At 34.3% G+C, this 143,693-nt stretch overlaps 4 protein-coding genes across 4 annotated transcripts in view; 3 read left to right on the top strand and 1 right to left on the bottom strand.

The window, feature by feature from the left end:
* The first annotated feature begins 4,414 nt into the window (after nt 1–4,414).
* On the top strand, nt 4,415–20,838 carry LOC142350265 (phosphatidylinositol transfer protein beta isoform-like). Its single transcript, XM_075402042.1, has 2 exons — nt 4,415–4,577; nt 18,218–20,838. Exons 1-2 carry the CDS (start codon nt 4,449–4,451, stop codon nt 18,275–18,277), a joined length of 189 nt encoding a protein of 62 aa, XP_075258157.1. The 5' UTR covers nt 4,415–4,448; the 3' UTR covers nt 18,278–20,838.
* A 22,646-nt stretch (nt 20,839–43,484) lies between these two features.
* LOC142350688 (uncharacterized) lies at nt 43,485–79,702 on the bottom strand. The gene is made up of 7 exons (XM_075402616.1): nt 79,457–79,702; nt 63,219–63,332; nt 56,988–57,201; nt 53,937–54,198; nt 50,715–50,937; nt 43,856–43,921; nt 43,485–43,734 (listed from the first exon to the last, which is right to left on the bottom strand). Coding segments are annotated over exons 1-7 (957 nt in total). The 5' UTR covers nt 79,459–79,702; the 3' UTR covers nt 43,485–43,658.
* Nucleotides 79,703–114,878: 35,176 nt separating this feature from the next.
* Nucleotides 114,879–116,397, top strand: LOC142350308 (dual specificity protein kinase CLK2-like). Its single transcript, XM_075402121.1, has one exon. The coding sequence runs from the start codon at nt 115,014–115,016 to the stop codon at nt 116,310–116,312; it is 1,299 nt and encodes a 432-aa protein (XP_075258236.1). The 5' UTR covers nt 114,879–115,013; the 3' UTR covers nt 116,313–116,397.
* A 12,417-nt stretch (nt 116,398–128,814) lies between these two features.
* LOC142350377 (chloride channel protein ClC-Kb-like) overlaps nt 128,815–143,693 on the top strand; it is a 121,660-nt gene continuing 106,781 nt past the window's right edge. Inside the window, exons 1-2 of the mRNA XM_075402224.1 lie at nt 128,815–129,065; nt 131,764–131,870. The gene's annotated coding sequence lies outside the window, so the exon portion shown is untranslated. The remainder of the gene's footprint in view (nt 129,066–131,763; nt 131,871–143,693) is intronic.

The raw sequence follows: 143,693 nt of genomic DNA, 5'->3' as shown, positions 1-143,693 counted from the left end.
CTAAGCGAATTTTTTTACTTCGAGTCTTAAACAATTTTGTTGGAGTGAATTTTGAAGCAGAAATTAAAACTTGTGAGGGATTTGAGTGATTAAAAATTGAGGATTCGAGTGGTTTTTTGTTCATACTACTGTTTCGAGAGGGCGAGAAATTTAGGTGTAAAAAGTATTCTAGTCGAGTATATTTTCTTCACGTGCGGAGTTTCCAAGCATTTTTTTTACTTTAAATTATTTTTTGCGGTTATCGGGTTTGAATTTTCTGTAGTAATAGTTGTAGTTTTTGTTGGATAGTGTTTCGAAGTCTATGGGCAATTAATATGAGTGTTATACTTATTTGGAGTCTTTGCTGCTTGAGCGTTATTTGGTTTTTATGCAATTTTGTGCCTAGTTTTGTTTTATTCCTTATAGTGTGAATTGAACAACACCTTTTGTTGAAAAGAATTTTAAGGTATATATTAGTTAGTTTTGTTGGTATAGAACATTTCTTTAAAATATAGAGGTTTTTCAGCCTATCATGGCTTGACTTTTGTCGTGTGACCATCTCAATGATTCAATTGCATAGAAAAGTTTTTGTTGTGAAGTGCACTTCTGTTATATAAAGAATAAATTGGATTTTTCTGGGTTTTTAGTTTTAGCGCTAATTTTTTTAATGATTTGATTTTAATGGATGTTTTTTGCATGCTTTTCGTAGATATTCATCCATTCATTGAAACGTTTTTCTAGGCGGAAATAACTCTTCAGGTCGTTCTGGGCTGTCTTCACAATCCGAAGTTTTTTGATTGTATTGTTGAGATGTCTTCTTTTTATGACCTTATCGCACCTTCTCGATGTCAATAAAATTAGAGTTGTGATTTTGGTCACGCTTAAGATGATTTGTTCCAACTACTTTTAAAAGGGAGCGAGAAATTGGTTTTTGAGCCAATTTTCGGTTTTTGATAGGTAATTTTTTTTACTGATGAAACTCGGTGATAATGCAACAAAATCAAAATACAATTAGGGCAAAACTGAATTTTCAACTATTTTTCTTAAAACTAACACTCTCAAAATATGACTGAAATCTGTAATTCTCGAAACGTTCATGCCAACCATTAGCTCAAATGATTCACTTGATCTACTTGTTCCGCCTTACAAACAGATGAGACCTTGACCTAGCGCTAAGACAACAAAATAACACCAAATACGGAGCGACACTCTTATATAAATTACGACGCGAAACTCGCATACGAAGAGTTGTATATCGTTTTTTTTTTCATTTTTTAACTTGGTTTTTCATTTCCTCAAAGTTGGTCAACGCATTATGAACACTCATAGTATCGAGAATTATCTGTTAATTGCGCTCAACAAATTTTTCAGCAATTTGCAGTTTTATCAGTTTTACCCCGCGCTCCCACCGAACCGCACGCTCCAGTTGTTTGAGAGCAATTCACCCGACGTTAGTCGGGTATGTTTGCTTATTGGTTCTGATGATTTGGCGGCACTAGCTTTCGAACGAAGATTTGAATTTGTTTCAGATTGTTTTCATTTATTTTTGCAAATCTTGGGTCCTATGTTTTGTTTACTGTCAAAGTCTGATGGTGCTGGAAAATGCTGATATTCAGTTCATTAATAGCCGCCGTCAGCCTCTCAACGGCCGGCCATTATTCAGTTGCTCTTTTTTACAATTCAAAGAATTTGAATTGTACTGATGTGCGGTCTTTTTTAAGATCTGGTCAAACTTTTTTAACTGTTCTTTTCAATGAGAAGTCAAATATGAGTAGTGATTTTAATCACGCTGAAGTAGCAAGAGGAGCGAAAAGCGAGTAGTTATAAGGCGTGACATTGTTTGAAACTGATTTGAAGCAAATTTTTATTCACGTGCGGCATTCTGACTTCTGTTTTCGCTGTTTTCTCTTTTATTTTTTCTACGAGTACTTTTGAAAGGTGATGCGTGTGCTCTCATCAAGCATAGTCGCAGCTTTTTAAACTCCAGAAAAGGTTATTACTGGTTTTCAAGACTGAAACGCTGTTTGTCTCACGCGATTTTTTAGATCTTGCCTTTTTTGTTAGCTTTTTCGTTCTTTTGTTATTTAGTTTCATTAACGAGGGGTCTCAATAAATCCGCGCTGAGGTTAATTCGCAAGAAATTCCCTGGTTTGATTAGAAGTAGAACCGTCTTAACTAATTTGGCACTACTTGTATTCAAATATATTTCACGATTATTTTGTTTTCCGCTTTTATTTTTTTATCGTTCTACTCGGTTCACTCATCAGTTCGTACTTGCAAAAATTTTTTTGTTTGATAAAGCTAAACATATTGAAATCCCGAAAGTTTTTTGCTAATGAGTAATTAGCCCAATTTATTATTGGGGCTGTTTTAAGTACCGAAAAAGAATACCTTGCTTCCGTTTATTAGGTGTTCGTCTATCTCGTGTATTTTTCATGGTTGTTGGTATTGTTTCATAAAGTGAATTAAATCACAGTATATATTTTTTTCAACACGCTGTTAACCAAAAATGAACCATTTAAGTTCGAAAGTTTTCTTTAATATATTAAAAGCAATTTTGGCTTGCAATGTTTGGATGCTATAAAATATAATCCAGAGGAAATGTTTTGGTGGGCGGTCTTTTTTAAAGATCACTTCACACTTTTTTGATTTCTTGATGTCAATGTAAAGTCAAATTGGAGTGCTAGTTTTTGTCACGCTGGAATAGTAAAGGCAGTGGGTTTGAAGTGTGACTATTTGAGCTGCTTTTAAAGTGAAGTCAGAAAATGGCGTCTGAACAAGCTTTTGGTTTTTGAAAGAAATTTTTTTCAACGTTATGCAAGTGTTTTTATAATGCAAAGGTGTTCTTTTGAACTCACCAAAGGGGAGTTAATGGTGTATTTGACTCGTACATTTTTTTAAAAATAGATTAGCAGTGATTTAAAAAAACGCTTTTGTAGTTTTTAGTCTCATGAATGGCTGGTCTTGGCAGGTTAATGAGTTGAAATAGAAGTAGTGTAATAGTTTTATTGATCTAAAGGTTTTAACTGCTCTGTCATAACTTGTTTTCAAAAAATATGTTAGTTTTTTGGTTTTTAGTTTCTTTGTGCGCATAACATGGTGCCATGTGGACTGCTATAGTATAATATTGCTGGTCATGTCCTTGTCAATAGTTTTGTCAGCTTTGTTTTGATTGTAATTCAAGACTTGTCCTGCTGTTTTTAATTCTTTTTCTGCAAGTTCCCATTTTCACGTCTTATATCTGATTTACCTCACTCGCTGTTTCAACTGAATTGAATTTACAATTCATTGAGCAAATTTACGCGAATACGTTTATGGTGTAAAAATGAAATCATTTGACCTCAATTTCGCTGTTAAAGAAAATCAACAATAAAGCGTCCCAATTTTTTCAAGATTTCACGTTTCAGATCACACTAGACTTTGAACTTAATCAGTTTTTCGCTCACTTTTCACTTTTGTCTTGAAGAGTTCAACCTAACAAAATGGTACAAAATGAGCAATCAACTGAGCAAACTTCTTGGAAAAATTCTTGGAAGCCTTAAGGCATGTTTCTTGGAAAATTTTATTGGAAGACCAATTTTTCTCATGAGACAAAGCATACACTTCAAAGATAATTAAAGTTGATAATTGAAAACAGGAAACAGTCACAAAATTAACAACTTCGGCAAAGAGGACTTTTTTAAGGTCTATAATTGAGTCAATATAATTTTAAATTTTGAGTCAGATATTTTTTATAAATTGCTCATTTTTCTGAAAACCATAAAGAGTGACAATGAGAGTGACACAACACAGCCGGCTGACGACCTCTGCGATCCATTCGCTCCTACAATAATATAAAGGAATTCAGAAAAAAATATTATTTGGGTTGAACTATTATTCAATTATTGGATTGATTCGCTGCACGAGAATTGCAATATTACTATAATTTTTAATTGAATTCTCTCTTTGAGTTTTTAACAGCGAAATTGGGGTCTAAATAAGTTTGAGTATAGTTCTGGCAAGCCTTCGGCAATTCGAGCTCAGCCTAGGGCGCAAGCGCCTTTGAGCTCTAATTGCCTTAGGCTTCCCAGAACTATTTTCGAGCATATACTTGGAAATGGGATAAACAAATAAAGCCCGGGCACTAAGACCTAATGTTTGAAGACAGTGCATTAAATTATCAAAGTTCCTTAGATTGTTATGCTAATTGATTTTAGTAGTACGCTCATTGTCCTCCAATTTAGAGGAGGATCTAACCATTTGCAGCGAACCTAATGAAACTATGGACCAAATTAGAACACTTTGACACTTAGAAAAAATAGGCTGTCTTTAATTTTCTTCATTTTTTCTAATGGTTTTAATCCGGACTTCGGGCAGTGAGGTCAACGGTGGCTATTATCCGGCAGTTTGACGGCTATGTTTCCATTCTTGCTATTATAGGTGTCGTGTGTTTGTAACTGTGTATGTGTGTGTAGGTTGAGAAGTACTTTATGAATGAGGAGCACAGGTTGTTCAACAGACTTCACAAACAGCTGTTCTGTTGGATGGATCAGTGGTATGGCCTCACCATGGAAGACATCAGACGACTGGAGCAACAGGTCGCCATTGAACTAGCTGACGTAAGCCCATCTCTTATACTAATAATACAATAATTAACACAATCGAATAGTGGTATCGAAGCAATAACTAACAGACGTCCATGCTGTGTAGTGTTTTACAGTTTTGTTTATACTTAGAGCAGAATTAATTTAACACTAATTTAACAGTGCGATTTGATTAGCCATCTTCGTACTAGTTGACTTAATTGTAATACTACCGAAAAATAATGTAAATTTTAATGCATCAAAACAGCGGGGAGCATTAAAATCGAAATCACTCGTAGACTGGCTGATTGATGTTAATGGTAAGTACTCTGTTACTTGTACCACTTTTTAAGAATAAATGACTGGTTAATTCAGAAGTCCACGTTCAAAAATAAAATGAAGAGCTTAATTTCGAGAAGCTACCATTATATGCATTGGAATTTTGTGAATAGGCTATAGCAAAAATTCTAAGCAGTCTTATTAATAGACGCACAGCGATAGGTGGGGCTATTATTGGCATTCTCTTGGTTTTTACGACTCGAAGAGGAGTATTGGTTTTCTCTCGGTCTTTTTTTTACAGGAAGTAGATTTGTTCACGCGGCATTTTTACCTAAAAGCGAAAGTGAGCAAAGCTGTCTCGGTGAACAGATTTTCGCTAAGCGAGAGAAGTATTTTGATCATGCGCTTCGTTTAGTGAATGACTTTTTGACTTTGAAAAGAGTGGCACATATAGATAACCGTTTTTAGCCGTTTTTTGGACTAAGTGGACCAATTTTTTTGCTTTTAGTTTGGTTTCTTATAGAAATAAAGTTTATTCGATACTATATTGAAATGTCAACCTCGGAAATTGATTCCACAGCGTTTTGCAGAGCCTGAAAATGCGTTTCAAGTTGAAAATTGGCACAAATTTCTTGATTTTTTAGTTATTTCTTGGCTTTTTTAATAGCCGCCTCATCTTCTCAGCCGGCTATTATAGCGCTCCTATTTTTTTTTTACTTCGTCGAATAAAAAAATTTTTCGCTTTACCTCATTTTGCCGCTTTTTCAACATTTTGCGTGATATCTTTTTGACTTCTCTAGACTAGTTTCTCTCTTCTCTCATTCTGCTAAAAGTGATTTTGAACATCAGTTGCTAAGCAAAGCAATTCAAATTGAACAGAGTCAGTATAAAAAATTGAAGTCAGAAGTAGAAACGGGATAAACCCATAAAGCCCAATTTTAGATGCCCGCTATTTGAACGTCGTTACTATAAGTCTTAGTTACCATCTCTAATGCTTATTGGTATTGATAGTAGCCCCTGTAGCCTCTCTCTAAGAAACAGAAGTACGTTATCTTCAACTACGAAATGCCATCAAAATAAATCGGGACTTAAAAAATGTTTTTGTACAAAAATCTTTTTTTTCAATATCTTCTATTCTTTCAATCCCAATCGTGCTTATTGGAATCAACGGCGGCTATTTTCCGGCAATCTGCCGGGTATGTTTTCTATTAATTTCTTCATTTTTGGATATTTTAACCGTCTTTTTGTCAAAAATCAGTTAATATGGCAACTTCTCTTTGATAATTCATATACTCAACGCCTCTTTCTACCTCGATGTAATTTTGTTTTATAAATTTTACATGTGCTAATCCGATTTTGGTAGTTTTTTTTTCCGATTTTCGTCAGTTTTTTGTTTGTATTTTGGTTGTAATTGCTAGAAATAGTCTTTTTGTGCAACACGAGGGACTTTAGTTTCGTTTCAATAAAAATTCAATCATTTTTGACGTTAGGTTTGTGAAAAAAAGTTAAAACTTTTTCATAAATGCAGTCTTAAAAGTTTTTTGACCATTTTTTGCAAAATGTTTCAATTTTTTGTATTTGTGAATTCTCCTTTTTCCTATTTTTCTGTTCTCTTCAGGAGAATAGATCTTTGTATCGAATGATTAGTTATCTTTTATATATCTTGAATGCTGAACAATGAAATGTATTCGTTTTTATTGATTTTTAACTTTCAAAAATCAAGAATGTGTTTTTGTTTGGGTGTACCTTACATTGTGCCCATATTCTTCACATTCTAGTTAGTAACATTCTATCTTTGTCCTGGCACCTACGTTTATTTTCGGTATATTGATTTTTCAATTGTTAAAAATGAATGATTTGAGCTTTTTCTTAGATTTTTGTCATTTCTTTGGTTTGCATTTGATTTCATTCAACATAAGGCAGTACTGAGAGTTTGATAGCAAGCCTTTTCCACAATTTCCACTTATGACTATTTACTGCAATTTTCTTCCGGCCTTGGTATTAATTCAAATGATTTTTTGCCTTTGAATATTCTTCTGCTGCTTATGTCTTTTCTATGATCAATTTAATTTTTGAGTTAGTATGCAATCATGTTGTCTAGCATATGTACAACAAGGAACAAGTGTGTGTTGTTTTTATTCCTAAGTGGAGTGGTTAGAAGTGTAATTATAGGTGTTTTCTGATTCCTAAATTTGAGCTTTCTGTTTTGAAAAGATTTAACTTAGTTTCTAAGATTATTATCTGCCACTTGCTTTCGCGATCTTTTTCAGATTAGAATCATGAATTATTTGAGGGCAATTGATAACCTAGTCAGCTTTTTCAGTCTATCACTTTTTTGACCTCTTTAATTATTTCGGCTTTTTTAACGTTACCAAACGTTTTCAATGATGTAAAATTTTGCTGCGTTTTGTTTCTCTTGGTGACAGTGGTTTAAGTTTCACCAATTTTTAGAGCAGACCTGGAGAGAGTGAGTTAATGGTTTAATACAAAAGGTAGTGGCTTCCGCTGAAATTACGGTTTTGTTAGTGAAGTTTTGACGCTTCGAGTCGCTTCCGGAAATCTTCCGGCTATGTTTCTTTATTTCGTCATAATTTTTGTTACGAACATATGTCGTCACAACCACTTCAAATCTGCCTTTTGTTCATTCGTTCATACAAATTCAACTGAATTACGTCATTTTTCACTCCTAGTGGAGCGAGTTTTTTGTTCATTCACGTGATGAAGCTAATGGTCACACGTGACTTACCTCACTCTCAAAAATGGCTTCCTCTCTCTGAAGTAACTTTAATTCAAAGAGGTGAGTTCAAATGAATGTCACTCTAATTTAAGTTTATTTGAGGGAACCTAAAGCAAAGAAGCAGGAATAAGTTATACAGATTCGTAGATAATAGCCGCGTCCTCAGTTCCAGGTTGCTATAATAGCGCTCCTAATATTTTTTAGATTTCAAAGAATTTGAATTGTATTGGTGCGCTGTTTTTTTAAGATATGTTCACACATTTTTCAATGACTTTGATCTTTCAAAACGGGATAAACAGGTAAAGCCCAGCGGGCATTAAGTTTCATTAGAGGCCCAATGTAAGGTTGAGTAGTCCTTCAAGTGCTTATAGTGCTGAGATGGCCTCAATATAAGGTTAAATGGTCATTTTTAGGAGTTTTTGGGCTCAAAATGTAAGATTTTTTGATGTTTTTTGTGATTTTTTTTAAATTTTTCATTTCATTAGTCTGAGGTTGAAGTTTTAAGAGTTGATGAAGGTCTTTTGTGAGTCAAAATTACTCGTTATAACCATTTTATGAGCTATATGTTTTGGTACTACAAACATAAAAACGCAAAATGATACTAATTTTTGCAATTTTTTGCAGGCTTTTTTGAAATTTAGTTTTCAAAAATTTAGTTGTCATTTAGTTTTTTTTTTGCCCTAGGTGTCAAGAAACCTCCTCAAGGTTTGATGATAGATTACTGCGCAATTTCTAGTGGAAATGGAATGGTTTTTTGCCATCATGACTGTTAGCATTTTTTGACAATACAATTTTTTCATGTTTTTGACATTGTCATTATTCAAGTTGTTCGAGTCCCAGGGGCCATAAAACCTCATAAGGGGTTGGATAATAAGTTATTGAAAAATTTAGAGTTGCCATGGAATACGTTTCAACTTTTAATTATCACAAATTTTTTGCAATTTTTTTTGACAAAATTCGCATTTTTTTCAGGTTTTTGAAAATTGTTTATTTTTTCAGTTTTTCCAGCTTCAGGGACCAGGCAATCTCCTTCGAAGTTTGTTAATAGGGCACTGCATAATTTCTATTAACAATGGAATGTTTTTCTGAAAATTTTAATGTCGAATTTTAGCATTTTTTGATAAAATCTGCAATTTTTTAAGGCTTCCTAAAGTTTTTGTCAGTTTTTGATATTCGTCCATTCTCAAGTGCGGGAAAACATATTCCACTTTCTGATAAAAGTGACTGCATGGTTTTTAGTTTCAATGGATTTGTTTTCAACAATTTAATCTTTCGACTTAGAAGTTTTTTGATTAAATTTGCAATTTCACATTTTTTCAAAACATGTTTATTTATTTTTTTCTTGCCTCAGTAGCCAGGTAACCTCATCCATAGTTTGATAGTATGTTATTAAATAGCTGCTAGGGGGCAATTGAATTGCATTCGACATTTTAATGAAAAACAAATTTCTCTTTGAATTTTGAAATTTAAAAAAAAATTATTGCCTATCGATCGATGAGCCAATGAGTTTTTTAAAGCTTGGAATTGGGTTACTCGATAGCCTCTAGAGACACAGAAACGATTCTTAAGATACTAATATTACGATTTTTAACGACATTTCTTTATAATATGCAATTGATTTTTTTCTAAATTTTTTGTTCTCTTTCGAGTTCTCTTTTTTATCTTCAAGGGCCAGTAAATTTTTTCAGGTCTTGCAGATATAATACTGGGCCGGTTTCAGGAACAAAAATTGGTTTTTAACATATTTTTGAGATAGGTTTTTTTTAAAGGGAAGACTATTGCCTTAGGTTTAAAAGCTTCAAGAGTTTTAGCAATGCGTATATTTTTGTTTAGTTGTGATTCTTTAGATGATTTTGTTTGTGTTCTGGATTGCATTGTTCAATTGATCTGCTGTTCAGATAGAGTACGTCTGAATTTTTCTTTCAATTCTTTGATTTGTAATTTTGGACTTGTTCTGCTATGTTCTTTTACTTCGTCTAACGGATTTTTGTTTCGTCTTACCCTGACTTCTTGGAATTCACCTTTTCAATGACTTAACTCACTCAAAAAAATGACTTCTGAACTCACTTATGGAACTTTAAATTTTATGAACATTTACTTGTTAAAGGTCAATAGTGTGCATCTAAGTAGTGCCAAACATATATGCCCTAATTCTTGATTATTAGAGTTTTTGATTTTGAATATTAATTTAGGGATCTTCTTCGTTTGTGCCCCCAGTACGTTATGCGCCCCCAGTTACAGAGCACGTGCCATTACATAGTTTGTCATTATGTAAAAAATATTGCACATGCATCTGAGGGGTGAAAATAATGTTATTTTTTTTTCTTGCCTTAGTAGCCAGGTAACCTCATCCAGGGTTTGATAGTATGTTATTAAATAGCTGCTAGGGGGGCAATTGAATTGCATTCGACATTTTAATAAAAAACAAATTTCTATTTTTTGAAGTTTGAAAATTTTTTTAAAAATTATTGCCTATCGATCGATGAGCCAATGAGTTTTTTAAAGCTTGGAATTGGGTTACTCGATAGCCTCTAGAGACACAGAAACGATTCTGAAGATATTAATATTACGATTTTTAGCGACATTTCTTTATAATCTGCAATTGATTTTTTCTAAATTTTTTGATCTTTTTCGAGTTCTCTTTTTTTGTTATCTTCAAGGGGCAATAAATTTTTTCATGTCATGCAGATATAATACTGGGCCGGTTTCAGGAACAAAAATTGGTGTTTAACATATTTTTGAGATAGGTTTTTTTAAAGGGAAAACTATTGCCTTAGGTTTAAAAGCTTCAAGAGTTTTAGCAATGAGTATATTTTTGTTTAGTTTTGATTCTTTAGATGATTTTGTTTGTGTTCTGGCTCGCATTGTTCAATTGATCTGCTGTTCAGATAGAGTACGTCTGATTTTTTTTTTCAATTCTTTGATTTGTAATTTTGGACTTGTCCTATGTTCTTTTACTTCGTCTAACAGATTTTTGTTTCGTCTTACCCTGACTTCTTGGAATTGACTTTTTCAATGACTTAACTCACTCAAAAAAATGACTTCTGAACTCACTTATGGAACTTTAAATTTTATGAACATTTACTTGTTAAAGGTCAATAGTGTGCATCTAAGTAGTGCCAAACATATATGCCCTAATTCTTGATTATTAGAGTTTTTGATTTTGAATATTAATTTTGGGATCTTCTTCGTTTGTGCCCCCAGTACGTTATGCGCCCCCAGTTACAGAGCACGTGCCATTACATAGTGTCATTATGTAAAAAATATTGCACATGCATCTGAGGGTTGAAAATAATATGCGCCCACTAAGCTGAGGGGGCTCAAACGGAAGAGATCCTAATTTTGAAAGCCCTATTAGGGCTTTCTCCTTATAGAGCTTATGTGTCTCATAAAAATGACAGTCCAAAGCTAACCCAAAAAGTCTAGTGGTCTATTAAAGGACTGGTGGTCGACCTGTCTATCTAATCTCTTTAGTTGTTTCAATTCATGGAAGGCCCCAAGCGTCTATCGGGGCTATTTTCCGGCAATCTGCCGGCTATGTTCAAAATATAACATATCATCATTTAGCAAAAGAATTTTTTCGTCTGTTTTACTATATTTTTGAGACTGCAGATCTAAGAAGCCATTGCAGCTATTTTCTGAAAATCTGCCAGCTATGTTGTTTTGAGGTTCTTAAGCTATTTTGTAAACTTTTAAGCTACTTACTAATTTCCTGGCCATTGTTTTGTAGAGACATTTACTGAGATTTGAAAGGACGCTTATTGCTCAAAGTATTTTTTGAAAATAACGACATTCAGACATTTCGTAGCTATTTTTTGCCTCGTTATTGCAGTTTTCAATTGCTCTTCAGAAATCTAAAAGTTTGTGAGCCTAACATTGTTTTTTGATGTGTCAGCAGGTTGATCGTATCAATTGCCTTGAAAAAGGTTTTTGTTGTTAGGGGTACATACTTATTTTCTGAAGAAGTAATTGAGTTTTCTAGTTTTTATTGTTGGTTTATGGGCTAATTTTTCATTTTTCAACTGAATACCTGTTTTTTGATCGGTTTAATATCTGCCAGTTAGAGGAAAAGGTAATTTCTTGACTGATTTTAATCTTCGAGTCATTCCCGGAATTCTGTTCACAAGTTGGCCGATTTTTGAAGTCAAGTTGGAGTAGTGATTTGGTGACCCCAAGACAGGAAGGACGTGCAGCGAAAAAGCAGCAAGTGGCTTTGCTCCGTGCAATTTTTTTCCCTCTAATTTTAAAGTTGAGTGAGAAAATGGTTTTTGATCTAAACTTACTTTTTTGCTAGTGGTTGTTTGTTCACATGAGGCCATTTAAATTTGACGTCAATATTTTTTAGTTGTTGGATTGTTTTTAATTGGCTTTCCAAACCCATTCTGATTTGTAGTTCAAGGCTTGTCCTGCTATATATTTTTCATTCATTTTTCACTTCGATCACGTTTTTCTTTTAACGTAAGCCACAATTTTCACGTTTGACTCTTGACTTACAGCACTCGCTTTTTCAACTGAATGGAGATAAATTTCCGTCACTCATTGAATTACGCAGTTAATCAATACGTCCACGGTCAGAAGAGCAAAATTAAAAGAAACGAGATAAACCGATAAAGCCCGGTCATTAAGTTACAGTGCGCTAGGTTATCAAAGTTCATTAGAGTGGTTGCTAGTTGGCATTATTATTAAGCTTAATATAATAGCCTTCAGTATAGGAGCTGAATTGAGTAGAATTTTGGAATCTAACTGAAAGTGCACCAATTTTTAACAATGACAATTTCTGTCTCTCCTCGTTTTAATAGCTGCCCTTATCTCAGTCGGCTATTATAGTGGCCCTATTTTGCTTACTTCATCGAATAAAAGTTTGTTTCGCTTTGCGGTGAGTCGCTGCTTGTTCAACATTTCGCGTGAAATCTTTTTCATATGTGTAGGCTCATGTTTTATTATTCTCGGCATGTTTTATTCTTTGCTCATTCTGCTCAAAGTTGTTTTAGACAGCAGTTGCGCATCAAAGCAATATAAATTGAACAAAGTTAAACTAAATCAAGAATAGAAACGGGATAAAACCGTAATTGCAATTTTGCCCGCTACTTGAATTTTGTTCATAAGTCTTAGTGTCTTAGTTACTATCTCTAATACTTATTGGCGTTGATACAAACCCGTGTATCCCCTCTTTAAGAAACGGGATTGTGTCTAACTACGAAATGACATTAAACAAAATAGTTTGCATTTTAATATTATTTCATACAAAAATCAATTTTCATTTTTTCCTTCAATCCCGATCCGTGTTATGGGAGTCAACTGCGGCCATTTTCCGGGAAGCTTTTTTCTGTTTCCGATGTTTGTCGACGGCGGCTTTTTGCTGGCTATTTTGTTTTTTAAAATATTGTTTCGATCAATCCTTGCTTTTGAATTTCCAATTGAGTTGAATTGAATTTATTAAACAGTTAATAATAATAATAACAGTTAATAAGTGTTTAATCCGATAAGATTATTCAGCTTGTTTTGGTGGCTCCTCTTTTCAAAAACTTATCAATTAAATTTTTTTTCAAATTTGAAAAATGGGCAGGAAGTTAGGAGAATTTGCAAATGTTGGGCGATAATGTACAATAGTAACTCATATTTAACGGGTAAACCTCATTATTTAGGTCATCATTTAATTCCTGATCACATTGAACGATATAGACCTTCTTACTCATTGCTGACGTCACATTTGAAACGTCTCCAGTTTGACTTGTCCTATAGATTCGAACTGTCAAGAACAAATTGAGTAAACAAATCTATCGTAGCTTGTATTCTGAGCGTCTACCTTCAAGTTACGTTGACTTGTATTAATAAATGACGAGGTGACTTTGGTAATAGTTATTATTTATCTCTATTATTAACTAGGTGGACTTTACTCAAGGAGACGTGACTGCTCGTAGTTCCAGGTTTAATCTATATCTCTATTAGTTTCAATTGTTCATAAGATGATGATTACACTGATCAAATTATAAGTGATTATTACTCCCATACTGAATTAGTCACAAATCAAATTATTGTAGTATTAAGTACGCGGCTTATCCGATTTGAAGTTAGGGTGAGAAACATGCAAGCATTTTAGTGCTAAATAGAAAGGCTTGTGTTGTTAGTTGCCTCATTTTAAAATGTTGTAGATAAGTGTTCAGCGCTAACGTTTTCTGGCATCAGTGTTTTTTGGGCATTGATAATATATCGGCTATCTGGCTAGCCCCTCTATCTTATTTTTTATTTTTAAATAAGAACTTGCTTTTTGGAGGCGATCTGCTAAGAAGGTAACTGCAAAAAAAAGGAAAAATTAATGAAGTATCGATTATAGAAAATCTCTGACCTCTAATTTTTTCTGAGCTTCATTCAGCTCTGCCATTTATCAAGCCATTTTAACCTGTTTCTGAAAATTCCTCATAATTTCAGGAGGAAACGTGTAAAATCAAATACATAACCGTGCAATGGGTTTATTATTGTCACATTGGCAGTTAAACTTTTCCTTAATTGAAATTATTCATCTGCTTGCCTTCAGAATTTGTGAAAAAAGAGACGGAGCAGTTTTGATTGCCAAGGGTTACATTGCCTAGGAAATTTGAACTTTGAAAGTATAACTGCAAGTTATTGCAGCGGTCTCAAATGTGTGGTCAATAGAAGAGCTTTTCTAGTCAAAATTGTGATTTTCGTCAATTTCATGGTGATTAGTGTCAGTTGAAAAAAGTGAAATTAAATCGTTTAAGTCATGAAAACGGATTTTTTTCTTTTGCAAGTTGAATGCCCTTTTTATTCCTTTCAAATTACTCTCGAATGAAGTTAGGAGCACTTATTCTAGTCTTGGTTGTTTTTTATAAACTTTTCTTTTTCATATGACCATTTTTTTCTTAACAGTTCGGCTTTTCGTTTACGAAAAAGGTGTGTCCGCTGCTGTCAATTAAATTAAATATAATCCTCAAAACAAGAAATGCGATAGATTGATTGTTTTTGATAATTAATTGCTCTCAAACGAAGGTTGCAACAAATATATTAGTCATGCGATCTTTTAGGCGATTTTCGCTCTACAGATTTTTTATCTGATGCTTTTTACTGTTCGTCCTCAAAAACGGAATAAACAAAAATGAAATTTAATCGTTTAAGTCAAGAAAAAGGATATTTTCTTTTGCAAGTTGAATGCCTTTCTTATTCCTTTCAAATTGCTCTCGAATGAAGTTAGGAGCACTTTTTCTAGTCCTGGTTGTTTTTATAAATTTTTCTTTTTCATTTGACCGTTTTTTTCTCAACAGTTCGGCTTTTTGTTTACGAAACAAGTGTGTCCGCTGCTGTCAATAAAAATAAATTTAATCCTCAAAACAAGAAATGCGATAGATTGATTGTATTTGATAATTAATTGCTCTCAAACGAAGGTTGCAACAAATATATTAGTCATGCGATCTTTTAGGCGATTTTCGCTCTACAGGTTTTTTTATCTGATGCTTTACACTGTTCGTCCTCAAAAACGGGATAAAAAAAAATGAAATTTAATCGTTTAAGTCAAGAAAAAGGATATTTTCTTTTGCAAGTTGAATGCCTTTCTTATTCCTTTCAAATTGCTCTCGAATAAAGTTAGGATCACTTATTCTAGTCCTGGTTGTTTTTATTAATTTTTCTTTTTCATTTGACCGTTTTTTTCTCAACAGTTCGGCTTTTTGTTTGCAAAACAGGTGTGTACGCTGCTGTCAATAAAAATAAATTTAATCCTTAAATCAAGAAATGCGGTAGATTGATTGTTTTTGATAATTAATTGCTCTTAAATGAAGGTTGCAACGAATATATTATTCATGCAATCTTTTTGGCGATTTTCGCTCTACAGGTTTTTTATCTGATGCTTTTTACTGTTCGTCCTCAAAAACGGGATAAACAAAAATGAAATTAAATCGTTTAAGTCAAGAAAAAGGATATTTTCTTTTGCAAGTTGAATGCCTTTCTTATTCCTTTCAAATTGCTGTCGAATGAAGTTAGGAGCACTTATTCTAGTCCTGGTTGTTTTTATTAATTTTTCTTTTTCATTTGACCGTTTTTTTCTCAACAGTTCGGCTTTTTGTTTGCAAAACAGGTGTGTACGCTGCTGTCAATAAAAATAAATTTAATCCTTAAATCAAGAAATGCGGTAGATTGATTGTTTTTGATAATTAATTGCTCTTAAATGAAGGTTGCAACGAATATATTATTCATGCAATCTTTTTGGCGATTTTCGCTCTACAGGTTTTTTATCTGATGCTTTTTACTGTTCGTCCTCAAAAACGGGATAAACAAAAATGAAATTAAATCGTTTATTAAATAAGTCAAGAAAAAGGATATTTTCTTTTGCAAGTTGAATGCCTTTTTTATTCCTTTCAAATTGCTCTCGAATGAAGTTAGGAGCTTTTATTCTAGTCCTGGTTGTTCTTTTAAACTTTTTTTTTCATAAGACCATTTTTTTTAACAGTTCGGCTTTTTGTTCAAAGAGAAAAACGGTCAAATGAAAAAGAAAATTTTATAACAATCAGGACTAGAATAAGTGCTCCTCACTTCATTCGAGAGCAATTTGAAAGGAATAAAAAAGGCATTCAACTTGCAAAAGAAATTATCCTTTTTCTTGACTTAAACGATTTAATTTCATTTTTGTTTATCCCGTTTTTGAGGACGAACAGTGTAAAGCATCAGATAAAAAAACCTGTAGAGCGAAAATCGCCTAAAAGATCGCATGACTAATATATTTGTTGCAACCTTCATTTGAGAGCAATGAATTATCAAAAACAATCAATCTATCGCATTTCGTGTTTTGACGATTTAATTTAATTTAATTGACAGCAGCGGACACACCTGTTTCGTAAATGAAAAGCCGAACTGTTAAGAAAAAAATGGTCATGTGAAAAAGAAAAGTTTATAAAAACAACCAAGACTAGAATAAGTGCTCCTAACTTCATTCGAGGGCAATTTGAAAGGAATAAAAAGGCACTGTTCAGGTGTGTCCGCTGCTGTCAATAAAAAAAAACTTAATCCTTAAGTCAAGAAATGCGATAGATTGTTTTTTTTATAATTAATGCTCTCAAACGAAGGTTTCACCAAAGATATTAGTCTTGTAGGCGATCTTTTAGGCGATTTTCGTTCTACAGATTTTTTATCTGATGCTTTTCACTGTTCATCCTCAAAAACGGGATAAATAAGTAAATCCCGGAAGGCATTAGGTGGCTGAGCAGATATGTTAGAGAGAGCCTTACGCCTTAGTAGTCTTGCGATTCATCAGAAATTTTGGAGGCACAAAATCACTGTGTAGAGGGCGGTTCTAAGAAGGGCTTAGTGAGGTGCTGTGGGACCCTCTCCCTCAGTTACCCCAACTAACCCCCCCCCCCCCCCCCAACGTCTACACTCCAGCTGGCGATTTGGGCCCGTCCAGCTCTCCCTCTCTCTCGCGCGTTCATTTCTCCTCCACCTCATTGGTTGTTCCTGAAAGCAACCGCTCTTCGGTTGTTCGAGAGCAATTCGCCCGACTTTAGTCGGCTATGTTTTGTCTTTTCATGCTATGTAGATGTCTACCATTCACTGTAACGCACATTTGCAGTTTTTGCCTGACGCAGTGAGGTCAGCCCCCCCGAAGCTAAAGCTATCGGCTACCAAAGCAATCCTCTAAAAGTTGTTTGAGTATAGTTTATTGGTCATTTTTTAATTGCTCTCAAATGAATATTGTAGCAATTATAGTCCGGTGGTTTTTCTATACGATTTTCGCTGGACTGATTTTTTGTTTACTTTTAGCTTTTTGTTCTCAAAGCAGGATAAAAAGGTAAAGCCCAGAGTGCATCAATTTGCTGGGCACCCCTCTTAGGCTCTGCTAGTCTCTAAGTGTACAATTCATTGAAGCTGATGAAAGGACATTTTTTAGTTCAGAGAGGATGGTGTCTAAACCGCCAAAAAGTCTTGTATGCTATAATTTTGTGTGCATCAGCTTCAATGAACTGTACACTTTGAGACTAGCAAAGCCTAAGTTTTGAGCCAGTTGTTTGAGAGCTATTCATCCGACGGTAGTTGGTTATGTTCGCCTTGGTGAAAAAAATTGTGTTGTATAGTCACCTTTATTTAGATAAACTGATTGATCAGGCAAACAAGATACGAAGAATTAAATTTCTTTATTTTGTAAGTTCACATTCCGAATTATGCGTTGAAGTCTTAGCATTAAGTTTCTTTGACCCTAAACTAGTGTTTTCTCTTAAGATGAGCACAAAAGCTTCAAGAACAAGTTTATCAGAAAATTTTACGCTCTTAATAGCGATCGGTTAACTTTTTTAATTGATCTCGAACAAAGTTGGAAGCAATTTCTAATTGCTCTCGAACGAAGTTTTGAGCCATCATTGTCTTGTGTGGGTTTCTGTTTTTATCCAAATTTTTGCTCGGTGGTTTTGAACTTTAGATTAACTATTGCGTCCTGAACTTTTTGCGTATTCGAAATGTCATTCATAATTTAAGCACCTTGTGATTTGGACCCTCTCGTCTATCCTCCAACCTTACCCCCTCCCCCCCGCGCCCTTAGACCCAGCTAGCTACTACCGAAGCCAACCGCTCGCCGGTCGTTTGCGTGAAATTTTCTCGACGTTTGTCGAGTATGTTATATTAATGTAAATACTGAGCAACTATTATTTGATGGTTTCAGGAGCTTAACAAAGGAGAACCAAAAGGATACAAACCACAAGAAGGCAAACCGAAAAAGTAGAATTCATAAATAAAGAAGACAACGAACACATTAGCACCATCATCACTACTACAGCCTCAGAAACCACCATTAACATCATCAGCATCCGAATCAGAAGTTATCAACATCAATTTGAACTTACAAGTGACAACAATATCATGTGCGGTTTCTCTGTGACAGAACAACATCAGCAGAAACGTCATTGTGTGTGTGAACTCTGAACAGTGTAAATTGTATTCTGAATTGCACTGAACTGAATTAAGGCAGTCATGGTCCTTTTGAATTCATGGTAGTTGACGTAATCTGTATATCCTTCATAACTGTTCAACTCATGTTATTTTGCAGATCAACAAAAGGATGCGTTTGATAAGCAGATAATGGTGCAAAAGGTAAACTCGCAAAGTTATTTTGAAGTACAAGGTACTTTAAAATTTTCCTTCACTTCAGGTCAAGGTGACAAGTCAAAATTTTTAGAGAGAATTAAAATTCCGTAAGTTGAGAAAGAATTGCTTTGCTTTATTTTCGACTGAACAATTTAATGAGGCTGACTTGGCCTGAGTGTCAATTTGTTACGCCGAATTTTTTCTAAGCTGAAAATTTCAAAGTGGAAGTTTCAACTCAAGTTGAAAAAAGTGTAGTTAATGGGAGAATTACACCGTTCTAGAAAAGGGAAAATCAAGAGTAACGTTCGATTAGCTGTTTTTTTTTTCAAGAAACTGTTCTTCATAAACAAAACGGACAAGTCCAATTTTTCCTCTCCGAATTTCCTTGAAAGTTGTGTGTGTGTCTGCAACAGGCAGCATTCTTTTGTTGTGATGCGTGCATATAGAATATTACCTCCTATTTTGTGAATGAATTTGAGTTATTATCTGAAACCCTCTGCTGCGGAATTGGTGTCTCATACGATCAATTATTTCCCCATTCGAGGCCTTGAAACAACATGCTTCTAATTAGCCCGATTTGAGCTCGCAATGTGGCAATTGGGGTTTCTGCAAACCAATCTTTAGATCTGTTCCCCTGTGAATTGAGTGTTTAATATACTGAAGGAAAAAGTAGGTTAGCACAATTCTACGAAAGAAAACAAACTTTTTGATGTGAATTTATGCTAGATTCGCGCCATTTTTCAAAAAAAAATTGTTATAAACTCCAGTTCAGTTTATCTACCTGAAATAAATCTTTAACAATTCCAATTTTTGAAGTCAGAAAATTATAGTTGTGAAATTTCTTTTGTGCCGACTTCCTTTGAAAAATTGAGTTTTGACTCTGTTAATTATTAATTCAAAATATTGGCTTTTTAAAAAAAACACGATGAAAAGATAACAGGTAAGCAATATTACTTTTCATTTTCGCTTTTGCCGTTCAGTATTTTGTTTGTGTGACTCTTAAGGGTGGATAAATTGTCATTTGAGAAGCTTGAATTGAACTTGACTTGAAATAACGGCCCAAATCGAATTAGCTTTCAGTTTTCTTTAATCCTTAGAGCTATTTGTCTTCTTTGTCTTTAAACTTTGTTTGCATATTTCATAACGTGAACCAAATTTAATGAACCAAAAATAAATATATGAATTATAAAAAAAACCTGACTCATTTTAAAAAGAGCTAAGGGTAGGCATGCAACCAACTCAAAATTTTCCTTCGATGTGAAAAAAAAACGCGGAAATATTTTCTACATCGTGCATAAAATTGCCAACGGGCCCTAAATTTGTTGGATGAAATAATTTTTTTGGGTTGTGAGAAGCAAACAGGGTTGTTTTGCGGTGTGCCATTCTTGTACTCAGATTATAAATTATCATCTCAATTCACGCCCACCCCCCCCCCCCCCCCCCCCATCATGCCCTCCATCACCCTCCCCGCTATCCTTAACAGCAGTTCTCAGTGAATTTGGAACAAGGGTTTCTTGCTCTCTCTTTCTCTCCTTATAAAATATTGTATTTTCATAGAAATTTAGAATTTGAAGTCAATTTATCTTTAATGTTTCTTACTTACTTCGGAGTGCAGGTCAATAAATATCTGAACAGTTTTGTTTTTTTTTGTGGAAATGGAATTCATAACTCGCTAAAATGTGATGTGCAACGGCGACAATGATAGTTAATAATAATAATAATGTAAACTAACAAGTTGGTTAATAACAAATCAATTGTTTTCATCTCCTGGTTAAATTAATTCATTCCCCCAAATACCCTTAAACTTTATGGAATCCCTCTTTCCGACGTGAACAATGTGTGAATGAAAATGAAAAATAGCTCTCTTGAGCTTTTGTTTTGGTCGAATTTATCAATCAAATTGCTCTCTGAATTATTAATTTGTATGAAGGAATTTTTGGGTGCATTGTTGTTTAATTGAACTACCCCCGAACACGACTACTGCTATGTTTCTATAAAGGTATCCTTCGTAATATATAAATCATAATATTAATAATTGAAATGATGGTTAACTTTTGCTCTTACGTTTGGCTGCTGCTGCTTCAATGGAATATACAGTGGACTGATTAATCGAGTACTGAATTTTTATTGTATTGATAAGAAGAGAAGATATCATGTATCATGTTCAATGCTATTTATAATCAACTTATTTTTATGCTCTTTTCTTTTTTGGTTCTAATCAGAAAAAAATCCCGTAGGGATTACACGTTGGTCCTCAACTTTTTGGCGACATAATGGCGTTTTTTTCTCAAAATTTTTCCAATTTTATTTTTTTTTTCAAAGCGAGGGCAATTTTTTTTGTTTAATGCCAAAGAGTTGTAGATAAGAAACAAAAGAAACAGTTTGAAGTATCACTAAAAAATAACGGTGAGGGTCCCAAAACTTTTGTCTCTTGCGAATGCGTGCGAAATAGCTTAGTTCGGTTTTTCAAGTATCTAGGAACCCAGTGATCGGGAGCCCATTTTTATTCTGAGAGTATTTCGAAGTCTTTTTGTGGAGGAAAAGATTTGCGGTCACGGAACTTGTCTAGAAAAATGGACTATTTTTGCAAGTTTAGCCCCAACGATTAACTTGATTTCTTGTTAATTGCTCTCAAACAAAATTTGTCGCAATTATATTAGTCCTGTGGTCTTTTTTACGACGCGAAGAGGAGTATTGGTATTTTATAGGCTTTTTTAAGCTAGAGCAAGTTTGTTCATGACTTGAATTTTGACTTCTTTTGTTTCGAACATTTACCTGTTTTTGATTGTTGACTTCTGTTTTCGAACATTGGACTTAACAGTAGCTTAGTTTGTGACGTATAGTTATCAGGAACTGCTGGTTATATTAGAGGTGGAGAAGTCATTTTGAGATTTTAAAAGTGTATAAGTCCCCCCTACTTCACTAAACTACAGACCCCCCCCCCCCCCTGTCAACCCCCTTCCACTAAACCGGCGATTTGGACCCCCTCTCGTCCAGACCACAACTCTACTCCATCACTTGACACCCGCACGTCAGTCGGTTATGTTTAGCTGCGACGTCAGTCGGTTATCTTTACAGCTGCATAGCTATAACAAGTGCTCGTGGTTTTTTACAATCGAAAGAATTCGGATTGCATTGGTGCTGTCTTTTTTCTAAGATGTTTTCACACCTTTTTCCATGACATTCAGCTATTGAAACGAGATAAACAGGATTGCAACTTAATGCCAGCCAATGAAGGATTGGCTGGCATTAAGTTGCAATAGCGGACCGCAGCTGACTTTTTTTTTAGCATTTTAGGCGCTTAATGTGATGAAATTGTTGTTAGGCTTAAATCGATTTGAAAAGTCAGTTTTCTCTGTTTTTGAGCAGTGCATGCACCAATTGTTCCTTGTTTTTGACAATTTTGTTTTTTACAAATTTTGTTATTTTAAAGGTCGCTCATAGTTTATATGGCTATTATGATATTCGAAATTTCATTTTATGGTGACGTATGTGGTTTATTTTTGTTGTTTGTGCCAACTTTAGCACCAGAAACAGCCTTCTTTGCTAACTTAAATTTTTGTAAAATTTCATTTTTTTATTGAGCAAAAACAATTAGGGCTTCAAAATGGGTTAAGTGAATTTTGAATCTACTATAGAATCTACAATACAAATTTGTTTCTCAAATTATGTAAAACAATTGTTTGGCTTGTGTTATCCAATTCTTCTGTTTGTCAATTGAGAATTTTTCAAGTTTTTATTTCTTGGGATTGTAACTCACTACCTGTCCTGCTGTTTTTCTTCGCCCCTTGACGCTCTTTTTTCGTTTAAATTTGTTCACTTTATGAAATTTAAATGTCCTTAATGGCGTTTGCGCGCGAGAAATCAGTTTTTACACTCTCTAGTCAACGCTTTTAGTTCATTTGCGTGCTTATATTTTGGTCATGCGTGACTTTTGATCATACATTTAATAAAAATGACTTATTGGGCTTTAAAACTTGAATGTTTAATTTGAATTAGTTTAAGGTCAAAAGAACTGATCATATGTGTAATAAAAATCCCTAATAAAAAAGCTTCTATGGATTGAATTTCAACAAGGTTCGTTAATTTTTATCGGTGAATGTTTTTACATAGCTTTTGGCGCAGTCGATATTATTTTCAACTTATATCTGTAAGTGTTTGTATCTCTTATACGGCACGCAATCTAGTTGGCAGCTATTCCTGCAATCTGCCGGCTGTGTTCGAATGGGTAGCCAAGTGATTCGAATTAATATAATGCGCAGTTTACTTAGAGTGCAGTTTTGGACGCTTTTTCTTCGACTTACAGTTTATGGGAATTATTCGAGTTTCTATTACTTTTTTGTTTTGAAAACTGGTTGATTATCATTGTACTTAATTTCTGATCTTTCGGGGAAACTATGTTGAATGAAGTTGAATTGGAAATTGGTATTTTTTTGAAACTGTGCACATAACTTCTCTGTATTTTTAGAAACCGCTTCGTTTGTTTAAATTTAAACTTGAAAATTATTTGAGATTTTTCCCTCAGCAGTTTTTTTGAACGGTTTTATGTGCCCTCTTTTTTATGTTTCTAGTGTTTTTCGTTTTTCCTTTAACCAATTTGTAACAGCTTTCGCTTATTTGAGTGTCCATGTTGTTCTGATTTGTTTTTACTGTTTTAACATTCAATTGGTGGATGGGAATTATAAAACAAGGAATTTCGATATTTGTGGGATGCGGTAACTCAAATAGGTTTTTACTCTTTGTAAAAATTATTTCTTTGATTTTGATTTCAACTTTTCTCTTTTTTTGTGTAGGTTTTGTTTATATTAAATTGCCCTGTAATTAAACTGTAATGTGTTTTTGAACCTTTCTTTCTTTCTATTCTTTTTCTTCCGTTTTTTCTCATATTAAATGCGTTGATAAATTGATTTTTAAAGTATGGAATAATGAAGAGTGTAGTTGATTGTGTAGAGTATACCAACTATGTCTTCTGTATAGTTGTCCGACGTTCATTTTTTTGTTGTGTTTGAACTTCGGCAACACCGGAGAAAAAAATGTAGATTTTGTTGCTTCAATTCTTTCCTCACGTGTTGGATGGGCTTTCTTGTTTGAGGCAGTGAGCTGTAAGCTGAAAACTTTTTGACCATAAATGACTTACCTTACTCCCCAGAATGAAATCAAACATTGATATGAAGTTGATCTAAAGTAACTCTTTTTCATCGCAAGTATATTGCTGGCTAAATTGACGAAAGAAACACTTATTAGCCCAAAAAACAAGGCAGACAAAAACAAATGCTTTTCAAAACATGAAGAAAAATGCTGAAAAAATTAAAATGAATATTTAGGCTTCACCATTCAGATCCACTTTCACTTTTTGATATAAAGTGAAAGAAACCAGACCCCAATTTCAGCAGTTTAAAAATTTATTAGAAATGAATTCGGATTTGTCTAACATTTTTTGGTATTGCCAACATAAAAATCATCATTGCACGTTTTGTGAGAAAGCAGAAAAGTGCAATGGACCTTGAAACCAAAGCACAGGTGAGCTAATCAAAACATGCCAAACTTTTCAAATTTTTCATTGTTAATACCCTTTCATTGTCCCCCACTCCCATTGCTTCGACTTCAACGCTAATAATTGGACAAAAACAATTAAAAATTTATTTACAAAGACAATCATTGCTGAGAGAAATGCTATCTTGCATATCCAGAAGCCAAGGATATATTTCCGAACATTAAGAATTATAACAGAACTTATAAGCAAAACATCCACTTAAAAGTTAAAAAAATGAATTTTAGCTACCAATCTTGTGAACGTTTGTGGTCTTACGTTTCGTAAAAAAAGTCCTCAATTATGCATGTGCTGTAAAAAAGCAAATTTTCAATATACCTGATTGTAATTTCGATGATGCTGTGAGCCAAAAAGAGGAATAAATAACTTATCCAACAAATTTTGAAATAAAAACAACATTTAAAAATATTGATTGTAACAGTAGACACAAAGCAGTACACTTACATCAAAGACTTCCTTAAATTACTCCGTTTTTAGCAACTAAGTTTTTGCTAACACTTAGTGTCAATTAATATCATTTTTGAAAGAAAAACGATTTCGAAGACTAGTCTTCTTAAAATGGTCCTATACATCGATCAGAAAATCTCCGATCTGAAAATATTCAATCTTAAACCCACCTGCCTTTATACTCCAGGTAAATTGAAATATCACTATTTTATAGCACCTGGTTAAAAGATGTTTTCTTTTAAAGCGTAAAGCCACTAACTTTCCAAAAATTACTGCAAAATTTCAGTTTTTTTTAAAGTGTTCTGTGTAGTTAAAATTTTCTTGCTGGACCATTAAACTATTACCCTTTCGGAGGGTTTTAGTGTTTTTTTTTTGCAAAAATAAAAGAGCCTCAATGATTAACTTTCTACTGTTGAAATTTGTTCCTATCTTTTTTCTCAGACCTTTGACAGTTTAAATATGCGTTTTGGGTTGCCAAGTTAGTAGCTTTGAAGTAGAAGCATTCAGGGTAAAAAAATTTAGGTTATTGACATAAATTGTAAAACTAGTTTTGTCTTTCAAGTTTTCTTGAACTTCCGTTGATTTGTCCATCTTTTTATTTCAAGGGTCATTGAATCTTTCTGCTTTCTTGCAAATTTGCCATTTGGTGTGTTTGCAGCGAAGGTTATCCTTCTGAAGGCAGTATAAATATGCCTTAAGGAATACAGAAATTACAAATGCCACTTCCTTCAAAACTGTTGAAATATTGGTCTTTTTTGAAAAAGAGTTATTTTAGATGAACTTCATAACCGCTTTTGCGTTAAATTCGATAGTAAGGTGAGTCATTTGATTTAAAAAAAGGAATAGAAACCAATTCGGCATAGAGCTCACTGCTTTGAGTAAGAAAGGACGCCAGCTGAAAGAAAGAAAAAAAATGGCGTGATCGATCTACAAATTTGCTTCTCTAGAGTTGGGGAGGCTAAAAATAACTAACGATGAATGTCAAACAACTAAAGAAAAAGCACAGCTGAAAAGCTCAAGCGGAAATAACTCTTCGCCGAAAACTTTTCTGCGCACACTATTCACTTTATTATGCTGCAGATTATTAATCCATTTATAACCCACAGTCTATTTGTCCATTTAAATTGAGAAAGAATGGAAAAACAAAACAAACAAATTTAAAGTCTCGTTTTCTATTACGTTTTTCGAAAATCTCTACGAGTTTCAACTCCATGACCATATTTTTGCATATTATTATAGTGTCCTGCTCTGTTTGTTTAGTCTATGCCATAATATGGGAAAATTTGTGTAACCTAAAACTAAATAAAAAGAAGAGAGAGAAAGAAGAAATCTAAACAAAATCTGACAACTTTGCACAACCGAAACAAATTTCAGAGGAGCAGGAAAAATAGTCAAACAACTTTTCAAAAACAAGAAAAACGGTCCCAATTACAACTTGATTTGATGCATTTTCTTGAAAGTTTTAAAGTTAACTACCACAAAATCAAAAACGAAAAAACTGATCAAAACTCTCAAAGACATGGAGTTTAGAAAATAAAAGAAGAAGAATCGTCTACGTCTAAAACCTCTTCTGAAAATGTCTAAGGCATTCATTCTAATTTCTTAGTTCCTTAAAATTGAAAGTTTCCTAAACAATAGTGTTAAATAGTGTATAACAAGAGTTTATAATGGCTATTGAGGCTCCGCGCATCAGAAGCACTCTTCTGAGAGCATTCAGAGGCAAAGGAAAGAATCAAAATGAAAGCAACACAAAATTGAGATATGATATCCCAAAGCAAATTATCAAATGATCAAATTATTAAATCTTGCAAGTTATGCAGATGATCTGTCTTTTCTAAATATTCGAACATAGATCGGACTTTGTGTGTCCACTTCCCCAAAAGTTCAGCAAATTTTTCCAACACCGAAGGCCTATCATCTTGCAAACCACCAATCCACTTTCATTTACATTAGTAAATGTAAAATGTGGAACCCAGCGCAATTCGCATTCGCTCAATCCTTCGCTGTGTTACCACATTTTACAATTACTCTATACCTTTAAAAATCGATCGAATAGTTCAATTTTGTGTAATTTATATTTTTTTGCTTTTTTTTCGCTTGTATGCCCCCATTAATTTATATGGTTTTTAATTTGATAAAAATAGCTCATTTTTTTATTTCGAGTATTTTATGCTTTTCATTTCACTCTTTTCACTCTTTTTCACTCTTTTTATTTTGCAATTATCTCTATTTTTTTATTTACTATATTTTAAAAATAGATTGAATAGTTTATTTTTGAGAAATTTATATTTTTACTTTTTTCACTGGTGTATCCACATTTTAAAAAATGATTTATGTGGTTTTTTATTTTTTAATTGGTAATTTTTTTATTTTCGAATTTTCTTGCTCGTTATTTTCACTTTTTCACTTTTATTTTTATATTCGCAATTATCTCTATTTTTTTATTCATTCACTATATTTTTAAAATTGATCAAATAGTTCAATTTTGAGAAATTTATATTTTTTGGTTTTTTGCATATACAACCTCATTTTTAAATTGAATTATATGGTTTTCCATTTTTTTATAATTGCTCATTTTTATTTCGAGTATTTCATGCTCACATTTTTTTTTACTTTTCACTATTTTATTTTTATTTTACATTTATCTTTATTTTTTATTTATTCATTATTTTAAAATTCGAAAAATTTAAAAATTTTTTATTGAGGAGTTTTAAAATATCGCAAAAATATTGAATTGTAACTAATTTTAAAATATCGGCCAAAAATATAGGATTTTTAATTAATTTAAAAATATTTCTCAAATTGGGGAACCAACATTTATTTTATTTTTTAAAATGAAAAAAATTATTTTTTAAAAATTTTCTCAATAAAAATGACGGATATATTTTGTGAAACTTGTAACAGAGAGTTTAAAACTAATAAATCACTTCAAAAACATTACTCAACTAAAATGCATAAAGATAAAGTGGAAAAACATCAAAATCAAGATATGGTGAATAAATTAGATGAATATATCAAGACACTACCCAATGATATTACTACTTGTTTTAATAATTCTGTTATACAATTAAAATCAATTCTTTATTAAGATGATGGATATAAAGATAACTTTGAAGATATTCTTAATAACATAACTTCTATTATTCACAATCCAATAAAAATATATTTATCCGAGGAAATAGAATATGAAAAAGAAACAAAATTTATTATAGGACTTACTACTATTCCACAAGTTTATACAGCAGGTATTTATATAACACATTTGAATGAAATAGAAAAATTATTAAAAAAAAGGCAGAATTAAGAGAATCTGGTTGAATGATTCAAAGAAGAATATCTCGATCATTACATATTTCGTATTATAATTCAACTGGTGGATCATATATTGAATTACCTTTTAAATCACCATATATTATTAATGTTAAGAACACAGATGATGATATGTGTATAATTTGGTGTATATTAGCATATAAGTTTCCAGTAGCAAAAGATAAACAGATAATATCTAAATATGTAGATCATCTCAATTCAATTATTATTCCTTCCTTTGATTTTCCATATAACTATAATAATATAAAAAAGTTACATAAAATGAATAATGTAGATTTTAATATATTTGAAATAGATGAAGATAAAAGAATTAAAGGAATAATATTTAAATCTCATAATGATTATAAGGGTTGTAACCTTTTATTATAGAAAAATCATTATGTATTATGTACTAATATATCCACTATTCTTAGAAATTCAAATAGAATGTCATATCCATGTTTAAACTGTCTAACAAGCTACTCATCTGAACAAATATTAGAAAATCATAAATTAATGTGTGAAGAACATAAAGCAACAAAAATTATCTATTCGCATAATGATTACCATAAATTTGATAAATGGTGTTTCAAAAACAGAGTTCCCTTTACAATGTATTGTGATATTGAGAGTTCTAACACTGAATCAAACACTCAAAAACCATTTTGTTATAATCTTGTAATTAAATCAAGTTATCCCGATCTAATGGAAGAACATGAAGTTACTTATATGGGTAAAGATTGTGGTGAACATTTAGCTAACACAATAATAAAATATGAAGATAAATTTAAAAAACTACTGAAAGAAAACCTTATAATGGATGAAGAATCAGTTACTGGAGAACCTACTAATTGTTTCTATTGTAATAAAAAATTAGGTGAAGATCAAGGAACTGGCTTCACAGATCGAGGAACTGGCTTTACTAATATAGTAAGAGGTCATGACCACTTTAATGGCAAATTTAGAGGATATGCTCATAATATATGTAATTTAAATTCTAAGAAACCTAATTTTGTTCCACTATACTTTTATAGTGGATCTAAATTTGACATACATCTTTTCATTAAAGAATTAGCTATAACAAAGTTGAAGATGAAAGCGTTAGCTAAAACAGAAGAAGAGTTCTTTTCTTTAGATATAGGATGTATTAGAATATTAGATGCATTTAGATTTTTTACACCACTAAGTTTAGATGTAGTAGCAAAAATATTAAATGGAAACCAAAGAAAAGGAGTTTACCCTTATGATTGGGTTGATGAAAAATGGGAAGATAAATTGAAAAAAGCTGAGTTTCCTCCACAAGAAACATTCTATTCCAAACTAAAACAAGAGGGAATATCAGATGAAGATTATATTAAAGCTAAAGAAGTATTTGACAATAATTGTAAAACTTTTGCAGATTATACAATTATGTATCTAGACAAGATGTAAAATTACTGTCAGATGTATTTGAAAAATTTAGAGATAAATGTATAATTGAATATAAATAGATCCATGCTATAGATATTCATCACCAGGTTTATCTTGGATATGTGGTTCAAAGTTTACAGAACAAAGATTAAAACATTACCAAAAAGATACATATGATACATACTCATGATTGAAAAAGGAATAAGAGGAGGTATTGCTACAATACTTGGTGATAGATATGTTAAACCATGGAAAAGATATACACAACCAGAACATCACGAAATAAATAAATTATGCACATTATTACACAACTCAGTCTATAGCTCATTAACTAAAGAAAATGAAGCACATCAAGCACATCAAGCACAAGAAGATTATCTATCATATTATGATTTTAACTCATTATATCCATCGTGTATGGTAGAAGATCTACCAATAGGTGAATTTATTATATGTAATGACCTACTTTACGAAACTACTAAAGATGGGGACTTCGGTATAATATATGAAATAAATATTAAATATAACAATGACCTAAAACAGAAAACAGAAGTCTTCCCTTATTTTCCGGAAAATTCAATACCATATACTGAAGAATTTACTGATTATCAAGAAGTAAACAAACCCAATAAATACAAACCATTTGAGAAATTAATGCTTACATTACACAATAAAAATAACTATGTTATAGAAGGAAGAATGCTTGATTGGTATTTAAACAATGGTGTTAAGTTAGAAGATATAACAATTCTCAATAAAATCAAATACGAGAAAAATAAATGGTTAAAACCAAATATAGAGTATAATGTAAAGAAAAGAGAAGAAGCTAAAGCAAATAATGAAAAATTTGGTGAATTTTTTTTTTACAAATTAATGAGTAACTCATTCTATGGTAAAACTTTAGAAAATGTAAGAAATAGACAAGATGTAGAAATTGTAAATAAATTAGATAGATACAAACAACTAGCAGGTAAACCAACATATAAATCAACATCAAAATTTAGTAATAATCTCACTGCAGTACACAATTATAGAAGTTGTTAAACAAGATAAATTTAATTATATAGGATTTGTAATATTAGAGCTTAGTAAACTTAAGATTTATGATTTTGTGTATAATGTATTGAAACCAATATATAATAATAATTTCAGCTTATGTTACATGGACACAGATAGCTTACATATACATCTAAAAGATGACCCAAACAAAATGAAAGAATACATTGGAAGTAAATTAGGACAAATGAAAGATGAGTTAAAAAAACGAATACATAACAGAAGCTATTTTTTTAGCACCAAAAGTATACTATTTTGAAACAACAAAAGAACAAACTCTTAAAGCAAAAGGTGTAAATCTTCTCAAAAACATCAACTAAACAGAGATGATTATTATAATGCATTGTTTAACAATTAAAGCAAATATGTTGAACAATTTAGACTAAGATCTATTAAACATGATATAAATATTGTAAATGAGAAAAAGCTTGCATTATCACCATTTGATGATAAAAGAATTGTTGATGGAGTAAAAACTTAACCATATGGTTTAAATACCCAATACTATAATAATTTATAAAACAATATGTAAAACTATATGTAAAACTATATGCAAAACTATATGCAAATATAATATAAATAAATACAAACATAAACATAAATATAAACACAATTTAAAACTAATAAGAGTGAAACTATTACTACTTTTTATAGGTAAATATTTGAAATATAAAATGTTTGGTACAATGTGACTAGTAAATAAACTTCTACTACTACTACAACCACTCTAGATCTAGAACATAAAAAGAACAAAATCTAATCATTAACAAATTCTTGATCCATCCCTTAATGATGATAAAAAGTTAATTCCTTCTGCAATTACACTATACAATGATCTGTGAATGGACTTAGTCCTTTTCACTCTTTTATTATAGTTCATGTAATGCATGTAATTTCATGTAATACATCCGCTGGTTTAGTAGTTAATATATTATATATCATCATCTCAGCCATTATTTTTACCATGGGGTCAGGGCTATTGTTTAAACCCAAAGCAGCTTCTTCTAACGTTTCTGCTTTTGCTAATACATTTTTATTGTACTCTATAAAGTCTATTACTTTCTTAGGTTTATCCACATACTTAGAATAGGATGAAATAATTAATTTATTATGATTTGGGTTTTTTACATGATTAATGAATTCACCCATACTAAAACATTGTTTTCTACAAGCTAAACATCTTTTTAATCCATTTGGAAATTCCATTTAATTTATTTTATAATATACCTTTTCAATACTATAAAAATGATTAGTACCAAATGTGATAAATGTAAAAAAAGGGCTTAATGTTGGAGTTGTGGTGAATGCCAAATTAAACCTTTATCATGTTTTGTATGTGGTGAAATTATAACATATAGAGAAAGACACGATCATATGAGTAAGCATTATAATGATCCAGATCAATATCTAACATGTTATAAGTGTAAAGTAAATAAACCTATCTCTCACTATAGATTCAAACATTACACTTGTAGGATATGCTTATATCTCAATAGATATAGATTTAGTCACACTAAAGAAAGATTTAAAGAACATGCAAAGAAATATAATATCAGTGAAGCTGGTTTCCAGATCCACAAAGTGGTTTCACCAATCCATGAAGCTGGTTCCCAGATCAAAGTTTAATCCAATTAAAATGTTACTTGCGTTCCCGTTATTTATTATATTGGTATTTATTATTGTAATTGCTTATTGGAATTATGATAAATATTCTGATTTAAGGAAGACATTCAAAGGATATAGAAATATTGTACCAGAACCATTTGAAATTAAAAAACATAACTTTATTTATGATCCATCCAATTCTGGTAAAACAACTTTTATAAAAGAATATTGTGGTTTGTATGAGACTGTTAATGTATTCTGTATTGATGGTAGTGAGTGGAAAGGATATAATGTATATGGCATTGATGATTTAAAATTATTAGATAATTTAGATAGTTTTGCTAATAGTCTTATTATATTTGATGATATGGGAGAAAACATTAGATTACCGGCTATAGACTCATTGTATTCTAAAGGTAGACATCAAAATATTAATATAATATGTGTAGGTCATACTGTAACAGATTTAAATACAAAAGCCAGAGATAACACCCCAGCTATATATATTACTTTAAATAGTTCACAACAATTCTTTGAAAGAGTACAAGAGAAGTTTAAAATTGATTCTAATCTATATAGATTTAAACATTATAACTATGGTGTAATAAATTATAACACTATTAGCGACTATTATATTGTATTAGATAAAGATGAAAATGTTGTATATGATTCTAGGATAGGTGATCTTGATATTGAGAAGTATGTTGATTATACAGAGTTTAAGGAAAAGGAATATAATATACTAAGTAGTTATTTAACAGATGATAGAATGATAGAACCAACACATATTAAACCAAAAGAGTTAATGTTCTACTTTGAAGAATATTTGGAATTTAGGGGAATACATAAATCAATTAATTTATATAAAAAATATACAAATATAAAAAATGTGTTTAGTGAGATACATAGTGGCTATTATGCTATTGCTGGCATGGTTACTATGGTAGCATTTGGTTATTCTTACTTTCAGAAACATGGTGATAATAATGATAATAATTTTAATGGTATAGATAAAATGAATATAGATAAAGCAAAAATTAAATTAAAAAATGGTAAGAATATGACAATAGGTTATGGTTTGATTGATAAAAGCAATTATGATCTCAATCATCCATTCAATATGGTATGTGTGTTAGCTAGTTGCCTTGTAAGTATTTATGCAACTCATAATCATATTAATTCTATATCTAAAAATGGAGATAGTATGTAGAGAATGTAATAATGAAATTGATACTAGTAGTGGTTATCCAGAAGACGAACTAATGAGTCATTATAGTTTTTTTCATAAAAAGTTAGTGGAAAGATGTATGAAATCCATGCAAAGAATATATAGCAGTTATCACTTTTTGGATAAATGTATAGATAAACGCACAGGCCTTATATCATCACTACATAGTTATATTGACTATACCGATATTAATGATAATGATAGTAATGATAATATTGATATCAATAAAGATGATGATTTAAATAATGTTTTAAATGAACTGAAAGATAAAATTAAACAAGATTTAAAAGAATATATTAGGACCAATTTAAAACAAGAGATCATTAATGAATTAAAACTAGAGATTAAAAATGAAATAAAAAAAGAAGTTAAAAATGAAATAGAAGGAGGAGCTATAAATAATTTAAAGACTGATGTTAATATTAAGAATCCATCTAAGCAAATTAAATCAACTAGGACTTGTTGTTTTTGCAAAATTGAAAAGAATAAAGATTGTTTTTATAAGACTGGAGGTTTATGTAAAGAGTGTTCATCTGAAAAGGTTCAATGTCAATTGTGTAACATTTTTCTAAATAGGTCTTCCCTTAGAAAACATATGAAGAGACCACATATAAATTAGAAAGATAATTTTTAATGAAAAACTAATTATAAGCCATATATTTATGGGATAATTCTCTCCCATCTCATCAAATATAATAAGACTATTAGCAAAACTATCTAAATTATCAAATAATTTTAAATCATCAATGCCATATACATTATATCCTTTCCACTCACTACCATCAATTCAGAATACATTAACAGTCTCATACAAACCACAATATTCTTTTATAAAAGTTGTTTTACCAGAATTAGATGGATCATAAATAAAGTTATGTTTTTTAATTTCAAATGGTTCTGGTACAATATTTTTATATCCTTCTAATCTCTTCCTTAAATCAGAATATTTATCAAAATTCCAATAAGCAATTACAATAATAAATACCAATATAATAAATAACGGGAACGCAAGTAACATTTTAATTGGATTAAACTTTGATCTGGGAACCAGCTTCATGGATTGGTGAAACCACTTTGTGGATCTGGAAACTAGCTTCGCTGATATTATATTTCTTTGCATGTTCTTTAAATTCTTCTTTAGTGTGACTAAATCTATATCTTTTGAGATATAAGCATATCCTATAAGTGTAATGTTTGAATCTATAGTGAGAGATATGTTTATTTACTTTACACTTATGACATGTTAGATATTGATCTGGATCATTATAATGCTTACTCATATGATTGTGTCTTTCTCTATATGTTATAATTTCACCACATACAAAAAATGATAAAGGTTTACTTTGGCATTCATCACAACTCCAACAACAAGCCTTATTTTTACATTTATCACTAATCATTTTTATAGTATTGAAAAAGTATATTATAAAATAATTAAAATGGAATTTCCAAATGGATTAAAAAGATGTTTAGCTTGTAGAAAACAATGTTATAGTATGGGTGAATTCATTAATCATGTAAAAAACCCAAATCATAAAAAATTAATTATTTCATCCTATTCTAAGTATGTGGATAAACCTAAGAAAGTAATAGACTTTATAGAGTACAATAAAAATGTATTAGCAAAAGCAGGAACGTTAGAAGAAGCTGCTTTGGGTTTAAACAATAGCACTGACCCCATGGTAAAGAATAATGGCTGAGATGATGATATATATTATATTAACTACTAAACCAGCGGATGTGTTACATGAAATTACATGTATTACATGAACTATAATAAAAGAGTGAAAAGGACTAAGTCCATTCACAGATCATTATATAGTGTAATTGTAGAAGGAATTAACTTTCTATCATCATTAAGGGATGGATCAAGAAATTGTTAATGATTAGATTTTGTTCTTTTCATGCTCTAGAGCTAGAGTGGTTGTAGTAGTAGTAGAAGTTTATTTACTAGTCACATTGTACCAAGCATTTTATATTTCAAATATTTACCTATAAAAAGTAGTAATAGTTTCACTCTTATTAGTTTTAAATCGTGTTTATATTTATGTTTATGTTTGTATTTATTTATATTACATTTGCATATAGTTTTACATATAGTTTTACATATAGTTTTACATATTGTTTTATAAATTATTATAGTATTGGGTATTTCAACCATATGGTTTAGTTTTTACTCCAGCAACAATTCTTTTATCAGCAAAAGGTGATACTGCAAGCTTTTTCTCATTTACAATATTTATATCATGTTTAATAGATCTTAGTCTAAATTGTTCAACATATTTGCTTTCATTGTTAAACAATGCATTATAATAATCATCTCTGTTTAGTTGATGTTTTAGAGAAGATTTAATTACACCTTTTGCTTTCAGAGTTTGTTCTTTTGTTGTTTCAAAATAGTATACTTTTGGTGCTAAAAATATAGCTTCTGTTATGTATTCGTGTTTTAACTCATCTTTCATTTGTCCTAATTTATTTCCAATGTATTCTTTCATTTTGTTTGGGTCATCTTTTAGATGTATATGTAAGCTATCTGTGTCCATGTAACATAAGCTGAAATTATTATTATATATTGGCTTCAATACATTATTCACAAATTCATAAATCTTAAGTTTACTAAGCTCTAATATTACAAAATCTATATAATTAAATTTATCTTGTTTAACAAGACTTCTATAATTGTGTACTGCAGCGAGATTATTACTAAATATTGATGTTGATTTATATGTTGGTTTACCTGCTAGTTGTTTGTATCTATCTAATTTATTTACAATTTCTACATCTTGTCTATTTCTTACATTTTCTAAAGTTTTACCATAGAATGAGTTACTCATTAATTTATAAAAAATTTCACCAAATTTATCATTCTTTGCTTTAGCTTCTTCTCTTTTCTTTACATTATACTCTATATATGGTTTTAACCATTTACTTTTCTCGTATTTGATTTTATTGAGAATTGTTATATCTTCTAACTTAACACCATTGTTTAAATACCAATCAAGCATTCTTCCTTCTATAACGTAGTTATTTTTATTGTGTAATGTAAGCATTAATTTCTCAAATGGTTTGTATTTATTGGGTTTGTTTACTTCTTGATAATCAGTAAATTCTTCAGTATATGGTATTGAATTTTCTGGAAAATAAGGGAAGACTTCTGTTTTCTGTTTTAGGTCATTGTTATATTTAATATTTATTTCATATATTATAGCGAAGTCCCCATCTTTAGTAGTTTCGTAAAGTAGGTCATTACATTTAATAAATTCACCTATTGGTAGATCTTCTACCATACATGATGGATATAATGAGTTAAAATCATAATATAATAGATAATCTTCTTGTGCTTGTTGTGCTTGATGTGCTTCATTTTCTTTAGTTAATGAGCTATAGACTGAGTTGTGTATTAATGTGCATAATTTATTTATTTCGTGATGTTCTGGTTGTGTATATCTATTCCATGGTTTAACACATCTATCACCAAGTATTGTAGCAATACCTCCTCTTGTTCCTTTTTCAAACATGAGTAATATATCATATGTATCTTTTTGGTAATGTTTTAATCTTTGTTCTGTAGACTTTGAACCACATATCCATGATAAACCTGGTGATGAATATCTATAGCATGGATCTATTTTATATTCATTTAGACATTTATCTCTAAATTTTTCAAATACATCTGACAGTAATTTTACATCTTGTTTTAGATACATAATTTTATAATCTGCAAAAGTTTTACAATTATTGTCAAATACTTCTTTAGCTTTAATATAGTCTTCATCTGATATTCCCTCTTGTTTTAGTTTGGAATAGAATGTTTCTTGTGGAGAAAACTCAGTTTTTTTCATTTTATCTTGCTATTTTTCATCAACCCAATCATAAGGGTAAACTGCTTTTCTTTGGTTTCCACCTAATGTTTTTGCTACTACATCTAAACTTAGTGGTGTAAAAAATCTAAATGCATCTAATATTCTAATACATCCTATATCTAAAGAAAAGAACTCTTATTCTGTTTTAGCTAACGCTTTCATCTTCAACTTTGTAATAGCTAATTCTTTAATGAAAAGATGTATGTCATATTTAGATCCATTATAAAAGTATAGTGGAACAAAATTAGGTTTCTTAGAATTTAAATTACATATATTATGAGCATATCCTCTAAATTTGCCATTAAAGTGGTCATGATCTCTTACTATATTAGTAAAGCCAGTTCCTCGATCTGTGAAGCCAGTTCCTTGATCTTCACCTAATTTTTTATTACATTAGAAACAATTAGTAGGTTCTCCAGTAACTGATTCTTCATCCATTATAATGTTTTCTTTCAATATTTTTTTAAATTTATCTTCATATTTTATTATTGTGTTAGCTAAATGTTCACCACAATCTTTACCCATATAAGTAACTTCATGTTCTTCCATTAGATCGGGATAACTTGATTTAATTACAAGATTATAACAAAATGGTTTTTGAGTGTTTGATTCAGTGGTAAAACTTTCAATATCACAATACATTGTAAAGGGAACTCTGTTTTTGAAACACCATTTATCAAAATTAAAGTAATCATTATGCGAATAGATAATTTTTGTTGCTTTATATTCTTCACACATTAATTTATGATTTTCTAATATTTGTTCAGATGAGTAGCTTGTTAGACAGTTTAAACATGGATATGACATTCTATTTGAATTTCTAAGAATAGTGGATATATTAGTACATAATACATAGTGATTTTTATATAATAAAAGTTTACACCCCTTATAATCATTATGAGATTTAAATATTATTTCTTTAATTCTTTTATCTTCATCTATTTCAAATATATTAAAATCTACGTTATTCATTTATGTAACTTGTTTATATTATTATAGTTATATGGAAAATCAAAGGATGGAATAATAATTGAGTTGGGAGGATCTACATATTTAGATATTCTTTGTTTATCTTTTGCTACTGGAAATTTATATGCTAATATACACCAAATTATACACATATCATCATCTGTGTTCTTAACATTAATAATATATGGTGATTTAAAAGGTAATTCAATATATGATCCACCAGTTGAATTATAATACGAAATATGTAATGATCGAGATATTCTTCTTTGAATCATTCAACCAGATTCTCCTAATTCTGCCTTTTTTTAATAATTTTTCTATTTCATTCAAATGTGTTATATAAATACCTGCGGTATAAACTTGTGGAATAGTAGTAAGTCCTATAATAAATTTTGTTTCTCCTTTTTCATATTCTATTTCTTCGGATAAATATATTTTTATTGGATTGTGAATAATAGAAGTTATGTTATTAAGAATATCTTCAAAGTTATCTTTATATCCATCATCTTTATAAAGAATTGATTTTAATTGTATAACAGAATTATTAAAACAAGTAGTAATATCATTGGAGAGTGTCTTGATATATTCATCTAATTTATTCACCATATCTTGATTTTGATGTTTTTCCACTTTATCTTTATGCATTTTAGTTGAGTAATGTTTTTGAAGTGATTTATTAGTTTTAAACTCTCTGTTAAAAGTTTCACAAAATATATCCGTCATTTTTATTGGGAAAATTTTTAAAAAATAATTTTTTTCATTTTAAAAAATAAAATAAATGTTGGTTCCCCAATTTGAGAAATATTTTTAAATTAATTAAAAATCCTATATTTTTGGCCGATATTTTAAAATTGGTTACAATTCAATATTTTTGGCCGATATTTTAAAATTCCTCAATCAAAAATTTTTGAATTTTTTGAATTTTAAAATATAATGAATAAATAAAAAATAAAGATAAATGTAAAATAAAAATAAATTAGTGAAAAGTAAAAAAAATGTGAGCATGAAATACTCGAAATAAAAATGAGCAATTATAAAAAAATGGAAAACCATATATTTCAATTTAAAATTGAGGTTGTATATGCAAAAAACCAAAAATTATAAATTTCTCAAAATTCAACTATTTGATCAATTTTAAAAATATAGTGAATGAATAAAAAAATAGAGATAATTGCGAAAATAAAAAAAGTGAAAAAGTGAAAATAACGAGCAAGAATATTGGAAAATAAACAAGCAGAGCAGGACAGTATAATAATATGCAAAAATATTGTCATGGAGTTGAAACTCGTAGAGATTTTCGAAAAACGTAGTAGAAAACGAGACTTTAAACTTGTTTGTTTTGTTTTTCCATTCTTTCTCAATTCACGTAAATATATTAAATAGAGATAATTGCAAATTAAAAAGAGTGAAAAAGAGTGAAAATAGTGAAAAGAAGAGCATAAAATACTCGAAACAAAAAAATGAGATATTTTTATCAAATTAAAAACCATATAAATTAATATGAAAATGGGGAAATACAAGCGAAAAAAACAAAAAAATATAAAATACACAAACTTGAACTATTCGATCGATTTTTAAAGGTATAGAGTAATTGTAAAATGTGGTAACACAGCGAAGGATTGAGCGAATGCGAATTGCGCTGGGTTCCACATTTTACACTTACTAATGTAAATGAAAGTGGATTGGTGATTTGCAAGATGATAGGCCTTCGGTGTTGGAAAAATTTGCTGAACTTTTGGGGAAGTGGACACACAAAGTCCGATCTATGTTCGAATATTTAGAAAAGACAGATCATCTGCATAACTTGCAAGATTTAATAATTTGATCATTTGATAATTTGCTTTGGGATATCATATCTCAATTTTGTGTTGCTTTCATTTTGATTCTTTCCTTTGCCTCTGAATGCTCTCAGAAGAGTGCTTCTGATGCGCGGAGCCTCAATAGCCATTATAAACTCTTGTTATACACTATTTAACACTATTGTTTAGGAAACTTTCAATTTTTAGGAACTAAGAAATTAGAATGAATGCCTTAGACATTTTTCAGAACAGGTTTTAGACGTAGACGATTCTTCTTCTTTTACTATCTAAACTCCATCTCTTTGAGAGTTTTGATCAGTTTTTTTCATTTTTGATTTTGTGGTAGTTAAATTTAAAATTTTCAAGAAAATGCATCAAATCAAGTTGAAATTGGGACCGTTTTTCTTGTTTTTGAAAAGTTGTTTGACTATTTTTCCTGCTCCTCTAAAATTTGTTTCGGTTGTGCGAAGTTGTCAGATTTTGTTTAGATTTCTTCTTTCTCTCTCTTCTTTTTATTTAGTTTTAGGTTACACAAATTTTCCCATATTATGGCATAGACTAAACAAGCAGAGCAGGACAGTATAATAATATGCAAAAATATTGTCATGGAGTTGAAACTCGTAGAGATTTTCGAAAAACGTAGTAGAAAACGAGACTTTAAACTTGTTTGTTTTGTTTTTCCATTCTTTCTCAATTCACGTAAATATATTAAATAGAGATAATTGCAAATTAAAAAGATTGAAAAAGAGTGAAAATAGTGAAAAGAAGAGCATAAAATACTCGAAACAAAAAAATGAATAATTTTTATCAAATTAAAAACCATATAAATTAATTTGAAAATGGGGGCATACAAGCGAAAAAAGCAAAAAAATATAAATTACACAAAATTGAACTTTTCGATCGATTTTTAAAGGTATAGAGTAATTGTAAAATGTGGTAACACAGCGAAGGATTGAGCGAATGCGAATTGCGCTGGGTTCCACATTTTACAATTACTTACATTCATCCGGTGTTGTTATCTTGCCGCATTCAAGCCGCTTTTTTTCATTTTTTTTTCGATCAATCTGCTCTGCTCTTAAAAATTCATCCTCTTCAGTTTTGAAACTCGATTTACTACTTTACTTGTCTTCCATTCAATCTAGACAGTTGACTGTATTTCAAAAAAACTCTCTAAAATCCTAGCCTGTGATATACCTGGTGAATCGACCATAAGTACTCAATCTAATAAGTTGACTCAGCAAAATCGGTGGTCATTTTCGGAGTGTAAGATAACTGTTAAAAATAGAGGAAACGTCAGAAATATATCTGTATAACGTCCTTATTATCAAATTGACATATAGTCCTGAATTGAACATTATTAGTACGTAAAAAAAAGTTGCCCCAAATTAAAAAGAAATTGTGTAATAATGGTAAAAAAAGGGGGTAAAACATCAATTACTATATAATAGAGCGCAATTTGGTCATAAGAAAAACAAAGAAACTCTTATACCGGAAAAAAGAGTATCACATTCGAATTGATTTAATAGTGGGGCAGAAGTTTAAGAGTTTCTGGAATCCAAATATAAATCTGCCAAAGCAGAGGAAAAACTGATAGCAACCCACAATTGTAAAAGTTAGAAGAGACATTTAAAACCTTTTCTGTACAACGTAAAAAAATAATATAATGACTCTAATTAAACTTGAAAAACAAAAAATTTCCTAACACTTAAATAGAGTAAGGAAAGGTTGTAAACTGGTTAGTGAAGCTCCTAAGCATCGAAAGCACAAACTGAGAAAATCCGGAGACAAAGGAAAGAATCAAAATAGCCCGAATATTGAGTTACGATATCCGAAGTAAAAATATCGTATGATCCGGTGCTGCCATTCTTGTCCTTCTATTGATCATACAACACATGGCATGCAAAACAACGATGAATAAACAAAATTGTAAGGCAATTGAACAATTAAAAATTGGTTAAAGGGCAAACAAAGTAAACATTAATCCCTGAAATATAGGCCACGTGAAAATCTTCATATACTTTACATCTTCATATCTCAGCTTTCCTTTATATGTAAAATACAAATGATGCGCCAGGTTCAAAAATGAACAAACAAAAAAATCCGAAAACTTATAAAGAAAAATTCAGGTTTCAGAAAAAAACCCTCGCGGAAGAAAACCGCCACCCAAAATTGACAGAAACAGCACCATGAATGTGGTTAGGTACCATAGCACGGAGGATGGGTTGTCAACACTTTAAGCACTGTCCCTTATTGACTGCCCATGGGAAGCACAAATTTGAGGATAAAAATGTGGTTTAGACCGTACTAGTCTGTAGTCAGGGGTAGGTGTAGTCAGGGTAGGAGTTGATTTTTGTAGTCAGGGGTAGGTTTCTTGGGGGGCCCACCTCTTCTACCCCCTTTTTCTGAGTGTGAACTTCACTTTTTGTAGAAGCCTAAAAATGGAATCTTTCGAAAAAAAACTCTCTGAATCGTATCACATTGGTGACACTGAAATGCATAATTTATAAAGTTAAAGCGTGAATACGTAATGCAGAAAGTGAAAAATCACGTTAATTTTTTTAGGCGTGCGTGTTCAAGTTTTTGTTTTGACGATTTTCATTTCAATCTCATTGTCTCTCTTTCAATAATAAAATGGAGGTTTTGTCCTTGGGGGTTTATTTCATATTAAAATCAGTCTGGGGGGGTTTCCGTGGGGGTTTATTTCCTAGACCCAGAAATTCAGAAAAAGAGAAAGCGAATCACACATTTATCTTTGTTTTATCCTTCTTGAACAATCTTTTCCAATCAAAAAATTTTATAGCCAGTGACTAACTAATTGGAACTGAATGCTTAACTTTCACTGCTAAAAATGGAAGACACGGCTGAAAAGACATCTGTTAGAAGTCTAAAATATCAATTGACAAAAAGTAATCTTATTAAAACCTTTATTAGTAACTTACTGTTTTTCATCTGAGCACATAAAACCATTTAAAAACCAGAGCTAAAATGAAAAACAGAGTTTAAGTGACCAAAAAAGCTGTTGAAAAGCTGTACGACTTTTTTGCAACTGCAATTTTTACCTCCTTGTTGGTGCGCTCTGACCCTATCTCCTTGGTTTTGATTTTTTCCTGCTTTAGTTTCTACTTTTGTACTTCTTTAAAAACTGCTATTTTGCAATATAGCAACCACCATCTTCACAGTCTCTATTCTTGTAGTTTATCTTTGAAGAATATGTCGTTTGGTAAAAGAGAATTTCTGTACCGGTAAAAAAAAGACGGTTGTGACTCTCAATTTGGGTATCAGCCTCGTATCTATTTTCTCGATGGATTTGTGCTTTTAAATTAGTTGAGAATTTTTACTGTGAGTTGTCTTCAGCGCATGAACTCGTTATATACTGATTGTTTTCGAGCAAATGTTATCGTTAACAATTTGATGGCACTAGCCAATTATTTTTTATTTGTTCGAAAACCAGACATGTAAACAGGTTTTGATTGATGTCCAGAAAAATTTTAAGCCTGGCAGTTTTAACTGAATTAATTCCACTGGGTTTTTGTTCTTGCTCTTGTATTGTACTCAAACCAAACTAAGTTAAATTAAATTCTTTTATTTTAACTAATTAAAAATTCGAATAATTATTAAATAAATTTTAACAGTTTTAACTCGTTTTTACTCTTAGTTATAATGAATTTTTTGACGTTGTTACTGTTTGCAGCTGCAGAACTCAAAAGTCCGCAGATAAGGATTGGAATAAACTTTCGACAATTTTTGACTGGTCTTTTTTGGGTCAACGCAGCTAATTGCAGCTATCTGGCTTTGGGTCTGGCAAAAGAATTGGCTCGTTTGAAGTCCTGATTCTCATTTCTGAATTGAGGCCTGATGCTAAGAAAAAAGAACAAGGATTAGTCTTAATTAGTCTGAGTTTGATAACATTGAAAAAATAAATATAAAAAACTTAAATATCAAAATCTATTTGCAACTGAAAGAAGTTGTCATGATTTACTTGTAGACGTCCGATGATCTCCTCCGATCTCGACCCCTGTTGAAAGTATTGTAGCCTTCTTTGTCTGTAAGAAATTAATCTGTTTTCTTGTTAACTTTAGTCATTCTTTGTTAAAAATAACAATTAAAACATTAAGCAATTGACTGAAACGAAACAGAAATTCCCAAAATTTTCCTCAGTATTCAAACCAAGACTGGTTCTTATCATTCACAGTTTCTACATTTGTTACATACTGAAGTCTACAGGTACTTAAGCTAAACGCTCTGGGTTTTTCATTGTTTTAGCAAAAAAATTTAAGAAGGTTTTTAGCGCAACTTTCACAGAAAAAGAATGACTATGATCAAGTGAGTTTACAGTTTTAGCTCCATCAACTTTCCAGCTTATGATGTGTGGAAAAATACAGAGTCACAAAAATGAATGTTTTGTGCATTAAAACTTTGAAATTCAGTTATTTCTACCACTACTCTCCAATTCAGCAGAAATCAGGACGTTTTTGCCTTGCGCCTCAGACTCGGAAAAATTTGAAAGCCCATATCAATAATAGGCAACTTTAACTTCAAGTCTTATTTCATTTTTCAGTACAGGGCAAGTCTAAATGCAAGTCTTTCTGGTTCCGGCTAAGACTTGGTTAACCTTTGCTAGTCGAATCCTAGGTCCAAGCCACCTCTTCCGAAATTTCAAACCTTTTGTATCGTGCAACCATTTCGAAACTAATTTGCAGTCATACTTTCCTGGGTCCTTCAAAACTAATACGAACTGATGTCAAATAATATCAAACGATACTAGACAATCCAGGGAGTGAGAATGGGCCATTTCATGTGTTTACGAGCCGTTTTAAAGCCAATTTTGTCCGTTTTTTGCCCGAATTTCAAAAAAAATTTTTAATTTCACGCAATTTTAAGATCGTTGAAATGTCAAATGAGGCAAAATTTTAAAATGAGGTGGCGCTGTTGCAGTCCCTCAGCTGAACCCTCGTACAGATTGTTCGTAGTACAATGGCTTATCCGATCGGAAACATCTATCGGCCCCAATGTCGACATCATAATCGGCTTCAAGACAGTCAGACTGGAAATAAGGATATGGCAGTCGATTCAAAAGCGCAATATCATAATTAGAGAGCCCCCCTTCTGCCCTCATTTAGTATAATATAATTTGGTCTTATAATAAGATGTTATATCAGTGATTACAATTATATGCAGCTACAATGTGGGCATGAATTTGGTCAAATTTCGCTATGCTGACGGGCCGCTATTTTGCAACCAAAGTGTTGAAATGAAGAATTTTCTAATGTGCTTGCGTTTTAAAAATTTTTGTTGCGTCCTGGTATTGGGTTAAGAATTTAACATGAGTAAGTTCAAATTGTCTCGACACTAGACTAACAGGTGTGCACTAGTTGCGTACCAATTTTAGTGAAAAGCTTGCGAACGGACACAAGGTAGCCTGTATATACATGGGTCAAGCAGCCTTATTCTCACTTGCCGCGATTTCGCAACCCAGTGCGACGTTTGTTGTTGGCAATTTTACACGTGTTTTAGACTTGCTCAAGACATGCAGGGTCTTGGCCAAGACGTGTGATTTCAAATCTTAACCAAAGCTTTCATTATTTTGTCTCTTACGTCTTAAGCAATACTTGCATTTCAACTTGCACGTTGTGACTTAGTCCTACATTCAGACTTTACATCTAGGCCAAGACTTGAATGTAGATGTACACGTGGTGAGTAAGACCTCCATCTAGCCTGCTAAGTATCTGATTTGTGACTTCCATATAGCCTTGCATGATCATAGTTCTGAGTCAGTACTGAAATAAGACTTTCAATTAGACGTGCCCATGACTGATAATGTCTGGTCCAGGTTAGGTCCAGGAATTCATCCCGAACTGAACTAAGGAACCGCGAGATTGTTTTTGACGATTGAACCAACAACTGGTGGTGATATAATCGTATAACTTATCTCAAAATGTTGACCCAGATTTTTGTATCCACACTTGCAAAATTGTACACCTACCCTCAAATATGATTGTTCAGTTGCTTTAGATTAAAAAAAACAACAAAACTTGGCAAAGTGCGATTGTATATAAAGTTCAGGCAGCTTAAAATTGCTAAAACTTCGAACTTGATTTCCAATTGTGCTGTTTTGAAGCAGGATAAGGATTCCCTTACAATTCGATTTAGTCGTCTGATAACAATTTCAAATTCTTCTCGGAAGTGATAACCAAAAATTTGAACATGGTAAATGCGTCTTTGTAAGCAGGATTGTTTTACTGAACCGAAAGAACACGAAAATTCAGTGTTGCCTCGTCATGTGGTTGTGTCTCATGAGGGATTGTCTCATGAGGGATTGTCTCACGAGGGAGATAATTCAGCGTCTTTTTACACTAAGCTTATTAGGGTCGGATAAAAAAAAACTGATGAGCAAAATATTCTCAACCTATTGTAAACAGTTTTGTCACAGTAAAAACGGTTGAAATTTAGATGTTTTTACCAACAATTTGCCTGCTTTTGATGTGGTCTTACTCTTAATTGATCCTTCATATGAAAAACTTACATATTTCACAGAACTTCTCATATAAATGTAATTATCAACCGTTATAAATGTTTGCTGCAACTCTGAAGTCCTCATCTGAATCAAGTTTACGCTTTCCACAAATAACTCGCACTAAACGTCTAAATTTGTTTTGGAATCTGGTGCTGTTACTCTCCGCAGCTGTATCATAGAATAACAATCCATGCTGTAAGATACGCTGCACAAAATTTTGTACTAAAAAATTTTATGTGAAACAGTTCTCAGCTTTTAGACTGTAGCACTATAAAAGTTCAATTTATGAATCAGATAAGTCAGTATTACACGATAGCATATTGATTTTTGTTTTCCACGCCTTTTTTACAATAGGTATTTAACTGCTTATGTTTGTATCTTTCTTGAAACTGAAACAAAAATGGTTTAGCAGAGTTGAAAGTTATTCTTTTTGACGAAACAATTGTTTCATGCCTGTTTGTTTCATGCCTGATACGAGTTGACTTACATGAAACTGACTAAGTTGTCTCAAATCGATGTCATAGGCATAAGGAGTCATTGATAGGTTCGTTATGGTTTCTGCAACATCAGTTACGTACAAGATGAATAATAACGGTTCCAAGATTTAGCCTCGAGGCGCATTTAGTCTTGAAAGTAAAAAAACTGAATTAAGTTTTTACGAAACGTTTTTTTTTGTTGTCTGTTTGTTAGATAACCCTTCAAAAAATTATTCAAAGGTCCACGTAACCCATTTTTTAAAGTATTCCTACGACAAGGAAGCGCCGAAATTCTTAAAAGTTTTAAATATTAAATGTGTTGAAGTTGCTGGTTTGCGCAATTTAAGACTGATTGAATCTGCAACTCATTTTAAAACATCTTTTGTCCCTAGTTTTTATTGAAAACAAAAATAATTGTTGTGCAGCTGATTTGAATTGTTGCGAAATGTGGTCATTTTGGTGTGGATAATCTTTTAGGAAATTTTTTGCAATTGCAAATAGGTCTTTAATTATCAGCTTCAAAAATTTTTCTAGATTTAAAAAGCGGGATTAAAAAGTCGTTTGTTAACCAGTCCGGGAATGTTTGAGCATTCAGTTATTTTTGTTTATGAGAAATATCAGTAGATCTTTATTTCCATTATCTAAAGACTCTATCGCGAAAACAATCAGTTGTGTATGCTGTATACTTGCGGAAATTGGTCAGTATTCAAATAGCTATCACAATTTTTGTTCTAATTTTTTGAAAAACAACAGAAGTGAAAAACTGGTCTAATTCATGGCACTGCTAGGCTATCAGTTTCGGTTTTGACCCAGAAATTTTTCAAGCTAGGAGATTAAACTTTTCAAAAAGAACAATGTTCGACTTGCTTTCTGCTGCTACTAGTCTTTGATGTAACTGTTTCATAAATTTTGTCAACATTTTTTAGCCACTTTTTTAGAACGTATTAACGCTCCCCGGTTTTCCAATGACCTCCAACTTTGTATCTTTTTTGCGGAAAAATGTTTTTGGCTAGACGCGTTTTTGATTTGGTTTTGTACCCAAATTCTTTGGCCTGTTGTTCTCAGGAACAAATTTTGCACAATTTCCTGGATTTTCATGTTAAATATTTCAGAAGATGAAAATTTATCCCTTTCTTCAAATTTTTTTTTGGAATTTTGCAGCTGAGTAAGCGTCAAAACTGAGATTTTGCTTTTGTGTCTAAGTTTTTCTGTAATTCCCATGTTCTATATTTTATCACTTTTACATCCTCCTCTGTTTCAAATACAATTTTCGGTATCGTTCGAGTATAGTTGTCAAAAATTCTTGTCTCCAAATGCTCTGTATGAAGGTTATTTTCACAGTACACACCGTCAAAAATTCACTTAGAATGCTGGGTTTCTCTTTTTGGTTGTTTTGAGTTCAAACGTGACAAATATGAGGAGTTTAGACTATTCTGGAGACTAATTGTTTTTGCTAATTTCCCTACTGTGATCAAAATTATTGTAGCCATATATAAAATTAATGTTATCCGGGTGCAAGTACAAATCAAAAAATCGGTTTATCAACGTATCATTAGATTTTACGTAAACAATCCCTTACAAAAATTAATAAACAGCTCCCGAAATTTGGCTGCAATTTGTTGTATGTTTTTAACTTTTGTTTTTGTGCATTTCCTTAGCTAGTCCTGTCTTTGAGATGACAGTCACGCTACCAACTTTTATATGACGGTTAAATGTTAAGAGTTCATTATATTAATTGAATAGCTGATTGGAATGATCGTATAAAACTTTTTCAACGATATAAAAGTGTACGCTTAAAAAACAACAAATGTAACAGAACTTTTAGCTAATCGATCTTTTTTTCTTAGGAGATTTTTTGAAGGAATAGTCCACGCGTTGGTGGCATTGCTTTTGTTGAGAAGAATGTAGCGGTGTATTTTCCCCAATATTTTTGTAATTCGTTTTTTTTCTGCTATTTCTATCGGTTTACATTTAATTGCCCATTATAATATGGAAGTCTTATGTGTAGAAGAGCGGATATCGCTCAACTTGGGTCAAGGAAAACGGTACTGAGTTTTCGGTCAATTCAGATCGGATTTTGCTTTTGTCCGAAACTCATGACAAGAATTTTGAACAAAAAATGGACAATGCAGATGACACAAAACCAAGGAGTTGTTTTTCCTTAAGAGAAGCGGATGTTGTTAGTCTTTTTGCCTTTGGACAATGAACCAAGAGAAACGACAGAAAAGAAGATGATACGTTGAAAATTGTATTAGACGAAAAACTTTTTTATTTAACTAGCGCAATCACGAAATGTTTTGAAATACAAACCGCTTTAATTCGAGGAAGACCAGTGTTTTTTTTTGCTGCGCATCTTTCATTTAGGTAAGTTTATCACATACACAAAACTCAAGTCTGCTGTGTTCCTAATAATATGAACACAGTTGTGGTATTGTTTTTGGTCCACTGGTTTAGTTTATTGTTGTGGTTCTTAAAAAGACACAAGAAATTAAAGAACTCAACTTGGCACCAATAATTTGCAACCTTCTCAACACGAGTTTTTGAAAAATACTTGTTTTGTTTTTGCCATGATAATTAAGAGTGTTTTACCACTATTAATTGATGATTTTAACAGCGCTTGATTAAGGAGTCTATCGTTTTGAGTGGCAGATAGTAATACTAAAATGATATTTGTTCTGTTTATTTCAACGAGGAAGTCATTCATGCCACTACCAATGAAAGATTAATTAAGAACTTATGCGGTTATGAAGACAAAATACTTTGGAAGGGCATCGGGTCCGAATGTATTGCAAATGTCGAATCTTCACAAAGTCTCAGGGTGCAGATTAAACAATGATCGAATCTCAAAGATTGAGTAATTATTTTTATTGAACCTGTTGCTTTTGGCAATGCTGGGGTTGAAGAGGTCAGACACCTGCAGTGGATAAATTTGCTGTCAAATTTTAGGAACTGAGCGCATTTTTAATAGGCTCAATGCCATTTTTTTTTGGGGGGGGGAGTTCATGGTCATCATGGTCACGCAAAACATACATTTTTGTTGTTTTTTTTGGGGGGGGGGGGGGCTTATTTGGACATCACTGGCAGTATCTCGCCATGTTCTAATTTATTTTACGTCAGTTTTTCTCACCGCAAAAAAATGGTAAGTTAACCGTGGAAAACAGTGACAGAATTTGGCCACTCATTTTGATGGGCAGTGTAACCAATTTCTACCTATAAACTGCTTTGAAAATGTTTCAATAGACCTAAAATTTTATTGTTAAAAAATTTTGCATTACTACTTATGAACCAAATTTTATTTCCAAAAATCATTTTGTTTCCTTCTTTTTTAAGAACCAAGATGTTGGTATCTGCGAATCTGCAAAACCTTTTGTTAATAAAGATCTCATTTAATAAAGGCCTCATTTAATAAAGCAAGGGGGACTTTTTTTGCTATTAATAGTCAATTGGGCTTTTTTTCAAACCTGTAGCCAAGAGTGGTGGCGTGGACAAATGTGGCTATGAGCGTGGATAACAGTGATGAAATGTTGTCACTTATTTGCATGCTTGTTAAACAATAATTATCGTAAACAATCTTGACGGATATTTCCAATTATGAACTAGTTTTCTTTCCTGATACTTATGTCCACATCACTTACATCCGCAATATTGAAACACGGGTCATTATTATCGCTGACTCGTTTTAGTTTCATAATTTCTCGACTTAATTTCATAATTAACTTATCGAGTTAATTTCATAATTAACTCGATAAAAGTGTACGTTTTGAGAATCCTTAAGGAATGTGTTCTCAAATTAAGGTCTAAACCCTGGAAGATAGAGTTAGTCCGGAAAAACAGATTAATTGATTCCTAGTGCAAACTCTCCCTTGCCAGACAACTGAAATCCACACCCCTTACAGAAGTGGGAAGCCTCCTGGCACCTTTTGAGACATAGTGGAATGAGACAGAATGGCCAGATTAAGAGAACCAACAGCACCACAAACACTAAAAATGCTTTCTGCTTCCTCTCTTTCACAACTTCTGTGTAGTTTGCTTCTCTGCAAACTGGACACTTGATCCAGACTGGGTCCAGACCTTTTTGACAAGAAATGAGCTGTTTCCTGAATTTCAAATCTTCGAATACGTTGAGCATCAGAAATCAAAAAATTTTAAATTCAATTTTTTCTGATGCTTAAATTATCTATTGAGCGTATTTTTGATGCTAGCATCAAAAATACGTTCAATAGATAATTTAAACATCAGAAAAAATTAAATATAAAATTTTTTGCCGATTTACAAAAGTAAATTTTCATAGGAGTTAAACAAAAATCTAGTCTTGTATGATCAGGTTCTTAAAGAATTTTTACAGACCTCACGCGGCAGTAAATTTGCAGAAAAAGCCCATATTTAACCCTATTTGGACATTTGTCCCTGGACAATCTTTTGGTTAATTCAGGGAAATTCTGAACACTTCTGAACCGAAACTTACACCTTGATAAGAAACATACTAAAACATGGTGTCTTGCCAAGATCTTGACATGACACTAATCATAAAATTATCAAGATTTGATATTGAACTTGCACGATCTTTCCATGGGTATCAAGAAACAAGATCTTGGCTAGATAACCAAGAAGTGTTTACCGTAACAAGGCAAGATATGCTAAGTTGTAAAATTTGAAATGCACCTTTAAACAAAATTTAGCACGAACTCATATGACTGAGCACGAATTATCAATGTTCATTAAAAATTAGCAAAATTATCAAGCATTGTCGGAAAATTCAGCTCCCGTTTAGATCAACATTTTTTTTAAAAAAAAGTAAAAATTTAAAGCAGAAACATAATTAGAATGCAGACGGAACTTATAAACATTTCGATATATCGCGTTGTAACCCTCTGATACGCCGTTGCTCCAATAAATTGTGCCGAATGCCTGTTACCGTAAACGAATATTAAGCAATCGAAATAGAGTATTTTTAAACAACAAATACTTATAGCCAATGTTTCAAATAAGAAAAAAAATGCGTTCAAATATACATAGAAAGTTTAGAAAATTTCGTTCAGCCTAATTTTATGTAAATATAATAACGCTATGTATCAAATGCGCTATGTTTGATGCAATTCCGATACTACAGTTCCAATTGTTACTGAGCTTATAATATCTGACCAAGCAGTTGAGGCCTTATTATTTGAGATTTTAGCACTTCACTATTAAAACATTTTTTTTTCATTTTTCCTACTAAGAAAAAAAAAATTGAGACTGACTTGAAACAAAAAGAATCGAAGCCGAAGCAAACAAAATTTTATTTTGCTTTACACTACCAAAAGAGGTAACATATATCGTCTATTTTTGGTTTATCTATTCTATTTTCTAAACTTTTAGGGTTTTAAACTTTAAAACTGCGACAGATCAGCTTTACCTTCAATTTTTTTGTTCAAAGGAGATTTTTGTTTTCAATTCTGTGGACAAGATACACCAAGAAGCAGCGATCAGATACGATAAAAAGTGTTATTGAGTCTTGTCAAGATTTTGTCAAGACCTCTCAAGAAACCTTCGTGGTTTATCTTGATAACAATTTACCAAATTTTTATCAAGATTAACAATGAAGTGTTTATATTTACATGTTGATATTTCAAGTTGATATTTGAAGTTTTACCCATTAAATGTCGATAATTCACGAAATGTTTATATTTCATGCTGATATTTCGAGATATTTCAAGTCGATATTTCAAATGTTGATATTTCATGTTGATATTTCAAGTTGATTTTTCATGAAATGTTGATATCTGATGTTGATATGTTGATAACTCAAACATAATTTATCCTGGCAAGATGTTTCAAGTTTTGCAAGAGATGTCGAGATCGCGCATGTCTTACCAAGGTGTATCAAGTTTCGATTCACTAGGGATCTATGGTATTCTGTTAACTAGCTCTGTCACGTGTGCAATGCTGCAGGTATAGCTATTGAGATAATTATGCATCTATGTTGTTTCTGCAGAATTTTTCATTTTCGCGGCAAACTAAAAACTGAGAAATTAAATATTTTTACGCAGAGTTAGAGTTCTGTACTTGCGGAAAAAATCTCTCCAGCCCATCAAAAGAGAATTACTTTTCCAAATTGCACAATAAATTTCTTTTTTAAATTTAAAGACAGTTGCCCGACTTTGTAGTGACGAAATATTTTTGATGGTCGAAAACTTTTAATAGAAAAGCAATCGAAAATTGAATCAAAGCCTGCAACTTTCCCTAACGATGAGCGAATTTAAATCTCGTAAAATATGACACCTGACAAAAATTTAGATCAAAGATCAAGTGCTATAAAATGTAGGGAACAAACTAGTGGTTTTTGGACACATTTCAAAATTTTAAATACAAAGACCAATGAAAAAAAAATTATTCTCGCTTGAATCGTAAAATCTTTGCTTCTGGAAAAATTGTGGAAAAATTGTGGAAAAACTGTTTTATTATGGTGAAAACAGTTGGACATCAATTGAAGCAAGGTTTTAAAGGAGTTTCAATCGATAGAGATGATTCCCATTGATTTTTTTAGTGGACAATGAGCCTTTTCTGTTTCGGCCCCTGGTTGGTAGCCATATAAATTTTACGCCGTCCCCCAGCTTAGTGGGCTTATATCTTTCACGGCCCCAGAAGCACTTGCTAATTTTTTACATAGTAACATGCTATATAATAATGCATAATTTGTAAGTGGAGGCATACAAAAACACTGGTGGTTGTGGTGGGGGGGGGGGGGCAGATTAGATCCTAGACAACTTTTGAAGGTAGCGACCTACAAGTTTTTCAAGTAATCGGTCACGGGTTCTCACATGTATTTGACACAAAAATTTTTGTAGAATTGAAACGGTTCTGGAACGTTGAATCGCTCAAAGCTTATAATTTAAAGCTTCACACTGTCTCCGTTTAAAAAGAGTGGATTTTTTTTTACTTACCTACTTGCCGTGACTTCTTTAGTTGAGAAGCGGAATTATGAAAAGACCGGAGTAGACCTATATCGGGTTCGGATGCTGTTGACATTTTTTTAAGGAAATTACATCTTATCTAAGGATAGAAATCTGGAATCAGCTCTGGCTTATGACCTTCTGGTTCCTCATAACCACTCAAGTTCATATTAGCGTAGGCGGCTGATGGAAGAGTTGATCCAGATTGGTTATCGGAGGAGAACAAATTTGGATAGTAACTTCCACCGGAAACGGCGGAATTCCGCCTCACCCCACCACTCAAATCCACCTCATGAGTTGTCTCTGTGAGCTCTCTGTCCGCTTCTGCTTGTGGTTCCGTTTCCTCTTCTTTCGAGAGACTAATTCGAGACGGGTTTTGTTTGGAAAATGACAGACTTTCCTGGATAAAGTGCAAATAAAGGCCACTAAAAGTATTGTTAATAACATAACACAATGTTCATTTGCACCCTAATCAAAATTTGCATTCTCGGAGGTGGTATCTTTGGTTTTTAGGTCGGTAAATTCTGAGCTCTGTCCCTGTATTGGAGGATTTTTAAACATTTTTCAAAAAAAAATTTTAATTAACTTCAATAAGCTTTCGATTGATTATGTTTTTACTCTACTTTGTAGCTTGTTTTAAACCAAAAGATCCAAAATGTTCTTAGGAGTGGGTTCAATATTGACTTGATTTCTGTTCCATTCCCCAATGAATTGGGGGGTTAGGACCTGCCAGTTATATTTATTTTGGCCGACTGATATCATTTGTGGGTCGATACCGATGTCATATAATTGAACAGCTCTCGAAAAGCTTAACCGATTGTAGAGCTGACTTTTTCGATTTTTTTTTTGTTTCACGAAGTAAAAATGAGGCTCAATTTTTTAAAAAAATTTTCATTCCTGTCTTTTCGATTCTCTTCGAGAAGTGCAATTTCCCTCTCAGTTTATACCTTTACATGTTTCGAATGGACCGCCGATGATCATTTTACGCCTATTCTATTAATAGCCTTCGACATCTCAACAGTCTATTATTGCTCTCCTAAATTATTTCAATCTAAAGACTTCGGATTGCACGGGTGCTGTCTTTTTTTGCAAGATGTGATCACACATTTTTCCACGACTATAATCTTTGAAAAAAAAAGGAAAACAGAGAGAACCCAGAGGAAATTAAGTTGAGTTAAAGTCTCTAATCAGGCATTAGTAGTCTTTCCACCGTTTAGAATGCTGAACTTTTGGATAGGCCACAATTCGTTGAAAAATATTTTGTTAATATTTTGAACCCCAAAATCTGGTGTCTATCGAGCCACTTTTTGACTTTTCTGTGTACTCAAAAGTGAAGTTTGTTTTGCCAGCTATCTATTCTTTTTATATCTGTTTTCGGGTGCATATATTAGTAATGGAAAATTAACAATTGATAGTGATGTATTTTTTATCTATCATACAATCTTAGCTAAACAAAATCTTTTCAATGTTCGCTATTGTTGTCAAGAACAACAGAATATTGCATATCTTGACACGATTTATCATGTTTTGTCATATTGGAAATTGAATGACCCAGTTTTTTAATTAAGTTGTTTTACACTGATTTTAGCGCTGAAAAACTCACAAGGTTATAGCAAACGTGCTGAATTTTTTAATTAAACTGTTTTTTTGCTCTTTTGATGAATTTTCAGCACTATTCAGTTCTCGCACCGCAAAAACAAGGAGTGAATTAGCACTGACACGTCAACTCGGGCATTATTGACTAAAATTAGACAGCCCAACACCCCAGTTATGGCCGATTAAAAGCCTTTCCCAGGTTTTAGGCCTCGACTTATGAAAAGACTTTACGTTTTAATGTAGTAGTGGAGTCCAAAATTGACTATAAATACACGGTCCAGCTCCTAACTAAAGTCGAGGTAAATTCTTTTCATTGTCCGGATAAGGTCTCTTCATAACAAATTAAGGTCGAGCATGGTCTTTTAATTGGTCGAGCATGGTCTTTTCATGACACGAGGATCGCATTTTGTGGGATTAATAAAGTTACCTTTTCTATAATTCTTTTTGCAGATGTTTAACACCTACTGGCAACACCAAACTAGCGTTGCAACAGGCAGTCCACCTGCGAAAAACAGGCGGAATTTCGCCAAAGAATCTTAAGAAATATTGACTCCTTATGATAAATTAGTTTTCCCAGTTAACCAATATAGCGAATTTGTTCGGTTGAATTCAATCGACATTTCATTAGCAACGAGTTTAGTGTGTTATGATTGAGTTCATTTGCTTCTTAAAATCATTTTTTAAACCAATTTATAAAAGCACAGTTCGTTTTCAGAGAAAAGATGAGGAATATTGAAAAATATGAACGGTAAAACCCGTTGACTACGTTATAAGCAAGAACCTATTTTCAGTGCAAATATAATTTTTTTGAGTCCAGCATGTACATTTTAGGTCGAGGTAAAGTTGAGCATCGTATTTGGGTCGAGCTAAAGTCAAATCCCAGGTTGGGGGCGTTCACAGTGAATTATGAAGCTAACCATCCAGGCCCTTTTTGCTTGTAAACATACCCAGGCAGACCAAAACCAACTATGTCCAGACTTTGGTTTCTTCGTGTGTGCGTTCATGTGTTTGTTCAAAAGTCTGTATGAAAAAAATCATCTAGACCGAAAAGAGATGTGATCAAGTCTTTAGCTCGACCGAAATTAGAACCATCTTGATCTTACGTGTCTTCTAGTTCTTGCATGGCAAGTGGATCAGAAGGATGGTTCGAACGGTGGACTGACTGACTCAAAAATCATGTTAGGAGCTCAAGCAAAAACGAGACTGACTAGCAGGAGATGAAGTTCTAATTAGTAGCGCTAGTTGAAACCTAATATTTGCAATTTTCGCCCTGGTTTACAAAAATTTGCAAAATTGGCCTTCAGCAGTGAAAAATGGCAAATATTTGCAAACTTGACGTTAATCCGGAAAAATTTGCAAATATTTGCAAATTTGACATTATGTTTGGACTAGGGAGTCATTTGGGGTCTTTCCCATTATAGCCCCCCCCCCCCCCCCCCTCAATGAAATTATAGCCCCCTCCCCCATTATGGTATAATTACCATGATTGGGGGAGGGGGGGCTATAGGTTATCTGACCACTAAGCTTTGGGGGGGGGGGGGGCTATAATGGGAAAGACTCGTCATTTGGCCAGACTCCAAACATTGTTCTTACATGCGTAGTGGGCAGTGCCCTCTTGTTAATGAGAGATCCCATTGACTTCTGATTATGAGAAGAGGGGCCTGCAGCCACCATTCCCTCATAGCTGTCTCGTCTCGGCAGAGAAGTCTCTCTCGTGGACGCCTCTGTCACGTTTGTTATGACGTAATCGGTCACGTGATCTCTCCCCCTCGACCCATCCGATTTGCTCCTCGTCAAGAAATCACTGCTGCAAATTCAGCTGAATGTTTTTATTTAACTTCGCTGGGCGAGAATTGCACAGTTTATGGAGCCCGATTACGGCAGAAAATGTTCACCCTGCACGGTTTTCAAATTAGCATCAAATTTGTAATTTAAAATAGAATTAGTTCAGTCGGTTAAACTACCAATATGAGTTAAAATGAGCTGTAAAAGTGTTTGAAGATTATAGAAAACGTGCTGAGTTTTTTAATTACTTTTTTTGTTATTTTGAAGACTTTTCAGCACTATTCAGTTCTCGCCCCCCCCCACCCCCAAAAAAAGTAAGCACTGAAATAACACTGAGACTTCGACTCGGGCAATATTGACTATCATTAGAGGGCCCAAACTCCCCACTTATGGCCGAGCAACTGTCGTTTCATAAGAATTTTGAATCAATATTATTTTATTTTTCAAATCCCAAGCTGGGGGCGTTCAAAATGAACTATGAAAATAACCATCCAGACCGTTTTTGCTTGTAAACATACCCAGGCAGACCAAAAATGTTTGAATCATAATCAGTGTTTTGCCTCATAGTGTCAGATAATCATCTATTATTGAAACTCATAGGAAAATTATTTTCCAAGCCGATTTCAAAAATAACAATGAAGCACTCAAAAAGAACAGCAAATCATTTTTGAATTTAGACAGAAATTATCCCTTAAAGCTCTTAACCGTTTTTTAAATTGATTTTCCAGCCAGAACCAAAAATTTTTTATGATTCGTACGATTTGACGTCTTCGATGAAAATTTTATGTGGCATTATGAAAGTAGTATCCTTTATGGATATCAACTCTCACCTTTATGACCTTTGTGATCAATGGAAATTTTATGAAGTTTTGGTACTCTTTTTTCCAAAACCTCTGTTTCTTAGAACACCTTTCTTAACTAAAAATTTTCAGTCAGCTTTTCAATCTTCAAATAAGAGGGAATTCAGAAATCATATCAAGCAGGAGCCGCAGATTTACGAGGAGTCGAGGCAGAACAAAGAATGGAGCGCATAAAGGAAACGAGCTCTTTGGTTCTTGCAGTCAAATTCCACTGATAGTCCACTGTGGAAATGTCTTCAAATAGTGAAAGATGGAGTAACTGACTCAAAAATCATGTTAATGGCACAAAGGAAAATAGGAGATTGAGGTGTGTTAAAAAAAGATTTGGCAATGCTCCAAAAGTTTCCTGTGATCGCATCAGACTGAAACTCTATGTTAGTAAATTTCGATCGAAAGTGTGATTGGGGAATTAGAGGTGATTGCTACAACGTCTGACTAAAAGATGGCTGGCAATTTTTTGTGATTTGCACAAATAGTCGCTGAAGGGAAAATCATCTAGTAACTAATACAGTGTGAAATCAAACTAAATACATGCAGTGATACTTACATAAATTTGAGCAATTTTGATCAACTTTGAGCAGAACCAAAAAACAGTGTGCCTGCAAAAAAAAGCAAAAAAAGCGAAAAAAGTTTCACCCACACCAAACATGCTCTGCATTTTATGAAAGATTATAGAGAAAGACTTGAGGGTCTCGGGAATCAACTCCTTGCTTAGCGATGCTATCGCGATGAATAATGCATCTAAAGCCTGTTCTCATGCGTAGGACATATTACTTCTAAAGATGTCATGAATTGATACCGCCGAAGTCTCCGTTCACAAAGATAGAGCACCATTTCATAGAACAAAGAAGGAGAGTTGTTTGGAGATTTTTTTTCTTTGAAAAACTGCACATGATGGTTTTCAAATGTTTTTGAGAAAAGTCTAGTGAAAATGATGTCAGCGAAGTGAAATAGCCAAAATTGATGTCAAAAATATGGTATTGGAATCGGATCTTGGATAACAGTTGTTGTCAATAGGATGAATTTGATCATAGAAATTTCTATAATTTGCGGTAGATATTAATTAAATAAGAGATACGCATCAATGGTGTGACAGTGATGTAAAAAAATTATTTGAAATTGAAATACTGTAGGTTTCAACAAAACTCACACAGCTTACTTGAAGCGCACACTATTGCAACCAATTCATTTGGTTGAAAAATTCCTAGAAAAAATGGAGATTATGGGGTGAAATCGATGATTGATGATTGCTCTGTATATAATAATATTAAAAAACTGGGCGTAATTGGGAAATTTTGAAAATTTTTGAAATTGAATGTTCACGCAATTACGTCCTACTTCGACAATGATTTAAAACCCTTTTGTTCCTGACTTCTTGGATTATTCCGCTGATATTGCCACACTACATAGCCTTCTTCGATCTTTTTCAGTTTTACCTTGCGGGATAATTTTCAAAAGTCTCTTTATCTCCCGTATTGCCTTTTCACCGCATAGAAATTACGGCAGGCAAAAATGCTTGTATTTTCAACAAATCTTTTATTTCAATTTTTTATTATAAAAAAAATACTGAAGAGACAAAAGCACTCCTTCAATTAACAATACAAATAATCAAGGTTGAATGTTGAAATCCAAACATATACAGATTCCTTATCATATGGAGCAATTACTTTTAAAGCTTTCCATCTTATCCTGTACAACTTGGGTGAATTGTGAGATATATTTAAGAAAAACGTTAATATTGAGTGGTTTTTCACATTTTGGGCAGAAACTATGTGACGTGATACGTTCAGTGATATGTTGTTGGTCATTTGGTATCATTTTAATCATAATCAATATCTTTCAGGCCAATTGCCATTTGCCTTATGTTGAGTCCTATAAAAAATTATCTGCGCATTCTTTGACTTGATTTCACAATTTAGTCTTTCCGACACCTAGGTTTCCAAAAAAAACAAACCCAATTTTTGCACTTAATCTTGCATGTCTTTGTGTTAATTTTAGTCGGGATAGAGAGCGTAATTGGTACATTTTTTCTTCAATTTCCCCACTAAACATAAGCTTCAAAATTGACTATATTAAAATTTCTTTCAACTCGTATCTTTTTTGGAATCAACTTCATGCGCAAAACTTCTAAAAAACTCAATGTCACTGTTAACTTTTAAAAAATGTTGTTGTTTTTTTGCATACTGCTAAGTGAAATTGAATTTTTATGTGGCATTAAGAGAGTAGTACGCATTCTTTATGGATATAAACACTCATATTTATGTATTTTGTGTTCAGTTGCAGTACATTCAATTTTGCGGCGCTTTCCTCAAACTTCAAAAATCCAATCCGCGCAGGCAGGAGTCTCAGATTTACTAAAGAACCGACGCACAAAAAAATGGCAAACTTTAAACGAGCGAGCTCTTTGCGTTTGTTGGATGCGTTCTATTGAAAAAATATTGTTGCAGCCATGTTCCACTGACTTTCCAATGTGGTAATATCTTCAATGAGTAGAAGATGGACTAAATGACTGAAAAATAACGCTAGTAAACGAAGTGAATGCGTTTTTAGTAAAGTTTTAGGATCTACAAATGAGAATAGAATGTTTTCAAATTGTTTGGAAAAAAATCTGTTTGAAATTATGTGAGCTAAGTGAAATTGGCCAACACGATGTCAATAATAGGGTATTGAAATCAGTTGTGGGAAATAAGTTATTCTTAATAGGATTAATTTGATCTTGTCGATTTCTGTCGTTTGGTAGATTTTATAAAAGCGATGGGTACAATATCGAGAGAATGATTGAAGTAATGCATGTTTCAAGTAACACTCAATTAACCATCTTTTCTGAAGCGCGCACTGTTGCAAAATTTTTAATTAATTAAAAAAATGTTGCAGAGGGGGTATCTGATAAGCTTGTTGTTAGAGAACGTTGCTGTTTATATAAAAGCATCAAAAAAGGTAAGAAAAGATTGGCAAACTTGAAACTTTTTATTTCAATTTGTCATGCAGTTACGTCCCATTTATATTATGATCGTCAATCCCTTTGTCCCTGTCTTCGAACATTTATTCTGTTGACATTGGCTCTTGGAAACGTAACCATAGAGACCCTAATTTAGCTTTATATTAGTGTAATCTTTTACTTGCCCTCACCACCTTCTTTTCTCCCAAAATAGCATTTTCTATTTTTCTTTGGGGGATATTTTCGAAAAAAAAAAATTCTTTGGGGAATAACTTTGAAAAGTCTTTTCTTTGGGCAATATTTTTGAAAAGTCGTTTCTTCGGGGAACTCTATGGAAAAGACTTTTTACTGGGAGATATTTTTTTTTAATTTCGATATGGGGGATGTTTTCGAAAAGTGCCTTAATCAGCGATATTGCTCTTTCATCGCAAAAATGTTTTGGCAGGCATAGAAAACTTACGTTTTTTCAACAAATCTAGTTAGTTCAAGTTTATTATATAGAGACTACTACAGATATAACGAAATTTATTTTCTATTATTATTTGAAATACAAACTTTAAGGTTCCTCGAGATATCACATGAAGTAATAACTTTTAATACTTCCAGGCTTTAAAGTAACTTTTAAACCTTTTGGGTGATTTTTGAGGATTAATGAAAAAGACCTCAATTTTGAGGGGTTTTTCAAATGTGGTATGAGTTATGTGCAGTGATGTGACCAGCGACATTGATCATTTGATATCATTCTATTCATAAACTCAACCTTTTAGGCCATTGGCCATTTGCAGTATGTTAGGTCCTATAAATATTAATCTCTTTGTATTCTATAACTTGATTTTACAAATTAGTCTCTTCGACGCCTATCCTCCCAATACAACAAACCAAACATGTACCTCCCCGGGTCGAGGTGTTACCGCCATTCAGCGCAAAATTATGTAAGATAAGCGGTGAATGCTGACATTTTTGTAAGATAAGCGGTGAATGCTGACATTTTTTTAAGATAAGCGGTGATTGCAGTGAAATTGCATAAATCAGGCGGTGAATGCGGTGAAAAAATCTTTATCGCTTCGTAGCAATGAAATTACTTAATTTCACCGCTGAATTTAGAGTCGAAATTACATCAATTTACCGCTTCGAAAAAAGTGTCCAAATTATCTGAGATAAGCGGTGAATGCGGTGAAATTAGATAAATTCACTGCTCAACTTAGTGGAGAACTTACATAAATTCACCGCTTAGAAAAATTTGTTAAAGTTGTGTGAGATCAACATAGAATGAGCAGTGGAAGAAGAAGTGGATGAGGAGGTGCAGGAGGTGAGAGGTTCGAGCCCTTGTAAGTGCAGTGAAATTACATATTTTAGCGGTGAATTGTGGTGAATTTTTGTAAGATCATCGCTCACTCTAGTGGTGAACTTACATAATTTCACAGCATTCACCGCATTTCACCGCAAAATTATGTACGAAATTTGCGGTGAGAAAACTAACTTTTCACCGCTTATCTTACATATTTTTCCAATTTTTTCTCGACCCGGGTCCATTTTTGAATTTGGTGTCAGTTTTTAGTTTCTCACAATTGTTTCTCTTAACGTTTCTCTAAACTCGTATCTCATTTTGGGTTGCATTTTTTCGGCATAAATTCAAAAAACTCTCCGCGATGTCCCCAAATTTTTTTCTTATTCAGATTTTTTTTGCGGGTCACTTCTGAAAAAATGTCCCTACTCTTATCTTTTTTGTGGTGATTAAACTAGTGATTGAGGGGTAAATTTCAATAATTAGGTTAAATAGTTCATTTTTTGTGGGGGATGATTCCTAAGAGTCTCATTACACGCATTACTCCTGCTGTTACTTCGTTTAGGGGTCATTTTGGGCTCGTTTTGACACAGAAACAAATTGAGCGGAAGAATTAGATTAGAGTAGATTAAATTAGAATTATCAAACGTCGTATATGTAGTAAAAATCAATTATTAGTACACACAGCGCTAAAGAGACATTCACATAGACCCAAACCCGTTGAGTGATCTTCTAATTTTGACGCTAACCCTGATTTGATTATCAATGAACTGCAATTTTTTGTCGCATGATGAACAGGGGTCATCGAGTGACCCTATAAATTCGGTCGCACCATGACCCCTGTGTGCAACCCAATCGCTCTGATCAGAGGTGGCTTGGGTCTGGGACCTTAACCTGGGAACCGGTATGGCAGAATTTATAAAAGATTTAGAGGGAGAAAAAGATGATATACAAGCCTTGAGTCCTCTTTTCCAGTGGACCTGCGATCAACCGCAGATCTGCTGCTGCTCTGAATGAGAACCTGCTTCTTCTTGGGTACTGATGAGTTCTCTTTATCCACCCCTTCACTCCTGCTTACACATTTCAACCATTTCCAGATCAATAAATAAACAAACAAACTTTGGATCTTGTCCGTTTGCCCCCCCCCCCTACCAGTACGTTATGCGCCCCCAGTTACAGAGCACGTGCCATTACATAGTAGAAAAAACTATGTAAAAATGTGGCACGTGCGTCTCGGGGGTGCAAACAATATGCGCCCACTAAGCTGAGGGGGGGGGGGCACAAACGGAAAAGATTCCAAGCTTTAAATCAATTAGATCACAAATCTCAGACCAAAATATAATTCAGTGCCCAGGTGTTAGCGCTAAAAAACCGCAAAAATTCGTCAAACTGGCGGTGAAAAATTTGTGTAAGGTCAACAACGTTAAGCGCGTTGGAAAGAATATATCACCGTTCTTAAGCCCTGATCAAATTTAATTTAGCGCTTTCTAGCGTTGATCATGCAAAATTTTAGCGTTTCCAAGCGTAAATCGTAAAAAAATTTAGCGTCTCTGAGCATAATTTAGTGTCTCTAGATATTAGGTGACTTTAGCGCTTCTGAGCGCTGATATCAATCATACAGATTAAACGTTTCCGAGTTTAGATCTTAAGTAATTTTTAGCGTTTCGGAGAGCATATCTTATGTAATTTTATTTTATTTTATTTTATTTTAAGCATAGATCTTAACTAAATTCAAGGTTTAAATTTTGGCATCAATTTTACATAAATGAGTTTTGCGTTTCAAGTTAACCTTACATAAATTCAACGCTTAACCCTTAACGTTGATCATAAACACATATTAGCGTCTGTTTTGGCGTTGATCTTACATCAATTCAACGCTTAATACTTGCTAAAGTTTCAGGATTGCCTTTAGCCAGTGGTTGGGTGTCCTATACAGCTTAACAGCTTAAATGAGTGGTTGGGTCTCAACAGCTTAAATGAGCGTCACCAACATATAATTTTCTCGGAATTTTTCGCAAAAAATTTTGGTTGGAACTTTGCGGTTGCAAGTTTATGTGAAATTATTTTTAGAGTGCTAGACCTCAACAGCACGCCCTGGTATGGGGTATAATATTAATTTTCAACAACCAAAGAATGCAAAACTGGTTTTGACCCAGATTTGCAGTCTCAAAATAACTTCAGCATTGATCTTTTCCACTTTTTTTAAATTTCTGGTGTTTGGGTTTGATTTGTACCAGGAGGCACGTTCTAAAAACAGCAACTTTAAGAAACACCAAGTCATAATGTTGATTATATAGATGTAATTCAATGGTTAGGAAATGGATGACTTTTTCACGGTAGCAAAAGAAGATTTGTGAAGCAATTCTTACGAAAGTTTCAACTGTTGACAAGGAACAACAGAGGGCAAAGGGTAGCCCAGGCATATCGTGCCAAAGTAACTATAACTCAAGGGCCTTTTTTGAAACACCACCAACACTGGCGTCAGTGAAGCAAGATGATTAGTTTGATTCTCAGACTTCCGGCCACAGCACCACTAACACTACACAATCAATATTAACTGAAGGCGGAACACCGCACACAGTCAAACGCAATCAGCACAAAAGCAATTCAAATTTCCAGCGTACAATTCTTTCATATAACACTACTAGCAGCGCGTTGACAACCTGCACACAGCAACAAGCTACAGACAACACCGATTGAAGACATCAACAGAAATTTCACGACAAAAACAAACACTTCAGCAAGAATTATTTCAGCAGAAACAGCAGCATTCTTCGAACAGCACTCAACGCATTCTTCAATAGCAGACATCATCAAAGGCAGGTCAAAAATACTTAGAGATATGGACGAGTTCATAACTTCAAGATCAGCGTTCTATTGAGGACACAACTCAATACAACATTTTCAACGGAATCATTAGCAGCTGAAGCAAGAATTTACAGTTCGGCTACACCTAAAGACACAACTGAGCGAAAGAGAACCAGACCAGACGACAAAGAGCAACTTCAAACAGACTTCAAGAACAACAGATCGACTACAGTTTTTCAGATTTTTGGTGCCCAAAAAGGGGGGCGGAGTGTACCAGGAGGCACGTGCTAAAGTGTGTAACTTTAAGAAACATCAAGTCATAATGTTGATTATATAGATGTAATTCAGTGGTTAGGAAACGGATGACTTTTTCACGGTAGCAAAAGAAGATTTGTGAAGCAATTCTCACGAAAGTTTCAACTGTTGACAAGGAACAACAGTGGGCAAAGGGTTGCCCAATTTGGCTTTGGTTTTACATAATTATGCTTTCTTAAACGTTGATTTTGCACAATTAAGCGGTAAAGTTGATCCTAAATCTAATTACTTTTCTTTCTTAGTTTATTATTCAAGTTGGTCCTTTTCACATCAATCTTAAGAGACATTAAAACAAGACCGGTGGGTTGGTTATGTCATGATGGCTGGTGGGACGAAACCTGAAATACACGATTTCGCCCCTATAACTTCAAATTTCTTTCGATAAAAGCATCTTAGCTGATTCAATACATAGTATGACTGAAGAGTGGTAGACGAGCTGGCACACATGCACGAGGTCAGCTGTTCAAGTCTCAGAGATAGAGGTCAAAGCGTTTAATATGTAATGTTACCCCCCAGAAACGTTACATTTACATAATGTCTACATTTGGAGACGATAAGAGTTGATTAGTGATTTGATTAGTTATTTTGCGTCCGTTTTGTTTCTATATTAGGAAGGGATTAACGCGATTATCGCTGTGAAACATTTTGAAGTCTAAGAATGTACTAATTTCTAACTATTTCTTTAATTTGTGGTTTATGTGTCTTGTTTAGTTTAATTTGAACGTATTGGGCTTGAATCATAAGGAGAATTCAAAAAATCATTGTTATTAAAAGTTTTATGTTTTCGCTTTATAGAAACAATGGTAATAATAAATCAACAATGTCCCCATAGACAAGACTCATTAAAAAATCTTTTGTACGTCGCCCTAAACTTTCATTAAAAGAGATATCTTGCGGCACAGTTCTTTTTCTCAGCTCTTGAAGAAAAGTATAGTCAAATGGGTCAATTATGCTAAGCAGGCAAATGCTTCAGACTTTTGTGCCTATATATAGAAAAACATTTTAGGGAATTGTTGTCCACAAATAATCTCTTTACATTCCCATTAAAATTAGGAAAGAGACGAGACTGTTTTTTGTCAATGAAAATTTCGAGTTCAAAATTACAGAGGTCATGAACATTTGCAATTAATAACGAGCAAATATACTCTTCTGAAAATTGAGCGCGGAAGAATATTAAGCGCGAGCTCTTGAAGTCTCTAAAAAATTGTATATTCGTCAAAATGAAACTGGCAATAAAAATGTCGGAAACTTTTTGAAATGCTAAATTATTATATGCTCGAAAGGTCTTTTTAAATTGAACTGCCAGGATAGGTCAGTTAATTTTTTTTCTCAAGTTTGTGCCTAGATTTTTTAGACAGTTATTCACTTCGAATATCCGCCTAAATTATATAAAGCGAAGCCAGATCAAAAATCAAACAACAATAAATATATTTTCTTTTGCAACTATCAACGACGTGAACAATACAATTGATCTTTGTCAACTGGAAAAGTGGAACGCAAACTAGTTCATCTTGGGCCTAATACCAATGATCAAGGTATTGACGAAAGACTCAGCACTGCAAATAGGTGACTTAATTGGCAAATGTGTACCAAAAATTCATTCTCCATTTGGAGTCATATGCAGAGCAGAAAAGTCTAAGATGATCTCTGTGACAGGGATTCTATAAACAATGACAGGGATTCTATGTGTTTTTCAATTAAATGAACAATATTTCCGACAAACCTAAAAGTTTATTCCAATCATCAAGCAATGTACATGTTATCAATGGTGGTCTTCAGGAAGCAGATGTAATACGCGATGTTGTTCAAAATAAAAGGTACAGAATGTAAAATTTAGTTTTGTTTCTGAGGAATTGTCTCAAATCTGGTGGATGCCAATACGCAGATGTTTCAATAAAACAAATTCCTAGAAGACATAAAGCTGATTTTCGTCCCTTTCTAATTCCATATTTTAACCTAGAGTCATTAAAAAATTTACTTGGTTCATAATTGGTTCAAAATGCAGAAACAAGTATAATAAATTTGAATATGAGTCGATTTTTTCAACACTTTGCAACAGTTTTTTAAAGTTTGTTGCTAGTTCTTCGAAAATTTTTTGAAAAATTGATAGAATTGGTATTCCTGATTGCTCGTTTCCATTTGTCATCATTTTTGCATCAAAGATGATCATCCTTAACAAAGCACATAGAGCAGGAGGTGTAGAAAACTCAAAAATATTCTCGGCCAATGCGAATTGAAGTTAGTAAAAAAATTTGAGCAAAAAATTTTATTAATGTAGCATACGGCTCAATAAAAAGTTTGCAAATGACCGTTGATGCTTCGATTTTTTTCTTAAATTGGATAATGTAATTTTGTTTGGTGCTATAATAAAAGACAATCGACCAATTGACATTTTAGTAATAAACAATTGGTTAAAATATATTAAAAAAGAACGCGACATAGACTATTGTGCAAAAGCACTTTGGATGCCATCGTCATCCAGTTGATACTTAGGTTAGGGTCAATCAGCTCAAAACTGTGTATGTTGGGTTATGGTCTTTCGCAAGCGGAATAAAAATCGTTTTTAACAAAGTAAAAAAAATAATTTCTCAAAAAATGAGAGAATAACAAAATGATTTTTTACAGTAGAATTTAGAGATTTACAGGAGAGATCTGATTATTAGATCAAGATGGTGATTTGAATTTGGGGATGAAAAAGGACTCAAAAATCAGCTGTATGTATACCCATTATCAGTGTGAAAAAGTCAAGATTCAAAACTAATCTTAGCACCGTGATTTATAGTGGGGGTCGCAAAGGTTACCCAATATGGTTTGCTTCTGCAAATCAGTCGCAAAGGGAACCAAAAATGGAATGCATTTGAACTTTTCTAAGAACTCATTCACACTTCCGGAGATATCATCATCATTTAATACACGCTGGGAAGATTTTACATCAATTAATCTAACACTAATAATAGTTATCTAGATTCACCAATTTGAACCAAATATTGATTCTCAGCACCATTTCTTGACGATTCATTTATATAATTTCTTTGATCGAAGTCATATTGCTTGTCTTTCTAATCTGGTAAGTCAAACTTTTTTTCTAATTCTCACTAAGTTTAGGACTATAGTTTGATCGATGTTCTAACACCCCCACTCAGACTTGAGCTGATTGCGTAGAGTCTGTTCCCATCAAAACTGCTCTGCATGTTTCCACTTTCGAAACGGGTAAGGACTTTTTGAAGATGTCCGCTGCCATTTTGTCTGTAGGGACGTAATGAATTGAAATAGTCCCATCCTCCGTCTTGTCCCGGATGAAGTGAAACTTTGTTTCGATGTGCTTGCTCCTTTTGTGCATGACTGGGTATTGGCAGAGTCTGATACAACTTTGGTTGTCTTCTCCAACTGCTATTGGACGTTTCTGTCGGATGCCAAAATCCTCTAGAAGTTGTTTCAGGTAGAGTGCTTCCTGAACTGCTGCTGCCATGCCCTGATATTCTGCTTCTGATGAAGAAAGAGCAACTGTGGCCTGCTTCTTGACACCCCAGCTAAGTGCTGCGCTACGTCCGTTGAGCTTGAAGTAATAGCCCGTTGTTGATTTTCTGTCGTTCACGTCTCCAGACCAGTCTGCATCACTTTTCCCTACTAAATCATAACTAGCCTCTTTTGTGTAAGTAAGTTTTAAACCTTTTGAACCTTGAAGATATCGCAGAAGTTGTTTTCCACAAATCCAGTTTTGATTGGTAGGTGCATTCATGTGTCTGGATAGAATGTTGACCGTGAACATGATTTCTGGCCTCGTCTGTTTGGCCAGATACAGAAGTGATCCAACCAAGCTTCTGTAGATCCTCTGGTCCACTTCTTCGTATCCGTTCTGTGCTGTCTGATGTTTCAAATTCAAATCAGCTGGAGTTCTAGAGGGTTTGCATTGATCCATTTGAAACCGCTCAAGCATGGTTTCTATGTAGCGTTCTTGGTCGAATGTGACTTTGCCCTCTTCTCGTCTGATTCTTAGACCCAGAAACCAGTGTAGTCTCCCTCTGTCTTTCATGTGAAAGGTTGCTTCTAGTGCCTTCTTGACATCAGAGACCACTGTCATACTTCTTGATGCTAATATGATGTCGTCAACCCAGACCAAGATGAAGGTGTGATCCTCTGCCTCTGATCTTGCGAACAAGCAGTGATCGTTCCTGCTTCTGGTGAACCCCTGTCTCAGTAGAAAGTTCCAGATACACATCTTCCTCGATTGGTGAGTGCAGGAAAGCAGTCTTGACATAAATAGGTGCATCACATGGCCCTGCTCCGCTGATAGCTGAAGTAGAATCCTGAATGTCTCTGGCTTGCAGGTAGGCGCAAAAGTCTCAAAGTAGTCCAGTCCTTCCACTTGTTTGAAGCCTTTTGCCCCATAGTGCGCTTTGTATTTGTCCACTTGACCACTGGGTCCCAATTTCACTTTGTAGACCCATTTGCCCGGTATGACGTCCCTGTCTGTGGTTGGTCTCACTAGGTTCCAAGTCTCGTTGTCTTGGAGTGCCTTGACCTCGTCCTTCATTGCCCGGTGCCACTGATCCCAATCGTCACCTTGCTTGACTTCGTGGACTGTTTTGGGTTCCACATAGTTGCCCTCAGTCACAGCAAGATGGGTCCTGATTTCTCCAATAAATTGCGGAACATTCCTTGCTCGTGTCTCTCGTCTGGGCTCTGCTCTGTCCGCGTGTTCCAGTGCATCTTCATTGAAGCTAACTGTCTCTAACTGTGAGAAGTCTTCTGTTTCACTGTCTTCCAGTGACTCTGAGTCTCTGTGACTCCCTTTTGTTGCAGTAGATCCTTCATCTAATGCTGTTTCTCCAACATCCGAGGCCTCTTGTCTGTGTTGTTTCTTGAGTATTCACGCTCCCTGCGTCATGCCACTCCTCCTTTATTGCAGTAGATGTGTCCTGTCGTTCTCTGTTGTCATCGTCTTGATGACCATCATCTGGGTGCCAGATTCCCAGTTCCGACCCATCATCTAGTAGGTCAGCCGTTTCATCAGGTCCGACCCATCATCTAGTAGGTCAGGGATTGAGCCCACTTCAGACTCCTTGATGATCACATCTCGAACTGCCATCACCTTGCGTGTGTTGGGTATGTACACCAGGTATCCGTTTTCTCCTTCAGTGTAACCCACAAACTTTCCTTCCAGTGCCTTGGGCTCAAGTTTGCTGACTTCTCTGTCCCTCTTCCTCATGAAGACTGTGCAACCAAAAATAGATAATTTACTAATTGGAAGCTTAGGTTTTATACCTCTCATCAGCTCTGCTGGCATTTTTCTTCTCCTCGTCTCACAATCAAGTTTCTGATCCTTGCTGCTTGACGAATTGCTGCTCCCCACATCATCTTGAGAAGTCCTGAGTCAATGAGCAAACATCTTGCCATCTCCAGCAGTGTCCTGTTGCACCTCTCAGCTAACCCATTCTGTTGTGGCGTCTTTGGTATGGTCTTCTCCTGTAGAATGCCTGCATCTAAGCAGAACGTCTTCTACTGCTCTGAGAGAAACTCTTTTGCATTGTCTTGCCTCAGCTTCTTGGGCGTCCCCACACTGAAAACAAATTTCTTCAGGCTGGCCAATGATTCACTCTTTGCCTTAAGCAATTCCACAAACACAAACTTCGTGTACTGGTCTGCAAACACTATGCAGAACCAGAACCCTGACAGTGACTCTACTCTGAAAGGTCCCATCACGTCTGTGAACACCCTCTCCAGCTTCTCTTCTGCTTGGGTCTCTGCCACTCTTGGTACTGGAGTCTTTGTGATCTTGGCCAATGCACACACATTGCATACATCATCGAGTTACCCCACTGTCTCTGGTGCATTCCTGACCTCATCCGCTTGATTCAAATGACCAAATCGTCTGTGCCACTTCCGTGCACTGTCAAGTTTCACGCTGTTGGAACTCATCTTGAATTCTAGGACGCTGCAGGGTAAGTAAAACAAATTATTTTCTTTTGTTAGTTTTACCCGAGTTCCCTTCTGGAGTTTCATGCAGCTGTTTCCTCTCTCGAAAGTGAAGCTATGTCCCCACTCCGTGCATCTTGAGACTGATAGGAGGTTTGAAGAATAGTCCGGCACACACAGAACATTTTTGAGTTCGCATTGGAATTCTCTTGTTTGAGGGTATGCTGATCCTCACACAGCCTCTGCCCACCACTCTGGAAGCCTCTCCGTTGGGATTTCTGACCACTGATTGAATGGGCACAAAGTACAGGAACGCATCGATGTTCATCACTATGTGATCTGTACAACAACTGTCCACTAGCATGCCTGCTGTCTTCCACTGGGTAAGAGCTGCCCAGCATTCCTCGTCTGGTGCAGCCAATGTTGGACCCATTGCCAATGACTCATGTTTGCCTCCATCTCTTTGTCTCTTGCATGCCCTGTCTAGGTGACCCTACTCACCACACTTGCTGCATTGTGCTGTCTCCTTCTTCCTGCAGTCCTTGGCAAAGTGTCCAGGGATCCCACACAAAAAACAGTTTCCTTTCTTGGGTCCCCTCTTGAAGTCACGCTTCACTGCCAGTGCCACTGAACCACTTTGTCCCTTGTTTCTCTGCATCGTGCTCTCATGAAAGTTCTGCAGACTTTTCCTCAATTCTGTGAAGTTCGTTGCCGGTTTGAAGCTTTTCTGTATATCAAAACTTTCATACCTCATTGGCAGACCATTGAGGACCGAGGCGTTGAAGAGGGTCTCTGAGACTGCTTCCCCTGCTTCTTGTAGCCTTGAGAGCAACTCCTGTCCTCTGATGAAGAAGCTGTCCAGATCCTCAGAATCCTCGAGCTGCGGTCGAGCAAGCTGTGCCACTAAAGTCACCACTGATGGCGTCTCCACACTCGGAAATCTCTCTTGCAAAAGTTTCCAAGCCTTTGCTCCATCTCCAATGCCATCATCTCCCACAAAGTCATGTCTCATCAGCATGAGGGTTGTTGCAACTAGAACCAGTGCCAGATGGCACCACACATTGTTCCGTTTCTCCTTGATGTCTGCAACTTCCTTCTCAAATGCATCCTTCAGCACCTTGTGGTTCTTCTTCTCATCATTGGTTGCCCCATTGGCCAGTGGCGCAGGTTCATTGGGTTGCTCCTTTGTCCCCAGCAGTGATTTGTAGAGTCCCTTCGTCTGCATCATCGCCACAAATCTTGTGCTCAAGATTGGAAAGTCCTGTGCCTTTCCTGTGTAGGTCAGCAGCTTCACTGTCTGTTGATCCATTGGAGTTTGAGCAGGCAAAACAGTTGTGAAAAGAAAAGGTACTAAGCAGAAAAAGATTTTGACTGTCAACAACAAATTAGTTTTGTTTTGGAAATTAATTTTATGACTTAGAAAATTGCTGGGCCCATAACCTGTTGGGTTATGGTCTTTCGCAAGCGGAATAAAAAGCGTTTTTAACTTAGTAAAAGAATTAATTTCTCAAAAAATGAGAGAATAACAAAATGATATTTTACAGTAGAATTTAGGAGATCATCCTTAACTAAAGCACATAGAGCAGGAGGTGTAGAAAACTCAAAAATATTCTCGGTCAATGCGAATTGAAGTTAGTAAAAAAATTTGAGCAAAAAATTTTATTAATGTAGCATACGGCTCAATAAAAAGTTTTCAAATGACCGTTGATGCTTCGATTTTTTTCTTAAATTGGATAATGTAATTTTGTTTGGTGCTATAATAAAAGACAATCGACCAATTGACATTTTAGTAATAAACAATTGGTTAAAATATATCAAAAAAGAACGCGACATAGACTATTGTGCAAAAGTACTTTGGATGCCATCGTCATCCAGTTGATACTTAGGTTAGGGTCAATCAGCTCAAAACTGTGTATGTTGGGTTATGGTCTTTCGCAAGCGGAATAAAAAAGCGCTTTTAACAAAGTAAAAAATTCAATTTCTCAAAAAATGAGAGAATAACAAAATGATATTTTACAGTAGAATTTAGAGATTTACAGGAGAGATCTGATTATTAGATCAAGATTGTGATTTGAATTTGGGGATGAAAAAGGACTCAAAAATCAGCTGTATGTATACCCATTATCAGTGTGAAAAAGTCAAGATTCAAAACTAATCTTAGCACCGTGATTTATAGTGGGGGTTGCAAAGGTTACCCAAAATGGTTTGCTTCTGCAAATCAGTCGCAAAGGGAACCATAAATGGAATGCATTTGCACTTTTCTAAGAATTCGTTCACACTTCCGGAGATATCATCATCATTTAATACATGCTGGGAAGATTTTACATCAATTAATCTAACTCTAATAATAGTTATCTAGATTCACCAATTTGAACCAAATATTGATTCTAAGCACCATTTTTTGACGATTCATTTATATAATTTCTTTGATCGAAGTCATATTGCTTGTCTTTCTAATCTGGTAAGCCAAACTTTCTTTCTAATTCTCACTAAGTTTAAGACTATAGTTTGATCGATATTCTAACAGCAATCATCTTTAACAATAGACCACAATAAAGAAATACTAGACAAAAGTTTTAAAAGAAATACTAGACAATTTTCCAGACCAAAAATTAGTTGTCATCTTGCATAAAAAGAATTGTTTGCACTGTATCAATTGACTGAGGCAACCATTATTTTGGTGGAATCACCAAAATTTTGATTTAATTTTGAGTTCTCGTGCACTTTCAATTTCAGTTGTAGTTGATAAGGTAAACACAACAGAAAACGGTTGAAAAAAAAAGAATTTCTTTTCTTATAACTGAAAAACAAAAGATTTTTTGAGTTGAAGAAAATTCACACTACCGAACTTTATACAAAGTATTACTACCTCTGTAAGAAAACAAATGAAGAAAACTTCTAATGATGTTAAAAAGAAGTACTTTTAATGAACAAAAATCAAGTTCCAAGATCAAAAAAGCAATGGAAATTTATAAAAAACGAAACTAGCTACAAAAGTCACGGGGGGTTTAGTTTGAGGGAAGACAATATTGTTGTTAAAGACCAGAATCAAGTTGCCAATGTGATCTGCCAGACTTTGTTTGTATAATAACACAAATAATCCAAACTCCTCTCCTTTAGCTTCCATTGAAATATTTCTTTTTCTGACCTGTCAACGGAAAAGAATTGTAAAATATTGTTGATGAAATACCTTGAAGTTAATCAAATAGACATGTTTGTAATCGTTTAAGGTCCATGAAAGATTGTGCACTGTCTACTTGAATTTATCTAAAATTTTCCAAAACTTGAAATCAACAAATGTATAGCAAAACATTACCTTGGAACTCACAAAACGCCAATAATACATCTACATTAGCTTATAAAAATGGTTCGTTTTAGAAATGGAAAACTACAGACCCCCAGGTTGAGGTCCTCGCTCAAAATGATCTATGAAAATACCCATCCAGACTATTTTTGCTTATGAAAATACCCAGGCAGACCAAAAAATGCCTATGATCCAGACTTTGCCTCGTTCAAAACTTTGGTGCGTTTATGTGCAATCGCAGTCACTTCAATTTTCCAAAGGTTCTCAAATGGCTTCTCATATGAACCATTGTGTTTGCAAAATTAAAATAAAACATTTTTTTCACTGACTTTTTAGAAAACACACAAATTGAATTTTTTGCGAACTTTCTTAATTCAAATATCAGTTTTTATTATGTTAATTGAAGCTAGATCAGTAGTGAAACAGCAATAAATTTGAACTCTAGTGCCACTATCTCGACATCAACAAAACTTGATTTCTTTTCAACAGCAAAAATGTAAAGCAATGTATGGTTTTTGACAAAAAAATTAGCTGTGCAAATAGGTTACTTAATATGCAAATGAAATGTGTATGAATGTTCAACATTGTGGTCATATACACAACACAGAAGTCTAAGAATGGTCTCTGTGACAGGATTCTATAAATAAAAACACTGATATGTTTTTCAATGAAATGAAAAACAGGGTCATTCCCATTATAGGCCCCCAGCTTAGTGGTCAGATAACCTATAGCTCCCCCAATCATGGTAATTATAACAAAATGGGGGGTTTTATTTTTATGGGGGGCAATAATGGGAAAGACCGGAGAAATATTGCCGACAAACCTAAAAGTTCATTCCAATCATCAAGCAATGTACATGTTCTCAATGATGGTCTTCCGAAGTAATACATAATATACGTCAGTGTTAAGGACAAGAAAATACAGAATTCAGGTTTTGTTTTGTCTTAAATTTGTTGGATACTTTTTGTCGAAACAAATTCCAAAACTTAAAGCTTAATTTTCGTCTCATGAGAGGTATATTGAATTCGGATCTATTCTGTCCCCCCCCCCCACCACCACCTTAGTGAGCTTATATTTTTACGCCCCTCAGAAGCACGTGCTGTTTTCTTAGATAGTAACTTGCTATATAACAACATATAATTTCTAACCGGGGGCGTAAAAACACTGGGGCGTTAGAGAATTCTTTTTTAACAATTCTATTGGATTTTGGGATCTATTCTGTTTCGCCCCCAATTACAAAATATATGTTGTTATATAACACGTTACAATGTAAAAAAAATAGCACACGCACCTGGGGGGGGGGCGTAAAAAGTGTAAGCCCACTACGCTGAGGGGGAAACAGAATAGATCCGGATTTCGATATAATTGGCAGACTGAACCCTGAACAACTTTTTTATAAGTTGTTTCAATCCAGAAGTAGGTAGGGTTTTATTTGTTTTTTAAAAATAAATTTTGTGTTCAAAACCTAAATTTCGAGGGACTCAAAACATACTCATTGATGTAAGCTGACGAAGTTTAATTTCCGCCATAATAATCAAGTGAAACAATTCTTCCTGGGTTTTGGTCTACTTTTCCGTTTTTATTACTTACATGTTTTATCTTCTTACAGCCACAATGCTTCTTTCACTGTCATTATATCAGTCTTAAATGTCCCCTATTATTTTGCTAATGAACTAGCCCAAGAAAATAAATTGTAGCATAACTGTTTGTTTCCCAGAAATCAAATACGATAACACCAGGAAGCTCTTTTGAAACAAACATCAGAACTCAAAACAGAAGCTTATTAAAAACAAAATAATGTAAACATTTTTCGCCATCAAAATGAAAGTCAAAATGGGCCTAATTATGAAAAATTGGATCTTTTCCGTTTGTGCCCCCCCAGCTTAGTGGGCGCATATTATTTGCACCCCCAGACGCACGTGCAATATTTTTATATAGTGATTTACTATGTAATGGCACGTGCTCTGTAACTGAGGGGCGCATAACGTACTGGGGGGTACAAACGGAAAAGATCCGAAAAATTTTATTCAGATTTAGAACAAACTACGGATAAAAATTTGGAGAGAAACCTGCATAATTGATTTAACGACACAAAAGTGTTCAGATTAAAACGCAGGATTCAGGCACCTGTTTAATTAGTAGTTCCGTTTTTCTAAAAATCAAAATTAGTAGTTCCGTTAAAATCAAAATTAGTAGTTCCGTTTTTTAAAACAAAAATAACTTTTGAAGCCACCAACGTTCCTTTCCAACGGTACAAATTTGTTGGAGCAGATGCTGTTTTAACACGTGTTTAAACTGTGAGCGTGATTTGATAATCCGGACTACACGCGGAAGTTTATACCATTTTTCGATGCTTCTCTTTTGTAGTGATCGACCACTCGACCTTAGGAGAATTAGCTGTTCAGTTCTGTTGTTTTTTCTTCTAAGACATTACCACTTAAAAAACTCTCAGTGTCGTCTGATTTCAGTAATGAAATGCCATTTCTAAGTTTTTAAACACTAATCTGGCTTATTAAAAGTTCTGCTGGCAAAATGTTAGATTTTACTAAGAGATCTCTAGATCTCTCAAACTTTGTTCTCATATAAACAAGGTTATTTGGATAAGAAAGTATTTGGATCAGGTTCTCATAAAATTAAAATACTGTAAGATTATTTGGATCTACTCCGTTTGCACCCGTTTAGTGGGCTCTCACTACAATTTCTTTACATAATTTTTTACGGGTTATTCCTTTTATAGCCCCCAGTTTATGGTCAGATAAGCCATATCCCCCTCATGTTGAATATATTGTAATGGGGGGTATAATTTTTCATGGGGGGTGAGGGGGCTTTTATTACAAAATGGCCGGTGCTCTATATATGGGGGAGCAGAACGTACTGGGGGGGGCAGAAGGGGACAATGTAAGGAAATAATACTGGTTGATTTACAATTATTGATTGAACGAAAAAGATTTACATATTTCAGATTTAAAAAATGGGATCTATTGTTTAGCCCCCCCCCCCTCCCAGTGTTTTTATGACTCCTTTAGGTGAAAGAACACTCTATCGGAACATTGTTTAATTCATCATAATTTCGATAAAGACATCTGGCGAGGCACAACTGGGATCTTTTCCGCTAGCGCCCCCCCCCCCAGTCCTATATGGCTGAAACTTAGGCACCCCCCAAATATTATTGTTTTGCTCCCTTCTGCAAAGGTTACTTATGATCATGATTACGTACCTAGTACAATACATCAACAACCTCATTGGCAACATTTTTCAGGAAAATCAAAGTAGTAGACCCCTTTACAAAGCACGTAATTCCTAAAAACGCAATGAGAACAAGTTTTTGGTTGATGTTTACATTATACGCAGTTCGTTATTATTATGCACGTATTAATTTCGAACCACAGCTCTGTTAATATTTTCTAAATGCCTACTTACGCGTATTCACATGTAATAATTAAAATGCATACAAAATGTTAAAACATATAAAAATGGGGGGTGCCTAACTTACTGGGGGGGCGCTAGCGGAAAAGATCCCACAACTGTATTTAAACGTATCAAGGCAAAAGTGCATCAAACCGGCAGATCTAGTAACATTTTTTGGCAGGTCTTAGTCTAAGATTGATCACCGACAAGTTTTTGAAACATAAAATTATCAAGCCTAAAATGAGCGCAATCGATTTAGTATATTAGTATATTAGTTCAAAAATTATGTTAAACGAACTTTTTCTGAGCTTTCTATGCCAAAGAACGGATATAAGGCTGACATGGTTAAGAAATTACGAAATAAAACTTTCTCGCTGATTAGATTTCATTAAATAGAGCGTTGCTCATTTTGCTATTTACTCGGTAACAACTCCATTTACAAATTTATGTGTTGTTATATAGCACTTTACTATGTAAATAAGTAGCACGTGCTTGATATGATCACTAAGGCGCGGGGGGGGGGGCAGAATATATTTGAAAATATACCATATAAGGGGGCTATGTGTTCGTTCAAGGGGAGGGGGTATAAAGAGAAGTACTTGTTTGGGGTTCACTTATTGCTTGACCGTAATTAAAAAGGGTTTCTTTTTAGAGTGTTAAAGTTGTTTCGCCCCCCTTTTTTATAACCCCCTGTTACAAATTATATGTTGCTATATAGCACGTTACTATGTAAGAAAATAGCACGTGCGCTTGGGGGGTCATAAAAGATTTATGCTCACTAAGCTGCAGGGGGGGGGGCGAAACAGAATAGATCCTTAATATGTTTGTATATTTGTTGAAAAAGTCGGGTGTTTCCCATTATAGCCCCCCCCCCCACCAGCTTAGTGGTTAGATAACCTATAGCCCACCATCATGGTAATTATACAATAATGGGGTTATAATTTCATGAGGGGGGCTATAATGGGAAGGGCCCAAAAAATCTCGAGTAGTCAAATCAGAAATCCCTCGCTGGTTTCTGGCCCATTTTTTATTCATTACCAGTTGTGTTGGTATCTTTGATCTTATTTTGTACCGTTAAAGTAAAGCAAACCTCCCCCCCCCCCCCCCCAAAAAAAATAGAGGAGGTCCCCGCCCAAGTGATCGAAGAATTCAAAATATTGCAAGAATCATGCAGGCAATCTTGAAAGGGAATACATACTACTTGCAAGCTGCTTGCAAAATTCATGCAAGATTTGAATAACTTTGCAAGTATCTTGCAAGATTATGAATCCATACCGGGCATTATAGCCCCCCCCCCCCCCCAAGCTTCCAAGCTTACTTGTCAGGTATCCTATAGCCCCCATCATGGTAACCACAACTTTAGGGGGGGGGGGGCAATAATTTCATGGGGGGGGGGGGGGGCTAGAATGAGAAAGACCCAATCTTCGTACTTTTTTTACTTACATGCAAACTGCGTGGTCAGTCTCCTCGGGTAAAATTTTGAAGAAAGATCCATTTCACAAGTTCTTGTACATCAAACATAAAGAGTTAATAATACAGCGCAAAATATGAGGTTTATAGCTCTAAAACACGTTTGTAACTTTAATTAAATTTCCACTAAAGGTCCCCGTTTCATTCAAGAAAAAGTTGTCTAATTTTATTCTAACATGATAACATGCTGTTCTGAGATAAGCACGTGCATTGCATCATTTAAATTGAGTTTGAATTTTAGAAAAAAAGTAGCAGCTGCACTAAATTGCTGAAAGAGAACTGTTGTACCCCTGCTCGCTAGGTTATAACCCCAGGAAACAAATAATTTTATATCTTGAATCTATTCTGTTTTGCCCCCCCCCCCCCCCAGCTCAGTGGGGTTATCGAAACAGATCCTGGATCTATTCTGTTCCCTCCCCCCCCGGCGTAGTGAGCACAAATCTTTTATGACCCCCAGACGCACGTGCTATTTTCTCACATAGTAACGTGCTCTACTATAACAACATAAAAACGTAAAATTTGTAATTGGGGTCATAAAAAACACTGGGGGGCCGAAACAGAATAGATCCCAGATCCTACATCTTTATTATTAAATAAGTGAATTGTAGAATATTTTCCGTTTGTCTCCCCCCACCCCCCCCCCCCGCATAATTTAAATAGAATAGTTTTCAGATTCTAAGGACATGCTAATAAATCAGCGTGAACCAGTCACTCAGATCAAAGAAGCCATCAATTGATGCTTGAATCCGGAACACTTTCTCTAGTTTTAACAGAAGAGATTTTAATTTTGAAAAATACGACCCCAGCGTTACTTGGCCTTCTATTCTTTCGCAAAAACAATATTATGATACGCTTTTTGGTGGAATAATTTAACTCCCGGACGTAACTATCTCGTTACCTCCACCAGGATAAAACAATAGAAAAATATCGAATTGGCTAATTCTACATACAGTCTCCAGAATAACCATAAATCCAAATCAACAGTTATCGAATGTGAACAGACCAATCCGGAGAGAGCGTATAAATATGCTTCAGGGATGATAGAACCATCAATTGAATTTGAAAGTAAATAAAGCCTCTGCATAATGTCACCTAATAGTAAAATGGAGGGCAATTGCCCAACTAATATTGAAATCATGAATTTATATCCGAACAAAATTAACAAACATTTCTACAAAAATAGCTACTCTAATATGCCAAGTGACCATTTGCGTCACCAAACCTTTTTCCAAAAGTCTGATGATTTCTGGTTTCCAAGATCTGAAAATTGCAAAGACGCTTCAAAACTAATGGCCGGAGAGAAGAAAATACATGAGTCACTTATGAACTTTAGAGTCGGAGAGCAGCTTCATTCAACTTTTAAAGATGCCAACCGCAAAAAAGTTTCAACAATATAAACAGGAAGAATTCGAAAATCAAAGCGAATGAAAAACGAAAAAAGAAAGATTCGCTGGTGGAATTTGCTAAAACTTTTTTGCAAGACACTGATTAGATTTAGCTGACAAAAAACTGCGAGCCCAGTCAAGTTGATACCTGAGCATAGCAGTCAGGTACTTTCTCCAAATGCTATCAGTCCGAAACACTTACGCAACGAACTTATTTCAGAACTTGCACTTATGCAGTATTACAATATCATTACAACACAATTGTTTTTAAGTACTCTTCGACAATTCTCGCACAGCGGAAGTCACCTACTTAATCTCAATTACTCAAATCTTAACTTTTCAATTCTGACAATCGCCGATGCCAGTGCTCATTAAGCAGGCGAAACAAATTTTGCAAAAATTGTTTGTAGCCAGGCTTATTTTTCGATGCAAATGGCAGATGAGTTTAGTATTCAGCTACTCGATAACTTAATTTTCCATTAGTAAACTGCAGATTTGGAAAAACTTCCGAAGATGGTGAAGCCACCTAAAACTGTGAATTAAATTGGTGAATATTAATTGGTGTTGGTCAGTTCTTTCAGAAATTTATTGCAAGTTTGGCTAAAAATTTGGAATATTTCTTCAAGCCATTACAAACAAAACATTTTTTTTCTAGACAACACCAAAACAGACATGAAAAACAGAAGGATGACCGCAAAAAAGCATTTTTTTGTCAATAAAGATGGCCGAACCAAAATGTCAACTACTTTTCTTGTGTGACACAAGCTTCAAATTTGTATTTCTAATTGAAAGTTATTTTAATCCAAATAACTCCCCATTAGGAAAATCTTAAGAAAAAGTAGCGTTAAACTCATATTTGTTCTCTCCACCTCAGCTAAAACTTTCAACCACTATAAAGGACTTCTTTCGTGCATTTGATACGCATGAACAATATATATGTTAAGTTTCTAACAGACCAATTATAGTATTATAATACAATAAAAAGTGTAGCGCATTTCTTCCAAACCAAACGGCTACCAGGTACAGTCTAAAAATCTGTTGTTAACAAGCTTTGATTCAAATATATCTGAGAACATATTCCAAGCAAGTCAATTGCTGCTGCGGACAATTTTTTTCTTGCGTACAAACAAGTTCAGCGACAGAACAGGAATATAAAATTATGCTTAAAGTGTGATCAAGCACGCCATATCTTTTTCTAACGTTGGCATATGCATGTGGAAAATTTGATTCCTAAAATTTTAATTGCCAAACGAATAACGAAAATGAAGCAGAAATTACAAAACTGAGTTCATTACATAGCAGTCAAATATGCGCAATTTGGGACGAAGACCATCAGCAGAACTTAGACTTATGAGAAAACTTAATACCAATCAATATAAAAACGGATAACTGATTGATCCAGACATAACGAAAAAGTAAATAAAGCCTCTGCATAAGTTCACCTAATAGTAAAATGGAGGGCAATTGCCCAACTAATATTGAAATCATGAACTTATATCCGAACAAAATTAACAAACACTTCTACAAAAATAGCTACTCTAATATGCCAAGTGACCATTTGCGTCACCAAACCTTTTTCCAAAAGTCTGATGATTTCTGGTTTCCAAGATCTGAAAATTGCAAAGACGCTTCAAAACTAATGGCCGGAGAGAAGAAAATACATGAGTCACTTATGAACTTTAGAGTCGGAGAGCAGCTTCATTTAACTTTTAAAGATGCCAACCGCAAAAAAGTTTCAACAATATAAACAGGAAGAATTCGAAAATCAAAGCGAATGAAAAACGAAAAAAGAAAGATTTGCTGGTGGAATTTGCTAAAACAATTATAGTATTATAATACAATAAAAAGTGTAGCGCATTTCTTCCAAACCAAACGGCTACCAGGTACAGTCTAAAAATCTGTTGCTAACAAGCTTTGATTCAAATATATCTGAGAACATATTCCAAGCAAGTCAATTGCTGCTGCGGACAATTTTTTTCTTGCGTACAAACAAGTTCAGCGACAGAACAGGAATATAAAATTATGCTTAAAGTGTGATCAAGCACGCCATATCTTTTTCTAACGTTGGCATATGCATGTGGAAAATTTGATTCCTAAAATTTTAATTGCCAAACGAATAACGAAAATGAAGCAGAAATTACAAAACTGAGTTCATTACATAGCAGTCAAATATGCGCAATTTGGGACGAAGACCATCAGCAGAACTTAGACTTATGAGAAAACTTAATACCAATCAATATAAAAACGGATAACTGATTGATCCAGACATAACGAAAACATAACGTTGATATTGAAATAAATTAACTTGGAAAAATCGTATTCAACGTATGACTCGAGTAAATACAAAAACAGCATAACTTACTAACACAATTCACAAGACACAGTTAAAATACACAGCTGCCTGTGCCTATACATTGTTGAAAATAATTAGCGTACCATGTTCATAACAATAGATTGAAAGGACACTTCGGAATGCGAAAGATATTATGTGCATTCTAAAGAAAACATAATAATACAGGTTTTATTGACTTCAAATAGTACACAAATATAACTGTTTAGCGCGTGCACAAGCAAGATCTCCACAACAAAAATACTTATTACCTTATGCAAACCCAGTCAACCCTAAAATAAGTTTACCATCTGACATGCTCCAGATAGATATTGTAAGAAAATTACCTTACAGTGGCGGATTGTCTGTAGTGAACGTTTTTACAAAGTTAATGTTTCCTCATCCACTTAATTTCATATCATGAAAAAATGTATCGAAATATCTTGTAGAACAGTTTATGTGACATTGCTATATCCCGTCTCTAATGCTCACTGATCACGGCTCACAATTTTTTTTCAGAATTGTTTCACGATCTCGCGGAAACTTTAAAATTAAAACTTGAGCACGCTACAGTAAAGCATGAACAAAAAATGTTGTAATTAAGCGTCCTCAACCATTGAATCCCTCTTTAAGAACATTAGACAATCATTTGAAACACGATTGGCATACGCAAATAGACTTAGCAGTATTCCAACTAGATAGTATGCAACAATTGGCTGTCCATCAACTTTAGATTTGCTAGATTTTCATGGTTGCATGAACCCAATAGTTGCTAATTCAAAAGAACATTGTATCTAAACCAACACTGTAGTGAATATGACTACAAAACAGATTTAAAGGGCAAAATGACAACACTTTTTGGGCAAACCAAAGAGTTACGTAAAACCTTTCAACAATTATAAGGGATACTTTTTCAGAAGCAGCTGCCACGTCACTGAAACCGCATGAACATTGTGCTATGTGAAATCCAAAACTAAATGGATCCGAAAAAATTAAGTTTCAACTATGTAATTGAAAAGGTTATTTGAAATTGAAAAGCAATTAGTCCACAGATCTCACTTCAAGCCTGTAAAATCACAATACAAAATTACAGACCTTACTCAATTTGAGAGTCAACCATTAATCGCGATTAGTTCCTGAAGCTATACGAGATCCCAAATTGTTCGATAGTAGTTTATCTCATGAGATCCAAAGAGAATAATTAAAAAAATCAAGATGCCGAAGTTGAAACCTAGTGTTCAAACAAATCCATAGTAATTTAAAAAGATGAACAACTGAATCAAGCACTTGCAATGCCCAAACAAAATCAAGCGCTGACTAATCAAATTTTGTTTCTCAAAACCCTGAATCAATTGGAGATGATTATTTACATTTAACATTAACTAAAGAAATTCCCGATCCGAAAACAATTAAAACCGGGAAGATCCATTCGGCATCTGAACCAAAAGCAACTGTATTAAAATTAGCAAAAAAAATAACAGATGACGACATTACCATTTAACAGCTCCGTTTTTCCATTGCCTCTTCAAATTTGCTTATCACATCAACTACTCCAATTTACCATGAAGATTAAGCAATTAAGCAGGAGATTTAAATCCTTGTTTCGTAAACTTTGACCTAATTGCTAAGTGATTTTTGTGCACGATTAATATCATTTAGATTTTTTCCCGAACTAAACCACCTGACGGACCAGTTGTGAAAGTTGAAACTGAATGAACGCATAAGGCCGGCTGGCAGAGGAAAAATGATTTGCCTGGAAAGTAGTAGTACGTGAAATGTTTGCCTATATTGGGACTATTCGATAAGTATCAAATAAATTTTGTCATTTTCTGAGTTGTTCTTCTAACAATACACATTGTTAATTTAATGAAAACCTGTCTGTTAAATTAAGAGATTAAAACAGTTCAAATGGCAGCTGCTTACACATCATTAATACAATGTTAATTCATGTTAATTCAAGCAATTGCTTTTCATGAAGATTTCTTTAAAAGCTGTTCTTAATTGAATCGTTTACTTTCATTCAAGGACCTTATTCGCATTTTAGGCATGCTTCATCTTTAAAATGTAATTGATATAACAAACGAATTTTTTGTTTGCGAACCTCCCAAAATTCAGTTTTTGGGGAAATTTAAATATCAGAGGTAATTAGAAAAATTACAAAAAAGGACACCAATTGAAAATGGCCAGCAGCAGAAACACAGGACGCATTCCAAAAAGAACATCCAACCGTAAAGGCAAAAAACTGTACATTGATTGATACGCAGAGATACTAAATGCTATTTGAGTTGAAGACAACGACCCCAGATTTCAAGAATATGATTGCGCTTTTGCATCATAAAAATTTGTTTTCTCTTGAAGTTTAATGTCATTACAAGCAGAACCCAACAAAAAGAGGAACACAAAAAATGAATCTATTCCAACTGAAAACACACTTACCTTTAGTGACGACATAAAATTATTTCATAGACAAAGAAAACAATGAAAATAGAAACACTCATCAGTTATCAAAGCATTTACATTGTTGAGTTGAAATTTTTTTAAGTTACATGTTGATAAGAAACATTTGCAACGTCAAACATCAAAATCCAATGACAAAAACTCTAACGAAGAAACGCCAACAATTACACGATACGCTTGAGCAAGGCAACTTCCAGATGTTAACCGAGAAAAAAAAACCCAAGATTAATTTGAAAAGGATTTTTTTCTGCAGGATTTAGATAAAAACTCTATTTACCTAAGGGTATCATTAACAGAGTTGAAAGATAATTTTTTGTTTGTCTCGTCGCTTCAAGATATGACTTCAAGAAATGACTGGATAATAATTCAGTAGTTCCAAAGATATTGTTGTCTGGGCAATTGTGGACAAAACTTAAATTCCGGTGCCAAATCTCAGATTTATTTTCTCAAAATGGTTTCAATAACTCATCTGAGTCTAACAGTTATAGCATTTGATTTATCAAGTTGATTTGATTATCAAAACAAGGGAATAGATTTTGGTTTATAAACAAACATTTTGTTAGCTGAAAAATTTTTAAATGCTCAATTTTTGGATCAAATTAATGCCACGGTTTTCAAACATATTCAACATCTCACTACTCGCTATAATCCGGAGGACATACGAGAATTTGGTTGCGATATTTCAAACATGTCAACGCACTGAACATCGCTCACATTTGATTTAATTTTAAAACACGTTGAAAAAGAACTACAAGCAGCCCCGATTGTTTTATAGGGGCTTCAAGAAGAACTCACAGACACAAATGGATAAAAAATTTTTCAAAGTTGCTTACACATTGTTAATACAATGGTAATTCATGTTAACTTAAGCAATTGACCTTCATGAAGATTTCTTTCAAAGCTGTTCTTAAACGAATCGTTTTCTTCTATACAATGACTTTGAAAAATTTCGCGTGTTTTTCATCACTTATCTTTAAACAAAATTGAGGTCACAAACAAAACTTTTACTTGTTTACTTGAAAAATTCATTTGCAATGGAAAATAAACTACTCACAGAAGACTTAATTACAAATATAGAACGAAAGAACAAGAATTCAACGTGGCCAACAGAAACAATAAACAGAGGCCAATTAGAAAAACCATCGGATGTCTCCACTTCGACTGATAAGCAGGGTTTCTCAACGCTCTCTGAGCTGAAGACAACGACCTCAGCATAAAATTTTGTTTCTCGTCGAGATTAATTTCTACACAAGCCGAAGCGAACAAAACGAGGAACAGAAAGAGGCAAAACATATTTCAATTGAAAACGCATCTACAATTAGTGACGTTTTGAAAAATATTTATACCTCACGGTAAAAACAAAGAATGTCAAAACAGAAACACACAACGGTTATCAAAGCATTCATTATAGCAAGCAATTATTAAGCAGAAAATTATTTAATGTTACATGTTGAAAAGTGAGGTCTAGTCTCAATGAACACTCAAGAACACGTTGCAACATTAAAAAACAAAATACAGTCAAAAAACTTCTACAGCGAACGGCAATACTACACGCTACACTTTAGCAAGACGTGTTTAGAATTTTAATCCAAGAAAAACCAAACCTAGGGTAAATTTCAAAAGAAAAATGTTTCTACAGGATAATGATAAAAAAAGTCTAACTACCTAAGAATGTCATTAACAGAGTTCAAAGATACTTTCTCGTCAGTCTCGACGCTTGAAGATATTTTTTGAAGTCACTGAACTAATGGAATTTCAGTAGGTATAAAGTTTTTGTTGGCTGGGCCATGTCAGGACCCAGAGCCAGAACTCAGACACAATCTCCTGAGTCTAACAGTCACATCATTTGTTTTTTAGAGGTTTTTTGGATCATCAAAACAACGGAAATTTATTCATCGAGAAAAACATTCTAGCTGAAAAATTCTCAAATGCTCAATTTTTGGTTCATCTAATCGCAAAAACTGAGAAGCATGTTCTACATCTCATTACTCTAGTGAATTTGGTTGCAACATGTCAAATTTACCACCACACAAAACTTCGGTAAACTTTGAATTAATTTCGAAAATCTTTGAAAAAAATACAAGCAGCCCAAATCGTTTTATAGAATTTTAGAAACTTCAGAAAGAACTAAAAAACGATAGGACATTAAACACATTGGGTAACTACTCAACTTATAGGAACAGAAAAAAAAATAGATTGAAGTCAAGTCGAAAATAACAGAAAACGGTTGATGGTTGAATCACACTTCAAAGATGTAACTAAACGCAGTCACTTCTCGCTGAAACATAGAAATCCATAGCCATGGTTTGGGCAATTCTATTGATCTCATAAACATAGCAAAGATAGTCGTAATGGCTTGCAATTATTAATTCTGGGCACGAGAGGAAATAGTACAGGTACAAACAACTATGGCAGCGTCATCACTCGCAAATAAGAAGAAAATTAAAGCCTACAGAGATGCTGCTTACGCGTATAGACTCAATCAACTGTTTTCAACCGTTTGGAGGACATTAGATTTTGGTTGCAGCATGTCATATATGTCAACGATCCAAAAATCGCTCAACTCTCGTTTAATTCTAAAACACTTTGAACAACCTCTTCAAGCAGCCCCAATCTTTTTAGAGGAACTTAAAGAAGAGCTCAAAGACACAATAGACTAAAAAATGAATACTTATTCATCTTATGGGAACAAAAACAGAGAAGGAGTGAAATCAAATTTAAAATGACCAAAAAATGTTTATAGTTTCATTGAAAAAAACTATGAACTTGTTCAACAATGAAACATGTACGACAAACGCAATCACTTCTGACCGAAGCACAGAGCAGCAAAGCCGTGCTTTGGTTAAAAATATTGACCTGATAAAAAAAGAGGACATTTCCGAAAATAATTACTGTACCATTTTCCCAACAATAGATTGAAAGGACACTTCGGAATACGAAAGATAGTATGTGCATTCTAAAGATAATACTATAATCCAAGTTTTATTGACTTCTATTAGTACACATTAACTGTTTAACGTGTGCACAAGCAAGATCTCCACAACACAAATAGTTTTTACCCTATGCAAACCCAGTCAATCCTATCACAAGTTTACCGTCTGACATGCTCCAGATAGATATTGTAAGAGAATTACCTCATAGTGGAGGATTGTCAGTAGTGAGCGTTTTTACAAAGTTAATGTTTCCTCATCCACTTAATTTCATATCATGAAAAAATGTATCGAAGTATTTTGTAGAACAGTTTATGTGACATTGCTATATCCCGTCTCTAATGCTCACAGATCACGGCTCACAATTTTTTTCAGAATTATTTCACGATCTCGCGGAAACGTTAAAATTAAAACTTGAGAACGCTACAGTAAAGCATGTACAAAAAATGTTGCAATTAAGGGTGCTCGACCATTGAATCCCTATTTAAGAACATTAGACAATCATTTGAAACACGTTTGGATTACGTATATAAACTTAGCAGTATTCCAACTAGCTAGTATGCAACAATTGGCTGCCCATCAACTTTAGATTTGCTAGCTTTTCATGGTTGTATGAACCCAATAGTTGCTGATTCAAAAGAACATTGTATCTAAACCAACACTGTAGTGAATATGACTACAAAACAGATTTAAAGGGCAAAATGACAACACTTTTTGGGCAAACCAAAGAGTTACGTAAAACCTTTCAACAATTATAAGGGATACTTTTTCAGAAGCAGCTGCCACGTCACTGAAACCGCATGAACATTGTGCTATGTGAAATCTAAAACTAAATGGTATCGGAAAAAATAACATCCAACAATGTAAGCGAAAAGGGTTCAATGGAAATGAGAATTTTTTTTCCAGAAACAATTATGTTGTCGGAAAAATTTTTATTTGCCAAAAGCCATTCGTCCGTAGATCTCAGTTCAAGCCTATAATACCACAATACAAAATTGCTGACCTTACTGAACTTGAAAATCAATATTTAACCGCGATCCATTAGTGCCTGAAGCTATACGAGGCGAATTCGACTGAAGTTCGACATTAGTTCCTGAAGTTCGACATTAGTTTATCTCGTGAGATCCAAAGAAAATAACCAAAATGGAAATCAAAAATGCCAAAATTGAAACCTTGTGGTCAACCGAATCAATTAATCTAAAAAGATGAACAACTTTATCAATCACTTGCAATTCCAAAACACAATCAAGCGCTGACTCATCAAATTTGGTTTCTCAAAACCCTGTATCAATTGGAGATGATTATTTACATTTAACATTAACTAAAGAAATTCCCGATCCGAAAACAATTAAAACCGGGAAGATCCATTCGGCATCTGAACCAAAAGCAACTGTATTAAAATTAGCAAAAAAAAATAACAGATGACGACATTACCATTTAACAGCTCCGTTTTTCCATTGCCTCTTCAAATTTGCTTATCACATCAACTACTCCAATTTACCATGAATATTAGGCAATTAAGCAGGAGGTTTAAATCCTTGTTTCGTAAACTTTGACCTAATTGCTAAGTGATTTTTGTGCACGATTAATATCATTTAGATTATTTCCCGAACTAAACCACGTGACGGACCAGTTGTGAAAGTTGAAACTGAATGAACGCATAAGGCCGGCTGGCAGAGGAAAAATGATTTGCCTGGAAAGTAGTAGTACGTGAAATGTTTGTATATATTGGGACTATTCGATAAGTATCAAATAAATTTTGTCATTTTCTGAGTTGTTCTTCTAACAATACACATTGTTAATTTAATGAAAACTTGTCTGTTAAATTAAGAGATTAAAACAGTTCAAATGGCAGCTGCTTACACATCATTAATACAATGTTAATTCATGTTAATTCAAGCAATTGCCTTTCATGAAGATTTCTTTAAAAGCTGTTCCTAATTGAATCGTTTACTTTCATTCAAGGACCTTGAAAAAATTCGCATTTTAGGCATGCTTCATCTTTAAAATGTAATTGATATAACAAACGAATTTTTTGTTTGCGTACCTCCCAAAATTCAGTTTCTGGGGAAATTTAAATATCAGAGGTAATTAGAAAAATTACAAAAAAGGACACCAATTGAAAATGGCCAGCAGCAGAAACACAGTACGCATTCCAAAAAGAACATCCAACCGTAAAGGCAAAAAACTGTACATTGATTGATACGCAGAGATACTTAATGCTATTTGAGTTGAAGACAACGACCCCAGATTTCAAGAATATGATTGCGCTTTTGCATCATAAAAATTTGTTTTCTAAAACCCGGAACCATATAGAGATGATCAGTTACATCTAATATTAACTAAAGAAATTTCCGAACCGAAAACGATTAAAACCAGGAAGATCCATTAGGCATCTAAACCAAAAGCAACTGTATTAAAATTAGCGGAAAAAAACAGATAACGACATAACCAATTAACCGCTCTGTTTTTCCGCTGCCTCCCCCGAGCTGCTTATCAAGACAACTACTCCAATTTCCTTTGAATAATAATCAATTACGCAGGAGCTTCAAAACCTTGTTTCGTAAGCCATTGACTAATTGCTAAGTGATTTTTGTGCACGATCAATATCATTTACATTTTTTTCCGAACTATACAACGTGACGGACCAATTGTGAAATTTGAAACTGAATGAACGCATAAAGCCGACTGGCAGAGCAAAAGTGATTTGCCTGGAAAGTAGTAGTAGTAGTTGGAAGGTTTCTATACATCGCGACTATTCGTTAAAAATCAAATAATATTTGTCTTTTCCTGAGTTGTTTTTCTAACAATACACATTATTAAATTAATGAAAACTTTTTTGTTAAATTAAGAGATTAAATCAGTTCAAATGGCAGCTGTTTACACATCATTAATACAATGTTAATTCATGTTAATTCAAGCAATTGCCTTTCATGAAGATTTCTTTAAAAGCTGTTCCTAATTGAATCGTTTTTTTTTTCATTCAAGGACCTTGAAAAAATTCGCATTTTAGGCAATTTTAATCTTAAAAATATAATTGATGTTACAAACGACATTTTTATTTGCAAACCTCCCAATATGCAGTTCGAAGGAAAAAATAAATATTGGAGATAATTAGAGAAAGTACAAAAAAAACACCAATTGAAAATGGCTAGCAGCAAAAACACAGGACACTGTCCAAAGAGAACATCCAACCGTAAATGCAAAAAAAACTACTTTGATTGATACGCAGGGATACTTAAATTGAGTTGAAGACAACGACCCCAGATTTGAAAAATGTGATTGCGCCTTTGCATTATAAAAATTTGTTTTCTCGTGAAGTTTAGTTTCATTACAAGCCGAAGCCGTCAAAAAGAGGAACACAAAAAGGAGAAAAAACCTATTTCAACTGAAAACACATTTACCACGAAAAAACAAGAATTGAACGTGGCCAACAGAAACAATAAACAGAGGCCAATTAGAAAAACCATCGGTAGTGCCAAACAGATGACTCCACTTCGACTGATAAGCAGGGTTTCTCAAGGCTCTCTGAGCTGAAGACAACGACCTCAGCATAAAATTTTTTTTTTCTCATCGAGATTAATTTCTACACAAGCCGAAGCGAACAAAACGAGGAACAGAAAGAGGCAAAACATATTTCAATTGCAAACGCATCTACAATTAGTGACGTGTTGAAAAATATTCATACCTCACGGTAAAACACAGAATGTCAAAACAGAAACACACAACGGTTATCAAAGCATTCATTATAGCAAGCAATTATTAAGCAGAAAATTATTTAATGTTACATGTTGAAAAGTGAGGTCTAGTCTAAATGAACACTCAAGAACACGTTGCAACATTAAAAAACAAAATACAGTCAAAAAACTTCTACAGCGAACGGCAATACTACACGCTACACTTTAGCAAGACGTGTTTAGAATTTTAAACCAAGAAAAACCAAACCTAGGGTAAATTTCAAAAGAAAAATGTTTCTGCAGGATAATGATAAAAAAAGTCTAACTACCTAAGGATGTCATTAACAGAGTTCAAAGATACTTTCTCGTCAGTCTCGACGCTTGAAGATATTTTTTGAAGTCAATGAACGAATAAAAATTCAGTAGATATAAATTTATTGTTGGCTGGGCCACGTCAGGACGAAAGTAAAACCAAGAGCCAGAACTCAGACACATTCTTTTATAACGGTTCAAATAACTCAACTGAGCCTAACAGTCACATCGTTTGTTGTATAGAGTTTATGGATTATCAAAACAACGGAATAGAATCTATTCATCAAGAAACTTTTTCTAGTTGAAAACTTTTCAAATGTTAAATTTTTGGTTCATCTAATTGCAAAAACTGGAAGCATGTCCAACATCTGATAAACCTAGTGAATTTTGTGAATTTGGTTGCAACATGTGAAGTTTACCACTAAAAAACATCAATAAATTTTGAATTAATTTCGAAAAACTTTGAAAAAGAATACAAGCTGCCCAGGTCGTTTTATTAAAACTTCAGGAAGAACTAAAAATAGATAGGACAAACAAACACAGTAAGTAACTACTCAACTAAAAGAAGCAGAAAAAATAGCTGGAGTTAAGTCAACTCAAATATAACTGAAAAAGTTTCATGGTTGAATAACACCTGAAAGATGTAAAACAAAAGCAGTCAATTCTCGCCAAAACACAGAAAACCCTAGCAATGGGCAATACCATTGATCTAATGAACATAAAAAAGAGAGGCGTAATGGATTGCAACCAGTAATTCTGCGCACGGGAGGACATAATACCGGTACAAAGAAAATTGGCAGCGCCATCACTTGCAATTAACAACAAAATTAAAACCTACTTATAGGAGCAAAAAAGTGGATTGAAAAAAAGTCCGAAACACAGAAAAGCATAGCAATGCTTTGGTAGTACTACTGATCTGATAAACATAAAGAAGGGAGGCCTAATGGCTTGCATCCATTACTTTCAAATCACGTTAAAAAAGAACAACAAGCAGCCAATATCGTTTTTTAGGAACTTCAGGAGGAACTAAAAAAACGATAAGATCTACAAAAACAGTAAGTGAATAGTCGACTTATACAAACAGAAAAGAGAGCTGGAGTGCAGTCAACTCGAAAACGAACAGAGAATTTGCATGATTGCATAACAAAAGAACGATATACGCCAAAGTTAGTGAGCGATCCTATTGAGCTGCTTAACAAAAACAGGAGAGGAGGGATGGTTTGCATCCATTATTTCCCCCACGAGATGAAATAATATTATTACAAAACATTCGGTATCTTAATCACTCGCTATTAACAAGGAAATTAAATCCTTCAGAGTAGGTGTTTACACGTAAAGACTCAACCAACTGTTTTCAACATCTCGGAGAATATAAGAATTTAGTGCGACGTTTCAAATTTGTCAACGATGCAAAAATTGCTCAACTTTGAATTAACTAAAAAAAGGGGAAAAACAACTACAAACAGCTCCGATCGTTTAAAAAAAAACTTCAGGAATAGTCCAAATACACAACAGGATAAACAAAAAAGTGAGTGCTTTTTCTACTCAAATGAACAAACAAAAAGCAAGAGCTGGAGTGAAGTCAAATAAAAAAACGAAAAAGATTTATAATTGCATCGCAAATGAAAGATGTACAACAAACACAACCACTCTCCGCCGAAACACAGAAAATCAAAGTAATGCTTTGGGCGATACTATTGATCTGATTAACGAAAAGACGAGTGGTGTAATGGCTTGCAGCCAAAATTTTTGCGCACGATCTGAACTAATAATGGTACAAACAAATTCGGCAGCTTCATTAATTGCAACCTAACCAACTCTGTCCGTTCAATTGTTAGCACGAATATAACATTAATTCTTCTACTGCTATCAATACTTTTGAAGTTTTTCAAAAAATTGCCCTAACTCAAGTTAATCAGACAGACAGACTGACGCTTGCTTTTCAAACAAACCAAATACTCACGTACTATGAGACAAAGATATTAACAAATGTTGTTGTAGTAAATTGGGAGTAAATTGTCTTTAGCAAGGGCTTTTTTGGCTGATTCCACAGCTATCAATTTATATTGAACAACTGCAGTGACAATGTCAAGGAAATGAAAAATTTATTGCTCGTCCAAATCCGATTTGGAAAAAATTTTTTGCAATAACTGAGCTTTTTTAACACAAGCAGACATTTTTTCTCCTAATTGTGAGCTGCCATGTTTAGAAGAGCTCCTCCACTTTTTACCAATTTATGATGCCTGCAGACCAACCATCAAGAAATTTCTATCAGAATTGCTGATTGCGCCTAGATCTAACAAAAAACCGTTGGACAAAGTGGAGGAGATCTCAGAACGCGTTATTCACAAATTCTCAAAATGAAGAAGTCAGGCCAAGTATACAGAATTAATTTCAAGAAGCTGAAACCTGTAAATTGTCCTCAACGATTGCATTCTTCTCTTTTGTATATTCTGATACTGTACTTTGGATTCACATAAGTCTTGCAAACTTATCGCCAACGCTATGCTAACGTGATAAAGTCAGTGATAGTCGAAAAAAGACTCGGTCAAAAAGATTTTTTGTTATCCCAACAACAGACTATCGTTATCTACAGTTTCATCCCATGCGTAAATTCGCCATCAATTGTAATTGTTTGAATAGGCAACAGCTTATACAAATCTTAGTTGAGGAAACGGAATCTTAGTTGTAAAAAAAGACTCGGTCAAAAAGATTTTTTGTTATCCCAACAACAGACTATCGTTATCTACAGTTTCATCCCATGCGTAAATTCGCCATCAATTGTAATTGTTTGAATAGGCAACAGCTTATACAAATCTTAGTTGAGGAAACGGTATAGGAAGAAATAAGTGAGAAACTGGCGTTGCTGAAGAAGACAAACTAGTGTGACAACCTTTAATGTGTAGTTTCTTTATGGCTGATCTGTACTACAAAGTAGATCTGCACTACGAATCGCAATGATTTAGAAGTAAATTTTTGGTCTTTTCCGTTTGTGTCATCCAGTACGTTAAACTCCCCAGTTACAGAGCTCAAACCATTACATAGTAAATCATAATAAAAGAACATGGCACGTTTGTTGCGGGGGACGCATATAATATGTATCCACTAAACGCGGGGAAAACGATCCTAACCTTCTATGCTAATGATATAGTACTCGGTAGCAGCAGTCATTCATATTTAAGGCAAAGACTAAACAAAATTGAATTATACTGTTCTAGAAACCACTGAATGTAAACATCGCAACGACCAAAGCAATGAAGTTTAGAAGAAAAGTTGACTAGGAAGAGAGAATATTTTTTTGCTATCTGGTAAAGCAATCGTGCACACTACCAATTTTTGTTACGAAAGAGTAACCTTTTCGAGATTCCTTTCACCAAAACACCACTTAATTAATAAAGCTCTGCAAGCCGTTACAAAAGTTTATTGTATGTTTTGTGTATTGTATGTTCAATTCAACTTTTTTCCCAAGGCAACTTGAGAGAGAATAAGTGAGAAACTGTGCTGAAGGAGACAAACTAATGTGACAAGCCTTTTTTTTGTAATTTCTTTATTGCTGATCTGTACTACAAAGTAGATCTGTACTACAAAACGTAATGATTTAGAGGTCTTTATCGTTGAACTTTTTGGTCTTTTCTGTTTGTGTTATCCAGTACGTTAAACTCCCCCAGTTACAGAGCTCGAGCCATTACATAGTAAATCATAATAAAAGAATATGGCACGTTTGTCGCGGGGGACGCAAATATTATGTATCAACTAAACGCGGGGTAAACGATCCTAACCATCTATGCTAATAATATAGTACTTAGTAGCAGCAGTCATTCATATTTACAACAAAGTCTAAACCAAATTGAATTATACTGTTCTAGAAACCAACATCGCAAAGATCATAGCAACCAAGTTCAGAAGAGAAGTTGACTAGGAAGAGACGACAAATTGTTTCTATCTGGTAAAGCAATCATGCACAGTACCAATTTTTGCTACGAAGGAGTAGTGTTTCCAAAATTTTTTTACCAAAACACCACTTAGTTAATAAAGCTCTGCAAGCCGTTGCAAACCTTTATCAAAAACAACTCGGCGAAAAACAACTTCATTTCCGTATAATGTATGTTCATATCAGCTGCTTTTCCGACGGCAACTTATGGCCTCAACGTTCACACGGACGACCTATTTGATATAGAGATGGAGAAACTCTTTTACAGAGTTGAAAGACGTTTGGAGAAAAGTTGGTGCGGTTTGTGTAAATGCACTTTGACAAGAATTTTTTTTGCAAAAATTGAAATTCTTTGGCCAGCATGGGTTTTTCCACCCAAAAACAAAAGAGTGATCACAATGCTGCATGAGAATTGATACAGCTAATTCTGTTAAGAGTAGTCAAATGAATTGATACAGCTAATTAAATTGATACTGTTTAAATTGATAGAGCTAATTCTGTTAAGAGTAGTCAGAACTTTTACTGCTGCATGGAAAGCTGCTACAACTGGTTGGAAAATTTTGTCTGCAGATTATATAAAAGAACTATTTAATCAGATGATCGAATGCTTTTTTGCGCCTCTTTTTTAAAACTAAATTGAATGAAACAATTACACTATGTAAATTTTTGAATTGGTATACACCATGTGACGACCTTGAAAGTTACGTTATATCATTAAAGCAGTAATCTTGTCAATAATACTTTTTAACCATGAAAAATTTGTTATATACTAATTTTTCACCATAAATTTCCATTAGTTTCCATAAATTTCCATTTGAAACTTTTTAACTTTTATATAGTGCGGAGGAAATCTAACCTTTACATAATTTGTAGAAATTCTACATTTGATATAATGTGAGGGATTTCTCTATTATTCACGTTACTTATGTAAACAAGTATACATTAATTTTATTTCCATTCAGAACAACGGAAATAGCGTGTGCCCAAGAGTTACTCTGTTAAGAGCGACAATTCATATTGTTATTAGGAAAAACAAATAAATTGCAAACTCACAATAGTTTTGTGAACAAGAAGTAGATAGAGTCAGCCCAAACATCTCTCTGTACAACGATACTGCAGAGCGCATCCTCTGCCAATTTAAAACGGGCATCAAAATACACCATACCAACGGTATATTAGATGGCGACAGAATTATATTACATGGTGACGGATTGGAGTAGTGGTGACTCTTCACCACTACATCTTGAGTCAATGGCAACAGATTTGTCAGCTTTGAAAGAAGTGTACAACTTAATGGTTGATTCAGAAACACACTCGGAGGTCCAGCAGCTTCACTAAACAGAAAACTTTGGGCATCACCAGAAAATGACACCTGCAAAACATGTCTTCCACGCAAAGTTTTTCCAAACCAGCACTAGAACCAATTGAACCGATCTGGACACATTTGACAGCCACTCATCGCGTTGTTCTGGACTCTAATCAGAACTACGGACAATTAACCAAAAATAAAAAAATCAGCCTCCCTAGCAAGACGCCTCGTCAGCTCATCAGTGTCTCTCTTGCCTACTGCTATATGGTTTGTGTAATTTGAGCTGCCACTACAGGTCATGAGAAACTTCATTGACTCTTCAAACTTAGCTAGCCATTCTTTTAACTACTGCACTAATTTGATATCAGCAAAAAATTGACAGACACTCAATGAATAACTGACAGCTGATAATCAGGCATCTGAAACCATTCTTAACTGACATTCAAAACAATTGGAGTGCGAGATATGAATGGTTTGATAGTGTAATAACCTTCTAGAGCCCAAATCAATTGAAACTTCGTTCATCAATTGTAATCAAGGAGAACTGATCCAAAATGTTGCACGATCAGATTTTAGTCGAACACCTTGGCGTAAGTGGAAAAGAAGACTTTCATCGACATGACCAATTATTTCCGAATTACATAGCGGTCACAGCAGTCAATCCTGGACAACAAGCAGTTTTTAAGCAATTGCATCTTCGCGATAAGGCTCTTTGGTTTCATTAGACTTTACTGGAAGCCACTCGAATATATTTGAATCTCACACCCCAGTCTTAAAGCTTTACCAAACCATCTCTGCAATCTACAAGCTCAAGAATTATTATTGCTCAAACTAGAACCAGAAAAATTTGATCCGAAGAAAGATTCGCACAAAAATTTGCTTGTAAAGCTATAGCGAAATACAATTCGTGCGTACCTAACACTAAATTTGCCAGCGGTTCCGCCACTTGATCCATAAACGCCAGACGTAGCAATTGAATGAGCACGTTTCGCAAGAATGACAACGCACAGACAAAAAACAATCAACGCCGTAACAGATCATAGAAAAGGACAAGTGAAACGTTTGTTTTTAACAGCCATGCCAGGTTGGCTACAATCGAAATTGGTGAAGCAACCTAGGGCCACTCCAATTGATGATTTGTGTAATCTCTCGAAACGCCAGTTAAAGATTCGAGAGTTATCGGAAAAGTTGATTTCTCTAGAGGACGGATTCAATGAGGTAAATAAACCTGTTGATAAAAGTCTCATCAATTCTCTGACAAAGATCACAAAAACCCAACAAGCACTTGAAAAGAGATTCACGAACCTTGATCGGAGGTTAAAATCACAGTCAAGGGACCATAAAACAGTCGCAGTGGTGCAAGAACCAATAACACCATATCTGAATCAAAACTTCCAAAATCAACAAATTCCACTTACCTCAGAAAACTATCAAATAAATTATGGAAGAAGCTTCAAAGGAAACTTCAGAGCAAATTATTGTCCTGATAACAGTCAGAAACGATATAACAACCTAAATTACCAATCATTCAACAGTGCAAATTACAGACCTTATAGAATCTAGAATCAGACGCCTACCTTCAGAAGCCAGTGGCCAGGAAACAAATACAATCGAGCCGGTAGATTTCAAAGCTGGAATAACAGTCAGCAACCCAACAGATTTCAATAACGCTACCACATTCCAGCCTCCCAAAACCTTGGCATGTACATAGAAACACCAATTGGACCCTGAATGCCGTTTATTCTTGCGACACCTACCTTTTGCGACGTATGTGGATATTCAAAATCATAAAGCGTCACAATGTGCAACAAATAATCGAAAAACAGAACGAAACCAGTATTATTCCTACGACAACCAAAAAACTGGAAAAGGCACTTAAGCCCAATAAATCACAATCATCTCACAAAATATTTCATCTTTATGCAGTAATACCAATGATTGGATTGACACTTTCGTACGCTGAACTCCGATTCTCACCTCAAATTTTGTTCAAAGCACTCATTGACATGTGCAAATGTGAAGGGTGCATGTGCAAATGTGATTCTACACCAAACGGAGATATCGAAAAATTACTATAGATTGAGGATACAATACTCTGTACATTTAAAATGCGGTCAGCTTGTATCCGTTGATACTGAAGTATAAGTAACGTTCAAATTGGGAAACCAATGCTTTTTTGAGAATTTACTTGTCCTCAATTCTGCCAACTCTTTGATCCTTGGTAATCCTTTCCTGATGAAACACAGCATCCAAATATGCCTAGGATCATTTTGCTACAATTTCCTGACATGACAATACAAGTAAACTCAATAAAAGAAACGGAGCAGGAAAAAAACGAAGAAATTGACGAAAATTTCAGTTCTACTTTGAAAAAATTATATTCTCAAACCAAGAAAACCAACGTTACTTTAATGTCAACTTCAGAGAGTCCAAAATGTGGAAAATGTTACAGTAGTGGTATTCCCAATTGAATCAATCGAGGAAACAACCCAAAAAAATTTCACGTCTTCATTAAGTACAATTTCTTCGGAAAACAAATTGTATATTTCTGCTTCGAATTTTGCCGACGATCTTGTAATATTACCAAACAAGAAAGAAATGGGACGCTTTCACATTTCAACGTCTGATCAAGCCCAAAACCTGCTTCCAATTGATACTAGTATCACATCAGTACCAAGAATGAAGAACTCAGAGGACGTTAAAACTAAAATTATTCAGCTAATCCAAAAAGAAATTGCAAATCCTGAATGCCAAACAACTAAAACACCTCCACCCAATTATAACAAATTATGGTTCCCAGCGCCAGAAACCTGTACTGACGTTATTGTTTTATTACCTTTGCAGCGAAAATTCCATGATAAAATCCTAAATCTCCAATAAATCGAAAGGATTGACCCTTCCGCCTCAATGAAAGACAGAAATACCTCTTTGAGACAAATTGATCGGGAACATTTTGGACTTACAGACAACCAGAAACCAAAAATAGAAGAATTACTGCTAACGCCTGCATACAATTTGCCCATACAAACACAAGGACCACCAACACCGATACAACTATGCCGATACACTCGAATTAATGATCGAACTTGCCCTGATGCACCATTACGGATGAATTACTACGCTGCCAAAGTCAAAATACAGTAGCTTTGTTTTATCCCATAAAAAAACAATTAGGGAAACTCAGAACTTTGATAGATCTACGACGAATTGATCATCTTTTACGAAACGATTATTCAAAAATTAATATCCCAATATCGAGCAAAGATGACGCGTCAAACCATTTTGCTGGAAAAAACTCTGGTTATCAAGTTTGAGTGTTCACAGGCTTATTATTGTGTATAGACGGCAGATGATCTATAAACGCAATTGTTGGCATTTAACTTCAGTTCACCAGCATATGCCTAGAAATTTCTAGCCCAAGGACTGAGCAAATCAGTAATTTGATTCATTTCTTTTATACGACAATACTTGAATCCATGCCTAGCAGCGGATTTGTGCACAAATTCATGGATTAGAAAAATCTTTACTTGTATTCAAAGATGTGGTCTCAAACTTTCACCCAAAAAATGTGTGATTGGAACACAGAAGATGAAGTTTCTGTGAAATGTAGTAACACCAGAAGGAATACCACCAGAAAGGAGAAAAATCGATGAATTTCTCAAAAAATCTCAAATGCCAAAAACAATAAAACAAGTTAAACAATTGATCGGTTTCGAACAATTTTTTTGAACTTTTATGCCACACCTTGAAACAAAAATGATGCCATTTTTTCATCTCCTAAAAAAAGACTTGAACTTGAAAAAGACTTGAAAAAAAGAGAACTTGAAATTACTGAAGAACACCGAAAGAGTTTAGCAACAATTAAACAAGATTTGCTGAGAACAACAGAAATAACTCTTAGACTACCAAAACCAGGACTTGAATATGTAATACTCTGCGATGCCAGCTACCACGGAACTTGATTTGTACTGATGGTAGAAGACTATGTTAAGGAAAATAATTCAGGAGAAATGAAGACCCATGTGCTAATTTTATTTGGTTCACGATTGCTCACAAGCCCACAACTCAAATTCTCACTTTATTACAAGGAGTTCTTCGTGTTGTGTTTTGCATTGAATTGTTTTGCAAATTATATCTGGGGTAAAAACAAACCAGTCATAATTCTCGCAGATACTAGAAGCTTAACGCATTTTTTTCAGGCAAAAATTAATACCACCATCTTTGTGGTATTTTCTCGACAGAGTTTTGGCGTTCAATATTGTATTGGCACATTTTCCAGGAAAAGCAAATTATGCGGTGAATTTTCTTGCAAAACTGCAGATAGACCCATAGCACAATTTTTACCTTGACTTACTGAAAAGTTCCAGTAAGAGAAATCGAAATAGAATCGCATGCTGAAACTCCAGATGTGTCCTTAAACACAACTGACAAAATTATCGATGCATTCAAAGAGGACGACGGAATTGATTTGGCAACGGTAGAAAAACTAAAAAGACTTGGAATGTACAAAACGTATTTGGAAAAACAAAGAGCAGAACCTGAAAGGCTGAAAACTAAAGATTTGATAAAACTGCAACGATCACTCAGTTGAATTTCAGCTGTAAATTTCTCCGACCCAGCAGATTTTCTGGCCGGCATTGATAAGCGAATTGAACCATTTGACATTATTAAAAATGAACTCCAGCGAGATCAAAATTTCCGAAAAATTAATCAATAGCTGCAAACTGGCCAAATTGAGGACCTTCGACATTCAAACTGCAAACTGAAGAAATATTAAAAGCAATTGGACAGACTAGTAATTGAGAACGATATTTTGTACCACAAATTCTTCGACCGCGAAAGAACAGTTAAGCGTAAACATTTTTGTGTACACCAAAAGTTCTGGAAAGAATTATTTTATCGCATAAACAACTCGAAAACAGCAGGACATTCAGCAGTTTCACGAACAGCACAAGAGTTTTGGAAACGATTCTATTTTCCAGTTTTCACTGAATATCTCATCAAAACATTAAATATAATTCGACCTGTGTGCAACTAAAAAGAGCAAACGAACAACATCAACGAACAAACTTACAACCTGTATCACCTCAGCAAACTTTTCCAGGAGACATGAAGCAAATTGATTTGATAGGACCACTACAATTGCCAATTTATAAGAACGCATTAACTGGAGTCGACGTTTTCTCAAATTACTTCTTTGCCGTACCCCTCACGAATGCGTCAGTAAATACAGTAGCAAGAGAATTGGTGAAAAATTTCCTCAATCATAGTTACATTCCGAAAACAATTCTTTCAGACTTCAGAACAAACTTTACATCTTGTTTGATACATGAGCTCTATTCAATACCTGAAATTCGACTGAAGCACGCAACACTCAAACATCCACAAACTATTGGAACTGTGGAATCTCACAAGCGTCCCTGAAGCGGATAATGAAATTAAACACAAATTAGCAGTGGAATGACTGGCACGAATACGTATCCTTAGCAACGTTTATACATAACACATCTTACAACTCATCAATTCGTTGTTGCCCTAGTGCCGCATTTAGCGGACGAGAATCTATAAAACCGACTCCGACTAAGTATCAGCATTACAAAAGTCTATGTTAGAGAAGTTCCAGGAGAACAAAGGCAAGTTATAGGCATCGTTCAAGCGTTACAGAAAATACTACGATAAAAAAGCTAGCGCACAACCTCTTAAACTTTACACATACTGCCCGCTTCTCAACTTAAAACTTACAACACAATCAGATTTAATTCAACACAGTCGATACTAATTTGGTTAGTAATAGACCCAAGCCTCTCAAAAAGCAAAAGTGAGCCAGCAATGTTCGATGATCAATTAAAAACGCTTTTTGATGATATTCAACTGACTTACCAACCAGAAAAAACTGACCCAGCACCACAAAGAATAGTCTAGTAATGCGTATAGGTCAAGCATCCCCAAAAACTAGAGCGACTGCGCCACCACCAGTAGTACCACCTGCGCCAGCGATAATGCCACCTGTAGCAGCACCAGCGATGGCGACACATTTATTATCCCACGGAATATAAGAACTAGTGAAACCAGACGTTCAACCAGCAAAAGAGGAAATTGATCAGGAAACGATAATGAAAGCAACGAAGCTGACTACGCAGACCATGAAAAGTTCAACAATCAAATAATTTGACAGAAAGAGCAGCGAGCTTATAGCTTGGAAGGCCTTAACTTGGAAATTTTCTTTTGAGAACAAACGCGTGATAACCAATCAATCTCTCAACAAACAATTCTGGCTTGTGTTAGCTTCAAGAAAAACATGAAACCCAGACCAGTATCACCAATGCAACCTTTTTTCTCCTAGAACAGGAATGAGAACAATTAGTGGACATGAAATAGCACCACAGGTTTTCATGCACAGAAGTACGCCCCGAAAAATAAAAAATGTTAAAATTCAAGAATGAAATGCACAAGCTAATCAACAGGAAGAGTGGTCAAAATATACAAAGCCACACCTGGTGAGATCAGGTTTTCGTCGAATGCGCGATACCCTTCACAGTGGCAACAGAACAACGAAAAGAAAAACAACGGACGACGGAATTAATGTAATCGACAAGCAAAACACGTTTTATGTTCATGGCAGTACCTTGCAAATTCCCGGAAACATTGCCCCCATTGGGTATCCAGTGACATGCAATTTGGAAACAGACTACAGCTTAAGATTAACGGAACCTATCCCCAATTGAAACAAGCCTGCAAATTACACAATTATCTACCGATTAGATCTTCAATTTCCTACTTTGCACTATACGAGAACAAACATATCTTTAGCTTAGTCGCAAAGAGAAGATTCTACGACAAACCATGATATTACTCACTATTGAGCAGTCTCAGTTCACTAGCAAAACAAAACACAGCAAAAGGGATAACATAAATTTCGTTAACAAAACTTGAATGCGGACTCGATGTTTAAAACTTGATACAGTTTTTTGTCTGTTCAAGCGCAAATTTGCTCATTCAAATGCTAACGTTATCATCCACACTTGATGAACAGAGATGTAGTTGCTTCGCTCCACAGACAATCACTGAAGGAACTTGCAAATGAAGTGAACAAAATTTTTATAATCCGAGACTTTCAATGATGATGGTAGAACAGCCGCATTTCTTGAAGTGAATCCAAGAGCATCACTGTTTCAGTCATGCCTATACTCTAGCTTCACGAGTTCAGTGCATTAGCTATGCACTTCCATCTGATACAAAAATGAAAATTGTGAAAACTTGGAATATATACCTCGCAATTTTATTTTTTTTTCAGTTTTTCAACTACTTGCGGAGACTGAAACAACCTAAAACAATGTGCAGTCAGCAGAATTTAACGAAGATGAATGGGCATTACGTCAGATTGGCAGCCTTTATGGACAAGTGCACTTAGGAAAAAGAGCGGAAATGTTGAAAAAACTGGAATATTGAAATTTCAAAATGTAATTTGAGCTTGAAGATGAAGTCGGAGATACCAACTTAGAGATGGGGGATTTCGACACATATTTTGAACGAACTATACAATGGCATCGTCTCTTTGGCCAAATTCCCACAAATATTTTTGCCTTGAGCGCATATGAGAAAACCTCTAAAATCACGCAAAAATTGACGTTTTGGTAAAATTTTCTTAGAAATGACTTTTTCCTAGTAGCCGAAAGCACCTTCTGAACAATTGTTGGACATATTTTGCCTAAACTACAAAATTTTACGTGAGAGAAACAAAACAACTTTAATTTACAATAATGCTTAAATTATCGGGAGAAAACTGACATAGAGCCATGAAAACTGTAGTTCATCCGATAAAAAACGTTAGAGTTTTTCATTTTTTGAAGTAGGCTCATACTCCTGATGACCGACCTTTTCATTATCATCGGGAACCGGCTCGTTAGAAAAAAAATTGGTTACTTAATCTGTGTCAAAAACAAAAAAAAGTTTACCAAAAAACTGTTCAGATTTTGCATACCTTTCAAGATTCTCGGTAATTGGCATGCAGTGGAAAAAGAGTTCATTTTCCCGAAAGCTCTTCTCACAGCACAACAAGAATTGGGAATAATGATTACCGGGCTCTGCATTCCACATCGATACACAGTTCAACCAGAACTGAGAGAAAACTTGTAGAACACGTCAATTTCGACACTGAGTAGACAGGCGAGGCCCAAGTACTGAAATGAAGGATAAAGTTACCATCCAGGAACACACTTGAACAAGAAACTGCTAACGTGTGACTCTCAATCAAGTGAGAACTGAATCCAGACAATGTCAACATTATGCCTCTGAGTAAAAATCAAGACCTAAATTGTTTAAATTTTGAGCAAATAATGTTCACTAACCCAATGTTCTGCAACATACACCTGATTTTCTCGTGTAAAAAGCACCTTATACTCATTGGAGGCGCAGGCCATCTAAGTTTTGCAATACACTGAAAACCCTGATTCCAGCATACCGTCAGCTCAGGTCCGCTTGAGTTTTTCGATGATCTGAGTGTGCTTTTTTGCCTGATTCATCCCAACACCAGTCACAAGAAAGGCCACGCTTGACCGACCCTTGTGATTTGAATTTGGGCTCCCCAGGGACAACGAAAGAAATGCTATCAACAGGGCAGAGACATGAGTCTTTATTGAATTGGACCCCAATTTCTGCACAAATAGGCTTTTTCTTGCACGATACCCTTCATAGTGGAAACAGAACAACGAAAAGAAAAACAACAGACGACGGAATTAATGTAATCGACAAGCAAAACACGTTTTATGTTCATGGCAGTACCTTGCAAATTCCCGGAAACATTGACCTCATTGGGTATCCAGTGACATGCAATTTGGAAACAGACTAGAGCTTAAGATTAACGGAACCTATCCCCAATTGAAACAAGCCTGCAAATTACACAATTATCTACCGATTAGATCTTCAATTTCCTACTTTGCACTATACGAGAACAAACATATCTTTAGCTTAGTCGCAAAGAGAAGATTCTACGACAAACCATGATATTACTCACTATTGAGCAGTCTCAGTTCACTAGCAAAACAAAACACAGCAAAAGGGATAACATAAATTTCGTTAACAAAACTTGAATGCGGACTCGATGTTTAAAACTTGATACAGTTTTTTGTCTGTTCAAGCGCAAACTTGCTCATTCAAATGCTAACGTTATCATCTACACTTGATGAACAGAGATGGGGTTGCTTCGCTCCCACAGACAATCACTGCAGGAACTTGCAAATGAGGTCAACAAAAATTTTATAATCCGAGACTTTCAAGGATGATGGTAGATCAGCCGCATTTCTTGAAGTGAATCCAAGAGCATCACTGTTTCAGTCACGCCTATACTCTAGCCTCACGGGTTCAGTGCATTAGCTATGCACTTTCATCTGATACAAAAATGTAAATTGTGAAAGGTTGGAATGTATACCTCGCAATTTTATTTTTTTTTAGTTTTTCGACTACTTGCGGACACTGAAACCACCTACAACGTTGTGCAGTCAGCAGAATTTAACGAAGGTGAATGGGCATAACGTCAGATTGGCAGCCTTTATGGACAAGTGCACTTAGGAAAAAAAGCGGAAATGTTAAAAAAACTGAAAAATTGAAATTTCAAATGGAATTTGAGCTTGAAGATGAAGTCGGAGATACCAACTTAGGGATGGGGGATTTTGACACTTATTTTGAACGAACAATACAATGGCATCGTCTGTTTGGCCAAATTCCCACAAATATTTTTGCCGTGAACACGTATGCGAAAACCTCTAAAATCACGCAAAAATTGACGTTTCGGTAACGTTTTCTTAGAAATGACATTACCCTAGTAGCCGAATGCACCTTCTTAACAATTGTTGGACTTTTTTTGCCCAAACTACAAAATTTGACGTGAGAGAAACAACTTTAATTTACAATAATGCTTAAACTATCCGAAGAAAAGTGACATTGAGCCATGCAAATTGTAGTTCATCCGATAAAAAACGTTAGAGTTTTTCATTTTTTTGAAATAGGCTCATACTTCTGATGACCAACCGTTTCATTATCATCGGGAACCGGCTCGTTAGAAAAAAAATTGGTTACTTAATCTGTGGCATAAAAAAAAATTTACCAAAAAACTGTTCAGATTTTACATACCTTTCAAGATACTCGGTAATTGGCATGCAGTGGAAAAAGAGTTCAATTTTCCGAAAGCTCTTCTCACAGCACAACAAAAATTGGGAATAATGATTACCGGGCTGTGCATTCCCACATCGATACACAGTCCAACCAGAACTGAAAGAAAACTTGTAGAACACGTCAATTTCGACACTGAGTAGACAGGCGAGGCCCAAGTACTGAAATGAAGGATAAATTTACCATCCAGGAACACATTTGAACAAGAAACTGCTAACGTGTGACTCTCAAACAAGTGAGAACTGAATCCAGACAATGTCAACATTATGCCTCTGAGTAAAAAATCAAGGCCTAAATTTTTTAAACTTTGAGCAAATAATGTTCACTAACCCAATGTTCTGCAACATACACCTGATTTTCTCGTGTAAAAAGCACCTCATACTCATTGGAAGCGCAAGCCATCTGAGTTTTGCAATACACTGAAAACCCTGATTCCAGCATACCGTCAGCTCAGGTCCGCTTGAGTTTTTCGATGATCTGAGCGTGCTTTTTTGCCTGATTCATACCAACACCAGTCACAAGAAAGGCCACACTTGACCGACCCTTGTGATTTGAATTTGGGCTCCCCAGGGACAACAAAAGAAATGCTATCAACAGGGCAGAGACATGAGTCGTTATTGAATTGGACCCCAAGCTCTGCACAAATAGGCTTTTTCTTGTTCTCCTTTACGCCCCGAATTTGAATTGCTGCTCCGAAGACTTGTTCATGTAACAATCAGGAAAAGACCGAAGGAGTCAAAGCAGAGTAAATTCATTGAGAGTGAATGTGTGACTTAAATACGTGAAGTTATAAAGTATAAGAAAAACTGCGTTGAAAATAAGTAAGAGCTCTTCTACTAACTCTTGGTCGACTCCGGAGACACCTCCTAAGAAGGGCGGTATACCCATAGACAGGGATCTGAGAGATGACTCTAAGGTTTGCATCCGCTGAATACTGATGTGTGCCTCTTGCAGCACAACTGTAGTCTCCTCAATTGTCGGCGCCTTCACGCCCTTGGTTCCTTAAATAAGGCTGCCATGTTGCATTCGAACCGAGCGAGCACGATCGTGAAGTGTCTTCAGCAAGCCAGCATTTGGCCTATGCTTCTTCTTGAACTCGCTCAAATCGTTCGAGAAGCAGACAAGAAATGAATACAAATGCTGTTCCTTTGGATCTGAAAGATTAATTGCCCTGATATTTCCATTGCAGTATCAGCAGTATTGTCAACAAGTAGTTATAAGTGTACCTTGATGATATTAATTTGCTACAACATTGCTTTATCTTTCTCAACTCAAAATCGAAACCAAGTTATTTGTATCTGAAATAAAAAATTCCAAACATTGACAAAACTCTTGACGTTTTGTTTGCCCCCGGTTTAGAAAAATTTCAAAATTCGATCAACTCCACTGCTGAAATTTCAACAAACAAACGATTTTAATAGTCAAGCACAGAAAATATTATATCGCGATTTTGTTTATTTCACCATGATAACTACAACTACTGATGCATACAGTTGCATATCTTAGTTTCTGAAAAATCGTTTTAAACTCAGCAACTAGAACACGCCGCAGTCAATGAACAAATCGGTTTCAAGCTCATTATCGTTGTTCTTACAGCTTTAGTGCTGAATTTCCTCACACGGACCGAAGCAACAGATGATTACAATGACATTCTGAGAAATAAAATAATTTTTTACTAGGAATCTAAAATCTTTTTTGCTGAAAAGTTTATAAAGTTTGAGTTTTTTCTCCCATTTCCCAAAAACAACTTCGAGTTGAAAGCCGAAATCGCGGAGCTGCTATCAAAATTAGGAGACAAATGGATACCTCCATCTCAATTTTGCCCACTTGATGTTCCCATAACATTTAAAACAACAGACGATGTTTTCAATGTAAATTTATTATGCGCAAAAATCAACGACAAAGTCACATTGGTACAATGGGAAACCGATTTAGTTCGAAATGAGACGGCGGAACTGTTTTACAAAACACAAGAGAAATCAAATTGTGTACGATAGGAAAGTGGCTCTGCTTTAGCGACCATCGCTGGAGTTGGACTATTCATTCCAGAAGTTCAACTGACAAGTATTGGAAGAAGCTGAGGAACTTTAGGAACTTTTGGAACATGCAAGACAAATCAAACGCAAACTTCCAAAACATCGAGCGGATGCATGAATACACAATGACACTAACAAATTATGTAAAATAAATGGAAGACAAAACGAACAAAACATTTTTTCTTGTAATCAACGAAATTACTGAAATTCGACGCATAGAGCAACTGATTGCTGAAAACCAGAATAAGAATTGGAAAACTATAGAAGAATAGTTTCAAGCAATAGATTGTAATTTCACATCCTAAGAGATTGCTCGCCAACCTTTTTTTTTAATCAGCAACTGCATTTTAACATTGACACCATCGCTTTCACTTCTCACTCTTGTTTATACCGACGTGAAGAGCCACAAAGCCGCGTTTATGCCTTTTAAAAAAATCTTTTGAGCTTGATGCCCATATTGTTGGATCAGAGATTGACAATATATTTAATGCCATGCCAATCACTGCTCGCAGTATTGAACTCTGTATATAATAGCCAAATTATTTTCCCAGACAGATTGAGTCTCGCTATACCAACAAACGAGCTTCACTGGTATTATGACCCAAAGTTATTACGAGAAGTAGCAACAATCGCAGAAGGATTGCTGTTGACCCTTGCGATAACACTTGCTTCCAGTTGGACGGCCTTTCAAAAATTCAAAGCCTAGGCCCTGCCAAGACTGACCCAAAGGACGCCATTCCGTGGTCAGTAGAAAGGCAATATTGCCAATTGACGCCCAAAGACGACAATCAGAAGAATGCGCCGAAATGAAGAGAACATCCTGGATGTAACATATGCATCCTAGCATTGGACTGTGGGACACAATTAATTTCAAAACACATCAAGATTAGGCCAGATTTAAAGTTGTTCTATAAAATCAAAACGACAGAGATAAATGTTATATAACCCTACTCATTCCAAAGGATGTTTTCCGAGCTACCTGATCTCGATGAGCTTCCTTAGGTCAAATCAAAAACCGATGCGAAGATAAAGCGGGAGCAAAACGTTTTTACTTGTAATAAACGAAATTACTGAAGTTCGATGCAGAGAGCAACTGATTTCAGAAAACCAGAATAAGAATTAGAAAACTATAGAAGAACAGTTTCAAACAACAGATTGTAATTTCACATCCTAAGAGATTGCTCGCCATCCTTTTATTTTAATCAGCAACTGAACTTTAACCTTGTCAACATCGATTTCACTTCTCTATCTTGTTTTTGCTGAAGTGAAGAACCAGAAAGCCGCGCTTATGCCTTTTAAAAAATTCTTTTGAGCTTGGTGCCCACATTGCTGGATCAGAGATTGACAATATACTTGATGCCATGCCAACCATTGCTAGCAGTCTTGAACTCTGTATATAAAAGCCAAATTATTTGCCGTCGCAATACCAGCAAACGAGCTTCACTCGTACTATAACCCAGAGATTTTACGAGAAGTAGCATCAATCCCAGGAATTTTGCAGTTGACCTGGCGATACCACTTGCTTCCAGCCAGACGGCCTTTCAGAACTTCAAAGCCGTGGCCCTGCCAATACTGACTCAAAAGAAGGCCATTCCGTGGTATGTAGAAGGGCAATATCTCGCGATCTCAGACGAATCTATGGAACCTACCATTCGAACAAAGGAGCAATTTAACAACTGCCTCCTCCCCTCTACTTAAAGAAATTGTCACTAGGAGATGGAGACACACCTCAGCCAGTCATCGTGTGTCGCAACATTGTTTTTTCACAGTGCGGTGACGGCTCTCAGTGTTTGGATAAAAAGAAAAAGCGCTACAGCCATCGCCTGAAAAAACCAAAAATCTGGGTAATAGAATCTGGTTGCTGACATCTGCATCAGATGTTTTTTAACCTAGGTGAGTACAGACTCTATCATAAGAATGCGCCGAAACGTAGAAAGCTCCTAGATGTAACATCTGCATCCTAACAATGGACTGCGGGACACAATTAATTTCAAAACACATCAAGATTAGGCCAGATTTAAATGCCTCCCATAAAATCAAACAGACAGAGATAAATGTTTCATTACCCTACTGATTTCAAAGGATGTTGTTTGAACTACCTGATCTCGACAAGCTTCCTTATATCATATCGAAAACCGATGTGGGGATGAATTTACTACGAGCCGTTGATACAAATTAAATAGACAGCCCTCAACTTACGAAGACCGACCAACTTGACGCAATTTCTAAGCCAATAGCGCGCCATATGCGTCTTCTAAAGCTAACTTTAACTTCCAAACTGGAAACTGATGTGTCATTGAGACCCTCCCTTGTGCTTACAGTTACAGTCTTTTGTGAAAATTTTTACTTTACATCTTGTTTACTTTTTTCTTTATCACAGATTTAATATTATTTTAGACTTTAAAGAAAATTTCTAAGAACAATGCACGGTGGTTGTCAAATGAAACCTATATTGACTGTGAGGCCGGACAAAAGTGACATCATAGATAAATCGCGGAACGAAGGGAAGGACAAGATGGAGATATAGCCGGAAAATACGATCCACGAATGGGAGGAGGGTACCAAAGAACCTCTGAAACGAACTGACAGTTAGATGCAATTCCGTTGCCAGTTTCAACTTTTACCACAAAATTTTCAGCGGGGACTTAGAGTTGGATCCGACGACTGCAGAACCACTTGGAATAATAAAAGGTCAAATCCCAAAGATTTCAGCCTACGCTACAATCTATGACACTAAAGTTCAACCTCCTCGGAGAAGTAAGGAAATCATAATTTTGCCAAAAAACTCATATTGAAATCACTAATCAACCTCATTGATTATTTGGTACATAAAGTGGCTATTTCAATTTGATTAATGCAAATTGACAATTCTTTGTCTATCTATAATTATCGATGCTACGCTTACATCCGGAATTTTAGTCTTAATGAGTTAATAAATCTAATGTACCTATAAGGTTTGCTACAATTGTGCTCAGTTCTTCTATGTTCAAAGATTAAAAACCAGTAACCGGAGCCAAGTAGTGTTTGTTACTTGTGTAATTGGAAAGCAGTGCTGAACTTTACTCTTTTGCAGTTGGGAAGAATTTCATAAAGCATGGTTTTGTGACGTGTTTGAGTGCTATATCGTATCGTTAACGCAGTAATCTTGTTATATAAAAATTATTCACCATAAATTTCTTTTAGTTAAAGTATGAAATTTGTTACCCTTTATATAGTGTGAAGGAAATCTAACCTCTACATAATATGAGGGAATTCAATCTTTTGTATAATATGAAGGAATTATCTATTATTTACATTCTTTTTTGAACTTTTGTTCTTTGTAAACAAGTAAACATTAATTTTATTATCATTCAGAACAACGGAAATTGCTTGTACCCGAGTTGCTTTGTTAGAAGCGAGAATTCATATTTTAATTAAAGTAAATAGAGGAATATTGCAAACTCACTATATTTTTAGGAACAAAAAAAAGACAGAGTCAGCTCAAGCTTCCCTCTGTAAGATGATACTGCAGAGCGAATCCTCTGCCAATATAAAACGGGCTATAAAATACAACATACGAATGGTATATTACATACCATTTGTAAATTTCTCAGTGGGATCTGTCGTTTTAATTCAATGTTCTTCTATTCTGGAGTTTTGATATTCCTGAGCACAGTAAAGCTGACATGATCCCCATATGGACAGAAAAAAGAAGCTCAATGTTCAGATTTTTCAAAAATTTCACGTCAAAGAAAGTTCTGTTGAATCTATTACAAGATCTATTAGCTGAAAGCAACGCTTGACTTGGCATTTAATAAAATAGCTTGTGGGTTTTTAGATTCGACCCGTTGTTGTCCCCCACAAAATTATAGCCCCCCATTATGGTATAATTATCATGATTGGGGGGCTTTAGGTTATCTGACCAATCTAAACGTTGAACAAAATTGATCAATCAGCCTGCTATGCAATATATCCAAAGTCTTTGAGAGAGTTGTGTTCAACCAAATATAAAATGTTCTGTCCACAAACTTAAACAATGCACAATTTGGTTTTCGCAAGAACCGCTTGGCAGTACTAAAAATAAACCTCTTTGTCGGCGAACATCAAAATAGCTATGATTCCCAACAAATTACGAATTACATGTCTTCTATCTCTTTCCGAAAAGCTTTCGACTCGGTTCCTCATCAAGAACTTTTCGGCAAATTGTCTCAGCACGGACTAGGAGGAAAACTACCCAGCATGATAAGTAGTTACTTGTCGCATAGACTTCAACGCGTAACGATAAGCGACGCCTCATCTCCATACATTCTTGTCCCCAATGGTGTTCCACAAGTAGGCCCCTGTTCCTTATTGTTTTAAAAACACGGGGGGGGGGGGAACAGAATAGATCCAATTTTTATGTTAGTTCTAACTAAGCGTTTACAATTCGTTACGAATTGTATCGAATTGTAAACGCAAGTTTTGGTTGTACATCTCTAGTGAAACACGGGTCGGGTCGTTTTTCGGCGTTTTTTTTCTTTCATTTTCAAAATTTCTAAGCTGATTTGAAAACTTTTGATGTCGTCGCTAGGAAGGCTTCACGCAATTCTTCACTACCACAGACTGATCTCAAGACACGACAACAATCTATGATATGGACATCAGTACCTCTGACAGGGGAGTGGTTATGTATTTTGCAACCGCTCCCAATTACCATAATCATACCGTAGGGATGGGGGGGGGCTATGATGGGTAAGGCCCAATAAAGCTTATTTCATAAATCTATGACAACTATCTATGATGTGGACATCAGTACCTCTGACAGGGGAGTGGTTATGTGTTGTACAACCGCTCGCAATTACCATAATATACCGTAGGGTGGGGGGGGGGCTATGATGGGTAAGGCCCAATAAAGCTTATTTCATAAAGAGTTTATTTCATATTTAAAATATTGAATGTATGCTTTCAGAAGTGTGCAGTAATGCAGGCTTTTTAAATTAACGGCAATGCTATCCTAATATATTTATATCAAAAACGAAATGGGACGGAGCAGGAGGAGTAAACACCGTTGTAGAAGTAGATCTGTTGAGTGCTCCCCAAACAGCTTGAGTTCGCCTAGGAAAAGGAAGCATTCTTCTGTAAAGCTTACCAACGGAGAAAGACATGAGCGACGCCGTGACAAGGGTAAATATTCTCGATCGAATTGTAAGAGGCAAAGAACGCGAAGCAGGTCCTCAAAATCATCCAAATCGTACGTTAGTAGTGAGGAAAGTTTTAAAAGCTACAAGAGTGGGCCTCGTGCAGACGCCGATAATCATCTTGTTTATCGGACGGGTGATACTATTCATGGTCGGTATCAAATATTAGATACCATTGGAGAAGGGACGTTTGGTAAGGTCCTGCTTTGTCGCGACAAAGAAGAAAAGGTTGCCTTAAAAGTGATCAAACGGGTTGACAAGTACTTCAGATCTGCAAAAATTGAAATTAATGTCCTCAAGGAAATTCTAAAAAAAGATTCGAAGCTGCGCCATCGTTGCGTGAGAATGCTGGACCATTTCGACTATCACGGCTTTATGTGCTTGTCTTTCGAATACTTGGGAACGAGTGTTTACGAATTCCTTAAAGGCAACAACTACAATCCGTACCCCATGAGTCATGTTAAAGCAATATCTTATCAGCTAATCGATGCAGTTGCATTTTTGCATAACATTGGAGTTGTTCATACAGATCTAAAACCTGAAAATATTCTTTTCGTCAGTTCGGATTCAGATCTGTATTATAACACAACAATGGACCGCGATGAAAAAATTTTAAGATCGCCTGAAATTCGACTGATAGATTTTGGTTCAGCTACTTACTTTGAAGATAGCCATTCGACGATAGTTAGCACTAGACATTATAGAGCCTTAGAAGTTATTTTAGAGTTAGGCTGGGATGAAAAATGTGACAATTGGAGTGTGGGAGGCATAATGTTTGAGCTTTACACTGGTGATGCCTTATTTCAAACTCACGACAATTTTGAACACCTAGCTATGATGAAGTACATTTTGGGCGACTTTCCGGAGGATATGATAAAACGAACTAAAAAACGTAAATACTTCAGACGTGGTGATTTAGACTGGGACTATGACGAAGATTCGACAAGTAATTGCAGAATAAAATCGATGTGTCGACCATTAAGAGATTGTATGATTCGAAAGACTGACCAAGATCACATCAATTTGTTCGAACTTGTGGAAAGACTTTTGAATTATGACCCCGAGAAACGCGTGTCTATGCGAAGGTGCCTGAAACATACCTTTTTTGATTCCATACGTGAGATTTATCAAGTTAGATAGTTATAGTTTGAAATGTTCTTCGTAAAATGTTTATTTAATTGCTGTTACTTTTTATCTATTTTGAGAAAAGTTTATTTTCAACTGGCACTTTTTAGAGAACCAAGTTCAAGAACTAAGAGTTGCTCTCTCAGCTGTTTTCAAAGTCAAAGATTTCGATCATGTTTTAAGCTGTGGTCTCACTTTTAGTTAAAAAACAAAATCAATTAGGACTAGCAGAATAACTAAAATTACACACCGTTATAGGGGACAACTCTGTGAATGAGATCAGCCTGATATTCCAGTATGTTCCTCTAAATTTTGAGCAGAAAATGAGATTTCCTCAGCTTGAATGATAACTGTTGGCAATGATAACAATTAAAACAAGGAGAGTCGGTAATGGGCGTTCGCAGATAATGTTCCAACTCTTCAAATGATAACCCTTGTAGATATTTAATAAATTGAAGTTAAACCCCTACCTCAATGCTAATCTCTGTTAAGTTATGATAATCGAACCCTACTTCAAAGAATTGTTGACGCGTAGCTCTATACTATTTTGATGGTTTACTTGTTTTCATAATGATTGTCAGTCCGATATACAAAGATGGTGACAAAAGAGAAGTTTCGAACTATAGGCCAGTTACTCTATTAAACATTGTCGCAAAATTATTTGAAAAATTTATCTTTTCACCACTCTACACTGCGTTTGCTGATCGAATAAGCAATTTGGTTTTAGGCCAAGACGTTCTGTTGTACTACAATTACTATACAGTTTGTCTCATATTTACTCACACTTGAACTCGAGAGATTCTGTTAATTTATTTATTTTGTTTGATTTCTCCAAAGCGTTTGACAAAATAAAACATAGTATCCTGATGAAAAAGTTACTTCAAATTCCCATCTCCAAGGCTTTATTCGAACTGATACAAGACTATTTATTAGGAAGAACACAGAAAGTGCGAATAGGTGACCAGCTATCAAATGAGCGAACTGTAACATCTGGAGTACCACAGGGATCGGTATTGGGACCATTATTCTTCCTGATATACATAACGATCTCCCCAATGCTGTTTTCTCATCGTTAGCCTTACTATTTGCTGATGATTTAAAACTTCTTTACAATGGGAGACCTGAACAAGAATCCTTAGAAAAACTGCAAACGGATTTACAAGCCCTTCACAACTGGAGTGTGCAAAACCATCTACTATTTAACTTGAAAAAATGTTCCATTAGCGAATTTCAGTACGGTAGAAATAAGAACACCCTAGAAGATTTTTGTTTTATTATGAATGGAAGAAATTTAAACCACAAAAGCCTTGTTCGTGACGTTGGCCTGTTCATGGATGAATCACTAAACTGGAACGAGCATGTGAAAGTAAGAGTTGGAATGGCCAGAAAATCGTTCTTTCGGTTGAGAAGAAGTACGTCCCCGATCATTTGCACCAAGAGTAAAGTCGACCTATACCGATCAATAATATCAATGTCGATGCTATCTGCATCCGAATGCTGGGAACTAAGAAAAACGAATTTCGGAATAATCGAAAAATTCAATAAAAAGGTTCTGAAGTGGATTTGCGGAAATTTTGACTACAAGGATGCTTTGATCAAATCAAACTTATTACCACCACTCTACATTAAAGTGCTTAAAGACCTCCTACTTTTCAGTAACATCTTGGAAGGAAGGTACAATGTCGACTTTTCGAAAGAATTCAACATCACCAACAGCGGTAGAAGGAGACGTGTTGTGCTTCCAGACACTAGATTTGAAATACAGAGGCAAAATTTTTGGTATAGGACTGGATTCAGAATAAACGTCGTGCAAAGAGCTCTTGATTTCTTTAACCCGGAGAATCTGAAGAACAAACTTATTGAATACATGTGGAGTTATTTTAATAGACATTGGACTGAAAACAATCCCTGTACTTGGATTTTTATTTGTTTATGTACAAACTGTCGTGCCAATCCTAGATTGTAAACGCGGGGTGTGATTCCCCAGTGGCATATCCACGAATTCATAATAATAATAATAATAATAATAATAATAATAATAATAATGATTATAGTTGCATAAAAAAAATGAACAGCAGCTTGAAAATAATTTGCATCTCGAATTGTTCTTTGCTGCGAATTATATAACAAAAACCTCCTCTCGTCACTATATGAAAAAAATTTATAGATACAAAATGATTAAATACTAACTATTAATTATTTGGAATAAATTAAATAAGTAGGTAAAGGCTTAAAACAAGTAGAACAAGTAAACCATATTTTGATTAAAAAAATTTTTTGGTGAGTACTTTCGCTTACTTTCGATTTTTGAGCCTGGTTGCGAAAAGCCATGGAATTTGCTTTTCTGGCGAGGTACATGACGACAGTCATGATGTGGATTGTATAAACATAGCTGACAGATTGCCCAAAAATTGCACCGGTACGTTCACACCTGTATTCTAAAAATGTAAATTAAACGATTGAGACCTAAAAAATTTTGAAAAAGGAAGTCATACAAATTGTTGCGGTGCCTGTAATAAATTTAGAGACTTTTAAGCTGTGAATCTGCCTGCAAATAATTCTGAATTATTTTTTGAAATCCTCAATTGGCCGCAACTCCTCCAGTTTATGTAACCAAAAATTAATTTGAAAGACAGGAAACGTCATGAGAATGCGGTGAGGCATTTTCAATTTACGGTTGGACATGATGATTCAATGACTAGCATTAAGATATTTTTAGGACTGTAAATACGCAGAAAACCGAGGATGAGCGAAAAATAACGAAAAATACACTACAAATTCTCTACAAGTTGCCTGACATTCTTCAATTTTTTTATAGGGTCCCTTAGACAATTTCTAGGTTTGCCAAGTGCTGGCCCACACGACATAGGGCACAGCACAAGTTAAAGACAATAAAGAGACAGCTAAATCTCTAGAAAACTGCGAAAAATTTTCATGCAGTTTTAACGGCCTATCAATCATTCGGTTGTTTCCTCTTTAATAGAGATAACCACGGAGCGCCGGCAAATGAGCAGTGAAATGAAATGGTAACCAAAATTGCACGGGAAAACGAGTAATAGCAAAATGGACAAAAGCTAAATAATACAGTACTGATACAATTAAAAAAATAAATCAAAATTGAAACCAAAACGTTAATTGCAATAGAAGATTATTGTATCCGCAAAGTAGTGAAGACAAAGACCCAGACGTACTATAAAATGTAATTATTTGCGCAGATAAACATTTGGGCTGAAAAAAATGATGTTTTTACTAAACTGCTTTAAAAATCTTTTCATTGATGTTAGTTTTTTTTATCTCTCCGTAAACGTAAAGGTCGACCAAAATTGGCTCATCGAAAAATAGGGCTGGTATAAAGTTCCTGACCCAATTGCATTGGGGTTTGAACAAAGTTATTGACGGCAAGCTCAACGGAAGAAAGTTCTGTCTAATCAAGTGGTCTAAGATTTAAGTTTTGAGCAAAAATAATTCTGAGTCGATTCCGAAATCCTTGCTAACATTATTCTGTGTTTTTAAGCAGTAGAGCAATCACTTAAATAAGAAAATGAGGTGTGAGGAACTGCGTTGATAAAAATACGAGAAGGGGCTAAGAAGCGGAAATAATTACTTTGCGTATACTGGTTCTAATGGAGATCAAAAAAGTTGTTATATTTTCGGTAAATGAGCATTATGATTTTGTTTTTTTTTTAATATATAAAATCTTGTAGGTTTCAACTCTTTCAATCAAATTGACTTCTGTTGCTTATGTGGCTAATTGTTCGGATGCTTTGGATTAATCAGGTATTTAGGAACAAATATTAATCCTTTTAGAAGCATTTTTAATCTTCTGGAAGATTTTTTTTGCTGCTTTTATTGCTATAATATTTGATTGTTGCTTTTGTTGTGATTTATTTAAAATTATCTCGGATTTATCAAAAAACGCCATTAAATTTGCATCTCTTAATATTTTTTTCTCTTTTCTAGTGGTTTCTCTTGAACTGCAGCCTTTTTTGCTTGGAAACAATATGTGACAGTTTATATCGCTTTTTTGTGGATACTTTCAGAAGCTAGGTTGCTTTTTTCTATTTTCTTGTTTTTTACTGTTTTGTTTAGTCTTGTCTGTAGTTAAATTGTGACTCATCAGAAAAGCTTTGTTCATAAATATAACTTTTCGAGTCAAAGTCGTAAAAGAAAAATAGTTACAATTTATTTTATGTTCATTATCCGCAATTTTCTACAATGTATAAACATTTTTGATGTACCAGATTATAGAGAAATGTTTCGATTGCATAACGAGCTCTTTTCTCAGATACAACTAACGATTTTCGGGTTGATAAAAAACAATGGAGAGTTTTTCATAATTAATTTTCTTGTTCATGACCTTACGGTACATTTCAGATCCTAAATTTTGTTTTCCTGGTACACAGTTTCGAAAAGTGGAGAGACAAGAACGTTTTTATCTCCGTAATACCTCTTTTATTGAGAGCCGAGAATGTAGGTGTGAAAACAATTTGCTGATCCAATAAGCTCTTGCATTCACTTGGGAAATTCTAAGGTTTTTCAAATGAATGAGGTATACGTTCCTCAGTTTCTGAAAACATTTTTGGAACTTATCCTGTTTTTTAGTATTTATTACGACTGCCAGTATATTTATTCAAAAATTCACCGTAAAATAATCGTCATTTTCACCACAAATCTTCTTTCAATAGGTCTTTTGGTTAATATAATAGTCTTTCAAATCTGTGTCATGTGGCAGTTTTTGCTCTCCGAAGTTAATTATTCAGGAGTGATTTTTAGCTCCGTTGTTTTCCCAGTTTTCTGCTGACTTCTTTTCTTACAAAAAATGTCCCCAAAATTCATTCACGGGCATTTTTAATCACCCAGCTAGTTCAGGTTGAGGGTTTTTGCTAGGACTAAACGTTCGTTTTTTATTCGGAACCCTTCCGTTATTTCGCTTGAATTGTGGAACTTCCGGGTTGAACCCACGAAATCTCACGAAGAGGAATCTTAGCCATTTTTGGGTCACTGTATGAACAATTTTTTGCCTTTCGTTGCAAAATGTTGTTTCCAGACCTTAGGTCCAGGGTTTTGCGTTGACACTTCAAGATAGTCGAAATTGTCGGAATGTTGCTATTTGGTTGATAAAATTTAAGGATAAAACTTTCCATTTTTAGGTACAATTTTTTCAATTTGGTTTTTTGATAGTTACGGTTGCTGTTTCCCTAAAACTTTTCCTGAAGCTTTGAAAATTCTGCATGGGAGATTTAGATTTTGAAATGCCAGTTTAGAGAGAGAGAGAGAGTTAATTTATCGTCGCTTGTAAAGTATAAATACAGAACAGCATAGATTTAGTAGAAAAAAACAACAAAATTTACAATAGAATACCAAAGTACAGCAGAACGATCAGCATAGTATTATTTATCTTCAAGCAAGGAAAGGACACGCAACGAGGTCGTTTGACCTAATTCACAGCGTGCCCAGATGCATACAACATAGATGATAAACTTTTTAACATTTAAAAAAAAGTTTTTTCTTTCTTTTTCATTTCTTAACAATGATTCAAAAGCATTACACAGAACTTAAATGGTAACTTTTAACAATTCACATCTAAATGCCCTCTTCTATGGCATATTGTTGCATGCTCAAGCGAACATCCAGACTTCGCCAACTTTGAAAAAAGAAGAGAAAAAAAGTTCTTTATATAAAAAGAACTCAAATTGAAGAAACATTGTTAAAAACCATCTTTAGAATTTAGAAAAATCAAATTTTGACAGCAAAAAATGAATCGCGGAGCCTCCTACGAAGGCACCGCCACATTTTTGTGCGCAGATTTTCGTTATTTTGTGAAGAATTACAGGGTTCTGGAAATTTAGCGGAAAAACACTTTTCGAATGAGTTCCTCATTTCCCAGAATATAAGATTCTTTTAAATTATGATCGGTCATTGATATTTGACTATAGGTTGAGCTCCCGATAGAGTCAGGCAAGAGTCACTGAATTTTCAAAACATTTAACAATGTCGAAGCCCGACGACTTATCGAATTTTGCTCCAATTTAGGTCTGTATAACGGCACTTTTAGTAACATGTGTTTTGCTCGTCTTGTTGGTAAAATATGTCTTTCAAACTGAAACATACTGTTTAGATAGTCTTCAGCATGGAAACTGTTAATCGATTTAAAACAAACTTAAGCAGCTCATATACATGCAATTCAAAAACTGTTAAAATTTTGTTTGCACAGAATAGATCTTCGCTTTGATCGAACCGATTCTTAAAGTAAATTAATTTGAGAATTTTCTTCTGTAGCAGATGAATTGGAGCTAAAGACGTAAAGCTAGAGCATCCGTACACCAAAATTCCATATTGTATGATGGGACATATGACACTCTTGTAATATTCTATTAACTGGTACCGTGGAGCAAAGTATCTTAATTTTGATATTATACCACATTGCCTACTACGTCTTCCTATGGCAAGATCTATGTGAGAACTAAACAACAGCTTTGAATCAACTATTATGCCTAAATCATTACATGATGGTTCCAATTTAATTTCGTCTGATGCGATGTGGCATCGCTCACTGGAAGCACTTGTTTTTAAATTTAATGAGCCGTTTTTAACATATTTTGAGCTTAAGTTTATTTGCATTTAACCAAGCCGCTACACTATCTAAGTCATCTTGGATAGCTATTCTTGAGCAACCTCAACTGCAAAGATTGTTGTCGTCAGCAAAAAGATGGACACTTAGTTGATTACACACTCTTGGTAAATCGTTTATATAAATTAAAAACAACAGTGGTCCAAGTATGGAGCCCTGAGGGACACCACAAGTTATATTTAACGAAGTTGAAGTCACACCGGCCAGGAAAACAATTTGAGTTGTATTAGATAAATAGTTTTTAAACCATTCTAGGCACTTATGACGAATACCATAACTTTCTAGCTTACGGAGCAAAATTTGATGATCTAGTGTATCAAATGCCTTCTTTAGATCCAGAAAAAAGTTGACAACTTTGAATTGGCTTACTCTTTTTCTTTCAGTTAATTCTGCCAATGCATCTATGGTGGAGTGATTTTTGCGAGAAGCGAATTACTTGTGATAGAGAAAATTAAATTGTTCCAGGTATTCGTAAGTTCTAGAGAAGATTGCCCGCTCTTATATTTTACTCCTAACATTTAATGAGAAATTGGCCTATAATTGTTCTCCTCTAGTCTTGATCCCTCTTTATGCAAGGGAATGACTTTTGCTTTTTGAGCTCAGTGGGAAAAACTCCTTCACGAAATGATTGATTAATTAACGATGTGAGGTATTTCGTGACAACAGATTTTGTTGTCTTCACTACAATATTACTAATCTCATCTTCACCGGATGAAGATTTGTTCGGAAGTGAATCAATAATTGCACTTACTTCAGTATCAGAAACTGGATATACTCTCAATGAGATATTAACATCAGTCAGGGTTGTGACTGCCGCGGAAGGATTACTACGCTGAATGTTTTTGCCAATATTAGCAAAAAACTCATTAAATTTCTCAGCTACTTGAAGATTAGATGAGTTAGTTGCAGTATCCGACATGCACGAGGAAAGCTTTGGAACTGAATTATTTACCAAATGTTTTCCTGACAGATCATTTAAAAGTTTGAATGTTTGTCTCGAGTCTCCGATACATGTTTCGATAATAAACCTTTTTCGCCGTTTTAATATTTTTTTTCTATTTGAAGTCTAATATCTGTAAATTTTTTGCGCATAGAGCCATTTGACTTGTCTGCTTTGCATTTCCTGTGGATAAGATTCCGTTGCGTACGTAAATTTTTTAGTTGTCGAACCATTTAGGTGTAGAATTTCGATTGTGCGGGGTGATACGTTTTAGTGGAGCCTACTACTCAGTAACGGTTAAAAAAGTGTGATGAAAGGCACTAAAGCATGAATTTGCACAACCACTGTATGCTGAAAAAACATTATAAAGTTCGTGACTCAAGGCAGATAAGTGTTTTTCAACAATACTGAAGTTACGAAGAAATGATGTATCCCTTACAGTTTTGCTTTCCAGGTCATTTGCTTTCACTGCCCACTTAAGAATAACAGGAAAATGGTCTGAAAAGCTTTGATTTTCAAGTATGTGAACATCCCTTATCAAGTTCTGTAAAATGAAAAAAAAATGAAAGTGGTCTAAGCAAGTTGCTGATTTGTCTGTAACAAGGGTGGGTTTATTGGGTGTTATAAAAAAAAACCATTTGAATGAATGGTGTTTTTATTTTTTTCGTGAGCAAATTTTGTTTCATCGTATCAATGTTATTATCCCCACATATTACAGTTGGCAAGCATCTTCTTCTAAAACTTCTTCTACTAAGTCCACAAAATCAAGTTTGTTGGCTCTTGGTTTGTTGTATATTACCACTAGCCGGAACTCGTAACATTGTTTTTCTATGGTCACAAATAAAGACTCCTTAATCACGCAATCCAGTTCTTTTTGAGTTAGCAGTTAGTCGAATCATAATGCCACCGCCTTTAGAGCCACGAACTTTTGAAGCTGCATTTTGGTTACCAGTAGTGGTTTTGGGTCGTCTTTTTAGATAGCCAAGTTTCAGTCAAGCAAAGAATATCAGGTGGAGACTCAAGACTATGTACAAGTGCTTCCAGGTCCTCTATATGTTTTTTAAGGAGCGAACGTTTAAATTTAGAATAGTAAGTGCACTAGAATTTGAAGTTTTAGATTTAGGTGAAGTCACTGCACGAGGAGGTGGGAAAATATTGCTATGGGATGGTTGGAAACATTTAACGAAGTCTGAAAAATTTTAATTCAGGTTCCTGGCTGCTTCAAGCAAATCAAACACTCTGTACACTCTTTTTTTCTTTCTGTTGGTAAAAAATCGTGCCCTCCCTTGTCGAGGCTGATTCAACCCTAGGATCTCTTTTCATCATTGCCAGAAACTTTGCTCTAGCAGGTGATATGTTTTCGACGATTTTCACATTACTTCCAACTTCCGACAACTTCTTTTTGTTTCTAAGCATCTGCGTTTTAACCAACCGTCTAGCAAAACGGGCAATTATAACGCGTTCACCCGCTTTCCTTCCTGGGAGTCTATGTGCCGTTGAGATGTCCCTTTCGTCGACTTCCACTCCTATTGATGTTGCAACTTGAATAACTTTTTTTGATGGTCACGGAATCTTTCTCTGGTACGTTTCGATTACCAGTATGATCTGAGTCTGCCTGAACGCCACTAATACGGATGTTGTCCCTTCTTGTATAATTTTCAACAGTTTCCGCTTGGGTCATTGCTGCTACATTGCAGCGTTCTTCTTGATAGTACAGGTCGTCCTCAATATGCTTGATATTTTCGGCTTTCATTTCTTCTTTGATTTGTTTTACGGCTTGCTTCACTGCACTCGGAATAGCTACTTGAATTTCCGTTGGAACTTGTGTGATAATTTGACTAATACAAGCATGAATGATGCGGCTGATACGGCTTTCGAGCAATTTTAGATGTAGAATTTCGAATCAGGTTTGGCCCGCTTCGCGTCCTGTTTGCTCAGATTAGGGGTTTGATCTAGAAATCTCAAGCTGGGAAGATCATTGGTCTCTGTCTCATTTGACATCTCTGAAACTATTTAATAAGTTTATCACGACAATTAGGCTAATATAGTGTGATGGAATGTGTCCTAGAAAAAGATTACTAAGTTTTTTATGATTTAAATAATTTTTTACTGAAGGAATAGCTTTTTTACAGTTTGATTTCTGGTTCTTCCAATAACTAATGATGTTCAATTGTTTATATGGAGCAATTTTAGGTTTTAACGTGGTTTCAAATTCGTGAGTTTTAATAATGGTTTATATAATAATGTTATATAATAGTTAGGTTACCGTAATCTTTGATTTTTGAGGAAGTGAGCAATTGATGTTATTAAAATTTTATCAGCCTATTGAAGACTAAGGAGGAAGTTTGGAGACAATTTTTCCGTCCGAGAAAAAATGTCAGCGAAAGGTTTTTTTGTGAGTTTGATCTGGTTAATAACTTGTAGTCAAAATGAACTTATAGCTTGCTAATATTCAATTCATTATTATACAACCACGCGATTTCGATTTGATTAATTTCAATTAAAATGTCCTATTCTGTATTCTGTGAAATGAATCTTCAAAACTTCAACTTCTCATCGATAAAATAAGATAAACCTCTCCTTGGTGTACAGAATATGGACATGGGAAACTAATCATTGGTGGGGAATCGGGAGAGACCAACACTGTGGCTAACCTCAGAATCAATGGCAAAGCCGCGCCTTGGAAAATGATGGAAAATGAAAATTTTGAATTTGTAAATTGAGACGGCTAGGCGGCTTGGATCTTAGTAATTGAGGGCAGTTGGCTGATACTGTAAATTGTTTTAAATACGTTCTCATACTTTCTGCAAGCTTTTTCATTTTTTAGCTAAAAATATCGATTACTTGGTTTTAAGAACATATAAAACAGCTAATAACCAAATAGGATTTTTGTTCTATCTCTTTGTGGTCCTGGCTGGGTTTTTTCCATAGGCAAGCAGTATAAAATTACATGATATTTTTGCTGAAGAATTCTACCTGAAAAATTCGAAGTCAGTCTGAAGGGACCGATTTCATTTTTCCTACGCAAAATTGTTGAAATTTTTATCTATAGCCGCACAACGATTGCTGGGGTTATTATTGCCTTCTCTTGGTTTTCACAATTCAAAGAATTTAAATTGTTTTGGGGCGCTGTCTTTTTTTAAGATCTGTTCACATATTTTCATGATTTTTGAAGTCAAATTGGAGTAGTGATTTTGGTCACGCCGAAACAGGAAGTGGAGCAAAAAAGCGAGTGTCTTTTCGGCGTGAAAGTTTTTTGCTCTAATTTTAGAGTAGAGTGAGAAAACGATGTTTGAACAAAAAATCGCTTTCCTTTCTCGCTAGTGGCTTTTTGTTCACATGCGGCATTTTGACATTCATTTTGTTTTTTTTAATTTTTTATCTGATTTTTTATAGAAATGGTTCTCCCAATTCACTCGTCCGTTCTAGGTCTAGTTTTTTGTTTAGTCAATGAAATTTCTTTGAATTGTACGTCAGGACTTGTTTTCGTCGTCGAGATTTTTGTTACGACCATATGACGTCACAACCACGTGAAATCTGCTTTTCGTTCATGCAATCTCAACTGACGTGCGTGCGTGAGGTCATTTTTTTCTTAGTGGAGCGAGTTTTTTTGTTCATTCGCGTGATTCAGTTTTTGGTCACACGTGACTTACTTCATTCTCAAAAACTCACTTACTTCATCATTGTCAAATTGACTTTTCTTTACTTCAATTCAAAGAGATTAGGCCGAGTGAGTGTAGTGTATATCACTCTAATTGAAGGTTTTTTAAGAGCAGCTAATAGAAGCAGCAATAAGTTATTCAGATTCTTTATCAAAATATAACTTCTCATCCTTTAATGAGAAGCGTAATTTTTTGGTCTGTCTTCTTTACTGGTTTTTTTACTGCAGATCTACGCAGCTATTGTGGTTATTTTCTGGCAGTCTGCCAACTATGTTTCAATTTAATTTAAACTGGAGGAGTGGTCAGTGTATTTAAATTGATTTTTTGACTGGCATCGTTTCAGGAATTAGACAAATGACACTGATTCCTTCTTCACGCCCTCGGTAGGATGTGACCATCTATTAATTGCACACCTATAGTGGTTTCCATTGCAATCTTTATTGGCTTGTCACGCCTCTTTACAGGCTATGCAAACCATTATCAGCGCAAAATACGTTTTCTTTTTTTTGTAGACAGTCTTATACGATGGGGGCACAGAGGAACAGATCTTGGTGACAATTTGCGACTGATGTCTTTCACCTTTGCACATGTGTTTGTATTAGCTGCAATGGTTAGTCCACGCTCTTCCTTATGAGAATATTTTTTTTGCAGAGGTGTCGGCTGGAGTTTTTCGTAACTGACGTACGTCAAACACACTTGCATGTCAGTTGATCTGAAAACAGTTTAACATTTAATAAGTCAGGCGTCAGCTTCGCATTAAAAACAAGCTTTGCTTAAATGTGACTGTCTCATTTATTAGAATTGGAATTATTTTCCAATTGTTCCAATTTTAAGCGCGTTTTGAGCGTATTTTATAACTTGAATGCGAAATTTGAAAATGACCAAGTTAAAGCAAAAACGCGTTACACAAGCGTTACTATTTCAGCTATTTGCATTTGGTGATATTTATCCAGCTATTCATATTTGTAATATTTTTCTATTCAAATATTAACACTAGTTTCCATGAAGTGTTCTATTGTTGCAAATTTAATTTAGAGAACAAAAAAGTTGATCCTTTTATAGTTTTCTGGATCATTGAAAACCGCATTTAATTGAAGCAGCAACTGTGCCGCTTAAATAACTGAGCTAGTTATATTTGTTATAAATTAATGATTTTTTGCTATTTAACTTTGTTGCACTGGTTTAGTATTTATAACTGAATTTTGTTCGCTTTTACAGTATAATGACATTCTTTGTTTAACGTTAGCAAATTAGTTAAAAAGTATTCAAAAATTTGATCAATTTACTGCTTTAAATTGAAATCAATTAACTACTGAAAGATCAAGTTTGCTTTTTACATTATTAACAGATTAAATATTCACGTTGACAAGTTTATTAGCTCCAATTAACAAGGCTACGGAATCGAAATGACGTGTGTTTATTCGAATTCAAAGATCAACACTTTGAGTTTGTTGTTCAATTTTGCTAGTAAGTTTAAGTAAATCTAAAGAACAATTATTGGACCTTTCGACAGTCTGACCTATTTTTGAACACAGGTAAGTGAGTCATCTTTCCGTTTATAATTGAAAGAATTAAGACTGTTTCAACATAATTCCAAAATTTCTAGTTTTTTTTATTTGATGTCAAAAATTTCAAAATCTATTGAAGAAGAGAGAATTGAATTACCTGGTAACGATTTTAAGTAACCTGGTGATGATTTTCAATAATTTGGTGACTATTTGTTGCCATTGGCTAGTCATAATTGGGAAACTTAGAATATGAAGATGAAAGTACTTATTTGGGGGGTATTTCGAATATTTCTTGGCTGAAGACATATTGAGTTTGGTCTGTTTCAAATAGGATTTATCTGTTTGTTCTACCTCTTTTTTCAAAATGTGTGAATAAATATACGCGGTAGGCTTGTTCTTCAGTAAAGTTTTATATTTTGCTACCAGTCTTCGAGAAGGAAATGTTCCTGCAAGTATTGTTTGATTTACTTCAATATTTTTTCTTGTTTTTGAATACGGAGAATTTAATCTTCGGAGAAGGTTGAAAAGGTGCGAGAGCTGGTTTGAGATCTGTCTTTTATTTTTTCCTATGTCAGTCGCATCAACTTAATTGTTCTAACATGTGGCATGGATACATTTGTTAATTTTAGTTAAGATTGGTCAGCAATGTCAATAGAACAGCCGGTTTTTTTCCCTTATATAGTGTTGTTTTATAAACCCTTTAGTGGGCGTTTGAGTCCTGCCTGCACTTTAGGTATTGCTTTTAATTTTTTTTTTAATTAATTTCTGGTGGTGAGTTTGACTGTTAGACCTTGAATTTAGTTTTGAATTTCTAGTTGTTCTAGTTTTTTCAGCAATCAAAGTGCGTTTTTTCCCTCTTGTAGCCTCAATTTTAAAATCTTTTTGCCCTCGAATTCATTGTCATTTTTGGGTGTAATTTTTGGATCTATACTGACATATGATATCTATATTGGACATATGACTTTTAAGCTCTTCAGGCACACGTGTTAATTTTTTAACAGTAACATTCTATATAACAACACAAATTGTAACTAGAGGGGTCGAAACAGAACAGATCCGTTTTTTTTGTAATTCAATTTATTTGAGTTGTATTGGCGCGCTGTCTTTTTACGACTGAAACGGAAATTGTGATCTTCGAATTTTCAAAAAATCTTTTGTTGAAGTTTTATTGAAGTAATATTCAAGAGTAAATCCCGCACGCCACTAGGGTTTCGTTCTATTTGCTGATTAAAACTCAAAAACCGGGGATAAAGAGTGTTTTCCATTTAAACTCTATATTATTTGTATCACCCATTTTTGTGGGTTTTTATCACGTTTTAGCATTTTTTTAAATTTCGAATTTGTTTGACCATTCAAGTTTCTGTTAAAACGTTTGAGGCTATTTTGAGTAATTTGGTGTTTTATACCGTTCTACATGCTCTCTTTGTAGTTTTCAACTTTGAAGATTTTACAGTCTATGGGGGGTTTCCTGTCTCCATTTAATATTTATGATGTTTTATAAAAATCTTGATCAGAATGGTTTCAATTTTAAATGGTTTTGTCGAAGGAAATTGGTTAATAAATCAAACATAGCCCCCTTTTTTCATTTTTGTAATTTTCCGTATTAATGCTTTTCTGTCGCTTTTCCTAATGTTTTCGTTTCGCTCAACCATGTATTCAACTATAAAAAATTTTTTTACGAAGAATTGACATTTGAATTTTTGATATGCCTGTCTCTGAAATAAATGGAGCAATTTTAAATTTTACTTTCGTTTTAATTGTTTTTTATGTGTTGTATCTGTTGTGCGGCTATATGTGATTGATATACTGGGGTATCTAGAGAACAGTTGTTATTACGCAACTTCAAAATTTTTCCTGAAGGATTTTAACTTTTAGGCCTTCCGCTTCTGTTTTTTTCCGTTCGTCATTTCGATTTTATTTGTCCGTTATTCGCATTGCTTCTATGAGCATGAACTGATAGTATCCTAGGGTCTGCTGAAAAGATCTTTTTTAGAGTCACGCCTTTTAAAGAGTTTTGAGAATTTTTTTGTCATTTTTTTGTTGGATAATAAAATCTAGTAAAATGACAGGCCTACGTCGAGATTTACTAATAGTCGTTTCTGGAGTCTTGAGGATGATTTTGTAATGATCTGTTCACACATTTTGATGATGTTTGAAGTCAAATTTTGGTGCTGATTTCGATCATGCCCAAACGAGATTTGAGGCGAAAGAGCGAGTGGTTTTGTGGCGTGGATTTTTGTTCACTCTAACTTAAAAGTAGACTAAGAAAACAGTGTTTGAACCAAATGTTATTTTACCTATGCGCTCACCTGTGGAAATTTGGTTTTTTTGTGAGTTTTGTGATTTTTGTTGACGTGCGGTCATTTTTCGGAATTCCGATCCTGGTTTCTAATTGGTGTTCGAAATCCACTCCCAGTCATATTGAGGTCAGTTTTTCTTTGTCAAAAATCAACAATGGATGATTAACGGATTTTATCTTACCTTAAGAGCCAATGAGAGTTCTCAATTAATATACTGTATTTGAGGTAAAAGACTTTTAGGTTATAAGGACATTGCATTTTCTGGGCTCCAACATTCTATCAAGTTATATATTTTAAATATTATTAATCGGAAGCCGTGAGTTTATAATAATAACTTGAAGCGTTGCAGTGAAGATCAGTTTGCAAAATGTGCAGGTAAATTATTTAGATTTTCTGTTGCTCTTACTCGGAAATAACAATTTCAGATATGAGTTGGTATGATTGATGATCGAATTGCTGAATAATTACCATCGCTCTTTATTCATGTCCAATGATAAGTTATCACCGGGTGACCTCCAATGAATTACAACTGGTGAGTTCGTGCCTTGATTTTACTGCTTTATGTTATAAACAATGTTCCCGAAATCTTATTTTTCTAACTGCGGTAAAAGTAATCTTCTGGAAATTATTGAACTTGTGAAATCAAGTTATTGTTAAGTTGTCAGAAGTTTTTTAATCGGTCGAAACAAAGTACTGGAAAACTAAATAGGTTTGGTTTTTTGCTAAAGTTATTTTCAGTTGAAAGTCTTTTTTGTTGCGGCTGCCATTGTTTCAATTCCAGTCATTAATGATTAGATAGGCTAAAAATTTCGTAACCAAATTTAAAAAGGACTTTAAGTTTATTTCTAGAAAAATCGTTCTAAATTATATCGGCGATAGCTCATTGTATTATTTTTAAGTGGATTTAATACAGCGGTGGGACGTAGCGAGCATTTTTAGCCTGATTCGTAATACATACTCTTAGCATTAATATTTTTTGGTTAATTTCTACTAGACCTCAGACAGCAGCCAGAAATTGCCGGACGAATGTCTATTTTTTGCTCTGTGCAGAATACAGAGCAGTTGCCTCTAACTTAATAATAATACGCAGAATGCAATAATGAACAGATTTCCTTGTTAAAGTAAAGTTTTACGATAATAACTCAATGCAAGGTTCTTGAATGGAAATCTATGCTAGCGTAGCTTTTTTGCGCTGTCATTTTTGACTCCCACATTTATACATTGGAGGAAGACACAAAGTGTGTTATTTGAAAGTTGTTACAGAGCACTTTTTCTGCAGAACCTTTTTTTGGTTTCCATCACTAATTAACGGCTGGCTCTGGGCATCAAACCGATCCTCTATTTTGAAATCCAAAATTTCATTTTTCATTGGTGCTCTAGTTTTCCCGTTATGTTTGCATGCGTTTCAATGATAGGTTCGGCTTTGCAACGAAATAACCTAATAAAACACAAGCAGGTGTAGTTTTCTGAACTTTTCGATATGAGGTAATAGACAAGGCTTCATTTGGTCAGGCAGACCTCAAATCTTTTTCGCCTCTGTTCCATTTTTTGAAACAAACAAGGCGGCTCGGTAATGTGCGATCGCACATAATGTTCCGACCCTGCTCATCCACAATTTTGGCATAATTGTCTACCAAATGAGGAACAGATAGAAAAACACAAAAAATTCAAGTATTTTTCAAATAACGAATGTATGAACGAAAAGATGGCCTCCAAAGCAAATAACTCAGTGGAGTAAAAAATGATGCATTAGATTGATGAGAAATGCCGATATTAAGAAAGCGAGCGAAGACGAACGGCAAAATCAAACAACAACAACAACAAACATTAATTACATCAAAAAAATTTATGTCCGTTTTAAAAAAACAAAACTTAATAACAAAGTCAAAATAGCGTCAGATAAAACTGAAAATAAACAAAATGACTTGTAGTTCACCAGAAAAAAATGGCGATTCACCAGCTCATGATAAAGCTTGGTAACAATTAGACAGAAAAGAACAGAAACTTTAAAGTTGGCTAATTAGGTCGCTGAATTTTTTTTAAAAAAAACAATTAATTTCAAAGCAATGAAAACCATTAGGAATCAACTAAAATATCCCATATTTTTACAATTACCAATGTTTCTATAGAAGGGAATTAAGAACTCTCGGTATTCAATTTTTTATGCAGTTAAAAAAGAGCAAAAATTAGACAACAAACTAAACAAACTAAAAATCAATTAAAACTTGCCAGAAAATGCTTTGGAAGCTGTAAAGCCCCAAAATATGTTCGAGTGCAAAATATGTTTGAGCTTTGGAAGCTGTACTTTGGCCCCAAAATATGTTCGAGTGCACTTTCGTCGAACACCGATAATGTATTAAATGGCCGCTCATTAATGAAAATAAGCAACAATTGGACAAAAAAAGAAAAAAATGTAAAATTATGTAATACTTGTTTTTTTTTTCGAAAAAAATTTATTTCCAAAGACTTGAAAGCCATTAATTACAAAATGAAAAAGTTAAATAGGTTCGTCCATTTTTCCAAAGGAAGCCCCTGAATTAGACCAAAAAGAAAAAAAGCAAGATTATGTAAAACTTATTTTTATCAAAAAAATTTATTTCCAAAGACATGGAAGCCATTAATAACCAAATGAAAAAATTGAATAGGTTCGTTTATTCTTCCAAAGGAAGCCCTCAAGACCTGCAATTATCCAGAACATGTCTTACGTCTACAAAAAGAATGTCAAATGTGACAAAAATCAAAAATTAAATTACTTTTTTTGTGAAAAACCCGTTACAAAGACAGTAAATTCATAACGAATTCTTTAAAAACATTAGATTTTGTGACACCAATCCCTTTTGACGCCTTCCCCTGACGAAAATAATGTCATCTTTAACCTTTATTTAACGAGACCAGGTAACAAACAGACAATAAATGGAACAAAATTAGGAAGTTGAAATGTTTTTTCTTTTAATTTTGGAAAACAATTGTTTTCAAAGTCAAGAAAGCCATTATGTATCTCCTAATATCAGAACATCGGCTCATCTACTCTCCCAGGAGAAGCCCATCAAACCGGGTAATTGTACAGGAAATTAAATACGTCTAAAAAGACAAAGCAAAAACAAAAGTTAAAGACAAAATTAAAAAATTCAATTAAATTCTTCGAGAAAGTATTGTTGAAGCGGTAAAGAACCACAATCTATATCAGTAATGATTTAAAAATTATCAATTTGGGTTATTTTGAACGCGAAAATGTGATATATGAACTCACAATAACGTGATAATTTGACAAAACTAGAAAACATGAAAAATGGTCAAATACCTAAAAATTAAAAAAAATTGTGAAATCTAGTAGTATCAAAGCCAGAACACCATATTTTAAGTCGTAAAACCGCAATAAAGACTAAATTTGAATTCAGTAGAAAGAAGGAGTACTCTTTGATTGCTGACATTAAGCTACAAGTTGACCAAAGTAAGAGAAAAATGGAGGCAAAGTTCAATAAGCCATTTTTTATTTAAAAATCAAGTATTTTAAAAGTCAAAAAGACCATAAGCATTCAAGCAATCAACTAGATAAATTAATTTTGAGCTAATTAGGAAGCCAATAGGACCTATCACTAGTGAGCTTTGATTTGAAATGTTCTGTTTTTTAATTAATATAAAAAAGATTGATTTTTTTTAATAAAAAACCGACTGATGACAATCCGAATTATTTTTGGATTGTAACGGTCCAAGATTGGTACAGAACTAGTGGTGCTAATGTTGATTGTCCAATAGGAATATTTAATGTTTGGGATGTCATTGATATAGATAATTTGTTTGTTAAAAAATCAAAAGTAAATGCTGCGTTTTTGATAATCAACCAATAAAGTTAGCAAAAAACGGCAAAGTTTTATTTACAGAGCACTCTCCACGGAAGTTTAAGCGGAATTAGCCCCCTTTTCAGGCTACAAAGATTGTTCAGGCTACAAAGAAAATTTATTTCCAAAGACATGGAAGCCATTAATAACCAAATGAAAAAATTGAATAGGTTCGTTTATTCTTCCAAAGGAAGCCCTCAAGACCTGCAATTATCCAGAACATGTCTTACGTCTACAAAAAGAATGTCAAATATGACAAAAATCAAAAATTAAATTACTTTTTTTGTGAAAAACCCGTTACAAAGACAGTAAATTCATAACGAATTCTTTAAAAACATTAGATTTTGTGACACCAATCCCTTTTGACGCCTTCCCCTGACGAAAATAATGTCATCTTTAACCTTTATTTAACGAGACCAGGTAACAAACAGACAATAAATGGAACAAAATTAGGAAGTTGAAATGTTTTTTCTTTTAATTTTGGAAAACAATTGTTTTCAAAGTCAAGAAAGCCATTATGTATCTCCTAATATCAGAACATCGGCTCATCTACTCTCCCAGGAGAAATCCATCAAACCGGGTAATTGTACAAGAAATTAAATACGTCTAAAAAGACAAAGCAAAAACAAAAGTTAAAGACAAAATTAAAAAATTCAATTAAATTCTTCGAGAAAGTATTGTTGAAGCGGTAAAGAACCACAATCTATATCAGTAATGATTTAAAAATTATCAATTTGGGTTATTTTGAACGCGAAAATGTGATATATGAACTCACAATAACGTCATAATTTGACAAAACTAGAAAACATGAAAAATGGTCAAATACCTAAAAATTAAAAAAAATTGTGAAATCTAGTAGTATCAAAGCCAGAACACCATATTTTAAGTCGTAAAACCGCAATAAAGACTAAATTTGAATTCAGTAGAAAGAAGGAGTACTCTTTGATTGCTGACATTAAGCTACAAGTTGACCAAAGTAAGAGAAAAATGGAGGCAAAGTTCAATAAGCCATTTTTTATTTAAAAATCAAGTATTTTAAAAGTCAAAAAGACCATAAGCATTCAAGCAATCAACTAGATAAATCAATTTTGAGCTAATTAGGAAGCCAATAGGACCTATCACTAGTGAGCTTTGATTTGAAATGTTCTGTTTTTTAATTAATATAAAAAAGATTGATTTTTTTTAATAAAAAACCGACTGATGACAATCCGAATTATTTTTGGATTGTAACGGTCCAAGATTGGTACAGAACTAGTGGTGCTAATGTTGATTGTCCAATAGGAATATTTAATGTTTGGGATGTCATTGATATAGATAATTTGTTTGTTAAAAAATCAAAAGTAAATGCTGCGTTTTTGATAATCAACCAATAAAGTTAGCAAAAAACGGCAAAGTTTTATTTACAGAGCACTCTCCACGGAAGTTTAAGCGGAATTAGCCCCCTTTTCAGGCTACAAAGATTGTGATAGTGGTGTTTGGGTGTGCACTTCCTGCAAATTTAATCAGAGTGGACTAAAGAAACTTATTTCGTGCTGTTTTTGATGAAAAAGTCTGAATTTTGTGAAATTTTTAGCCGGAATTTCTGACAAAAAATTCAATGAAAATAGGCGACAATGTATTTTGTCTTTAGCCGTAAAATCAACAACATTTTCATGAAAAATTGTATTAAATTTTATCAAAATTGGCGAAATTTTAGTCAAAATTTCCGAAAAAAGGTGAATGAAATCAACGGAATTCACTCTATTTTCTCAAAAGTTTAAACCTCGATATCTCCCTGTCACAAAACGAAAATCAAAAAATCTTTTTAATTTCATATTCTACGGTGGACAAGCTTTCTAATGATACCAGTCTGAACTCTGTACGATGAATATATCGATCGGCCAAAATTGACTGAACAAAAAAAAAATAGCAGGACAAGTCCTGACGTACAATTCAAAGAACGGACTATGAATGGATTGGGAAAACCATTCAGGAAAAAATCCGATCCAAAAAATCGAAAAAACAGTAAAAATCAAAGTGAAATTGCCGCATGTGAACAAAAAACCACTAGCGAGAAAGCGAATTTTTGTTTAAACACCGTTACCTCACTCTACTTTGAATTTAGATCAAAAAAATTTCACGCCGAAAAACCACTCGCTTTTTCGCTCCACTTCCTGTTTCGGCGTGACCAAAATCACTACTCCAATTTGACTTCAAAAATCATGAAAATGTGTGAACAGATCTTAAAAAAAAGACGGCGCCCCAAAACAATTTAAATTCTTTGAATTGTAAAAACCCAGTTGAGTATATAGTTCCTCCCCCCCTCAAGAGGGGTCGGAACAAATATCGTGTAATTTTTAATGGGTATTTTTTCCGGTTTTTGTTTGCTCTTATGAATGGCAGAAAGTATAGATTCTATAACTTATAATGCTGAAAACAGATTCTACAATTTTTTTTCGAAATTCTTTGCCTTTTTTAATCTTGGCATTCTTTGATTTGAATGAAAACTGAGATTATGCCCTAACTGTTTTGCTTTTGGAGATTCCAGCATACTCAATGGAAAAGCGATCTGGACACCACTTTCTAATATTTGATGCCAGCTTTTACTTTTGGCCGGTATTGCCGTTTGTTCTCAATTCTTGATACTAAATGATGCCTGATGATGCTTTCGCGAGTGTCGCGTTGAGCATTTTCTGAATTCGATGGATTTGACAAAAGCGTCGTTTTTAGAGGGTGGTATGATTTTTCTGATGACTAGCAATTTTGATCTGCTTGACAGAAATTGATGCGTACCTATTGACTTAAATGGCTTCTGCGACCCTGATTTTCAACATGTTTTTGTAAATTTTTTTATTTTGCTTGATTTCTTACTGTGGGATACCCTTTCCTTCGTTGCTATATTTAAAAGTTTTTTAATAGCCACGAAGCAATATCGAGGCTCATTGAGATTTTTTTTGTCTAATTAATTGTTGTCGCGTATTTTTTTTTTACCATAATTGTATCACGCGCCAAGAAATCAAAGTGCTCCTTATTCCGTGACTTCTACCACTCGGCAGCTGAACATGTGTGTTTGTGTGTGTGTGTTTTTTTTTGTGTGTGTGTGTATGTGTGTGTGTGCGTGTGCGTGCGTGCGCGTGTGATTTGCCATTTGTTGCTTTATTCGTTGTATGCTTCTATAGCAATCTTGTGATGACCTCCGTTACTCAATAGAATTATTTCTGCACTTATTTTGAAGATCTAAATTGAGATTGTAATGACTTTTTTGTGTGATTTTGAGTGACGTTTTCCCCACTTGATTTCATGCTCTTTGCGTGATGGGAATTCGAGTTTTTGAGGGCGGTATCTAAAATTTGTTAAGATCTCTGACTGTTCTCCGGGAGATCGCGGCTTCGAACTTCCAAAGATTTTCACCCAGAAAATTTCTACTTATGAATTAAAGTTCCTCAGCTGCCACTACTAGATTTTGATCATGCGTTACTTACCTCACTCAACAAAATTGGGTGAGGTAAGTAACGTGTGATGAAAAGTTTGCTTTTTAAAAAATACGTATATACTTTTGAAGAGGCGGCGATGGTTTTTTCAGCGCATTTCTGTTTCTGTCTTTTTTTTACTTCACGCAAGTCTATTTGGCAGCTATTACTGCAATCTGCCGGCTATCTTTTTGTCTTTTATTGGTTTCGTTAACTAAGTGGCCTCAACTTTCTATTTGCGGCTATTGTCTGGAAATATGCCTGCTATGTTATATGGTTTCTAAAGATACAATTTTTTCATCTCAATTGCTCGAAAGTTGCTGAAGGCAATAGCTCTCTGGTTATTAGTTTGGGCAAGGTTGGAACTAGCTGTGGAGACATAGATGCGCGCCTCCTTCTCACCGTAATCACTATGAATTTTTCGAAAGCCAAATTCATTTTAACTTTTATATATCTGCACAGCGCGTTAGCGGTATGGATGCGTTTTTGTATGCATTTTGTGCGCTGTGTATTTTCTGCTCTTCACAAGTGGAAACTTTAGCAACCTCTTGTCCCATCATTTACTTGAACTTTATATTCTTAGTGTTGTTTTAGAGGATAAATAGTTTTACTGCTATAATTGAAGCTTTCTGTGCTACCCACAGGCTTCTTTTTGTTTCATTGTTTTATAATGTGTGCTTGATCAAACGAATTTTATCCGCCTTTATCATGTCATCTGTTTCCATTTTAAGGGGACTAGTTTTTCTGCTGAATTTTATTTCTTGCACTGAATTTAATATAAATGATGCTCGGTATATAATCGATTATCTATATTGAGTGATTATTGTTCATTTGTAATTAGGGGCAGATTGAAATAGCAGATCCGAATGATCTCTTTTATCTGTCCTCGCTTATTGCTGATTTGTATCACAATAACGAAATTAATTCTGACCCTTTTTAGTGGTCTGTATACTCAAATGAGTTTTTTGTTCAGTTAATTTGGGCCGATCGATATATATTTATCTTAGAGGCTTTTGATTGGTATCATTACAAAGCTCGTCCAGCATATAATATATAACTAAAAAGATTTTTTTTTGAATTTCGTTTTTTCTGCGGAGTTATCGTGGTTCAAATTTTGTGAACATTTGACCGATTTTCATTGTTATTGTTCACATTTTCTGTATTTTTACGCTATCTTTCGCCAATTTGGTTAAAAAGTATGTTAAATTTGCTAATGATAGTGCAGTTGGTTTTAACTCACCAGTGTTGTTGAACTGTTTGATTCATTTTTTGGATAAAATTTTTGCTATATTTTCAAAATTCACATTTTTTAAATCAAAAATGGCACGAAATAAGACTCTTTTGTCCACTTTTTCAGTTTGCCGTATTAACACACCGGAAAAATGCTGGTACAATCTTCGGAAACTTGCTAACTATTCTGATTAATTACAGGTCAAATATCAAATTATTACAATGTTTGTTATTGTCCATTTGATTTTATGTTTGTTTCGTAGTCTTAAAAATTGCAAGTCTCATCGGCCTGCTAATGTGGTATTATTCATTTTTCTAAGTGATTCGAGTTGGAAGCAATTTTTTGTTCGTGCACCAATTATTTTTGAGCAAAATCTGAGACCTCTTACTCCTTTGGTAGACAATTGAGCAGAACTTGTCGATGAGCAGGGTCAGAACATTATGTGCAAACGCAGATTACCGAGCCTTCAAGTTTCTTTGTTTGCTGTAAGTTTTTGCTATGATCCTGTAGCAGTGCAGTTTACGACGCTAGATCGCAAATACTGTGGCCGAAATTTTCCTTTTTTCGGTTTCTCAAAGTTGCTATTAAAGCAAATTCTCAAAAGCTTTGTTACTTACAGGTTAACTGATTTATAATCGATGCATGACACTTTCTTTCTTATTTTTATAAATGTATGACCCAACACCCCCATCTCCCGTGGAGTATAGCCATCTACTATTTATTTTTTGTACTGTTATAATAGTTAGCAATTGTTATAACATCCCACCTCTTATTGATCTAGCTATGCAAACCATTCAGTCCAAAAGCTAGAAGGAGTTGGTTCACGCAGGCTAGTGACAACAAAAACTTTGTTCATAGGGGAAGGAAATTGGGTAGGGTATTGTAACCTGATCATATTATAATTTTGGAATCTATAAATAAAAGAAAGCACAGTTGTTATCAAGGCGTGCGTCTAAAACAATAAGGGCGTTGTATCACATATTAAAAGTTAACTTTGTTGTTACAGTCTTCATAGTCTCCGCACAGTTGTTGCATTGTTTAGTAAATAGCTGTCGTTTTAGTGGAAATAATAATTGCAGAACGAAAACTAAAAATGAATTAGCTTTTACTAATAGTTAGTAGGCGAAAAATATTTTGCAAAAAAGTTTGGAACATAATTTTTCATTTATTAGTCGGATATCTTTTGATTTTTAAATCTTTTCAGTTGTTCAAAGCCAGAAAAGTTTACGCTCGGATACATTTTGAATAAGCTAACGCTTTCAAGTGTCTCAATAAGTTATCTCAAATTGAATATGTTGCCAATATTATGGAATTAACTGTCAAGGAAAACTTTTTGATTTTGAGCCAAATTGAGTTCAAGATTTTTAAAATAACTTTTTTTTTAGTTTTTAAGGCTTTATACTATTGATAGAAACGCTCTTGAAATTTCATTTTAGTTTTAACTGTGTACGATAAAAACTATGCTACCCAGCTGTTCTTTAAACGACGAAAATAGGCCAGTGGCTGTTTTTACTTGACTACGTAGTTAAAATTACCTCAATTTTTATATGTTCTCTTAAGCTTATTCCTTGTATAAAATGTTACCGAAACACTTACTTTTTGATGGTGTCTTTTAAATGGAAATAGTCTGTTATGTGATTCAATTATCATATGAAGAGCATTTCCTACAAATCAAGAGGTATTTATTTCTTTTTCTGTTCAGCCAGTTTGACAACTTTCAAGTAAGTTTTACCACTTTTGTATAAAGCCATCCTTGCAATTTTTTGACAATATAGTACAGCAGCTGCAAACAGTAAAAGAGGTAGAAAAAATCAACATAAAAGAAATAAATCGAAGTGCCCTATTTCTTAAATGTAACCTCCTTTTGAAGTTGAAGTAATATTGAAATTTTCCTTTTGGAGTTTGGAACTTTCTTCAATTAACAAATAGCGTAAATTTTTTGGGGCTGTTGTCTCAGAGAGCTCACAGTTAGGCTTAAAATCTACTCCCGTTTTTTTTTAAAATTTTGTCTTAAATTTGTATAACCAAATTTGTTTAACTGAGTTATTTTATGCCCACCTATATGCTTCCGAAGAAAACAGCCATCGTTTTATCGTTTAATTCTTTATGTTATCATAGCCAGAGATTTTCGAATTCTCAGAAATTGCATTATCGAGAAACGTAACATGATGTATTCAAAAATTAGAATAATGCGATCTGATGCCCGCTCTTGTCCGATTCCGGCATCGTTGATTATTTTGCATTCCTAAATTCCGTGAAAATTGGCATTAACTTGCCTATACAACTTCAAAACAACAAAATTTGATCACACCGGAGAAAACAGACAAACAAGCAGATGGGATCGTCTGCGTTGTTGCGCGGCTAGTTGTTATGGTACACATTGGAGGATAATGATGAGGTTGACACTGCCTTGAGCAATTGGCATCGAGACGAGCAGAAAATATCAAATTTAAAACGTGATTACCACTCAAAAATTGCTTCTATCTAGCCTATGTACAGTGTTAGACTTTAATATTTGTATGGTTTGCTTTTCAACTATACCAGATTTTCTCTGCAAGTTTACCAGAGCGATGTAAACTAACAGATTTCATAGAAATATTATTGAAGCAGCAGAAAATGACAGAAAAAAGTGGATGCTAATAAATGATAAAAAAAACTCTGAAATAAAACCTAGAATTTTTAGATTGAGAACTGTTTTTGGTGATTACGTAACGCAAACAAAAAATTTGCTAATCTATTAAAATATCGTTTCTCTACACTTGGAAAGATCCAAGGCCCACAATGTCCACTACAGATGTCATGGTGCAATGAGGGCACTGGGAAGAAGTAAACCAATCGGACCATCACAACTATTGCATGTGAACTATTGCATTAAATTATCTTGCTTTCCCAATGAACTTAAACAAGCGCATGTTGTTCCGCTGTACAAGAAAGATGAACCTGAAGAAACTAATAACTCTAGCCCGATCTCCATTACATCGTGCCTTTCTAAGATTATTGAAATCATCTTGAGGAATCAAATATGTCAGTACTTCCGCGACAATACCCAGTAAAAACCAATATGGTTTTAGGAGAAAGCAATCAACAATCGATTCGCTATTATTTTGGCACAGAATTCATCAAAAACAAAACTGAAAAACGATTTTGTCACAACAGCTTTCCTTGACCTATCAAAAGTTTTCGATTCAATCAATTAAGAAATTTTTGATATCAAGTTAGACAACTTAGCTTTTGATGAAAGCTCAAATAATCTAATAGGAAGTTTCGTTACAAACCGTTGCCTTTCTGTTATCCTATAACACTGCATATCAAACAAAATAACGCTTCATAGAGGTGTACCACAAGGAACAGTATTTGACCCGCTTTTATTTGATGTGTATTATTGATATGGCAACACGAATTGACAATGAAACTGAACTTATACAATATGCTTACGATACTGTTATTTTAACTTTTGATACCTCCATTGACAAAAGTAAGGCCAAGTTGGAACAAAATTCTAACAAACTAATTCAATATTTTCATAAACACGAGCTAAATCATGTACCTCAAAATTTGGATTCATGATTTTTGGGAAGAGGAAAAAGAAAGACTTCAATGAACAGATCACTCTAAATTCAATTCCGATGAAGGAGAAACCTGATCTAAAACATTTAGGGGTTCATATAGACAGCAATAAAAAATTTCAAGGGAAAGTTGAACATATCTTACGAAAATTGGCGCAAAGTAAAAAAGAATTTTTGCTATAAGAAAATCCATCCCACAAAAGTTTTTGAGATTCGTCTGAAATACATTGGTATCAAGTCATTTGCACTACTCAGCATTTGTTTTTCATG

This window comes from Convolutriloba macropyga, chromosome 12 (genome assembly GCF_964194025.1).
Source record: "Convolutriloba macropyga chromosome 12, txConMacr16.3, whole genome shotgun sequence".
Classification (NCBI taxonomy): Eukaryota; Metazoa; Xenacoelomorpha; order Acoela; family Convolutidae; genus Convolutriloba; species Convolutriloba macropyga.
Note: the sequence above shows the minus strand (reverse complement) of the source record. Positions and strands in the feature narration are given on the sequence as shown.

Bases quoted from the DNA above. Each gene is read 5' to 3' on its own strand.
- LOC142350265 (XM_075402042.1), top strand. From the start codon at position 4,449: ATGAATGAGGAGCACAGGTTGTTCAACAGACTTCACAAACAGCTGTTC. The intron at 4,578-18,217 runs GTAAGCCCATCT...TGATGGTTTCAG, and splicing joins TCGCCATTGAACTAGCTGAC to GAGCTTAACAAAGGAGAACC.
- LOC142350688 (XM_075402616.1), bottom strand. The intron at 57,202-63,218 runs GCTTGTATATCA...CTGAATTTGCAG, and splicing joins ACTGGAAAAGAGGACTCAAG to CAGTGATTTCTTGACGAGGA. The intron at 54,199-56,987 runs GTAAGAACAATG...CACTTTATCCAG, and splicing joins GGGCACTGCCCACTACGCAT to GAAAGTCTGTCATTTTCCAA.
- LOC142350308 (XM_075402121.1), top strand. From the start codon at position 115,014: ATGGGACGGAGCAGGAGGAGTAAACACCGTTGTAGAAGTAGATCTGTT.